At 48.0% G+C, this 135,821-nt stretch overlaps 1 protein-coding gene across 4 annotated transcripts; it reads left to right on the top strand.

The window, feature by feature from the left end:
- The first annotated feature begins 14,180 nt into the window (after positions 1 to 14,180).
- On the top strand, positions 14,181 to 70,768 carry rerg (RAS-like, estrogen-regulated, growth inhibitor). 4 transcript variants are annotated; one of them, XM_078419924.1, is made up of 5 exons: positions 14,181 to 14,441; positions 31,109 to 31,285; positions 56,328 to 56,384; positions 61,722 to 61,795; positions 65,767 to 70,768. In XM_078419924.1, exons 2-5 carry the CDS (start codon positions 31,225 to 31,227, stop codon positions 66,172 to 66,174), a joined length of 600 nt encoding a protein of 199 aa, XP_078276050.1. In that variant the 5' UTR covers positions 14,181 to 14,441; positions 31,109 to 31,224; the 3' UTR covers positions 66,175 to 70,768. The 4 variants fall into 4 exon arrangements, with proteins under 4 accessions (XP_078276050.1, XP_078276052.1, XP_078276049.1 ...); XM_078419926.1 differs by lacking the exon at positions 14,181 to 14,441 and adding an exon at positions 30,116 to 30,275; XM_078419923.1 differs by lacking the exon at positions 14,181 to 14,441 and adding an exon at positions 30,116 to 30,327.
- Positions 70,769 to 135,821: the final 65,053 nt, after the last annotated feature.

The raw sequence follows: 135,821 nt of genomic DNA, 5'->3' as shown, positions 1-135,821 counted from the left end.
GCAGACCATCGCAACTCGGCCCTAACAAGAATAAAATGCAGAAATATGTGCTGACTATTATCATGGAGACACAATGAACTGCTAATGCTGCTTTAGAAAAAAAGTACAAAGTGCTGGAGTAACTCAGCAGGTCAGAGAGCATCTCTGGAGAACATGGATGGATGATGTTTCGAGTCGGGGACCCCACTTCTTCTATCTACCTGTTACTTACCATGCTCTGCCCTGTATTTCTCTCTTCCAGCTTTCTTTCACCTCCCCTCCACAATCAGTGTGAAGAAGGGTTGCGACCTGAAACGTCACCTATCCATGTTCTCCAGAGATGCTGCCTGGCCCGTTAAGTTACTCCAGCACTTTGTGTCCTTTTGCGTAAACCAGCATCTGCAGTTCCTTGTTTCTACATTAATAAGGACTTGTTTTTTTTTAATGTGTTCCTTTGTTTATCAGGTGGTCAGAGCATTCAGATTTGGTAATGATAGTACAATTCCTTTCACTGACGGGAGTTCTGTGAGACTCTCTCTCGCTGCTCCCCCTCTATGATTCCTGCAGCTCTCCAGCTCTTCGACCATGTTCTGACCCCGTCTCCCTATTTTGCTTCCATTTTCTATCTATCTCCATCCTACTACAGTCAGTCTAAAACATCGCCTGTCCATTCCTTCCACAGATGCTGCCTGACCCACTGAGTTTCTCCAGCACTTTGTGTTTTGCTCAAGATTCCAGCATCTGCAGTTTATTTATGTCTCCATTTTACCGATCTAACCTATCAAAGGTTTTCAAAGGGGTCTCCATTATATTGTAGAAACAAGGAACTGCAGATGCTGGTTAATGCACAAAGGATACAAAGCGTTGGAGTAACTCAGCAGGTCGGGCAGCATCTGTGGAGAACATGGCTAGATGATGGTTTCAGGAGAACATGGCTAGTTGAAGTTTCGGGTCAGGACCCTTCTGGAGAACATAGATAGGTGAGGTTTTGGGTCTCTAGAGATGCTGCCTGACCAGCTGAGTTACTCTAGCACTTTGTGTCTTTTATTTTATAAACCAACATCTGCAGTTCCTTGTGTCTACATTTTACTGCTCCACTGTGAAATCTCCTCAAGATATGCCGAGGTCATAAGGTCATAAGGAATAGAATTAGGCCATTCGGCCCATTGTCTACTCCGCCATTCAATCATGGCTGATCTATCTCTCCCTCCTAACCCCACTCTTCTGCCTTCTCCCCATAACCTCTGACACTTGTACTAATCAAGAATCTATCTATCTCTGCCTTAAACATGTCCACTAACGGCCTCCACAAACTTCTGTGGCAAAGAATTCCACAGATTCACCACCCTCTGACAAAAGAAATTTCTCCTCATCTCCTTCCTAAAAGAATGTCCTTTAATTCTGAGGCAATTACCTTTAGTCCTAGACTCTCCCACTGATGGAAACATCCTCTCCACATCCACTCTGTCCAAGCCTTTCACTATTCTGTACGTTCCAATGAGATCCCCCTTTATTCTTCTAAACTCCAGTGAGTACAGGCCCAGTGCCGTCAAACGCTCATCATAGGTTAACCTACTAATTCCTGGGATCATTCTTGTAAACCTCCTCTGGATCCTCTCCAGAGCCAGCACATCCTTCCTCAGATAAGTGGCCCAAAATTGCTCACAATATTCCAAATGCAGCTTTACCTGCACCTGAAAGAGCCTCAGAATTACTTCCCTGTTTTTGTGTACAAGTCCTCTTGAAATAAATGCTAGCATTGAGTTTGCTTTCTTTACTACTGATTTGACTTGTAGATTAACCTTTTGTGAATCCTGCACCAGCATTTTCAAGTCCCATTGCGCCTCTGATTTCTGGATTCTCTCCCCATTTAGAAAATAGTCTACACCTTTATTCTGACTACCAAAATGCATGACTCCCCACTTTGCTACACTGTATTCTGCCTGCTACTTCTCTGCCCACTCTCCCAACCTGTCCAAGTCCTTCTGCAGAGTCCCTGCTTTCTCTACTCTACCTGCCCCTCCACCTATTTTCGTATCATCCGCAAACTTTGCCACAAAGACTTCAATCCTCTCGTCCAAATCATTAATATACAGCGTGGAGAGCAGCGGGCCCAGCACCGACCCTTGCGGAACTCCACTTGTCACTGGCAGCCGACCAGAAGAAGCCCCCTTTACTGCCACTCTCTGTCTTCTGCCATCCAGCCAGCCTGCTGTCCTTGCTAGTGTCTGCCCTTTGATACCGTGGGCTCCCATCTTCCTCAGCAGCCTATCGCGTGGCACCTTATCAAAGGCTTTCTGAAAATCTAAGTAAACAACATCCACTGACTCTCCTTTGAAGGAGTTCTCCCCTCTCCAACGGGAATTCTGTGAGACCCTCTCTCACTGCTCCCCCCTCTGTGAGTCTGAAGAGAGTCCCGACCTCAAACCGTCACCTATCCATGTTCTCCAGAGATGCTGCCAAGTTACTCCAGCACTTTGTGTCCTGTTCTGCATTATATTGCCTGACATACACTGAACAAAGACTGGAGATGCTTATGTTGCTGAAGGTACTAATCCCAGGTACTAAATCCACAGGCTGTAAATGGGAGTATAAAAGTTAAAAGGAAGCCTGACACAAACAGTGGTCTCACTTCATCTGGCTGATGCTTCTCTGCAAACTCGGCGGATTCACATCAAAGACCTGCTGAGTCTGCAAATGTGCGCTAATCATCACAGCTCTGCCTTCGTTACAACACCATTAGTCCTGGCTTGAAAGAGAAAAAAAAGGCTTCTGTGATGTTTTGCACTTTTAATGCAGGTTGAAGCTTGCTCGGGTGATAAATGGCAGCTTGATTTACAGACTGTGGCATGTGCTGAGCTGGGGTTGATCTAACAACAAGAAAATGACTGAAGTTAGGAACCCAACTATATCAATATCATTTAAAATGACAGTAAAGTTAATTATTTACAGCCTGGTAGCTTAACAAAAATCAATAGGTAGGACAAATCAAAATAGGACGTACAGGGTAAATGGTAGGGAATTGAGGAATGCAGTGGAACAGAGGGATCTGGGAATAACTGTGCATTGTTCCCTGAAGGTGGAATCTCATGTGGATAGGGTGGTGAAGAAGGCGTTTGGTATGCTTGCCTTTATAAATCAGAGCATCGAGTATAGAAGTTGGGATGTAATGTTGAAATTGTACAGGGCATTGGTGAGGCCGAATCTGGAGTATGGTGTGCAGTTCTGGTCGCCAAATTATAGGAAGGATGTCGACAAAATGGAGAGGGTACAGAGGAGATTTACTAGAATGTTGCCTGGGTTTCAGCACTTAGGCTACAGAGAGAGGTTGAATAGGTTGGGTCTTTATTCTTTGGAGCGTAGAAGGTTGAGGGGGGACTTGATAGAGGTTTTTAAAATTTTGAGAGGGACGGACAGAGTTGACGTGGGTAGGCTTTTCCCTTTGAGAGTGGGGAAGATTCCAACAAGGGGACATAGCTTCAGAATTGAGGGACAAAGGTTTAGGGGGTAACATGAGGGGGGACTTCTTTACTCAGAGGGTTGTGGCTGTATGGAATGGGCTTCCGGTGGAAGTGGTGGAGGCTGGCTCGATTTTATTATTTAAGAGTAAATTGGATAGGTATATGGATAGGAGGGGATTGGAGGGTTATGGTCTGAGTGCAGGTAGATGAGACTAGGTCAGGGAGAATGGTCGGCGTGGACTGGTAGGGCCGGACAGGCCTGTTTCCATGCTGTAGTTGTTATATGTTATATTGTTATAATATGTGACATTGTAAATGGCACAAATGCCTCATCAGAGTGCAAGTTTAGTGCACTTTGTCTACACTCCACAAGAGGGAGATAGATGCCTTTATTTGGTCTTCATTCCCTGCGCTGTTTTATAATTTAGTGTGATCAGTTTGGATCAGTTTAGTTTAGTTTGGAGATACAGCATGAAAACAGGCCCTTCGGCCCACCGAGTCCACGCCGACCAGCGATCTCCGCACACTAACACTATCCTACACACACACTAGGGGCAATTTACATTTATACCAAGCCAATTGACCTACAAACCTGCACGTCTTTGGGATGTGGGAGGAAACCGGAGCACCCGGTGGAAACCCATACGGGAGAACATGCAAACTCCACACAGACAGCACCCATAGTCGGGATCGAACCTGGGTCTCTAGTGCTGTGAGGCAGCTGCTTGACCGCTGCGCCACTGTGCCGCCCCAATGATTCAGTGGTACTTTATTGTCCCATCTACCTAGATGCATTTGTTTAGCATTCCATTCAGTAAAATCGTACTCCTCATCAGCACAATTGTACCCAAGTGCAAGAGTGCACTGACTGTAGTCTATGAATGGTAGACCACACCAAGCCAGTGCAGAGGAATCACCACATTCCCAGCATCAACTTGTACACTTCAGGTTTCAAAGTTTTGAAAAATATCGAGTCTTGCCTCGGCCTTAAAGGCCCGTTGCCCTGGCGACGGCACTGGCTGGGAGTTACAGGAGTGGGCCTGGCCTGACGATGGTGTCGGTGTCTCCACCGCCATTCCCTGCCGCTGCCGGCCGCGTCCGATCCACGCGCTCGGCCTGTTGGAGCGGCGCCCGTTACGATGAGCACCTCGACCCGTGGACACGCCGTCCTTCACCTCCAGCGGCCCACTCCACCGACACCTCGACCCACCGGCAACTCGACCCGTGAACACGCCGTCCTTCACCTCCAGCGGCCCACTCCACCGACTCCTCGACCCACCGGCAACTCGACCGGCGGACACGCCATCCTTCACCTCCAGCAGCCCACTCCACCGACTCGACCCGCCAGCACCTCGGCCCACGGACACGCCATCCTCTCATCTCCAGTGGCCCACTCCACCGACTCCTCGACCCACCGGCAACTCGACCGGCGGACACGCCATCCTTTACCTCCAGCGGCCCACTCCACCGACTCGACCCGCCGGCACCTCGGCCCACGGACACGCCATCCTCTCATCTCCAGTGGCCCACTCCACCGACTCCTCGACTTGCCAATACCTTGACCCACGGACACGCCATCCTTCACCTCCAGCGGCCACCGCTCGGCCTCCCTGCCCCGGAGCTGGGCCCGCAACCCCCAGAGCGCCCCCTGGTGCATGAGAGGTGAGCCCACAGCCCACCCACCTGCACCCAACCCTCTCCTCTGTCCATTGCTGAGTAAAGTACAGATCAGCCTTGATCTCACTGAGTGGTGGAAGAGCCTTTTGATGGTTTTCTATGTTTGCCAAAACCTCCATCATCATGAGCACTGTAAAAATGGCAGGGTGATCCATTTGCCTTATGCCCAACCAACTCTTCCTTGTCTATCTGGGACACATGACAATAAGATACACTTGACTCTGTTGACTCTTTGTCACCAACTCACGGAAGAACCCTATTTTGTGGAGTGTAAGAAAATAACTGCAGATGCAGGTACAAATCGAAGGTGTTTATTTCACTGAAATGCTGGAGTAACTCAGCAAGTTACTGAGATGCTGCCTGACCTGCTGAGTTACTCCATCATTTTGTGAAATAAACACCTTTTTTTTTTGGAGCCTCGCCCGTACCAATCAATATTTGTTTTAGTTCATCAGGAGAAATAATTTTGTTCATCAGGGAAAATAATTTCGGAAAATCGTTGGATTAATTATTGATGAAGTGGGATGTTGCAAGCAGACTGACTAAAACGCAGCCCCTCTTCAATCATGCTGCACTATTGATCACCTTGTCCGGATGCTCCAGTGCGTATTGGTGCCTGTGGGATATTGCAAACAAAAATACATTTCCCATTGCCTGCAGAGAGGGATAATCGACCTGTCTCGTTCTGCTCCCCCCCCCCCCCGCCCGCCCCCCTTCAGCCCGCAACCTTCCATATACAATCAATGAATCCATCCGTGCTTTAGTTTAGTTTAGATTAGAGATACAGCGCGGAAACAGGCCCCTCAGCTCACTGAGTCCACGCCGACCGGTGATCCCGCACGCTAACACTGTCCTGCACACAACAGGGGCAATTTACAATGTTAACAAGCCAATTAACCTGCAAACCTGTACGTCTTCGGAGTGTGGGAGCACCCGGAGAAATCTCACGCAGGTCACAGGGAGAACGTATAAACTCCATACAGACAGCAGCTGTAGTCAGGATTGATCCCGGGTCTCTGGTGCAGTAAGGCAGCAACTCTACCGCTGCACCACCGTGCTGCCCCTTGACACTGTGCTCTCAACTCTTGCAGCAACTGAGCACCGATGTCCGGACGGAAAACAGAGGAAGGCTGCCGACCCAAAGCGTCACCTATCCACGCACTTCAGGGATGCTGCCGCTGAGTTACCACCGGAACTGCAGTTCCGTCGTACACACCACTGAGTTACTCCACCACTTTGCGTCTTTTTCTGTAAACTGGCATCTGCAGTTCCTTGTGTCTACCGACCGGAACCTTGCAGGTGGAGGGTGTAACTGTGAGAAGCTCACAGTTCCACAGAGCCACAAGTGAGAACGTGTTGGGCAATAAGGTTTGGCAGCTGCAGATACACACAGAGAGGGAGTCAACCTCTCTCTCTCCAATGCCCAGGCGGTGTCTACTACTGGATTAGCTGCCTAGTGGGAGACAAGGACAATATAGGCATGGATCAACGAACAAAACCAAAGATCGTTTGGAAAGATTTGGAAAGATGTGTCCATAGAAATAGTGTGAACTCATGCAAGGTGTATGTATGCTCCTGCCATTGTCTTCTGCTCTTTCAGCTTTCTCTATAGAATGCTTTTTTGGAAGCTTACAGCTTTGCCCAAAATAACAAACTTGAAAAATACAAAGTGCATTCATTTTTTTAGGGTGGCACAGCTGGTAGAGCTTCTGCCTCACAGCTTCAGAGACCCATCACTCTTATCACTTTAAGGCAGTTGCCAAGTCCATTAAATGAAGGAGAGTCTGAATATAACTCACCACATATACACAGAACTATTATGCAGCACGGAAGCAGGCCCTTCAGCCCAACTGGTCCATGCTGGCAAAAATGGCACATCTAAGCTAGTCCCATTTGCCTGCATTTGGCCCATATCTTTCTAAACCTGTCGGGTCCATAATCTTATCCCGGGTTTCCTCATGAGGTTAAGTCATCAGCAAACTGTCAACACTAGACAAGATCCTCCAGTAAATAAATCATTGGCTTTTTAAATCACTGTCACAATTGGTGAGGAAGGAAATTTTCACATTTTGGTAGAAGTTCCCAAATGACCACATCAAAGATGGCGGCACCGAGCAAAGTCAGATGCCCATTTAGGAAAGTCCCATTTGTCCACATTTGCCCATCTGCCTCTCATCCTTTCCTCTCGATGGACCCGTCCAAGTGTCTTTTAAATGCTGAGCAAGGTCATTCAATATTAGCCGTGAATCATTACTTAACACGCAAACCCAATAGTATGAACCGTCAGACAGCTTCCTGCCCACTGTTATCAGACTTCTAAACGGTCCTTCCACAAGCTGGGGTACAGTTCCGATTCTCCAACCTACCTCATTGCGGGCATTGGACTTTTTCTCTGTAACCGTAATACTGCCCATGTGTGATGTAAGCACATACGACAGCTGTTAGTGGCCTTTAACCAAGAGTTAGCACTAATTCCGGTGCTGCAGATGTTTCCCAGTGTTTATCTTATGCAGCGCTCACTAACTCTACAATAGACCATTCCCAGACACGGCCATCTGTTTAACTCTGCTGCTTTTTAAGAGATAAACATTAGATAGGACTAGAAAATATCCTTGTCTTTTTTAACATTGGTCGGGGCACTGAGTATAAGAGTTAGGAAGCCATGTTGCAGCTTTAGAGGACTTTAGTTTGGCTGCATTTGGAGTATTGCGTGCTGTTCTGGTCGCTCATTAAAGGAAAGATGTGGAGGTTTTGGAGAGGGTGCAGAGGAGGTTTGCCAGAATGCTGCCTGGATTAGAGGGGATTAGCTACAAGGAGAGGTTGGATAAACTTGAATAGTTTTCTGTGGAACATCGGAGGTTGAGGGGAGACCTGATAGAGGTATGTAAAATTATGAGAGGTGTAGATAGGGTAGACAGTCAGAACTTTTTTCCCCAGCGTGAAAATGTCAAAGAGCAGAGGACATAGTATTAAGGTGAGAAGGATATGTTTTTTACAGAGTATCAAGGGTGCCTGGAACGTGCTGCCAAGGATGGTGGCGAAGGCAGAAACGATAGTGGCTTTTCAGGGGCCCAAGTCCCAGGTAGTTTATGAAGGATTCGAAAGGTCATCTATCCACGTTCTCCAGAGATGCTGCCTGACCCGTTGAGTTACTCCACCACTTTGTGTCTACTTTTTCCTGGTTGCTTTAATTCTCCAGAGATGCTGGGGCTCACGTTGTCGATCTCCTCCTGGTGAGCCCTGTCAACTGACCTCAGTCAGGCGAACGACAACAAACAGAGACAGCAGAAGCAGAAAAAACAGCCCAAATGCAGCCTCAGTCACTACAGCTTGGCGCCAACCCGGAGCATGCGCCCTTCTTAGGGCGGGCACCTACGGATGTCAAACCAGATGGCATCACCTGCTGCAGCTGAATGCGGGAGGCCTCACCAAGGCAAAGACCACCATCATTTCCTAATCTGAGGAAAGACATTCTAGCCTTAGAGGGAGTACAGTGAAGGTTCATCAGATTGACCCCTGGGATGGCAGGACTTTCATATGAAGAAAGACTGGATAGACTGGGCTTATACTCGCTGGAATTTAGAAGACTGAGGGGGGATCTTATAGAAACATATAAAATTCTTAAGGGGTTGGGGAGGCTAGATGTGGGAAGATTGTTCCCGATGTTGGGGAAGTCCAGAACCAGGGGTCACAGCTTAAGGATAAGGGGGAAGTCTTTTAGGACCGAGATGAGAAAACATTTCTTCACACAGAGTGGTGAGTCTGTGGAATTCTCTGCCACAGAAGGTAGTTGAGGCCAGTTCATTGGCTATATTTAAGAGGGAGTTAGATGTGGCCCTTGTGGCTAAAGGGATCAGGGGGTATGGAGAGAAGGCAGGTACAGGTTACTGAGCTGGATGATCAGCCATGATCATATTGAATGGCGGTGCAGGCTCGCAGGGCCGAATGGCCTACTCCTGCACCTATTTTCTATGTTTCTATGTTTCTATGAATGAACATCTGCTACAGACCCACAAAGTCCAGAGATTTTGCCTGACCCGCTGAGTTACTCCAGCACTGTGTGTCTAATTTTTTCCCAGTTGGTTTAACCTGTTTATGTGTTGTACTGTTCTGTGTTTTGTGTTGTTCTACATTTAAATACGATACCTGAAATGAATGAAGAGGCACAATCGATGGGAAACATTTGTTCTCGGTGATACAGAATTGTTGTGTCATCTTATATTTTCTGCTCATGTTCTTTGAGCTCAATGCACAGTTAGCCACTGTTTCAACCATGAAGAGGGTGTATCAGTAATGCAGGCATTATAATGAGGGCATGCTGCCCTTTGTTTCTGACTGTGGAACAACTTCTTTACACTTGGAGAGTATGTTGCCTTTGTCATTCATTTCAACGTTTAGCTTGTGGGAAATGTAACAGGCCCATTGACACACTGAGAGGACAGGTGTTATTTATGGTTTCTTTGACTGTTGAAAGGTGTATGGTTACAGTCGAGGATACAATTACTGGGCAGCTTTGTCCTTGGATCTTTGATTACATGAGGAGTAGTGAGCTTTTCTGAAACGTTTTTCATTATGTTCTGTTACTCCCTTTCCCTGCTTGATTCTGCAGAAGAGACTTTGCACAAACTGACTTACAGAAAGCACAGTTAAACATATGCTCAAGGATTAAGTGCCACATGGCTGCTCCGAATCCAGCCAAGCCCAGCTCTGACAGAACCTGTAAAAGCACAACTGATGTAGGGAGGTTTACACCGAAGGTAGGCAAAAAATTTCTGGAGTGATGCAGCGGGTCAGGCAGCATCTCTGGAGAGAAGGAACAGGTGACGTTTCGGGCTGAGACCCTTCTTCAGACCACAGACCCTTCTTCAAACCACAACATTGAGTTTTAGGTTTATTATTATTATTGTCACATGTACCGAGGCACCGTGAAAAGCTTTGTTTTGCATGCTATCCAAACAGATCAGATAATACCATACTTAAATACAATCAAGTCAAACTGAAGTGCAATAGGTAGAGCGAAGGGGAAGATACAGAGTCAGATTAGAGTTCTCAGCGCTGCGACACAGTAGTACCATAGACAAAGACTAATGTCCACAATGGGGTAGACAATAGACAATAGACAATAGACAATAGCTGCAGGAGGAGGCCATTCGGCCATTCAATGTGATCATGGCTGATCATTCTCAATCAGTACCCCGTTCCTGCCTTCTCCCCATACCCCCTGACTCCGCTATCATTAAGAGCTCTATCTAGCTCTCTCTTGAATGCCATTCAGAAAATTGGCCTCCACTGCCTTCTGAGGCAGGGAATTCCACAGATTCACAACTCTCTGACTGAAAAAGGTTTTCCTCATCTCCGTTCAAAATGGCCTACCCCTTATTCTTAAACTGTGGCCCCTGGTTCTGGACTCCCCCAACATTGGGAACAAGATGAAGTGAAATGGACTCCATGGGGAATCTATTTTGCAAGCAGATCAGTGAGTTACAGGCTGGGGGGGGGGGGGGGGGGGGGGGGGGGGGGTGAGAGGAGACACATTAAAAGAGGAATTTGCATTTTAGGTCTCCATTTTAAGATGAGCTGCAACTAATCAGCAGCGGAACCACAGGAGCAGGCTCCAACGTCTCAGCAGCAAAGCGGGCCGAGCCGGTTTACATCACATTGCGTGAATCCGTCCCGCATTCGCCCTGTTCAGATAAACAACAAACTGTTGGCTCAGAGAGGAAGTTTTCAGGTAGATTCATGCAGATTGGGCGGCATAGTGGCGCAGAGGTAGAGTTGCTGCCTTACGACATCAGAGACCCGGGTTTGATCCTGACTACAGGTGTTTGTCTGTACTGAGTTTGCACGTTCTCCCCGTGATAGCGTGGGTTTCTTCCGGGTGCTCGGGTTTCCTCCCACATCCCAAAGACGTGCGGGTTTGTAATTTAATTGGTTTTGGTAACATTGTAAATTGTCCCTAGTGTGTAGGATGGTGTTTAGTACAAGTGCGGTTGTTTTCACGCTGTATCTCCAAACTAAACTAATTCCACAAATAACGTTTTCTCGAGAGTACAATCAATGTGGGCATCTCCTGTCACAATCACGTTTTGCCTTGGTTGTGATGATTTATATTTCTTCAGTGAACTGCTTGGAACATCTCATCTAAATTTGGCATTTCTATCACACGTAGCTATTTATTTTGAGGTTAGATTTCATTGCAGGGCATTGTAGCGCATCAGTTCCAGAGACAAAGTCCAATGTCCACAGCGGGGTCGAGGTGAATCGGACAGCACCCTCGCTGATGGAAGGACCGTTCAGAAGCCTGGTAACAGAGGGGAGGAAGCTGTTCCTGAGTCTGGTGGTGCACGGTTTCAAGCTTCGGTACCTTCTGCTGGATGGGAGCAGTCTGTGATTATGTTGGCTGATTTCCAGAAGCAGATGGTGGGGAGTCTGCTCTGTGTGATGGACTGGGTTACATCCACAACTCTCTGCAATTTCTTGCGGTCTTGGTCAGAGCTGTTTCCAAACCAAGCTGTGCTGAAACCCAACAGTATTCTTTCTATGGTGCAACTGCACATGTCTGATTTTTTTCAGTCTCCCGAGGAGGTAGCTCCATCCTTACCATCTTATTAAGATGCTAAATCAATAGAACGTGACCCATAAATGGAAGTTCATAAGTAATAGGAGCAGAATGAAGCCATTCGGCCCATCAAGTCTACTCTGCCATTCAATCATGGCTGGTCTATCCTTCCCTCTCAACCCCATTCTCCAGCCTTCTCCCCATAACCCCTGACACCTGCACGAATCAAGAATCTATCTATCTATGCCTTAAAAATATCCATTGACTTGGCCTCCACAGTCTTCCGTGGCAATGAATTCCACAGATTCACCTCCCAGATTCATCACTAAAGTGTTTTTGCCCAGAGAAAGTCTCTAAGCAGCTTCTGCTTAAATAGCACTCAAACATTTCACACATCCTAAGTCTGGTTCATGGGTATAGAGGTTTATAATTGAAATGATAGGAGGCAGAGTAAATGTATATTTGAGTTGAGTTTATTGTCACGTGTACTGAGGTACAGTGAAAAACCTTACTGGGTATGGGTAAAATTATAATGCTACAAGTATATTTGAGGACGTGTAGAGGCAGGACTAGTGTAGATGGGGCATCTTGGTTGGCATGGACAAGTTGGGACGAAATAAAATACACAAAGTGCTGGAGGTCAGGCAGCATCTCTGGAGAACATGGATAGATGACATAAAGCATCTCTGGAGGGAAGGAATGGGTGACGTATTGTGTCGAAACCCTTCTTCAGGCTGATGTCAGGGGAGTGGGCGGTACAGAGATGGAATGTAGTTGGAGACAGTAAGGCTGGTGGAAGAACAGGGAAGGGGGAGGGGATGGAGAGAGAGGGAAAGCAAGGGCTACTTGAAGTTAGAGAAGTCAATGTTCTTACCGCTAGGGTGCAAGCTACCCAAGCGAAATATGAGGTACTGTTCCTCCAATTTGCACTGGGCCTCCTCCATTGTCAGAGGAATGAGACGAGGAGTTAAAGTGTTGAGCAACCAGGAGATCAGATAAATTAAGGTGGACTGAGCAGAGGTGTTCAGCGAAACGATCGCCGAGCCTGCACTTGGTTAGTGACACCTGGAACAGCTGATACAGAAGATGAGGTTGGAAGATGTTTCCCCTCTTCCATTATAGATGAGGCTCTCACTAGGGTCTCCTTGATATCCCACAGCTCCGCACTTGCTCCCCCTCCCCCCATTCGTAACAAGGACAGAGTCCCATTGTTCCTCACCTTCCACCCCATCAGCCGTCGCATACAGCATATAATCCTCCAACATTCTCGCCACCTCCAACGGGATCCCACTACTGGCCACATCTTCCCATCTCCACCCCTTTCTGCTTTCCGCAGAGACTGTTTTCTCCACAACTCCCTGGTCAACTCGTCCCTTCCCACCCAAACAACCCCCTCCCCAGGTACTTTCCTCTGCAACCGCTGGAGATGCCTTTACCTCCCACTCGACTTCGTCCAAGGACCCCGACAGTCTTTTCAGGTGAGGCAGAGGTTCACGCACCTCCTCCAACTTCATCTATTGTATCCTCTGTTCCAGGTGTCAACTCCTGTACATCGGCGAGTCCAGGCGCAGGCTCGGCGATTGTTTCGCTGAACACCTCCGCTCAGTCCGCCTTAAGCTACCTAATCTCCCGGTGGCTCAGCACTTTAACTCCCCTTCCCATTCCCAATCTAACCTTTCTGTCCTGGGCCTCCTCCATTGTCAGAGTGAGGCCCAGCGCAAATTGGAGGAACTGCACCTCATATTTCGCTTGGGTAGCTTACACCCCAGCGGAATGAACATTGACTTCTCTAACTTCAAGTAGCCCTTGCTTTTCCTCTCTCTCCATCCCCTTCCCCTTCCCAGTTCTCCCATCAGTCTTACGGTCTCCGACTACATTCTATCTCTGTACCGCCCACTCCCAACATCAGTCTGAAGAAGGGTCTCGACCCGAAACGTCAGCCATTCCTTCCCTCCAGAGATGCTGCCTGTCCCGCTGAGTTACTCCAGCATTTTGTGTCTACCTTTGATTTAAACCAGCATCTGCAGTTCTTTCTTACACATGGATAGATGACATTTTGGGTTGGGAACATTTCGTCGGGTTCATGTTTCGGGTCAGGACCCTTCTTTTGACTTTCAGCAAGGCCACTGTTTTGAGACCAGGGTCAAGGAGGAAAAAACAGCAAAACATCATGTGGTCTGTCCTTCAACAGAGTGCAGCGTTAAGCCCCTGTTAGCCTGCTCTGAGCAACAATTTTGATACAGATTAAAATTAATTTAATATCAGGAAGTGTTAACCTTTAGCAAGGAGGATTTGGTGTTTGTAAAGTGTCCAATATGGATTTACTCTGGTCTTTTGAAGCCTTTGTCCTGAAAATGGGTCAGCGTTGTAAAGCTGGATTAAAAAATATAATTAAGGGCAAAATTGTTATTATTTTTAGCTAAATCCGAAATGAATTGAAATTATAATCCTGTCTGGTATAAATATAGTTATTTTTGGGGCAAATCTACCTGTTGGAGAATGGCACAGAGAGAGCCCTTTGCGTGAGAATCCCCTGTAAATCAATGGAATACGAGGTCCTGGTAGTTTCGTTGTGTCTCTGGAACAGACATTAATATTAGGAAGAGAGGGGGGTTATAGTGCTGTTGAAAGGGTGTTATTCCTTTTTAGGAAGGGAGATATTGCCAACTCTTGCTCACTCCCCACGTTCATTTACAGCTGAGCGTGCGTTCGTGAGAGCTCGATCACTTCAGATCTTCATGGACCAAACGCAAACCTCGGAGAAGGTAAGGGGATTTTGTTTTTCTTTCATAGAGGCAAGATAAACGCAGAATTAAAATTGAATAAGGCTATGAACCAAGCATTGACAGAGAGAGAGAGAGAGAATTGGGAAAGGCATTCGTTATAGAAAATACAAGTTTAGTTTAGTTTATTTTTGTCATGTGTACTGAGGTACAGTGAAAAGCTTTTGTTTGCGTGCCAACCAGTCAAAGCAAGGACGATACATGAATCCAATCAAGCCAATCATAGTGTAGAGACAAAGGGCAACGGTACAACGGCGGCACGGTGGCGCAGCGGTAGAGTTGCTGCCTTACAGCAAATGCAGCGCCGGGGACTCAGGTTCGATCCTGACTACGGGCGCCGTCTGTACGGAGTTTGTACGTTCTCCCCGTGACCTGCGTGGGTTTTCTCCGAGATCTTCGGTTTCCTCCCACGCTCCAAAGACGTACAGGTATGTAGGTTAATTGACTGGGTAAATGTAAAAATTGTCCCTAGTGTGTGTAGGATAGTGTTAATGTGCGGGGATCGCTGGGCGGCGCGGACTCGGTGGGCCTAAATCTAAATCTAAATTAGGGACTGTATCCCTAAATCTAAATCTAAATCTAAAACATTTAGTGCAAAGATATAATATTGAAGGCCAATAAAGACCGATTAAAGAAAGTTCAAGGGACTCCGATAAGGTAGATGGGAGGTCAGGACCACACTCCAGTTGTTTAGAGGACAGTTCAGTTGCCCAATAACAGCTGGGGAGAAACTGTCCCTGATCTCATGGTAGCTCGGTGTTTTTAAACTTCTGTATCTCCTGCCTGATGGGAGAGGGGAGCAGAGGGATGTGACCGGGGAGAGACTGGTCCTTGGTTATGCTGGCGGCCTTGCCGAGGCAGCGAGAAATGTAGATGGAGTCGATGGAAAGGTGGATAGAATGCAAGATAACAGGTCAGAACAGACAGATCAAACAGACAGGGTGAAAATGATCAAGATGAGTACTTTAATGAATATTTGTTCTGCGGATGACTGTAAAAGTCATTTTATCGACCTTTCAATTAATAGCTCACTCTGTGAACAGTGATCAAGAAATCGTTATACATACCAGAGGGATTTTAGATATTGATACTATTCCCATTAAACCTTTCTGATCTTTGTGAATAAATGTTAACTTATGGTTGAGTAAATGACTAGAACACAATGTGTAAAGAAGTTAGAAGATTGAATTAAGATTAATTAAGATATATTTTTTAAAAGATTTATTGACTCCACATAATAATCATTCATCCCCTTGTATTACAATGAGGGCGTGCAGCGTAGGTTTACTAGGTTAATTCCCGGAATGGCGGGACTTTCGTATGTTGAAAGACTGGAGCGACTAGGCTTGTATACACTGGAATTTAGAAGGATGAGAGGAGATCTTATGGAAACGTATAAGATTATTAAGGGGTTGGACACGTTAGAGGCAGGAAACATGTTCCCAATGTTGGGTGAGTCCAGAACCAGGGGCCACAGTTTAAGAATAAGGGGTAGGCCATTTAGAACTGAGATGAGGAAAAACATTTTCAGTCAGAGAGTTGTGAATCTGTGGAATTCACTGCCTCAGAAGGCAGTGGAGGCCAATTCTCTGAATGCATTCAAGATAGAGCTCTTAAGGATAGCGGAGTCAGGGGGTATGGGGAGAAGGCAGGAACGGGGTACTGATTGAGAATGATCAGCCATGATCACGTTGAATGGCGGTGCTGGCTCGAAGGGCCGAATGGCCTCCTGCTGCACCTATTGTCTATTGTCTATTGAATTGCAAGGTCATTTATTGCACTGCTGAGGTTTGACAGCTTGCATATACATGATGCAGCGTTAGTAGTTAATCTTCCAGTGGGCCGTGACATGTGGTCAGCTCTGGGGGGTTGATTAAGAAGGGCTGTGCTGGACACACACTTTTGCTTAGATGCAAGCTGATCTCAGAAGTGAGAACAGAACACTTGCCTCACAGCGCCAGACTCACACATTTGATCCTGACCTCAGCTGCTGTCTGTGTGTGTGGAGTTTGCATGTTCTCCCTGTGACCGTGTGCGTTTCCTCCGGTTTCCTCCCACATCCCAAAGACATGCGGATTTGTAGGTTAATTGGCCCTCTGTAAATCGCCCTGAGTGTGTAAGGAGCGGATGAGAAAGTGGGATAACATAGAACTAGTGTGAACGGGTGATCGATGGTCCATGTGGACAGGATGGGCTGAAGGGCCTGTTTCCATGCTGTATTCTAAACTAAACCTAAACTAGGGAGCAAATCTTAATGGGATGGCAGTATGTTTCAAAGGCTGATTCAACTTTAGTAGCTAGCCATGATTCTACAACTAGGACATTTCTTTAAAATCTTCAGTCTGCAATGACATTGTGGCAAGATGGGTATTGTTGATACAGAGAGGTTTGACAGACTGGGATTGTTCTCTCTAGAGTATCGGAGATTGAGGGGAGACCTGATAGAAGTATATAAAATTATGAAAGGCACAGATAGGGTAGACAGACCTTTTCCACAGGGTGGAAGTGTCAAATATTAGAGGACGTAACTTTAAGGTAAGAATGGCAAAGTTTTGAAGGAATTGTACGGGGCAGGTTTTCCACACAGAGGATGGTGGGTGCCTGGAACGCGCTGCCTGGGGCGGTGGAGGCCGGTACGGTCGTGGTGTTTAAGTGGCTTTTAGATAGGCACGTGGATATGCGGGGAATGGAGGGATATGGATCATGGACAGAGCTCAGACAATGTGGGCCGAAGGGCCTGTTCACGCTCCCTATCGTTCTACGGAGAAACAAGGAAATGCAGATGCTGGTTTACAAATAAAAACACAAAGTGCTGGAGCAACTCAGCGACTTACCCTGGCCCGCTGAGTTATTGCAACACTTTGTGTTTTTTAATTTCTGCACTGTTGTTCTATCTTCTATGTAAGATTTACATCTGAGGGGAAAGGAATACTTAATTTATCTTCTACATACCACCACGGTTTTTTTTTCTCTGCTGCTCATTTTTATATGGGACTAAATTAACATTATAGATTAGACTGCATTCAGAAAGTATCATAAGACCACTCAGGGAGGTGAGGGTCATGTGAAGTTGTGAGAGCAATCAATTCCATTTTAATCTCTCATCCTAAGCACCAGTCATTTTCTTACTTTAGCCCACAGTTTCTTTTGTGAAATGTGATATCGCTTTCCAAGGTGCTTGGGCACAGAAGGCAGTGGTGATACGGTATTAAGGTGGACAAAGCGCTGGAGGAACTCAGCGGGTCAGGCAGCATCTGCGGAGGGAATGAGCAGGCAACGTTTCTGGTCGGGACCCTTCTTCCATTCCATTCCACCACTACGTTCCTCCAGCGCTTTGTGTTTTGCTCATGATTCCAGCATCTGCAGTTGCTCGTGTCTCAAACTTCTGACGGGAATGAGTTTAAGTGATCGTATTTACTGAGGTATTTATTCACAGAATGCTGGAGTAACTCAGCAGGTCAGGCAGCATCTCAGGAGAGAAGGAATGGGTGACGTTTCGGGTCGAGACCCTTCTTCAGTAAGAAGGGTCTCGACCCGAAACGTCACCCATTCCTTCTCTCCTGAGATGCTGCCTGACCTGCTGAGTTACTCCAGCATTCTGTGAATAAATACCTTCGATTTGTACCAGCATCTGCAGTTATTTTCTTATATGTATTTACTGAGGTGGTGAATTCAGTTCCGACTTCTTCCACACATCTAACATCATTTATCTATTTTGCCACTTCAACAGTGGCTGTTTGATAAATTTAGAGAACTATTCTCACTAGTGATTATAAAGCAGTTTTCAAAAGTTGACCTTGCTTTTGTGAGTTACAAGCAGCAGATTTGCTGCAATCATCTATCACTGTAGAATTCAATATACTGAAGATTTAAAAATATACTCGCAGTAATCTGCTCTTTGGGATTAATGCAGTCCCTTAATCCATGGTCTACTTTGAAATGCTGTACATCGTGGTTTTAGAGCACAAGGTATTGAGGGTAGGATATTGACATGGATAGAGAACTGGCTGGCAGATAGGAAGCAAAGAGTAGGGTCCTTTTCAGAATGGCAGGCAGTGACTAGTGGGGTGCTGCAAGGCTCAGTGCTTTGCATCAAAGTTAGTCCGAGGGTCACCAATGAGGTGGATAGTAGTAAAGGGCTGTTCTCTAGTTGTGGTAACCGTGTGCATTGTGTAATGTACCACATGTCAGGACGAGCTTCTCACTTATGGATGTGTTGGGCATCCTCTTGGTGGCTCAGGTGCCGGCCCTGAAGCGATGTTAAACCCTGGGATTTGCAGATTGAAGTGCGAGGTGCCACCAATTGATTTCCCAGCTTTGCAATTTCTTTGAAACTTAATAAATAACTTGGAAAATCAACGACACGAAAGTGTTGTTGTTCTGGAGAAGGGTGCCGACCGGAAATGCCGCCTCTCCACGTTCTCCAGAGATGCTGCCCGACCTGCTAGGTTACTCCAGCACTTTTGTTTGTAAACCAGCATCCACAGCATCTTGTGTTGACTTGGCGGCCATGCTTGCTCTGTAGTGGTATTTAGGTTCATGTTTTCACTCTGCAGGTGAAAGGGGTGGGTGATCAAAAACAAGATAACATAGATTTAAGCAGAGTGGGCCAAGATATGGTATGAACGTGAGGGGCAACTGTTTCACTGAGAGGGTGGTGGCTATATAGAATAAGCTGCCAGAGGAGGCTGTTGAGGCCGGTACAATAACAACAGTTAAAAGACACCTGGACAGGTATATGGATAGGAGAGGTCTAGAGGGATATGAGCCCAACGCTGGCAAATGGGACAAGCTTAGATGGGACATCTTGGTCAGCATGGAAAAGTTGGTCTGAAGGCCCTGTTTCCATGCTGTATGACCCTAGTTCAATTCAGTTTGGTTCATTGTCACGTGTACTGAGGTACAGTGAAAAGCTTTTGTTGCTTAGTGCTTATCCAGTCAGCACGAAGACTAACTCTATGACTCTACTTGGTGTTCATGCTTTCTCTGTGGAGGTATTTAAGTTCATATCTGATAGGAGCAAAATTAGGCCATTCGGCTCATCAGGTAAACTCCATTCAATCATGGCTGATCTATCTTTCCCTCTCAACCGCATTCTCTTGTCTTCTAATACTAATCAAGAATGTATCTATCTCTGCCTTAAAAATATCCCTTGACTTGGCCTTCATAGCTATCTGTGGCAATGAATTCCACAGATTTACCACCCTCTGACCAAAGAAATTACTCCTCATCTTCTTCCTAAAGGAACGTCCTTTTATTCTGAGGCTGTGCCCTCTGGTCCTAGACTCTCCCACTAGTGGAAACATCCTCTCTACACCCACTCTATCCAGGCCTTTTGTTATTCAGTAAGTTTCAATGAAGTCCACCCACATTTGGGTCAACGTTTTCATCCTGATGATGGTAGATTAAGCTGCTCTCCAGTTTTGCACAAGCTTTGTACCAGCTTAAGGTGGCACGGTGGCACAGCGGTATTGCTGCAGCGCCAGAGACCCGGGTTCGATCCCGACTACGGGTGCCATCTGTACGGAGTTTGTACGTTCTTCCCATGACCGCGTGGGTTTTCTCCGAGATCTTCAGTTTCCTCCCACATTCCAAAGGCGTACAGGTATGTAGGGTTAATTGGCTTGGTGCATGTGTAAATTCTCCCTCGTGTGTGTAGGGGGGTTAATGTGCGGGAATGGCTGGACGGCACGGACTCGGTGGGCCGAAGGGCCTGTTTCCGCGCTGCATCTCTAAAAGTGAACTAAACTGTTTTATCCGGATAGCAACAGCAATCTCGTTCAATTTGCTGTGAAATCCAGGTTGAGCAGAGAATGTGGCGAAGAGGGCTTTTTCTCTCTGCTCTGTCTCTGAATCAGCCACAGCTGAGTGGGTGAGCTAATTGCCACATGATGGTTTAATCTCCTCCAGTGGAAAATTATAGCATCTTTCCTTAAATCCACATTAATCTGATATTAACAGGGGCTAATTGGCAACTGCTGACTTCTGGATGCCTGCCACATTTTGTCTTTCCCACTCTCTCTTTTTGATCAGACAGTGCATTGGGACTAGAGGGGCAAATGGACCAAATGAACATCGGGCTGCTTCAGTTACGCCCCCATACACGTTCCTGCTTTCGGAACCCGTGCTGCCACAGCAGTTACGAAGTGACAGTGGAAAATAAAGCTGGACACAAGCAATAAATTAGGCTCCTGCTCAGCAGACAGCAAAAGATGATTATGTTGAAAAGGTACTGAACAATCAGTGTTTTTTTTTAGATTTAGAGATACAGCGCGGAAACAGGCCCTTCGGCCCACCGAGTCCGCGCCGCCCAGCGATCCCCGCACATTAACACCATCCTACACACACCAGGGACAATTTTTACATTTTACCCAGCCAATTAACCTACAAACCTGTACGTCTTTGGACTGTGGGAGGAAACCGAAGATCTCGGAGAAAACCCACGCAGGTCACGGGGAGAACGTACAAACTCCATACAGACGGCGCCCGTAGTCAGGATCGAACCTGAGTCTCCGGCGCTGCATTCGCTGTAAGGCAGCAACTCTACCGCTGCACCACCGTGCCGCCATGGATGGGCCCTGCAGACTCAACTGGCTTTAGCTTTTCCCCAGACATTCCTTGTCCCTGCATTGCTGGTATTTAGACTTTACTTTTAGACTTTAGACAGGCTCACCGAGCCTGGTGCAAGACCGAGACTCGGCTCACCGAGTCTGCACCGATCAGTAGGAAAATAACTGCAGATGCTGGTTCAAATTGAAGGTAGACACAAAAATGCTGGAGTAACTCAGTGGGTCAGGCAGCATCTCAGGAGAGAAGGAATGGGTGACGTTTCGGGCCGAGACCCTTCTTCAAATCTGGAGTAACTCAGCGGGTCAGGTGGCACCTCAGGAGAGAAGGAATGGGTGACGTTTCGAGTCGAGACCCTTCTTCAGACTGAAGACGTTGTCTCGACCCGAAACATCACCCATTCCTTCTCTCCTGAGATGCTGCCTGACTCGCTGATTTACTCCAGCATTTTGTGCCTCCCAGCACCGATCAGTGGTCACTAGCACTGCCCGACGCACTAGGAATAATTTTTACAGTTTTTATTTTACCAAAGCCAATTAACCGACAAGCCTGTACGTCTTTGGAGTGTGAGAGGAAACCGGAGCACCTGGAGAAAACCCACACAGGTCAAGGGGGGAACGTACAAACTCCGTGCAGACAGCACCCGTGGTCAGGATTGAACTCGTGTCTCTGGCGCTGTGAGGCAGCAACTCTACCGCTGCACCACCGTGCTATGCTGCATTTGTTGAACATTTTCCCTTTACAGTGTTGGCCTTTGAACGAGCTGTAAATCTCATCCTGCTTATCTGCCAAATGCACACATGCCTGTCGCAAATGAATGACGTTTAAGATTGCGTGGAGAAGAATGGGAAGATAAGACAGCTGGATCCATATCCATGATAAGTCCTTGCAATCCACTAACAGGCAGCATACTGCACGAATGCACATTCGTTGAGCATTTCGCCAAACACTAATGCTCGGTCCGCCAAGGCCTGCTGGATCTCTTCCCTTCCCATTCCCACACTGACCTCTCTGCCCTGGGCCTCTTCCATTGCCAGAGTGAGGCCGCATGCAAACTGGAGGACCAGCACCCCATATTCTGCTTGGGTAGCTTACAACCCAGCGGTATGAACATTGAATTTGCCATTACCTGTTTCAGCCCAAATGCCACCCCTCTTTCCACCTCCCCCCATCCCCTCCTTTCCTTATCCCCCCTTTCCCCATTCCGCCTCGTTCCCCCTCCCCATCCCTTCTCCCCCCTCTTTCCCCTTCCCCCCTCTTTCCCCATCCTCCCTCTTTCCCCATCCTCCCTCAATCCCCTTCCCCCATCATTCCCCCTCCCCCTCTTTCCCCTTCCCACCCTCTGTCCCCATCCCCCCTCATTCCCCCTCCCTCCCCCACCCCCTCCCCGTCCTCTTTCACCAATATCCCAACCTCTGGCGTCACATTTTTTGCATCTTCTCTCTTTATCTCACGCCATTTTGTGTTTTCATCCCTGGCCTTTGTCCACCCATCTGCGAATCAAGCCACCCCCCCTCACCTGTATCCACCTGTAGTTCTATAGGCTTTGCCCCGCCCTCTCCTCTCTACCAGCTTACTTCCCCCCACACTGCAATCAGTCCGAAGAAGTGTCCCAACCCGAAACGTTACCGAACCATGTTCTCCAGAGATGCTGCCTGACCTGTCGAGTTACTCCAGCCCGAACCATGTTCTCCAGAGATGCTGCCTGACCTGTTGAGTTACTCCAGCAATTTGTGTCTTTTTTTGTAAACCAGCATCTGTCATTCCTGGAGTCTACATAATACGTGGGGCATGGCTGCGTTCTGTAGCTGTGGCTCACCGGCAGTCTCTCTGTCTTTTTGTTTGTTTTTGTCTATTGTCATCGTTTAAATGTACGTTTTGATCTATTTTTAACTCTGTATATGTGGGATGTGGGTGGGGGGGGGGAACCTTTTTTTCCAATCTCCTCCTCAACGGAGATGCGACCTTTACCGTGTCGTATCTCCGTTCGCGCTACGGCCTAACACCGTGGAGTCGGCGGCCTCCAGCTGGGATCGACCTTGAAGACTCCGGTCGCAGGGCCTGGACTTACCATCTCGGAGGCTTCGGCCGTGGGCCCTGCAGACCGCAACATCGGGAGTTCGCAGGTCCCTGGCTGGCGACTGGCTTTCGGGAGCTCCAGCCGTAGCAGCTTCGACCGCCCCGGAGCGCGAGGTTTGATCGACCCGCTCGCAGGCCCCTCATCGCCCTGCGTGGCCTGGCCGCGGCACTTTCCATCGCCCGGTGGGGGCTCAGGACCTTCATCGGCCTGCTCGGCTCGGCCCTGGGACTTTCCATCGCCCGGTGGGGGCTTCAAAAGTCGGGAGCCTCGATCGCCTCGTGGCACCACGGGAGAAGAATGAGGAGGAGATAAGACTTTTCTTTGCCTTCCATCACAGTGAGGGTGTGCCTGGAGCAATCACTGTGATGGCTGTTTGTGTTAAAATTGTAATTGTGTGTCTTGTGTTCTTTGTTGTCTACTGCCGGACCCTGACGTGAGAGGACGCTGGCGCTATTTGTTCGCCGCTTCTCCGTCAGGATAGTTTGTCTGTTTGTTCTATGTCATGACTGTTTTGTAAAGCGTCTTTGAGCATCTGGAAAAGCGCTATATAAAATAAATGTTTATTATTATTATTATTATTACTATTATGGCGAGTCCGAAAACTTGTTGGTGGTAAAGGAAGTTTATTGCAGCCGCAATATTCGAATACAGAGTTAAACAACAAGGTAAAGGACAACCATCAAAAACTTACTGTCTTCTTCGAAGACTTCGCCGAACTGGCTATTTCGGGCCCAAACGCGCACATGACATCGCTGGCTAATCAGCGATGTCGCTCCCTGGACCAATCCCCATGATCGCGTTCACACGTGACCTCGCTGGCCAATCCGAGGGTTCGACGACCTGGACCATTCTCTATGGTCGCTACATGACCCCCCCCAGAACCCGAGGTGCGGAACCTAGCAGGGAGCCGGATTTCGCGACCATAACGAGTACGGAGAGGGACAGCCTGAACCACAGGAGCCGGGGGTTCCGGACTTGGCGGAACAGCCGGAACGGGAGGTCCTGGAGGAACTACCGGAACGGGGGGTCCTGGAGGAACTGTCGGAACGGGAGGTCCTGGAGGAACTGTCGGAACGGGGGGTCCTGGACTGAGCGGAACTAACGGAGGTTGGCCTCTCTTAGGGGTTTGACCGACCAGGACTGGTTGATCCGGATCCAAATGTGCAGGTTTGAGCCGGGACACCGAGACGAGCTCACTCTTGCCGCACATGTCTAAGGTGAAGGTAGCCGTTCCCTTACGCAAAACCCGGAACGGCCCTTGATAGACCCTCTGCAACGGGGCGCGATCGGCATCTTTACGCAGAAAAACAAACTCACAGTCCTTCAGGGAAGGCGGTTCATGTACCATGGGACACCCATGACGTGAAGTTGGAACTGGGGCCAGGGAGCCCACCCGTTCCCGGAGAGATGCTAACACTGATGGGACTGTAGGCAGCTGGTCTGAAGGGTCCGGAAACAAATCTCCGGGTACTCGAAGTGTCGAGCCATATACTAGCTCTGCGGACGACGCACCGAGATCTAGCTTAGGAGCAGTCCGGATGCCCAAAAGAACCCAAGGGAGCTGGTCTACCCAGTCCGGGCCTTCAAGCCTTGCACTGAGGGACGCCTTAAGTTGGCGGTGGAACCTTTCTACGAGTCCATTTGCCTGGGGGTGATATGCAGTAGTGGGTTGTAACTTGGACCCGTACAGTTCTGCGAGCGCGGCCCAGAGGGACGAAGTGAACTGTGGCCCTCTGTCAGTGGTAATATCTGCCGGGACCCCGAAACGAGCTACCCAATGAAGGGCCAAAGTCCTAGCACAAGACGCTGATGAAATATCAGACAATGGGAAAGCCTCTGGCCACCGGGTGAACCGATGCACCACCGTGAGGAGGTGGGTGTAGCCCCGGGAGGAAGGCAAAGGACCGACCAAATCCACGTGGATGTGGAAAAAACGAACAGCCGGGACCTCGAAATCCTGTACGGGGGGCTGGACATGGCGCTGGACTTTAGCGGTCTGACAGGGAACGCAGGCACGCACCCAACCCGCTACCTGTTTCCGTAGGCCATGCCAGACAAACCGAGCTGCTACCAAAGCAGAGGTGGAGCGGATGGACGGGTGCGCCAGCCCATGAATGGCATCGAAAACCAGGCGCTGAAGGGAGGGCGGTACTACCGGCCTGGGACGGGGAAGAGAAACATCGCACCAGACTTTTGTGCCTTCTGACCCACAAGCTACCTGGGCCAACTTCAATCCCGAAGTGGTGGACTGGTATGCCGAAGCGGTATCCGCTAGAAGCTGTGCCTCCGCAAGCTCTTGGGGATCCACTTCGCAGTCCACCGCCGAAATAGGGGGAAAAGCAGGTCTAGACAGGGCGTCAGCAACGGCATTAAGCTTACCCGCGACATGACGGACATCGGTGGTGAATTCGGAGATAGCAGTCAGGTGCCGCTGCTGGCGGGCCGACCATGGGTCAGACAATTTGACAAAAGCAAATGTTAATGGTTTATGGTCCGTAAAGGCCACAAATGGGCGGCCCTCAAGGAAGTACCTGAAATGACGAACAGCTAAATAGAGGGCCAAAAGCTCTCGGTCAAAAGCTTCAGCTCAGCCGAATTTAGTTGCCGGCTGAAAAACGCCAAAGGCTGCCAACGGCCACCGACCTGCTGCTCCAGAACCCCGCCCACCGCCACGTCAGAGGCGTCAACCGTCAGGGCCGTGGGGGCGGAGGGGCTCGGGTGGACCAACATGGTGGCGTCTGCCAAAGCTGCCTTGGCTGCTGTAAAAGCCGACTCTGCGGTCGGGGACCATATCAACTCTACCGGATTCCCTGCAAGGCATTGGAAAAGCGGGCGCATGACTCGCGCAGCTGCCGGAACGAACCTATGGTAGAAATTAACCATGCCTATGAACTCCTGTAGCCCTTTTACTGTGGTGGGCCTAGGAAATGCCCGGATAGCCTCCACCTTTTCGGGCAAAGGGGAGGCGCCGGCAGGGGTAATTCTGTGCCCTAGAAAATCAAGAGCAGGAAGGCCGAATTGACATTTGGAGGGTTGGATTATGAGCCCGTGGTCTTGGAGCCGCTGGAAAACGGTCCGCAAGTGGGCCTGGTGTTCCTGCACTGAGGTGCTGGCAACCAGGATGTCGTCTAAATAAATAAACAAAAAGGGTAAACCCCGGCCCACGCGGTCCATCAGTCGTTGGAAAGCCTGTGCCGCGTTCTTTAAACCGAAAGGCATACGCAACCATTCAAACAACCCGAACGGAGTAATCGTTGCAGTTTTCTGTATGTCCTCCGGTCGCACCGGGATCTGGTGGTATCCTCGCACCAAATCGATTTTGGAAAACACCACCGCTCCTTCCAGCCCAGATGAAAAGTCCTGTAGGTGCGGTATGGGGTAGCGATCAGCCGTGGTGACAGCATTGAGACGCCGATAATCGCCACATGGTCTCCACCCCCCAGATGCCTTGGAGACCATATGTAACGGCGAGGCCCACGGGCTGTCAGACTGACGGACAATTCCCATTTCCTCCATCTTCCTGAACTCCGCCCGTGCCACCACCAGTTTGTCTGGCGGTAGTCTCCTGGCCCGAGCGAAAACGGGAGGGCCTTCGGTGCGGATGTGATGGACCACGCCGTGCTTGGCCGAAGGCGTGTCAAAACGTTGAATGAGCAGCTCTGGAAACTCTGCCAGAATCTCAGCGTACGAGTCGGGGGACGCGACGACGGCCTGGACAGTAGGGCTGGGCGAGGAGGCGATTGTCGGAGCGACGTGCTCATCTTCGGCGGAGGGTCGGAGGTCGTTACCGCGGACATCAGGGACCAGTGAAAAAGCCCAGAGAAAATCTGCGCCCAGGATCACTTGTTTGACGTCGGCTATGATGAATGGCCATTCGTACGTGCGGAGGTCTAACACAAGGGACATCTTCCGTATACCGAAAGTGCGAATTGGGCTGCCATTAACCGCGATGAGGGTGGGACCTGTCTTACCCGATCTGGTTTCGAGGTCGGTCGGCGGCACTATGCTGACGATGGCTCCCGTGTCCACCAAAAATTCTGTGTCCGTGAATCGATCATGGACATAGAGGCGCCGGTTCTGGCCAATCGTAACTGCCCCTATGTACGATCGGCCGAGGCATTTCCCGCGAAGGTACAAGGCAAACGGCAGTTGCGGGATTCGCTACCCCATCGTAGGTGATAATAGCACCAGCCGCGCTTGTGCGGATCTTTTTGGCGGGCTTTCGGAGAATTGGCGGGAGACGTGGCGCCATCTTGCCGTCGCTGTGGCGTGGTCACTGATGTCGAGACCTTGTTGATCGAACCGCTTGCCTTGTTTTTTGCCGCTATGAGCGCGTCCGCTCTCGCTGCATATGCTTCGGGGTCCTTAAAAGAACAATCCGTGAGCAGCAGTCGGACATCCTCAGGAAGTCTCTCGCGGAATGCCTGTTCGAACATAGGGCAATCCGTATGCTCACCGGCTAGCATCATCATTTCGGACATGAGGACGGAAGGCAGTTGGTCTCCAAGATCCGGTAGGTGCAGAAGTCTTGCCGCACCACCATGCTTATTAAACCCGAAGATTCGCAGTAATACTTTCTTCATGGCCTCGTACTTGCTTTCCGCAGGTGGATTCACGATGAACCGCATCACGCGCTTGGTCGTGTCCGGCGATAGAGCGCTGACGAGGTAGTAGTACATCGTGGATTCGTCCGATATCTTCTTTATGTGAAATTGAGCTTCGGTGTGGATAAACCAAGCTTGCGGTGCGTGCGTCCAAAACAACGGAAGGTGAACGCTTTCCGCGCTTAACTCCGGTGTGGTCATCGTCAACGAGGCGTCGGGTTCCTGCTTAGTCGGTGATCGTCCAGATCACGTCAGGGTCACCAATATGGCAAGTCCGAAAACTTGTTGGTGGTAAAGGAAGTTTATTGCAGCCGCAATATTCGAATACAGAGTTAAACAACAAGGTAAAGGACAACCATCAAAAACTTACTGTCTTCTTCGAAGACTTCGCCGAACTGGCTATTTCGGGCCCAAACGCGCACATGACATCGCTGGCTAATCAGCGATGTCGCTCCCTGGACCAATCCCCATGATCGCGTTCACACGTGACCTCGCTGGCCAATCCGAGGGTTCGACGACCTGGACCATTCTCTATGGTCGCTACACTATTGAGTTAATGGAACACCTTTAGAATGCAGTTATTGCTGAACAAGATCGCAGTAATATTTGGCTAATTCAGCTGCCTCACGGGAAGCTGCAATTGTTAGTAAAGCGCGTGGGATACAGGGAATACTCTGACCTGCCCTAGCTTTGAGAGTGGCTTCCTCCCAGTTGTGGAAGATTCTTCAAAGTGCTCCTGTGGCAATCCAGCGGGAAGCCACAACTACAAAATCCAGGCATTATAACGTGGTGGGCTCCAGGAACTGCAGGTGCTGGAATCTTGTGTAAAACACAAAGTGCTGGAGGAACTCAGCGGGTCAAGCAGCATCTGTGCAGGGAGTGGACGGGCGACCTTTCGGGTCGGGACCTTACCTCAGGCCGACTGTGGTTGGGGGGGAGGGGGGGGAGAAAGCTGGAAAAGAGAGGTGACAGGTGGGCAAGGGGTTGTTGATTGGCAGATGGGCGGACAAAGGCTTGGGATGAAAAGGAGACGAAAGGGAAACGAGGAGTCAAATCCGGAGAGATATCTGCCTCCACCACCACATCCGAAAGAAGGTTCCAGGCCCCCACCACTCTCTGCGTTAAATAAAACCTCCTCCTGCACATTTCCTTTAAACTTTTCCCCTCTCGCCTAAAAGCTGTGATCTTGTTTTTGACATTTCCACCCTGGACAAAAGGCTCTGACTGTCTACCCTATCTGTGCCTCTCCTAGCTTTACTGTGTATACTTTCATCAGATCTGGTGTTCCAGATAAAACAATCCAAGTCTGTCTAACCTTTGTAGCTAATACCCTCGAATCCAGGCAGCATTCTGGTAAACCTCTTCTGCACCTTCTGACGGACAATAGATTTACTGCAGCTTTGTTGGTTTCTGTGTGTACATTCCATGAGATTCTTTTGATTAAGCAGTCTTACTTTTTAAAAATACAATCCATGTTCCATCATTAACAAAATTTGACTCATCCTAATCAGAAAGAGCCAGTCAATTTGCTTGAATTGTGGGCAGTGAACTCCCACAGGCAATGGGTGGCTCGACACCTTTCTGTCCTGATGGTTTTAGAAGTGGGTGTAGTTTAGTGTTTAGTGAGACACAGCGCGGAAACAGGCCCTTCGACCCATCGAGTGCGTACCCACCAGCGATCCCCGGGAGGTTTAAGAGGAACCCGAGAGGTAACTTTCTTTACACAAAGGGTGGTGAGTGTATGGAACGAGCTGCCAGAGGTAGAATAGGCAATGTTTAACAAACATTTAGATAGGCACATGGATAGGGCAGGTATAGAGGGATATGTAGAGGGACTAGTGTAGATGGGGCATGTTGGTTGGTGTGGGCAAGTTGGGCCGAAGGGCCAGTTTCCACTCTGTATGTGCAGGCAGAGGAGGTTGGTTTGTTGTGGCATTGTGTATAGCATGGACATTGTGGCCACAATGTCCATGCTATACACAATGCCACAACAGTGCTGTACAGTTCAGTCTGAAGAAGAACCCTGATCCAAAACGTCACCTATTCGCGTTCTCCACAGATGCTGCCTGACCCCCCTGAGTTACTCCAGCACTTTGAGTCTTTTTTTGTTTGTTTTGGAAACTAGCATTGTAGTTCTACATTTCTGTGTTGTGAAGCTAAGGTTGAACATCTAGAGACACAAGTGATCTCGTGGAAGTAAGATTAAAAACGAGGGCACATTTTATCCCTTGCTGTCGACCTCGTTGCCTCCCAACTCTGAGGCTGGAGTGATCAGAGGCAATGCCCCTCGTATCCAGTCCGCGTTTTGCCCGGACTCCGGTCCGCGTGTTGTGGGCGGCCGGGTGGGAGTGTTGTAGCGACTGTCTGCAGTGTATCGAGCGCCGCTTCTCCCGTGAGTGGCCGGATCACTGGCTGGCTGGCTGGCTGGCAGCTCGCCCCCTCCTCACGCACACGCCTACAGTCCCATTGCAAAACAACCCTCCCTTTGCAATCCGCCAGAGAGGCTGTGTGTGGTGTGTGCACGGAATCCTGCCGGGGACTGTGTTGTTGCAGCGGCACCGCCCGGTGTGTGCGTTTGTTTGTTTGTTTGTTTGTTCGGAGCGCCGTGCCTCACATGGTGAGTGGAGGGGGTGAGTGGACCCCCAGCCTCAGCTTTTGCAAACGCCTGCACAAGGATACTGCACTGCATTGAGTCTCAGCCACTGCACTGCATTGAGTCTCAGCCGCTGCACTGCAAACAATCTGCTGGGGTATTGCATGAGTTGCAAATCTGCCGGGGTATTGCATGAGTTGGAACCCCTGCAAACAATCTGCCGGGGTATTGCATGAGTTGTAATCTGCCGGGGTATTGCATGAAGTCGCGCAACCTCTGCAAAGAATCTGCCGGGGTATTTATTGCAATGAGTCGCAACGCTTGCAAACAAACAAACAAACAAACAAACAAACAGTATTGCATGTGTCGCAACCCTTGCAAACAGTTGTGCTCTGAGCCGCCGGTTGCAGAGTTGAGCGCTGGGTTGAGTATAGAATACACCACAGTCTCCCGAGCCCACTGCCACCTCGGACATTGCAAGGGGGGGGGGGGGGGGGGGGGCGAGTGTGTTTGGTTGCAACGCACCTTGTGAAGTGCAACCCCCCCTGTTACAATGTGCCAGCTCTCCTCCCCAGTCATATTTCAGCCCCCGCTGCAGCGAATGGAAACCCAGAGAGAGACATTCCCACAGACCGACATTCCCCCTTTGAAGTGCAAGGCTTGCTTCTCACTCACTCATTGCTACACTGACCGACCCCACTCTGACAGTGAGCGAGTTCTCCTCGTTGTTGGCTGCGTGTGTTGGTGCAAATGTTAAAGTAACTCTCACCTCTCTCTCCCCCCCCCCCCCCCATCCCACGCACAGGGTGGTGCTCCAGAGGGAATGAGATGGTGAGGATTGGCTTGGGCTCGGATTGCTGTCGTTTCTACTGCTGAGCGTTTTGCTGGCTGATCGATATCTCCCCTGTCATACACTGTACCATGGCTAAGAGCGCTGAGGTGAAGCTGGCTGTCTTTGGGAGAGCCGGCGTGGGCAAGTCAGGTAAGCCATATCCCCCAAGGATGTTTGTTTGTAGTTATCACCCTATGGCCAAGCTGCCTCTTGATGTTCTCCCAGTAATAAATCACTGTGGCATGCAATACAAACATGTCAACACTGATGTCTCTTTTGGTGTGTGTGTGTCTGTACATTTTTATTTTGTTTAGATGGGATTTCCTTGTCCGCCTGTTTCTGCAGTGCACAAGGAGGTGCTGGAGGAACTCCCAGACACAAGGAACTACAGATGCGGGTTTACAAAAGAAAAAAGACACAAAGTGCTGGAGTAACTCAGCGGGGTCAGGCAGCATCGGCGGAGAGGGCAGCCATACAGCATGAAAACAGGCCCTTCGGCCGAACTTGCCCACGCCGACCAACATGCCCCATCTACACTAGTTCCACCTGCCCGCGTTTGGCCCATATCCCTCTAAACCTGTCCTATGGCGCCCAAACCAGGCGACGCTTTGTGTGTGGATCTGCAATCACTCCACTCTTTTAAACCTCTACTCCAACAGCAGCATTTCTTACTTTACCTTGCACCAAATGTTATTCCCTTTGTGACGTATCTGTACACTGTGGACAGCTCAATTGTAATCATGTATTGACTTTCCGCTGACTGGTTAGCATGCAAGAACGTTACACTGCACCTCGGTACGCCTGACAATAGACTAAACTAACAAACTACCATGTAACTGTCCAAATGTCTTTAAAATGTTGTTATAGTACCTGTCTCAACTGCCCCCTCTGGCCGCTCGTTCCATACACCCGCCACCCTCGGAGTGCAAAAGCTGCCCCTCAGCTATCTAATAATAAATCTTTCCCCCCCCTCACTTTTATATTCTTGGAGTTGAGTAGAATGAGTGGTGATCTCATCGAAACGTGCAAACGTTCTTCTGGGGCTCGACTGACAAGATGCAGGGACTATGCTTTCCACGATCGGTGTATCTTAAAACCAGGGGTCTTAGAAAAACCATTGGCTTTCCATAGGAGAAGACAATTCTTCACCCAGAGCATAGGGAATCATCAAACTGCTCTACTGAAGAGGGTGAGTTATGGACTGCATAATATTTTGGATTAAGGAGATCGAGGAAAGAATATTAGTGAAGGAAAGGGGAGCTGAGGTGAAAGATCGGCAGTAATGCTATTGAACATTGAAGGGACTTTAAAGAGGCACTTAAGAAACGTTTGGATAGCTACATGTATGTGCAGGAAAGGGAGGGGCATGGATTGTGTGCAGGCAGATAAGAGTTGGTCTTGGCATAGAAATATAGAAAATAGGTGCAGGAGGAGGCCATTCGGCCCTTTGATATCATGGCTGATCGTCCACAATCAATAACCCGTGCCTGCCTTCTCCCTATATCCCTTGATTCCACTAGCCCCTAGAGCTCTATCTAACTCTCTCTTAAATCCATCCAGTGATTTGCTTCCACTGCCCTCTGTGGCAGAGAATTCCACAAATTCACAACTCTCTGGGTGAAAAAGTTCCTTCTCACCTCAGTTTTAAATGGCCTCCCCTTTATTCTAAGGCTGTGACCCCTGGTTCTGGACTCGCCCAACATTTGGAACATTTTTCCTGCATGGCTTGTCCAGTCCTTTTATAATTTTATATGTTTCTATAAGATCCCCTTTCATCCTTCTAAACTCCAGTGAATACAAACCTAGTCTTTTCAATCTTTCCTCATATGACAGTCCCGCCATCCCAGGGATCAATCTCGTGAACCTACGCTGCACTGCCTCAATTACAAGGATGTCCTTCCACAAATTAGGACTCGTGCTCGGCCAAGACATTGTGGGCTGAAGGGCCTGTTCCTGTGCTGTACTGTTCTATGTCCGATGTAGGCGGAGAGGGTGCGAGGAGCTAAATAGCCTCGAGTCAGACAGCACGGAAACAGGTCCCTCGGCCTAACATTCCAACAGGATAGGGATAGTTCAGATTGTTTTCTAATTTTCCTTCAATGTTAAACATTTTTCTACCATGTAATTTCCCGTTTTCTCTGCCTCCTTTCTTATAATGTGGAGTTCCATGGGCTACCCTCCAGTCCAGAGTCAATAGGCAATAGGTGCAGGATGAGGCCGTTCGGCCTTTCGAGCCAGCACCGCCATTAAATGTGATCATGGCTGATCATTCTCAATCAGTACCCCGTCCCTGCCTTCTCCCCATACCCCCTGACTCCGCTATCCTTAAGAGCTCTATCTAGCCCTCTCTTGAATGCATTCAGAGAATTGGCCTCCACTGCCTTCTGAGGCAGAGAATTCCACAGATTCACAACTCTGACTGAAAAAGTTTTTCCTCATCTCAGTTCTAAATGGCCTACCCCTTATTCTTAAACTGTGGCCCCTTGTTCTGGACTCTCCCAACATTGGGAACATGTTTCCTGCCTCTAACGTGTCCAACCGAGAGAACATTGTCCAGTCGAGAGAACATTGGAAAATGATCACCAAGGTATCCTCGAAGGTATCACAAAATGCTGGAGTAACTCATCGGGTCAGGCAGCATCTCAGGAGAGAATGAATGGGTGACATTTCGGGTCGCGACCCTTCTTCAGAGTTTCTCCAGCATTTTGTGATACCTTCGATTTGTACCAGCATCTGCAGTTATTCTCCTACACCAATGTATCCTCGATTTCTGGGACCACCTCCCTGTCTCTGATTGTAAGGGATCTACATTTGTCTTCACTAATCTTTTCATTTGTACATTTTCCTTTTTACATATCTAATATTTTGCCTCTGGAACTGATGCGCTACAATGCTGAGGATTATAATCTGCACTCTGCATCTTCACCTTCACTCTACCTACTGTACTTGAGTTTGGCTTGATTGTATTTATGTGTAGTATCATTTGATCTGTTTGGATCGCATGCAAAACATAGCTTTTCACTGTACCCCGGTACGTGAAAATGATGAATTTACACCTAAATATTTCCATCCCAGGAGAAAGGTTCTGACTGTCTATCCCATCTGTGCCTCTCATAATTTTATATACTTCTATCAGGACTCCCCTCAGCCAAAGGTGTTCTGTCTGGGGCATTGCCTCTCGCAAGGACTGTGAGTCTGAAGAAGGGTCTCGACCTGAAACGTCACCCATTCCTTCTCTCCAGAGATGTTGCCTGACCCGTTGAGTTACTCCATCATTTTGTGATACCTTCGATTTGTAACAGCATCTGCAGTTATTTTCCTACTTAACTTGGCATCATGTTCGGCACAAACATTGTGACCGAATGGCCAGTTCCTGCGCTCTACTCTTTTCTGTTTTCATCCACTCCTTGCAAACTTGGGACAACGTACAATTAACAGAGGGCCAACTAACCTACAAACCCGCATGTCTTTGGGATGTGGGAGGAAACCGGAGCACCCGGACGAAACCCACGGGGTCACGGGTTGCAAACTCCACACAGACAGCACCCGAGGTCGGGATCGCACCCGGGTCACTGGTAGCAACTCTACCGCTGCGCCACCGTGCCGTGCTGTTGGAGTAGTGAGAGCAAGTACCTTCATTACTGTACCCGCGGTAGCAGCCGAAGAATGAACTTACTCAGCGCTTTGTGAATTATAATGCCAGCTGTGTTACAGAAACAGCAGTCACGATGATAAAATAATTAACACTCTAAGAATTATGGTACTGCTGGTGAGAGACCAGCAGATGCAGGATTTACCGAGTGGAGTTTGCACTGCGAATCATTGCCTGGCAGCTCAGTGAGATACCGGGAGATACATTTTGCTGTGCAATGTTCAGATGTAAAACAGAGCAGAATATTTCCATCTTGAGGGTGGAAAAGAAGCTCGATGTAGAAACCTTCAGAGGCCAGAACGGCTGGCAGTAATGATTATATAGGCTGCAACTTCAGACTCGTGGAGAAGGCTTGTGCTTTGTATTTGTGTGTGTGTAAGCGTGTTTCTGTGCGTTTCTAATGAAAAGGGAGAGAACTAATTTAAAAAATATGCAGCAGGCTTGCCAATTGGAAACAGACTTGTTGGGAGCCTAATGAACCAAGTCTGCCAGAGAGAGAAGCTCAAACCCTCAAACTGTGGAGCCTGCTTCATTACCTTTTACACTCATCTTCAGCAGCAGAGAGCAGCTGAAGCCTCGTCTTGTGCAGGAAGGGGGCCACGTTTCTGCTGAATTTTGACAGGGAAAAATGTTATTCGTTTTCGAACAAGTGTATGCCTTAACCAAACGCTGGAGGGACATGGATAGAGTCGTAGAGTCAAACAGGCCCTTGGTCAAGGCTGCCAGTGCAATCAAGGACCACTCCCTCTTCTCCCCTCTCCCATCAGGCAAGAAGTGCGAAAACGCACACCTCCAGATTCAGGGACTGTTTCTTTCCAGCTGTTAAGAAGCAACTGAACCATCCTATCACCAACTAGAGAGCGGACCTGACCTCCCATCTACCTCATTGAAGATCCCAGGACTATCTTTAATCGGACTTCATTGGACTTTATCTTGCACTAAACGTCCCCTTTATCCTGTGTCTGTACACTGTGGAAGACTTGATTATAATCATGTGTCGTCTTACACATCCGCTAACTGGATAGCACGAGGCAAAAAGCTTTTCACTGTACCTCGGTACACGTGACAATACTAAACTAAAATAGACTTTGGCCCAACTTGTGCACGCCAACCAACATGCCTCATCTACACTAGTCCCACCTACTCACGTTTGGCCCGTATCCCTTTAAACCTGTCCCATTCGGGATAGACACAAAATACTGGAGTAACTCAGCAGGTCAGGCAGCATCTCTGGAGAAAAGGAAGAATAGGTGACGTTTCAGGTCGGGACCCTTCTTCAGACTGAAAGATGGAAGTGGGGTGGGGCGGGGGGGGACTGGAGGTGAGAGAAGGCCAGAACAAACCAGGGCCGGCTACGGATGACCTCAGGGTTGAGCCCACAATGGCCCATTGTTGGCTGGGCTAACGAAAGGAATACGGAGATGCGAACAGTGGAAATGGTAGAATGACTGGGGAGGGGAGGGAATGCAGGAATTCTTATCCTGGATCATGGACATCCCGGAGTTTTAGGGCTGTATCTCTAAACTAATTAAAGATACAGCACGGCTACAGGCTCTTCGACCCACGAAGTCCGCGTGGCCCAGCGATCAGCTCGTAGACAGCACGATCCTACACACTGGCGACAGTTTACAATTTACAGAAGCCAATTATCCTACAAACCTGTACGTCTTTGGAGTGTGGGAGGAGACCGGAGCACCCGGTCATATGGAGAGCGTGCAAACTCCGTACAGACAGCACTCCCGTTCAGACTCGAGCCTGGGTTCCTGAGGCTGTAAGGTGGCAGCTCTATCGCTGCGGCACCGTGCCGCCCAACCCTGACTCGGACTGAAGATTACATTTGTAAGCCCTGCCCTCATTGACTACTCACTGATTAATTTTGCCAACAACTCTGCTTTGGTGCCCTTTTCCAAGTTTCTAAATTCTTCCCTCACTAGAAATTCCTTCCCGTTTCCCTCCCAAACACTGAATCTAAAGCCTTACCCACCGGCCCACTTACTTTGAGTTGGCAGGACACTGTTCTCGGCCTGATTCAAGTGATGTGCCTCCAGAACTCCAGGGACTAAATTTTGTCTTCTCTATATTAACTTTAATTTATATGCTGTAACTGTAATTCTTTTTTTGCACAATCCACAGGCATTGCCACTTTCATTTCACTGCACATCGTGTATGTGTATGTGACAAATAAACTTGACTTGACTTGAAACAAAGAGAAAGTTCTGAACCAAAACTGAATTCTGAAAAAACATAACTTTAAATCCCTGAATTCTCCGCAGTTTATTTTTAAGTACGGGTTGAAAAACTTTCCATCTGTTATGTTTTGCTAAGGCCTGGGTTTTCTCCCTAATCTATACTTTGAGAAGATTGCACTGAATGGCGGTGGCTTAAGGGGATGGCATTTCTTTGTTGAAGCAACGAGTGTAGAGGTTTGCAAAAAGAGTAGGTGGCTGTCCTTACAACATTAAAAGATGCAGTGTCTGATATCGAGTCATCGCGCACTGGAGAGTTGGTGTACATAATGAACGGAGAAGGCAGAACTGTACAGCACAAGTTCTCAAGTTATAGGAGTGGAATTGGGCCATTCGGCCCATCGAGTCTACTCCGCCATTCAATCATGGCTGATCTCTGCCTCCTAATCCCATTTTCCTGCCTTCCCCCCACAACTCTTGACACCCGTTCTAATCAAGAATTTGTCTATCTCTGCCTTAAAAATATCCACTGACTTGGCCTCCACAGCCCTCTGTGGCAATGAGCTCCACTGGTGAACAGATTCCACAGATCCACAGCATGAGAACAACATTTTGGTCCACAAAATCTGTGCCAGACATGCTGCCATTCCAGGCACCCGCCACCCTCTGTGTAAAACTTGCCCCTTCTTTGTCCCTCTCACTGTTACATTTAGGTAGCCCTTGTGGTAATGCTTTCAAGCTCGCTTTGCGGGGCTGCAAAATTGGACATTTCTTTGAGTTTCGTTTTGAGTTACAGCGTGGAAACGGGCCATTTGGGCCCACCGAATCTTCGCCGACCATCCATCACCCATGCTCAAACTTTCACATCCTACACACTCGGGGCAATTTAGTGAAGCCAATTAACCTAAAAAAGCCGCAAGCCTTTTGGAATGAGGGACGAAACCGGAGCACCCAGAGAAAGCCGACGCGGGCACTGGGAGAACGTACAAACTCCCAAAGACGAACCTGGGTTTCTGGCACTGTAAGGCAGCAACTCCACTGCTGCGTCCTAGACAATAGGTGCAGGAGTAGGCCATTCGGCCCTTTGAGCCAGCACCAGCATTCAATGTGATCATGGCTGATCATTCTCAATCAGTACCCCGTTTCCTCCTTCTCCCCATACCCCCTGACTCCGCTATCCTTAAGAGCTCTATCTAGCTCTCTCTTGAATGCATTCAGAGAATTGGCCTCCACTGCCTTCTGAAGCAGAGAGTTCCACAGATTTACAACTCTCTGACTGAAAAAGCTTTTCCCCATCTCTGTTCTAAATGGCCTACCCCTTATTCTGAAACTGGCCCCTGGTTCTGGACTCCCCCAACATTGGGAACATGCTTCCTGCCTCTAACGTGTCCAACCCCTTAATAATCATATATGTTTCCCTCTCATCCTAAGATCCCCTCTCATCCTTCTAAATTCCAGTGTATACAAGCCTAGTCGCTCCAGTCTTTCAACATACGACAGTCCCGCCATTCCGGGAATTAACCTAGTAAACCTACGCTGCACACCCTCAATAGCAAGAATATCCTTCCTCAAATTTGGAGACCAAAACTGCACACAGTACTCCAGGTGCGGTCTCACTAGGGCCCTGTACAACTGCAGAAGGACCTCTTTGCATATATACACTATACCAAAGAAGGCAGTATTAGGGCACGTGAGGGAGCGCTTGGCCAGAGATGTACTGCTCTGGCTAAAACCTCTCTATCGAACAAGCACGAATGAAACTCTGTCTCATGGTCTAGGTAGCCGACGGTAAAGTTGCCGACGGTGGGGAAAAGGGGTGGGGCAGTGGTACCCCTCATTCTTCTAAACTCCAGCGAGTACAAGGCCCAGAGCCATCTAATGCTCCTTATGTGTTGGGAGATACACAAGAGGCTGGTGTTGAGGCATGCCAGTTTGTTGAGAAAGGAACTGCAGATGCTGATTCATACCGAAGATAGACACAAAGTGCTGGAGTAACTCGATGGTTTAGTTTGTTGTTAGGGTCAGAGAGCGCCACAAACACAAGTATTTGAATACGTGGAGTTATCACCGTTCCGTCTGACGGATGCTTTCAGATCGATTGTACAAGTCTTGATGCTCTTGAATGATTTTCCTGTTAGCATGGAATTAATTATTTGAAAATATTGGGCCTGGGAAGCCAAGAATCTGTGTAAATGGAGTGTGGTGTTGCCAAGGAACTGAATTGATCATTTTTTGTATAACCCAGAACAAAAACTCGGACCTTGTAGATAAACATCTTTGAGGAGGCAGAGTTAGGGCCCCTTTTGATTTTTAGAAGATGCCAATCTCCACAAAGGAAGGATTAGTGGTTGGTCATTCTGCAGTAGTGGGTTCATAATTCTCAGCCAAGCGCTTCTTACCGTGGGTATGTTTCATATGAATGAACTCCCTCACTCTGAGAGTGTTTGAACTATAGAGTAGCTTACACAAAATGACAGAGTGCTCAGCGGGTCAGGCAGCATCTCTGGAGAACGTGGGTAGGTGACGTTTCGGGCCGAGACCCTTCAGTCTGATTGCGGGGGTGGGTGGAAAGCTGGGAGGGAGGAGGGGCAGGACAAAGTGTGGCAGGTAATAGGTGCTTCAAGAACCAGAGGCCATGGGATTAAAGTGGGAGTGCAAGATTTAATAGGAACCCGAGGAGTAACTTTCTCCACACAGGGCGGTGTGTGTATCGATCAGGCTGCCAGAGGATGTAGTTGAGGCAGATACCATAAGCACATGTAAAAGACATTTCGACAGGCACATGAATAGGAAAGGTTTAGAGGAATACGGGCCAAACGCAGGAAGGTGGGACTAGCGTGGATGGGCCATCGTGGTGGAGGAGACGGAGTTTAAGAGGCTTTTAGATAGGCACATGGATACGCAGGGAAAGAGCGGATGTGGATTATGTGCAGGCAGTGTAGTTCATTTTAGTTTCGAGATACAGCATGGGAACGGGTCCTTCGGCCCACCAAGTCCAAGCCGACCATCAGTTGCCCGTTCTCACTAGTTCTAAGTTATCTCACTTTCCCATCCTCTCCCTACACACTAGGGGCTATTTATTGAGGCCAATTAACCTACAAACCCGCACGTCTTTGGGATGTGGGAGGAAACCGGAGCACCCGGAGAAAACCCATGCGGTCACAAGTAGAACGTGCGAACTCCACACGCAGACAGGGCCCGAGGTCAGGATCGAACCCTGGTCACTGGCGCTGTGACCCAGCGGCTCTACCCGCTGTGCCACCTGACCACTGTCATAAAGTCGTACAGCGCAGAACCAAGTCCTTCTGCCCAACTTGCCCATGCCAACCACGGTGGCGCAGCGGTAGAGTTGCTGCCTTACAGCGAATGCAGCGCCGGAGACTCAGGTTCGATCCTGACTGCGGGCGTCGTCTGTACGGAGTTTGTACGTTCTCCCCGTGACCTGCGTGGGTTTTCTCCGAGATCTTCGGTTTCCTCCCACACTCCAAAGACGTACAGGTATGTAGGTTAATTGACTGGGTAATATGTAAAAATTGTCCCTAGTGTGTGTAGAATAGTGTTAACGTGCGGGGATCGCTGGGCGGCGCGGACTCGGTGGATCGAAGGGCCTGTTTCCGCGCTGTATCTCTAAATCTAAAAAAATCTAAAGATGCCCCACCTACACTAGTCCCATGTTTGGTCCATATCCCTTCTAAACCTTTCCTATCCATGTTTAAAACACAACTTGTAGCTGGGAATCTGTGGGCCTCACCACTGTGTAGTTTGCCACCCTGTCACTTTCTATAAATAAAAAGGAAAAGCATTTTTTAAAGCTGAGTGAACTCTAAACCCATTTCTTAACCACTGACTCAGAAGTTTATTGAAGTTTCTAAACTCAGTCTGAGGAATATAGGAGAGGGAACCAATATAATCATCGCGCTGGTCTGGGAGAGAAAAAACATTTAATTAAAGCAAGCCACCAGTCCCTTAATCTCAGGTCTGCCTGGGCACCCACATTTGAAAAACCAAAATAGAAAACCAATATAACTATTCCTGTGAGAAGTTGTATATTTTTGTCAGTGGGCGTGGACCTTTCTAAGATCAGGGTAACGTGTTAAGAGAGGTTATTTATTTTAACTAGGGAGTGATGGGAACAGTCATTATTGGAACTAAATATTTGCTTTGGTTGGGAATAGACGATCCATCGCAGGTGCTGACCTCCCCACCATCGAAGGGATCTATAAAAGGCGCTGCCACAAAATGGCGGCCAGCATCATCAAGGACCCACACCACCCTGGCCACGTTCTCATCTCGCTCCTGCCATCGGGAAGAAGGTACAGGAGTCTGAAAACCGTGACCCCCAGGTCCAGGAGCAGCTTCTTAGACAATAGACAATAGGTGCAGGAGGAGGCCATTGGCCCTTCGAGCCAGCATCGCCATTCAATGTGATCATGGCTGATCATTCTCAATCAGTACCTCGTTCCTGCCTTCTCCCCATACCCCCTGACTCCGCTATCCTTAAGAGCTCTATCCAGCTCTCTCTTGAATGCATTCGCAAAAACCAATAGGCCCTTGAACAGTGCAAACACCAACTAAGCTACAAAGGGCGATAGGTGGTGTTCTTGGGTCGGCGTCCTTCAGACCATTTTTAGTGGGATAGGATGACATGAAGGCATGTGGTCATGAGTTCAGTGGGGCAGGAGCAGGCAGCAACAATACGTCTGCCAGGGCAGTCCTGTTTGTGGACTTTGGGGAGGAGGTAGAAGTGGGAAATATGGGGAAGGAAAAGGTTGGAGGCTGTGGAGGGCAGATCGTCAGAGGTGATGAGATCAGCAACAGTCTGGGAGATGATGGCCTGGTGTTCGTCTTTGAGGTCGGTCAAGGGCTGGGTACGTGGAGGTGTCCGAGAGCTGTCTCCTTGTTTCGTCCCCTGTCCATGTTCTGCAAAGATGCTGTCAGACTCACTGAGTTACTGCAGCACTTAGTGTACATTTCTGTAAACCAGCATCTGCAGTTCCTAGTTTCCACAAACTACGGACTTTCTTGGTTGTGTTTGGGACTTTGGCCTTTTGTTTTGTGCTATTATTGTTTTCCTTAATTCATTGACCTCTCTCTGGTTCATTGTGTTATCTATGTGTATTGTGTTGACTGGCCTGTTATGCTGCTGCAAGTAAGAAACTCATTGTTCTGTTTTCAGTGCATTAGTAGTTGTACAGGGCATTGGTGAGACCACACCTGGAGTATTGCGTACAGTTTTGGTCTCCTAATCTGAGGAAAGACATTCTTGCCATAGAGGGAGTACAGAGAAGCTTCACCAGATTGATCCCTGGGATGGCAGGACTTTCATATGAAGAAAGACTGGATAGACTCGGCTTATACTCGCTGGAATTTAGAAGATTGAGGGGAGATCTTATAGAAACTTACAAAATTCTTAAGGGATTGGACAGGCTAGATGCAGGAAGATTGTTCCCGATGTTGGGGAAGTCCAGAACAAGGGGTCACAATTTAAGGATAAGGGGGAAGTCTTTTAGGACCGAGATGAGAACGTTTTTTTTCACACAGAGAGTGGTGAATCTGTGGAATTCTCTGCCACAGAAGGTAGTTGAGGCCAGTTCATTGGCTATATTTAAGAGGGAGTTAGATGTGGCCCTTGTGGCTAAAGGGATCAGGGGGTATGGAGAGAAGGCAGGAACGGGATACTGAGTTGGATGATCAGCCATGATCATATTCAATGGCGGTGCAGGCTCGAAGGGCCGAATGGCCTACTCATGCACCTATTTTCTATGTTTCTATATGACAATTGAAACCCTCTTGACTCGTGATTTTCCATTCATGTGCTTGCCGCCAAATCCCCGATGCAGCAACTGGGCAAAATTGGGACGAGTTAATAATCTTCTTTTCTGTATTGACCGCAGCGAGGTTTTAAGGATTCAATTATTTTTAGAATTGAATGCAACCGTCCGATATATTTGAAGCTGATTTTACAATAATGGACAGATTTCCGTAAGCCCATTCCATCTGGCATCAAACACCTGCTTGTGAAAATATTTACACTGACCTTTGGAAGATTAAAATCCAGAGCTTCCCATCCGTTGTGGAACTTGGGGTGGGCCGTTCTGGTTAAACACCTTATTTTGCACTGTGGTCATTTGCACGGTGGAAGAATAAATGTAATGCTACACTTATTTAGTTGAGAGCCCCTGCCGCACAGGGGCATGGGTCAGAGTTAGTACTGGAACACTCTCTTTTCAATCCCGTAAGAAATTGCAGAGAGTTGTGGTTGCAGCCCAGTCCATCGCCCCTCTGTCCTCAGGCTTCTGAACGGTCCTTCCATAAGCTAGGGCACTGTCCAATTCACCTCTACCCCATTGGACTTTGTCTATGGAACTGGTGCACTACAATGCTGAGAACTACCTTCTGCGCTCTGTATCTTCACCTTTGCTGGATAGAACTCTTAAGGATAGCGGAGTCAGGGGGTTTGGGGAGAAGGCAGGAACGGGGTACTGATTGAGAATGATCAGCCATGATCACATTGAATGGCGGTGCTGGCTCGAAGGGCCGAATGGCCCCCTCCTGCACCTATTGTCTATTGCTCTACTTTTTTTTTGTTTAGTTTAGCTTAGAGGTACAGGCCTTTTCGCCCACCGAGTCTGCGCCGACCAGCGATCTCCGTACATCAGCACTAATCTACACGCACCAGGGACAATTTACAATTGAACCAAGCCAATTAACTTACAAACCTGCATGTCTTTGGAGTGTGGGATGAAACCGGAGATCCCGGAGAAAACCCACGCAGGTCATGAGGAGAACGTACAAACTCCATACAGTGTGCACCCGTAGTCAGGATCAAACCCGTCTCTGGAGCTGTAAGGCTTTATGAGGATGTTGCCAGGACTAGAGGGTGTGAGCTATAGGGAGAGGTTGAGTAGGCTGGGTCTCTATTCCCTGGAGCGCAGGAGGATGAGGAGAGATCTTGTAGAGGTATGCAAAATCATGAGAGGAATAGATCGGGTAGATGCACAAAGTCTTTTACCTAGAGTAGGGGAATCGAGGACCAGAGGACATAGGTTCAAGGTGAAGGGGAAAAGATTTAATAGGAATCTGAGGGGGTAACTTTTTCACACAGAGAGTGGTGGGTGTATGGAACAAGCTGCCAGAAGAGGTAGTTGAAGCTGGGACTATCCCATCGTTGTAAGAAACAGTTGGACAGGTATATGGATAGGACAGGTTTGGAGGGTTATGGACCAAGTGTAGGCAAGTGAGACTAGTGTAGCTGGGACATTGTTGGGCGAGTTGGGCCGAAGGGCCTGTTTCCACACTGTTATAACTCTATGACTCCATGGGTCGAATTTGCCACCTGCGGCTGGGGCTCTGGAACTCTGGCCTGGCCAGAGCTGGCAGATCCATTCCCATATCCGACTTCCGTGGCTGACCTTGCCCCCCCCCCCCCGAGGCCATGACCACCGTTCTGGCAAAACGGATAATATGGCAAGGCTCTTGAGCCAAGGGTGCCAGAACATCTGTGGTGGACCTGTATTATTCCATCGAAACATTCTAATAAGCGTAGGTATTTATGAATCGCTTTTTTGTGTAAAGCAATAACATATCTCCTGAAGTCCCATTATTGTTGCAGAAGTCATCATCTTGGCTAATGAACACACAGCGAGGTGCCACAAGCAATAATGTGGAAGCTAATTGGATCATATGCTTCTTGCAGTTTTTGAGGAATTAAATGTTTGCCGAGATGTTGGGAAGGTTCCTTTGCCAATTGAATTGATTGAAAGATGCAGCATGGAAACATGAAAGCTTGGAAATATCTGTCTACCAATGTGTCCATGGCAACAGTTTGTAAATCAGAGAGTCCTCTGTTACAGAGCTGTTCATAAGTTAATGTGATAGGAGCAGAATTAGGCCATTCGGCCCAACAAGTCTACTCTGCCATTCAATCATGGCTGATCTATCTCTTCCTCCTAACCCCATTCTCCTCCCCATGACCCCTAACACCTGTACTAATCAAGAACCTATCAATCTCTGCCTTAAAAATATCCATTGACAACCTCCACAGCCTTCTGTGGCAATGAGTTGCACAGATTCACCACACTCTGACTAAAGAAGTTCCTCCTCATCTCCTTCCTTTAATTCTTGAGGCTATGACCTCCCGCTAGTGGAAACATCACACCGACTCTGTCCACGCCTTCCACTGTTCGGGATGACCCATGACAAGACCCCTCGGATCATTCTCCAGATCCTCTTTGCAAATCACACTCTGCAAAGAAGTGGGCAACCTAACCTCTCTGTCGCAGCGGAGCAGGAAGGATCTGACTAGGTGGGCCCCACCTCACTGCCAGCCAAGCCAGGTCTCTGCCTGCGCTTGTTGGCGATGTGGCCTTTCGCTCAGTCGCTTGCCTATTGACTTGGGAAACAAATACCGTAAGACTGCGTACATGGCAACGCAAGTGAATTCTGATTCAGATCAATCGGTGACTCGGCCTCCCTTTGTGAAACGGGTTCAGAAAAATGCAGTTCTGCCCAAACAGTACAAAGATAATCTTGCAGTGCTTCAAGGTGAATAGGTACTCTGGTCTCTGTTGCTGAATGGGAATTGTTCATTGAGTGAAGGCAGTGGCTTCTCAGAGCATCATGATCGAGCTGCTGAATGAATGAGGGTGCTATATAAAGAATGAGTGACTTAATGTTTACGGATGGCGGCAGTGTTTGCCCTGGTTGTGCGTCTCCACACAAGACATTAAAGAAGTTTTCATATCTCCGAACCATGGCTCCATTTTAACAAGAGGCGCAAAAACTACATTTTTCTTATCCATTAATGTCTCTGCAGTGCCAAGCTCTTTAGTTTTAGGTTTAGTTCATTATCGTGTGTATCGAGGTGCATGCTACATGTGAAAAGCTTTTTTTTGCATGCTATCCAGTCAGTGAAAATACTATGCAAGATTACAATCAAGCCGTCTACAGGGTAAAAGGTATAATGTTTAGATTTAGTCCAGTAAAGTCCGATTAAAGATAGTCCGAGGGTCTCCAATGAGGTAGATGGTAGGTCAGGACCACTCTCTAGTTGTTGTTAGGATGGTTCAGTTACCTGATAACAGCTGGGAAGAAACTGTTCCTGAATCTGGAGGTGTACGTTTTCACGCTTCTTACACAGATTTAGCTTAGTTTAGAGATACAGCACAGAAACAGGCCCTTTGGCCCATCTTGTCCGCGCCGACCAGCGATCACCCGTTCACACTGGTTCTATGTTATCCCACTTTCTCATCTGCTCTCTACACACCAGAGGCGATTTACAGAGGGCTAATTAACCTACTTATCGAAACGTATGATTATTAAGGGGTTGGACACGTTAGAGGCAGGAAACATGTTCCCAATGTTGGGGGAGTCCAGAACCAGGGGCCACAGTTTAAGAATAAGGGGTAGGCCATTTAGAACGGAGATGACGAAAAACTTTTTCAGTCAGAGAGTTGTGAATCTGTGGAATTCTCTGCCTCAGAAGGCAGTGGAGGCCAATTCTCTGAATGCATTCAAGAGAGAGCTGGATAGAGCTCTTAAGGATAGCGGAGTCAGGGGGTATGGGGAGAAGGCAGGAACGGGGTACTGATTGAGAATGATCAACCATGATCACATTGAATGGCTGTGCTGGCTCGAAGGGCCGAATGGCCTCCTCCTGCACCTATTGTCTATTGTCTACAGATCCTTGTGAAGTGGGAGGAAACCAGAGCACCTGAAGGAAACCTACATAGTGTCAGGGAGAACATGCAAACTCCACACAGACAGCCCCTGAGGTCAGGATCGAACCTGGGTCTCTGGCACTTTAAGGCAGCTGCATCTATCAGCTGCACCCCTGCACCGCCTTGAAAAAAAGATTGCACTTGTATTTTTCAAGTACATTATATAGGCCTAACCTGTAAAACTTCCGAAAAGCTTTCTGAAAATCCTTCCAAAAGGACATGCTGGCCAATGGTTGTCCAGTGGAGACTGTGTTTGAGCTATCTGCTCAGACTATGCATTAAAAAAAAAGACACAAAGTGCTGGAGTAACTCAGCGGGTCAGCCAGCATCTCTGGAGAACATGGATCGGTGACGCTTTGTGTCGGGACCATTCGGACTGACAATCAGACTGATCGTAACCCGGCCCCCAAAATGTCACCTATCCAAGGTTGTCCAGAGAAGCTGCCTGACCCGCTGAGTTACTCCAGTACTTTATGTCTTTCTTTGTAAACCAGCGTCCGCAGTTCCTTGTGCCTACATTTCTCCGCAGATAATTGACAATGACAGTGTTGGGAATGAATCGTGTCCTTCGGCAGTTGTGCGGCTGATCCCTATCAGTTGTGACGGCCGCAATCAGACATCGCTTTCAGTCTCCGTTGACCGTCCTCCTGGATTATTGGTTTCATCATAAACTATGTGAATCCTGATTACATTCATAAACACTCCTGCCGTTAGTTGTGAACAATGTAGGTGTCGTCACAACACGGTAACCGGGATGCTGAGGCACTAAAGTATTGGATTTGATCATTCGTCTTTATCACCACACTTTAATGACTGTTTTCCTTCCCCTGCTAAGAAGCTGCTAGGTTCAAGACAATTGGATGAGGATTATTCACAAAGTGCTGGAGTAATTCAGCAGGTCGGGCAGCATCTCGGGAGAGAAGGAATGGGTGACGTTTCGGGTCGAGGACCCGAAGGACCCGAAGGGTCTCGACCCGAAACGCCACCCATTCCTTCTCTTCCCAAGATGCTGCCCGACCTGCTGAGTTACTCCAGCATTTTGTGAATAAATACCTTCGATTTGTACCAGCATCTGCAGTTATTTTCTTATACTCTGTACATTCATTCACCGTATCTATTCCCCTCATGATTTTATACAAGATCACCCCATAGCCTCCTGCACTCTAAATCCTTCTGCAATTTTACTGACACATATCATATATCATATCATATATATACAGCCGGAAACAGGCCTTTTCGGCCCTCCAAGTCCATGCCGCCCAGTGATCCCTGTACATTAACATCTGTAAAATAAATTTGGGAGTGTTAACGATAAGGAACTTAAGATTCTGGCTTACCAAGGAAAGGCACAGAAAATGCTGGAGTAACTCAGCGGGTCAGGCAGCATCTCTGGAGAACATGGATAGGTGATATTTCAGGTTCGGGACCCTTCCTCAGACTGGGAATGTCTGATTTGGGAATTTCTGATTTTAGTCACTGTTCCAGCTGTTTCTCCAGAGGTTGATTGAGTCCGTCTTGCCAAACATACTGCTTTTGTTCTTTCCAAATTAACACAATGACATGCTGGATGTCTTATTTGACCAAAGTATTTAGCAAGCAAAATATATATCGGTTACAGAGTCAGATTTTTTTTTTACATTTGGATTTAGATTTAGAGATACAGCGCAGAAACGGCCCACCGGGTCCGCGCCGCCCAGCGATCCCCGCACATTAACACTATCCTACACACCCTAGGGACAATTTTTACATTTGCCCAGCCAATTAACCTACATACCTGTACGTCTTTGGAGTGTGGGAGGAAACCGAAGATCTCGGAGAAAACCCACGCAGGTCACAGGGAGAACGTACAAACTCCATACAGACGGCGCCCGTAGTCAGGATCGAACCTGAGTCTCCGGCGCTGCATTCGCTGTAAGGCAGCAACTCTACCGCTGAGCCACCGTGCCTCCCCTTATAATCCATATTTGAGGATCGCAGGAGGCTCGTATGGAAACGTATCAAATCATGAGGGGAATAGACAAGGTGAATGCACGGTGGATTTATGAGCTGCAGAAACCTAGCCATTACTTTCATTTGAAGCAGAGATTGACAGATATCTGGTTATGAAAAGGATGTAGGGACAGTGCACGGGCATGGTGCTCGGGTGAAAGATTAGTTGTGGGAGCCGGGGGAATGTCATTAAGCTGGAAATGGTACAGAGGATTTACAAGGATGTTGCCAGAGGTCGAGGGCGTGAGCGACAGGGAAAAGTTGGGAAGGCTAGTATTCCTTGGATTCAGGAGTGATCTTATGGACGTGTACAATGAGGGGAATAGATAGGGTGAATGCACAGAGTCTTTTGTCCAGAGTTGGGGAATCGAGAACCATAGACATAGATTTAAGGTGAGAGATGCAAGATTTAATAGGAACCTGAGGGGCAACCTTTTGCACACAGAGGGTGGTGGGAATATGGAACGAGTGGCCCGAGGAGGGAGTTGAGGCAGGTACTATCACAACAGTTAAAAGGCACTTGGACAGGTACATGGACAGGAAAGGTTTAGAGAGATACTAAACCAAGTGGACCTGTTAGGCCCAAACCTCTCCTGCATTGGTGCAGCATCCTTTCCCTCCCCACCTTCCCCCCTCCATTCCCTCCCACTCCCCTCACCCCCACCTCCCTCCCCCTCCCCAATTCCCCTCCCCCCCACTCCATCCCCTTCAACTCCCCCCCTCCTCAACTCCCCCCTCCTCCCTCCCTCCCTAGGAGATAGATTTAAACATTAAAATGTGAATAACTTTCAAAATATAACACTGATTTCAATGAAACGTCTTCCATTAGCACCAAAGGGATGACGGTGAGTAAGGTGGGCCTAAAATTGTCGCGCTATCGTGTACCGTTTTGGCTGTAGTTCAGGAACAAACAAACTAACAAACGAGAGTTTTAGTATATAGATCGACCAAATGTGACGAGCTTAGATGGGGTATCTCGGTCGACATGGACAAGTTGGGTCGAAGGGCCACTGTGCTTGTTCTATGACTCTGATTCTATCCACACTTCACACACTTTATTATCGTTCTTCAATAGGAACTTGGTTGCCGATGGATAGAATGGGAAAATAAAAAGTGGGGAGTGGTATTCAGCCTGGAAAGATTGGGGAGGGGGAAGTGAGTGTGACCTGGGTGCTGGGAAGAGGAGGAATTGCCCTGAGGTACGTGACGTATTTGTGGAAGAGATAAATGATCCTGGAATATCACTCTTTAACAGGTCGAGTCAGTGACAGGATATAAATTTAACTTGGTGGAGAAACAAATTTGAAACAGATGAGTTATAAACTAGAAATTCTTTGCACAGAGAGTGATGTATGTTGGAAATGATGTACCCATTCATTTTCAAAGACAGCGGGCACATTCATAACACTGTTGGCTATCGAGATTGGGTGAGTTACGACAAACCTGAAGGAACAAATGGGTTTTCTCAAACTTAATGTACGAGTGATTGAAAATACAGAGTGAAAACAGGCCCTTCGGCCCATCAAGTCAATGCCAACCATCCATCACCCGTTCACACTGGTTCCATGTTATCCCACTTTTCCATCCACTCCCTACACACCAGTGGCAATTTACAGAGGGCCAATTAACCTACAAACCAGCACGTCTTTTGGGTGCGGGAGGAAACCGGAGCAACCGGTGGAAACCCAGGCGGTCACAGGTAGAACGTGCAAACTCCACACACAGACAGAACCCGAGGTCAGGATCGGACCCAGGTCTCTGGTGCTCAGAGGCGTTACCAGCTGCGCCACCGTGCTGCCCATGACCTATTCATACTGTAACAGATGCCAGAATGGCCACTGAAAGTCAGAGGGACGATTGACAGTACGATTAACACTGATCATGTTCCGGGCCAGTTAAACTGCTCATAACTTGCTATTGTGTTTTCTTTTGCTTTGCTCTCTTGTCCAAAATACATATCTAAATGTTCTCACCGCACAGCAATAATTCTCTAGCGTATTGGCAGAGTTGGCTTGATCTTTCTCGTGAAGTTATAATTCTACGGTGTAGGCAGGTCATTTGTAGTCTCTTTTTCAAGCCCATCCACAGGCCGCTGACAGATGAGGCCAGGCTCACCAGAGTCAGTCTGACTTTCAACTTTGACCCAGAAGACTGAACGCATAACTCTTACATAAGCTAACGGTTTTCGTAAGTAGACGCACCGAGTCTCTTGCCCTGAGTAGGGGAATCGAGAATCAGAGGACGTAGGTTTAAGGTGAGAGGGAGAAGATTTAATGGAAACTTGTTTTTAACACAGTGGATGGTGGGTGTACGGAATGAGGTGCCGAAGGAGGTAGTTGAGGCAGGGACTATTGCAACATTTAAGAAACATTTAGATAGGTACATTGATAGGAAAGGTTTAGTGGGAGATATGGGCCAAATGCAGGTAGGTGGCACCTGTGAAGGTGGGGCATGCTGGTCAGTGTGGGCAAGTTGGGCCAAAGGGTCTGTTTCTACACTATGAATCTGGCAGAAAATGATGGCAGTGTTCTGCACATCAAGCAACATCTGTAGAAAGAGGAACAGGAGATTGTCTATGGACTGTGACTTTGGTTGCACTCCAGACTTTACTTTATATTATTATAATGATTACTGGAAACAGCACAGCACAGAAATAGACCCATTGGCCCACATTGTCTATGCTGAATTTCTTGCCAGATTAAACTGATGTCCTCTGCCTGACGTGATCCCTATCCCTCCATTCCCAGCATATCCATGCACTTATTTAAAAGTCTCTTTAGTGCCACTCTGGTCTCTGCCTCCACCACCACCTCTGCCAGCGTGTTCCAGGCACCCACCGCCCTTTGTGTAGAAAGGCTTGCTCTGCGCATCTCCTTTAAACTTTGCCCCTCTCACCTTAAAGCTGTGCCCTCTAGTCTTTGCCATTTCCATCTTGCGCAGAAAAAGGTTCTGACTGTCTACCCTATCTACGCCAAGGTTATTAATTTGTTGAGCAAAACGCGCAAAGTGCTGGAGTAACTTGACGGGTCGGGTAGCACTTGTGGAAGGAATGAATAAGCGAGTTGGCATCCTTCTTCAAACCTGGCCCAAAACATTGTCTCTAATCATGTGCCATCGCAACAGGAATATGGGCCAAAGCTCAGGCAGGTGAGACTAGTGTCGATGGGACATGTTGGTGGGCGTGGGCAAGTTGGGCCGGGCTGGGCCTGTTTCCACTCTGTGTGGCCCTACGAGTGGTGGCAGGGTTGGTGAGACCACCAGGGCCAATTGTTGCAGGCGTAGGGGGCGTGAGTCAGGACCCCAAGTGTAATGCCGGGGCATCAGTCTCGACAACGAGCAGCGTCCTGTTGTGTGGCAAAAGGCAAAGTGCTGGAGGAACTCAGCGGGTCAGGCAGCATCGGTGGAGGGAATAGATAGCAAGTGAAAGGTGTCACAGGAGAATGTTGAGGTGAGGGCAAGGTTCGCCAGGGGGAGGAGAGGGGGGAGCCAGATGGTCTATTCCCAAAACGTCGCCAGTCCATTCCCTTCCCAGATGCTGCCTGGTCCGCCGAGTTCCTCCCACACTTTATGTTCTGCTCAAGATTCCAGCATCTGCAGTTCCTTGTGTCTCCATTGACATTTTGTGGTTGTGGAGAGCTGGGAGTGACATTGGCTTGGAGTGGGACTGGCATTTTGTGGTGTGTTGGTCGGATGGGTCGATGGTATCGTATCTGCCACGGCATTTTGTGTGTGTGTGTGTGTGTGTGTGGTGGGTGACTTATTTTGGTGGGATAAATAGAGAGTGAAACTGCCCCTCAATGGAGCACAGCGCGAGGACTGAGAGTCACCGATTGAAGGTGCTAATAATACAATGGATACAAAAGAGACTGGAAATTCTTAAATGAAACACAAAGTGCTGGAGGGACTCGGAGGGTCAGGCAGCTTCTGTGGAGGACGTGGATAGGCGACCTTTCAGACTGGGACCCTTCTGCTGGTAATAATTCACGAAGGAGAGAAGGAACGGCTGTTGAACACAATGGTTATGATCTGGAATGTGCTGTCTCATTGTCAAGCCTTACAAAAGGGAATGCAATCAGTGGGTAGAGCTGCTGCCTCACAGCGTCAAAGTCCCGGGTTCGATCCTGCCCTCGGGTGCTGCCTGTCTTAGATTTTAGATTTAGATTTGGAGATACAGTGCGGAAACAGGCCCTTCGGCCCACCGAGTCTGCGCTGCCCAGCGATCCCCGCACACTAACACTATCCTACACCCACTAGGGACAATTTTTACATTTACCCAGTCAATTAACCTACAAAGCTGTACGTCTTTGGAGTGTGGGAGGAAACCGAAGATCTCGGAGAAAACCCACGCAGGTCACGGGGAGAACGTACAAACTCCGTAGTCTACCGTGGTCAGGATCGAACCTGAGTCTCCGGCGCTGCATTCGCTGTAAGGCAGCAACTCTACCGCTGCGCCACCTGTGACCACGTGAAGTACCTCCGGGTGCTCTGATTTCCTCCCACGCCCTAAATACAAGCAAGTTTGAAGGTTAATCGGCCCTCTGTAAATTGCCCCTGGTGTGTAGGGAGTGGATGAGAAAATGGGATGACATGGAATTAGTGTGAACGGGTGATTGATGGTTGGTGTGGGCCGAAGGGCCTGTTTTCATGCTGTATCTTTGTCTGATATCCCAGTAAATCTTCTCTGCACTCTTTCCTGCTTTAACGACATCCTTCCTACAGCAGGGTTGAAACAAAACCCAGACGTGTGTGTGTTCATAGCCAAGACTGTCAGGGCGTCGTGAACACATGGAATTTTAGAAATATGAATGTTAATGTTAATGTAATAACAACAGCTATTGATTATAAATTGTTATTCTGGGTGGTAATATGAACCTGAATTGCACACTTTACCTTAAAACTAATTCATGAACCAGGAAGATGGGGACACAAGGACATATGTTTAAGGTGAGAGGGGAATGATTTTAATAGGAACTTGAGGGGTAAATTTTTCACACAGAGGGTGGTGGGTTTTATAGAACCAGCTCCTAGAGACAGTAGTTGAGGCAGGTACTATCGTAACATTCGGACAGGTACATGGATAGGAAAGATTTAGAGGGATATGAGCCAAATGTGGGCAGGTGGAACTAGTGTAGATGGGGCGTAGGCAATCTGGGCCGAAGGGCCTCTTTTCATACTGTACAACTCTCTACGCGATGAAGAGCAGGCTTGAAGGGCTATGTGACCCTCTGTTTCTATATCTAATGTTTTTAAAGCATATCTTTCACCAGGAGCTTCCAGCTAATGGATAAAGCTCGTAATTTGTGTCATCGAGCACTGGTTATAAATTTAAGTAAATGATCCCTTATCGTTGACTCCCCGCCATCGCTGTCTCTCCGGCTAGAATAATTTTATCAACGCAATTAACTCCTCTCCTCCTTTTGCGTTGCAGTGGACAGCTGTGGTATCTCAAATCTGCCTGTAGAATTATAGCCCACAGCCTCATGTAACAGGGTGGTACGGTGACGCAGCGGTAGAGTTCCTTTTAAGGCGGTGTAATTGTGAGACCACATGGGTTGGTAATACAGATATCTATATACTAAAACGCTCATTTGTTTGTTTGTTTGTTCCTGAACTGCAGCCAAAACGGTGCACGATAGCGCGACAATTTTAGGCCCACCTTACTCACCGTCGTCCCTTTGGTGCTAATGGAAGACGTTTCATTGAAATCGGTGTTTAATTTTTTAAGTTATTCACATTTTAAAGTTTAAATCTATCTCCTCGGGAGGGAGGATAAGGAGGGGTGGGGGGGGGGTGGGGAAGAGGGGGAGAGGGAGGGGGAGAGAAAAGGTGGGGAGGAGAGGGTGCTGCACCAATGCAGGAGAGGTTTGGGCCCAACGGGTCCACTTGGTCTATTATTTTGAAAAGCTTGAAAATCTGAACTTAAAGAATCCAACAACACGCCAGCACCAGAGACCCGGGTTCGATCCCGACTACGTGTGCTTGTCTGTAGGAAGTCTGTACGTTCTCCCAGTGACCTGCGTGGGTTTTCTCTGGGAGCTCCGGTTTCCCCCCACACTCCAAAGACGTACAGGTTTGTAGGTTAATTGCCTTGGTACTGTTGTAAATTGTCCCGAGTGTAGGATAGTTTAAGTGAGTGGGGATCGCTGGTCGGTGTGGACTCGGTGGGCGGAAGGGCCTGTCTCCGCGCTGTATCTCTAAACTAAACTCGGATGAATCTACATTCTACAGGAAGGATATTCTTGCTATTGAGGGCGTGCAGCGTACGTTCACTAGGTTAATTCCCGGAATGGCGGGACTGTCGTATGTTGAAAGGCTGGAGCAATTAGGCTTGTATACACTGGAATTTAGAAGGACGAGGGGGGATCTTATTGAAACATATAAGATAATTAGGGGATTGGACACATTAGAGGCAGGAAACATGTTCCCAATGTTGGGGGAGTCCAGAAAAAGGGGCCACAGTTTAAGAATAAGGGGTAGGCCATTTAGAACGGAGATGAGGAAGAACTTTTTCAGTCAGAGAGTGGTGAAGGTGTGGAATTCTCTGCCTCAGAAGGCAGTGGAGGCCAGTTCGCTGGATGCTTTCAAGAGAGAGCTGGATAGAGCTCTTAAGGATAGCGGAGTGAGGGGGTATGGGGAGAAGGCAGGAACGGGGTACTGATTGAGAGTGATCAGCCATGATCGCATTGAATGGCGGTGCTGGCTCGAAGGGCTGAATGGCCTACTCCTGCACCTATTGTCTATTGTCTACATTGTATAATCTCCAAGGTTTTATGGAGCTCATAGTAGTACATCTCTGTTCAAACCAATACGAAATATAAATGTATCATTGATTCTTTCCCTCCTGTCCCATGCCCTGCTAAAATAACTCTTAAGAATCTCAAAGCATGCTCCAAACCATTTTCATAAGGCTAGTTCAACAGGTGTAGCAAGAAATCAGTATGAAGAAGGGTCCTGACCCAAAACGTCACCTATCCATCCATGGTCATCCGTGATGCTGCCTGACCTACTGAGTTTCTCCAACACTTTGTGTGAGGTTTTTTTTGTAAACCAGCATCTGCTACTCCTTGTGACTACACTCTTAAGAATCCATTATTTTGATATTCATCCACAAGTATCTGAGGAAATGTGACTTCTTGATTAAAAATAAAATACAAAGTGTTTTTTTTTCAGTGGGGCACAGGATAGGAGAGTACAGAATCAATGGTAAATTGATATTGCGTATTAGTTCCACCAGAATTATACCTCTCTGATCACCTTGGAACATCCCATAAAACCAATGAGATTATCTTCCTTTAGGAACGACCGTCCTTTAGGAAAAAATGTTTTCCTTTAGGAAGAAGGGTCCCGACCAGAAACGTCACCTATGCATGTTCTCCAGAGATGCTGCCTGAGCCGCTGAGTTACTCCAGCACATTGTGCCTTTTAAAGAGTAATTGATATGTGGAATACACGCATCATCATGTGGGATAGTGGAGCCGAAATTCTTTAATCAATCAAAAGATAAGTGAATGCAGTATCGTTGATACGAGGTGACGTGGTCCTTTTCATTCATACTTATCTGGTGACTGAGCAGATGGTCACACTATTTCCTGTCTGTAACACCATCACCTTTGAAAAGGCACTAACTCATTTCCTTTCCATTACAGCTATCGTGGTCAGGTTTCTCACCAAGAGATTCATCTGGGAATATGATCCTACATTGGGTGAGAACCCTTTATACTGTTTATTAATATTAATGATCTGATCGCTAATCAGGATGTCTAATTGGTAAGATTTGCTTAAAAGACAAATGAGTAAACTAATCTGTAAGCATGATTAATAAGCTTTGCAGATGACACACTAAAGTGGGTGGTATCGATGGTTGTCAAAAATCACAGCAGGATCTTAAAGGGCCTGTCCCACTTAGGCGATTTTTTAGGCGACTGCCGGCGACTGTCAAAGTCATAGCAGATCGCCGAAATTTTCTTTTACCCGACGACAATGACCACGACAATGTCGAGTCAGGTCGAGATTATACCGACTTCGGAAACATTGCAAAATTCCCACGCTGTCAATGCTTCTCCAGCGTCCTAATTTTCGCTGAAATCACTGACAAGTCGGTAAGTAATTGAGAGTTTTGAACTATAACATCTTGCCCGGGTTACTTAAAAACCAAGCTTCACGGTAACAAGGCATAAACTGGATTGACTTCCAGTTTACTAATAGCAGTATTAAGAAATTTAATTTTAAAAGTGGTTAAATGTATTTTTCTGAAAAGTGTGTGGGCATTCTTTGAAAATGTACGGGAGATGCATATCTGGTTTCTGGGTTGCATATCTGGGTTGGGAGCCCACTTTAAATGTGATCGCTGATGACCATAAACATCGTGAAAATTCCCACGCTTACCTGACCGTCAAACTGTCGCCTCCAATCTACCTGTCAAATGGCCTGATGGTAAATAAATTGGTTAAACACAAGTATATTATGGTATCTTGAAATGACTTTACATAGAAGCACATATTATGCACGGTAGCGCAGCGGTAGAGTTGCTGCTTTACAGCGAATGCAGCGCCGGAGACTCAGGTTCGATCCTGACTACGGGTGCTGCACTGTAAGGAGTTTGTACGTTCTCCCCGTGACCTGCGTGGGTTTTCTCCGAGATCTTCGGTTTCCTCCCACACTCCAAAGACGTACAGGTATGTAGGTTAATTGGCTGGGTAAATGTAAAAATTGTCCCTAGTGGGTGTAGGATAGTGTTAATGTGCGGGGATCGCTGGGCGGCACGGACTTGGAGGGCCGAAAAGGCCTGTTTCCGGCTGTATATATATGATATGATATGATTATGTGCTTGTAAATGCATCTAAGAGAAACTAGCAAACCTGGGGACAGCAGGCGACAGCGCCCGCAATAAGCAACGATACCTGGCGACAAGCCAGCTGTCGCCCAGAAATTTCACTCCGGATGATTTCTCAACGACGCGCTGAGATCCACTACGATTCTTGGAAGACTCCTCACGATCATGCCCGCGACACCCGGCGAACTGTCGGCGACCGCCTAGTCGTCGGCAGTCGCCTTAAAATCGCCTAAGTGGCACAGGCCCTTAAATGTAACATAAAGGAACTGCAGATGCTGGTTTATGTCAAAGATTGACACAAAGTGCTGGAGTAACTTAACAGGAGAACATGGGCAGGTGACGTTTTGGGCCGGGACCCTTCTTCACAACGATTGTAGGATCTTTCTTTAGCATGAAGGGTTCCGCTTAACAAGCAGATCTTGATCGGCTGGGTAAGTTGGCCGAGGAATGGCTAATGGAGTTTAGCGCAGATAAGTGCGAGGTGTTACATTTTGGGAGGGGAAACCTGTACAGGAACTTCACAGTGAACGGTAGGGCCCTGGGGAGTGTTGTAGAGCAGAAGGATCAGGGAGTACAGGTACACAGTTCCCTGAAAGTGTCATTGCAGGTAGATAGGGTGGTGAGAAAGACCTTTGGCACGTTGGCCTTCATCAGTCAGGGAATTGAGTATAGACATTGGGACGTTATGCTTGATCACGTTTCCAGCAGCTGCAGCTTCAAGTAGACTTTTTCAAATAGGACACAGGTAGATGACGTCTCAGATTGGCACCCGAATCCTGTGATCTTTGATCCCGACCCTAAACATCAGCTCTCCATGTTCTCCAGAGAGGCTGCCTGACCCCGCTGAGTTACTCCATCATTTATTTTTGTCTTTCTTTGGTATCAACCAGCATCCTCAGTTCCTTGTTACTACATTCAAACCAGTGTGAATGGGTGATCGATGGTCAGCATGGGCTCGGTGAGCCAGAAGGCCTGTTTTTCTTTCAAAATCAAACCCTACAAAGAGTGGCTCTTTCAAAACATTTAGGCTCACGAATCTTAATCATGGCATTCTGGTTAAATATGAGGGATATAGAATCGAATAGCACAGGATAAGAACATTACAGTAGGCACAAGGAGCTGCAGATGCTGATTTACAAAGTGCTGGAGTAACTCAGCGGGTCAGGCAGCATCTCTGGAGAACATGGATAGGTGACGTCTCGGGTTGGGACCGTTCTGCAGACTGTCGGCAATTTGTTAAACATTATTTAAAGAATGGACGTTCCGCGAGAGAACAGCTTAGTTACCCCCCCCAACCAAATCATGCTCATCACAAGACTAGTTGGGTCAGGATCATGTTGGCGAACTGGATGAAACTCAACAATGACTTCACTTCAAAATCTTTTGAAGTTTCAGATGCTGAAGAGAAACAAAAAAAAATGCTTTCATGAAATCCATTCACCTTTCAGTTTTGTCTTGCTGATACATCAATTATCCTCCTGTCTGGGTGACTGGTTTTTCGAATGTTTGGCTGTGGGTTCGGTGGTGCTATAATTAAACTGGACACGGATGAAAGGAATGTGGATCACTGAATAAACGATGCAATCAAAGATAAGCCATTTGTAGGGACTATTCTGATCAGTGTTACAGATCTAAATTTATGACGTGCACGTGCACAGGTTTTGAAGCCGTTATTTCCCATTTAGTTCACTCTTAGATGAGATGAAAGTTGGAGGCCGTCAGGTCCACAGCAATTTATCGACCGTTGTTTAAAATGCAGCCATTGACTTCAAATAGGGAGCACTGCAGGGTGCATTCAGTGCAACAGCCCTGTCAGAAAGGACCACAGTCGAGAGTCCTGTCACCAATGGATACAGAGGGATTAGACTCTCTGTAATAGTCACAGTCATGGAGTCATACATCACCGAAACAGGCCCAGTTCGTCCATGCCGGCCAACATATTGAAGTCAAGTAAGGAAGTGCAGAGTCTGGAATCTTGCACGGAATGCAAAGTGCTGGAGTAACGCAGCGGGCCAGGCATCAACTTTGGAGTACATGGATAGGTGATGTTTTGGGGTCAGCCCAACCTGCCAGGCATTAAGGACTTTTGAAGAGTTCTTGAGCAGCATAAAGAGCTCAGCCCTAATCCTGCCATCGTCAACAATTCAAGTTTAGCGCCGGGAATCAGCAACTTTATACTTGGACACTGTAAAATAGACACTTTATACGTTATTATCACAGGTGACGTGTCAGAGTGAAATTCTTTGCGTTGCATGCCATGCACAAAGTATGCAAAGAGTCGCCAGGTGTAGGGCATCGACAAAGATCATGTCGTCCAAATGGTCCCTCTTCCTTCTCGGCAGCCTTGCGTACTTTGTGGATAGATCTGAGGATCTCTTGTATTGAAAACCGCCATGATGATAATTGGTGAATAGAATGAACCACTAAAGACGATCTCACGTTTGCTGAGAAGTTAGGCTCCTTCTCTGCAACACGTGGTGTGCCGAGACCGAGTTGAATGTCACTGATTTAGTATTTTGAGCTTGCATTGGTTGTGTCTTTGCAGAATAAAGTCAAGATGGCCACAGTTGATACTTAAGATTCTTTAAAAGAGTTCAATTGAGTCGTGGATTGAATATCGAAGGAATGGAGCATTGGAAAGGATATTAGGTTGAGGTTTTTTATTGTCATGCGCAAGACTTTGTTTTGCATGCCATCCAATCAGATTTAGTTTAGTTTAAAGACACAGCGTGGAAACAGGCCCTTCGGCCCATCGAGTACTCGCCGACCAGAGATCCCCGCACACTCACACACCAGGGACAATTTTACATTTATTCCATGCTAATTAACCTACAAACCTGCACGTCCTTGGAGTGTGAGAGGAAACCGAAGATCTCAGAAAAACCCTTGCAGGTCACAGGAAGAATGTATAAACTGCGTACAGACAGCATCCATAATCAGGATCGAACCTGGGTCTCTGGCAATGTAAGGCAGTAGCTCGACTGCTACGCCACTATGCTGCCCATTAGGTATACCATACATAAATACAATCGAGTCATATTTTGATTTTGATTGAAGGCATATTTGATTGAAGGCATATTTGTTCTGATCTGCAGGCTCTAAGACAGACAATTGATAAAAATGTTGCTGGCTTCAGCCAAGCCAGAAAATGTGAAGGGTTGTTGAGCTGCATAAAGAGCCCAGCCCTTGCATCAGCCGTACAATATTGTGAGCTGGAATCAGCTTCTGTATTCTTGGTGAATCCGAAGGTGATATCTCAGCTGGAGTGCAGAGACCACCATTGGCATGCCACCGGGTTCTGAAGGACGGCACGGTGGCGCAGCGGTAGAGTTGCTGCCTTACAGCGAATGCAGCGCCGGAGACTCGGGTTCGATCCTGACTACGGGCGCCGTCTGTACGGAGTTTGTACGTTCTCCCAGTGACCTGCGTGGGTTTTCTCCGAGATCTCCGGTTTCCTCCCACACTCCAAAGACGTACAGGTTTGTAGGTTAATTGGCTGGGCAAAATGTAAAAATTGTCCCTAGTGGGTGTAGGATAGTGTTAGTGGGCAGGGATCGCTGGGCGGCATGGACCCGGTGGGCCGAAGGGCCTGTTTCTGCGCTGTATCCCCCCCCCCAGTAATCCGGACAAAATATCCACCCCCTGGGAAGTTCCCCCCCCCCCCCCCCCCGAAAATGTGGCGCCTGGGCCCAGGTGAGGCGGCTGATCTCGACCTCATAGCTGACCAGCGGCCACCTGCTCTATCCTACACACGAGTGACACTTCACAGAAGCCAATTAACCCACAAACCTCCACGTCTGTGGGAGGAAGCCTGAGCAACCGGAGAAAACCCACACGGCCGCTGTCAGGATTGAACCTGGGTCTCTGGTGCTGTAAGTCAGCAACTGCCACTACGCCACCGTGCCGCCCAAACGCGAGTAAATCTCGAGTTCTGGAGTAGCTCAGCGGGTCAGGCAGCATGTCGTGGGTCGGCGACGTTCGGTCGGGACCTTTCCTCGCTGTTAAAACAGGGTTGTGTGGAGGTTTTGGTCAATTTCCAATGTATTTAAATTCTTGGACTGACCTGATTAAAGATTTATTTTTGAGCAGTTTTTAAGAAATACCAGTTGTTTGGATTTGAGGTCAATTTCTATGTACACTTTGTAACATTGAAGGACTGTGGATACCTGCTCTAATGTAGATTTTTTTTTGTATACAAATTTGCCAGAATCAACCTATCGCCATCAAGCCAGCATCGATGATGAAGTGGTATCCATGGAAATCTTAGATACTGCTGGGCAGGTGAGTTCGATTAATTGAAAGATACAGCATGGGAACAGGCCCTTCGGCCCACAGTGTCCGCCCCGACCGTCATTCACCCGTTCACACTAGCTCGATGTTATCCCACTTTCTCATCCACTCCCTACACACCAGGGGAATTTTACAGAAGGGCCATTAACCTACAAACCCGCACATCTCTGGGAAGTGGGAGGAAACCGGAGCATCCGGAGGAAACCCACGCGGTCGCAGGGAGAATGTGCAAACTCCACACAGGCAGCACCCAAGGTCGGGATCGAATCCGGGTCTCTGGGGTTGTGAGGCCGCGGCTCTACCCGCTGCGCCACCGTGCCGCCCGTTAATGCAAAGTTACTTCAAAGCCCAAGTTCTGAGGTCATTGTTAAACTTGACATTGATTATTTAAACAATTATTTACCGCCTTGATTTTTTCCTTGTACTTTATCCTCTCCACATGCATGCTTGAAAATATACCAGGAAAAGGTGTGGGAACTATGAAATTATTTCTGATGTAATATAATTGGTATAAGATTGTCATCCATTCTTAATCCTTTGCTAAACTGAGCCACACGGTTGTGTTCAGTTTTGCTTTGTTGCCTCCAGTTTTGGTCGCTCTCCTTTCGGAAGGACGCTATTACGCTGGAAAGAGTATGGAGAAGATTTATGAGGATGTTGCCGGGACTCGAGGGCCTGAGCTATAGGGAGAGGATGGACAGGCTAGGATTGTATCTTTGGAGCGCAGGATGATGAGGGGCGATCTTATAGAGTTAGATAAAATCATGAGGTAGGGTGAATGCAGTCTTTTAACCAAGGTTGGGGAATCAAGGACCAGAGGACATGGGTTTAATGTAAGTGGGAAACGATTTAATAGGAACCTGAGGGGCAACAGAGGGTGGTGGGTATATGGATTAATCTGCCGGAGGGAATGGTTGAGGCAGGTACTGTGACAAATTTTAAAGACATGGGTAGGAAAGGTTTAGAGGGATAGTAGACCAAGTGAACCCGTTGGGCCCAAACCTCTCCTGCATTGGTGCAGCACCCTCTCCTCTTCCCCTTCCCACCCTCCCTCTTCCTCCCCCCTCCCTCCTCCTCCCTCCCAAGGAGATAGACAGACTTTAAAATGTGAATAACTTTAAAAATATAACACCAATTTCATTGAAACCTCTTCCATTAGCACCAAAGGGACGACGGTGAGGAAGGTGGGCCTAAAATTGTCGCGTTATCATATACCGTTTTGGCTGTAGTTCAGGAACAAACAAACAAACAAACAAACAAACAAACGAGAGCTTTAGTACATAGATAAGCCAAACGGAGGATATGGAACTAGCTTCGATGGGGATTTTGGTTGAGATGAAGGGCCTGTTTCTGTGCTGTATGACTATTACTCAATTACTATATCTCTAACCTTTTCCTTTGCGGTCACTAGAACGAGATTGCTAGTTAAATAAAGATTGCGAGTTAACTAAATGCAGCAGATTTTGGACGAGTTCAAGACAATGCAATGTGAAGACTCGGTACACCTGTGCTGCACAGGAACAGCCCCTTTGGCCCACAGTGTCCGTGCCGAACATAATACCAGGCTAAACCCATCTCCTCTGCCTGCACATGATCCATGTCCCTCCATTCCCTACATATCCACAAACCTATCCAGAAGCCTCTTAAACGTCACTCTCAAATCTGCCTCCACCACCACTGGAGAGAGGCGGCCAGAGAAACAATGAAATAGTCTGGTGAGAAGGTTCAAAGAAGCTTGGCTGAGAGCTTAGACAGGCCGTGGCACATCCACAGGTATTTATTTATCTTTGGGAGCCGAGGTGGAAATTGTTGGTCTTTGTGATGTCTTTGGGCGTAGGTTATAAGGTTCTTTTCCCTTTGTTCCTTCTTGACAAGGCGCGGACTGCAGGAGAATCAAATATACTGACGGGCGGGCGATGACTTTCCTGTGAAGAATGGGATCTTTGTCAGGCCTTATCGAGTGCACATTACTTATTCACTGCCCTCAGTGACACAGAGCCAGGCATGCGATCAGCAAAGAATCATTTGAGTAGTCAGTAACTTTAGGACCTTTCAATTAGCACGTTGATAGCATTGGAATCGGTGTCATTTTGTGTAGCCACAAGGAACTGCAGATGCTGGTTTACAAAAAGTGACACAGAGTGCTGGAGTAACTCGGCGGGTCAGGCGTTACTTGTGGAGAACACCGAGAGGTGATGTTTTGGGTCGGGACCCTTCTTTTGACCCAAAATGCCACTTATCCACGTAGTTCAGAACTATTGCCTGATCTGCTGAGCTACTCCAGTACTTTGTATCCTTTTAAATGGAGTATATTCAACTTCTGTCTTAGTAGATTGTAAATAACATTTTATTAGCAATTGTTTTAAAAATAGCTGATCAGCGAGCGAGATTGAGCCCAGGTGAGGCTGCTGATCTGGGACAGACGGGCTTCATCGCTCACGCACTGCCTCTCCTGATTTGCATCTCATTCCATTTGGCCAAGCGCACCATGACCCACTTAACAGCTCGCCTCTACCCCATAGCGGACATGAATTCACCCTCTAGCTGAGCTTTGGGTCTACAGACGATTCTAAAAAGGCCATCTGTCGGTGTGAGAAAGGAACGTTTTTCCAAATTGCTGCAACTCTCAGAAGCTCGACAGCGCGATCCGTCGACTCCATCTACACGTCACGCTGCCTCGGGATAAGCAGCCAACATAATCAAAGACTTGTCCCACCCCGGTCATTCCTTCTTCTCCCCGCTCCCGTCTGGCAGAAGATACAGAAGCTTGAAAGCGCGCACCACCAGACTCAGGGACAGCTTCTTCCCCCCTGTTATCAGCCTTCTGAACGGTCCTTCCACAAGCTAGGGTACTGTCCAATTCCACTCTACCCCATTTCGGACATTGGACTTTGTCTCTGGAACTGCTACGCTGCAATGCTGAGAACTATATTCTGCACTCTGTATCTTCCCCTTTGCTCTACCTATTGTACTTGAGTTTGACTGGATTGTATTTATGTATAGTATTATCTGATCTGTTTGGACAGCGTGCAAAACAAAGCTCTTCACTGTACCTCGGTACATGTGACAATAATAAATCTAAACCTTTGCCTCACTTTTGTGAAGGTTCTCTCAGCGCCCCAGGTCTTTGTTATTTGGATTCCAGAGAGGGGTACTGCAGTATTTTTCAGTTCACGCATGATGAGTAATGGTGGGTTCTCATTTCATTTTATCCGCTCCTGTTGATGTTGATTCCCATTCTGTTCCATATATCCACCATACTTTGTGTGGAAAAGGTTACCCCTCAGGATCCTATTAAATCTTTCCCCCCTCACTCCCTACACACTCAGGGCAATTTACAGAGGGCCAATTAACCTACAAACCTGCGCGTGTATGGAATGTTTTGCTCAAGATTCCAGCATCCGCACTTCCTTGTGTCTCCAGAAAGTTACTCTTGTTTGCTTTGGCCAATAGCACGGATTAGCTGCCAATTCTTAACGCAATGGTTGTTTCATCTGGAATGCGAAGTGATTGCAACATGATTGTTCTATTTTGCCTTTTGAAGTTTAGTTTAATTTAGTTTAGTTTAGAGATACAGGCTCTTCAGCCCACCGAGCCCACACCGACCAGCGATCCCCGCACACTAACACTATGCTTCCCACATTGGGGACCATTTGCAATTATACCGAGCCAATTAACCGGCAATCCTGTACATCTTTGGAGTGTGGGAGGGAGAAGGTACAAACACCGTACAGGCAAGCACACATGGTCAGGATCGAACCCGGGTCTATGGCACTGTAAGGCAGCAACTCTACCGTGCAGACTGAGTTATAATGTCAGTCTGAAGAAGAATCTCGAACAGAAGCATCAGCCGTTCCTTCTCTCCAAAAATGCTGCCTGTCCCGCTCCAGCATGTTGAGTCCATCTATAATGTCAGTGTTGTGCGATGTGAATCTTATCTAAGGCGACATTATCTTTTCCAGGAAGACGTCGTCCAGAGGGAGAGCCACATGCGTTGGGCCGAGGCCTTCATCTTGGTTTACGACATCACTGATCGGATCAGTTTTACGGAGGTGATCTCCTTGAAGAACTTTCTGGACGAGATCAAGAAGCCCAAAAACGTGACGCTGATCCTGGTGGGTAACAAGGCCGACCTGGACCACTCCAGGCAGGTTGCCACCGAGGAAGGGGAGAAGGTGGCGATGGAGATGGCCTGCGCTTTCTACGAGTGCTCGGCCTGCACCGGCGAGGGCAACATCAACGAAGCCTTCTACGAACTGTGCCGCGAGGCGAGGCGCCGCAAAATGATCCAGGGCAAGACCCGGCGGAGAAGCTCCACCACCCACGTCAAGCAGGCCATCAACAAAATGCTGACCAAGATCAGCAGCTAAATCCCCCGCGCGGGGGGGGGGAAAGAAACCCTCCCTCTGAGAACGGAGGAGAAACTGCGAGCACGTGATAGGAAACACACACAGCTGAGGGTGTTAGCTTTCCAAGTCGCCTGAATGGACAACCAAGCATCATTCTGACAGAGAAAACAAAAAATGGTGTTAGAGTCACAGAGCCATTCAGGCCCTTCTGCCCAACTCCAAGATGTCCCATCGAGGTTAGTCCAACCTGCCCGTATCTCCTCCACGTCCTATCAAACCTTTCCTATACATGAACCTGTCCAAAAGTCTTTTCGTAAGTTGTACAAGGAGAATTAGGCCATTCGGCCCATCAAGTCTGCTCCGCCATTCAATCGTGGCTGATCTATCTCTCGCTCTCAGCCCCATTCTCCTGCCTTCTCCCCATAACTCCTGACACCCGTACTAATCAAAAAAGCCTTTTAAAGGCTGTTATAATTTAATACCTGCCTCAACTACCTCCTCTGGCAGCTCGTTCCATACACCCACTGCCTTTTGTGTGAAAAAGTTCCTATCATATCTTTCCCCTCTCAGCTTAAACCTATGCCCTCTGGTTCTTGATTCCCTTACCCTGGGTAAGAGGCTCTGCCCGCTCACCCTATCTATTCCCCTCATGGTCTATAACATACTACCACGTATAAGAGTGTGTGTCAAACTGATAACCCTTATCAGGTTTACTGATAAATTAATTCCAAGGTGAAGGGGGACGAAGTGAAATCGTAAAACGAATTTGGGTTTTTAAACCTTTTCACAGGTGCACTCATTTTAAGTTCTATTGCAGTGGTGGGGGCATGAAACGTGCTGCCAAGGGTGGTGATGGAGGCAGGTATCATAGTGATTAAGAGGCTTTTAGATAGGCCATGCAAGTGCAGGGAAGAGAGTGATATAGATATCTTCCAGGCAGATGTGATCAGTTTAATGGCACCATGTTCGGCACAAACATTGTGGGCCAAAGGGCCTGTTCCTGTGTTATACTATTTAGTTTAGAAATACAGTGTGGACACAGGCCCTTCGGCCCACCGAGTCCTTGCTGACCATCGATCATCCGTACACTAGCTCCATCCTACACACTAGGGAAAATGTACAGAAACCAATTAACCTACAAACCTGCACGTCTTTGGAATGTGGGAGGAAATTCGAGCACCTGGAGAAAACCCACGCGGTCACTGGGAGAAGTTGCAAACTCAACACACACACACACACACAGCACCCAAGGTCAGGATTGAACTGGCGCTGTAAGACAACAGCTCGACCACTGTGCCTCCTTTCAATGTTCTAATTAAGGTTTCCTGTTCCCTTGGAATGAAACGTTTGAGAATGTGGGGAACACGATACCGGACTACTGATAACAACCTCCCTTCACCAACAGATGACGATCAAGTTTAGCTGGTGATGGTAAGGGCAGGTCTACAGATCAGGTTGGGCCTGGAGTCAGTTCATGGTCCACTCTGGGGCAGCTGAGCTCAGAAGGCCCAGAGTAGTTGGCAACAACCCCAAGGTTTGGCTCGTGAGAAGGATCCTTTGGCACCCACTCCCAATTACTTAAGCGTCGGCCACCAGCCAGAGGTGTGAATCAATCATAATCGTACTTTATTAGCCAAGTATGTTTTACAACATATGAGGAATTTCATTTGCCGTACAGTCATACCAATGAAAAGCAACGGGACACACAAAATACATTTTAACATGAACATCCACCACAGTGACTCCTTCACATTCCTCACTGCGATGGAAGGCGAAAAAAAGTTCAATCTCTCCCTTCTTTGTCCCCCAGTGGTCGGAGGCTCTAACCTTCCGTTGACGGGACGATCTTGACTCCCGTAGCCGGCCGCGGGCCTTCCTCGTCGGGGCGATCAAGCTTCTTCATCGGGGTTGGGGGGGGGGGGGGATCTCAGCTCCCCTGAACCGGGCGATCTACCGTGACCCGGGGCTTGTCCAACGTCGTGCGTCTTTTGGAGCTCCCGACCGGTCTCAACCCGAGACTGCGAGCTCCGCGATGTTAAAGTTCGCAGGCCACGGTCGGAGCGTCGATCCCAAGCAAGGGATCGCACGCTCAGATGGTAAGTCCACACCCTGCGGGTTCTCCAAAGTCAGTCCCGAGCAAGGCCTCCAGCTCCACGCTGTTAGGCCGCAGAGCGATCGGAGATACGATCCGGAAAACAATCCCATCTCCGCCAAGGTAAGAGATTGGAAAAAAAGTTTCCCCCCGACTCCCTCCGCCACCCCCCTCATAAAACAAACCAGAGAACATTAACATAGACATTTGCTCATTTAGAGGAGGGAATGAATCTGCTTGCAAATCTGTCCCGCCCACCCCCACCCCGTCCCTCTCCATGCCAACCACCCCTCCCTTCAAACCCCCACCCAACAAGGCTCAAACCAATGACCAGAGGTCTTCCTCACTGGCGTGAACACTGGACACAAATAAGGGCAATCACCTCTGATGGAATTGGATTCTTGGCTCCCAATAGAGACAGAACATAGAACAGTACAGCTCAGGACCAGGTCCTTCGGCCCACAGTGTCTGTGCTAAACATGATGTCAAGATCAACTCTTTCCTGCCTGCACCTCATCCATTCCCTGCAGAACCATGTTCCTATCTAAAAACCTCTTAAAACACCACTATCGTATCTGCTCCCACCACCACCCCCAGACAGAGCATTCCAGGCACCCATCACCCTCCGTGTAATAAAAAAACTTGTCCTGCGCATCTTTAAACTTTGCCCTCTCGTACTTGAGTTTCCATCCTGGGAAAAGGGTTCTGACTGTCTATCCTTTCTAAGCCTCTTATCATTTTAAATGCTTCTATCAGGTCTCCCCCTCAACCTCCAGCACTGCAGAGAAAGCAGTCCCAAGTCTGACCAATCACTTCTTATAGCTAACACCCACTAATCCAGGCATCTTTCTGGTAAACCTCTCCCGCACCCACTCCAAAGCCTCCACACCCTTCCGGTTATGGGGCGCCCGGACCTGCACACAATGCTCCAAATGCAACCTGAGCTAAGCCCTATAGAGCTGGACCTTGTAAGGGCAGGGGGATAATTGGAAAAGATCTTCATTGTGCATTGATGTAACACCCATTAATAAATGGAGAAAGGAAAGATTTTTAGATTGCAAATATATGTGAGCTGCTTTCAAATCTTCAGATAGCATTGGGTCTTTTTTTATTGAAGACCATGTTGGTTTATTAGATCCCGCAAATCTGCAGCTTGTTTATCGTAAGTTTTGCTGATAAAATCTAGTTTTTTGCTTTGCTTGGAAATGCTGTCAGTCCTTTTAATAGAACCAGCTGGAGTTTACTATTAAATCCAAGCTTGCCTATCCCATGTTTGATGTTTACCCACCACTTTGTACAATCAATGCAAGGATGACGATTTTTGTTAGTTGATGTTGTGGTGAGTCAAGATTCAAATGATTACATTAAATAAATTAATCAGTTATTAAAGTAGCAAACAACTACTAAAAATATAGAAGGTTTTTATGTTACGTGTAATCTTTCCACATGTTTTTTTTTCCCATGGGAAGTAAATTTATTGGTTGTTTAAAAATAAATGTTCTCAATGATTTTAGTTAAGGAAGTCCAAATGAACTAAGTAAAATGCAGTGGTAATGTTCTTACCAAGACCCGCTGATTACAAATTTAATACATTACAAATCAGAAATAAGTGGCAAGATTTTGAAAATGAGATAAAAACAATGTGTTGGAGGAACTTGTGTAGGAAGGAACTGCAGATGCTGGTTTAAACCGTAGATAGACACAAAATGCTGAAGTAACTCAGCAGGACAGGCAGCATCTCTGGAGAGAAGGAATGGGTGGCTTTTCGGGTCGAGACCCTTCTTCGGACTGAGGGTCACGGGAAAGGGAAACGAGCGATATTGTCACCCATTCTCCAGAGATGTTGGAGGAACTTAGCAGGTCATAGAGTCATACAGTGTGGAAACAGGCCCTTCGACCCTACTGCCCACACGGAACACCATGCCCCTTCTACACTAGTCCCACCTGCATGATTTTGGCCCATATCCCTCTCAACCTGTCCTACTCATGTACCTGTCCAAATGTTTTTTAAACATGATAGTACCTGCCTCAACTGCCTCCAGCAGGTTGTTCCATACACCCACTGCCCTTTGTGCTAAACAATTGCCCTTCAGGTCCCCAGGCTCTCGGGGTCAGGCAGCATCTATGGAGAGAATAGGTAGGCAGATTACTTTTCTGGTCGGGACCCCTCTCTTCAGATCAGTCGGAGGAAGGGTCCCAAACGAAAACTCCATTTCCCTCCACGGATGCAGCCTGACCAGCTAAGCTCCTCCCACACTTTGCGTTCTTTGCTCAAAATTCCAGCATCTGCCGTCTCCTGGGTTCCCAAAATATTAAAAATGTCTTGTTAATTTACACTTTCTGCAGTAAAATAAATGTCCTTGTGTACAATGGATTGACTTCACCGGAGCATTCCAAGTTTTGAATACGGAACAAATGTACAAAAGATGTCTCCTCGTCTATATTTGCCGACTCATTATTGTTGTGACTTGCTTTGTCATGTAAAATAAATCCTGAAGTATTTGCTATTCTTCAAAAACGATTGACTGCAAATGTGCGTACACATTTCTGTGCTCTGATAAGTTCCAACTTGCCAGGTGTGATTGGATCTGCTAGCAGAGGTGAGTGCTGCAGTGCGCGGGTGCATTATGCGGGGAAACCCGTACGAGCTTTACACATCTCTATCTCTGACACATCACAGCATCTCTCAAGAGAGAGCTGGATAGAGCTCTTAAGGATAGCGGAGTCAGGGGGTATGGGGAGAAGGCAGGAACGGGGTACTGATTGAGAATGATCATCCACGATCACATTGAATCGCGGTGCTACCTCGAAGGGCCGAATGGCCTCCTCCTGCACCTATTGTCTATTAAAACCAAGTGTTTAAGCTGCAGGCAAGCATTGGAGTCATACAGCAGGCTCTTCGGCCCATCTTGCCCGTGCCGACCAACATGCCACATCTAAGCTAGTCCCAACTGCCCGCGTTTGGCCCATATTGCTCCAAACGTTTCCTATCCAATGATCAATGATATTTATACATGTAAAGTACTTATCCACGTACCTGTCCAAATGTCTTTTACATGCTATTATAGCACCCAACTACCTCTTCTGGCATCTCGTTCCATATACCCACTGCCTGCTAAGGCTTTATATTCATTCAGCTGGACATGTAAGTAGAAGTGGAATTTCCTATCTGCAACCAGGAAGTCCATGGTGCACCAGGTGATGACTTTTAATTGATCTATTATGAGTGCAGAGGTAATAAAGCTTGTTCTGCATGCCATCCAATCAACCCATCCTATACAGACCTGGGTAGAGTGAATGTGGAGAGGATGGCTCCACTAGTGGGAGAGTCCAGGGCCAGGCTATAGTCTCGGAATACAAGGACACACCTTTAGACAGATGAGGAGAAATTTCTTTAGTCAGAGGGTGGTGAATCTGTGGAATTCATTGCCACAGAAGGCCGTGGAGGCCAAGTCAATGGATATTTTTAAGACGGACAGATTCTCGATTAGGGCTGGTGTCAGGGGTTATGGGGAGAAGGCAGGGGAATGGGGTTGAGAGGGAAAGGTGATTGGATGGCAGAGGAGCCTTGATGAGCCGATCTCTTCAGACGTTGCAAGGTGGCGGCTCTGCGTGCTGTGGCAGAGGGCGATCCATTGCATTCATGTCCAGTGTGATTTGACTGGGTGGCAGGCAGAGTAAGCATTTCATTGTTGTATCACTGACAATAAATATACTAACTAGGCAGGAGGCAGCAAGCCCGAGAGACGACAAGCTGCCACAGGCCACAGTGATCAGAAAATATGCTTTAATGATGTTAGTCATGAGATAAGTATGGGACGGGAGAGGGCAGAGAACTTCGCGGGGACTGTGAATCTAGCCGAGGGTTGACTTCTCTCCATCTGATGGGGGCTGGGTGTGCCATCTCCCCCACCCCCTGGGTGTGCCATCTCCCCCACCCCCTGGGTGTACCATCTCCCCCCACCCCCTGGGTGTACCATCTCCCCCCACCCCCTGGGTGTACCATCTCCCTCCACCCCCTGGGTGTACCATCTCCCCCAACCCCCTGGGTATACCATCTCCCCCCACCCCCTGGGTGTACCATCTCCCCCCACCCCCTGGGTGTACCATCTCCCCCCACCCCCTGGGTGTACCATCTCCCTCCATCCCCTGGGTATGCCATCTCCCTCCACCCCCTGGGTGTGCCATCTCCCCCACCCCCTGGGTGTACCATCTCCCCCCACCCCCTGGGTGTACCATCTCCCTCCACCCCCTGGGTGTACCATCTCCCCCAACCCCCTGGGTATACCATCTCCCCCCACCCCCTGGGTGTACCATCTCCCCCCACCCCCTGGGTGTACCATCTCCCCCCACCCCCTGGGTGTACCATCTCCCTCCATCCCCTGGGTATGCCATCTCCCTCCACCCCCTGGGTGTACCATCTCCCCCCACCCCCTGGGTGTACCATCTCCCTCCACCCCCTGGGTGTACCATCTCCCGCCACCCCCTGGGTGTACCATCTCCCTCCACCCCCTGGGTGTACCATCTCCCCCCACCCCCTGGGTGTACCATCTCCCTCCACCCCCTGGGTGTACCATCTCCCCCCACCCCCTGGGTGTACCATCTCCCCCAACCCCCTGGGTGTGCCATCTCCCCCCACCCCTTGGGTGTACCATCTCCCTCCACCCCCTGGGTATGCCATCTCCCTCCACCCCCTGGGTGTACCATCTCCCCCCACCCCCTGGGTGTACCATCTCCCCCCACCCCCTGGGTGTACCATCTCCCTCCATCCCCTGCTGTGAGACGCCGCCATATTGTTGGTCACCAGGCGACGGGAGCACTCGTGAACGTCAGGTACCTTGAATAGTCACCGTGATTTAGCACCACCCCCCCCCTGACCCAGGGTGCTGTCTGTACGGAGTTTGCACGGACAGGTAAACGTGCGTAGGAAAGGCTTTGAGGGATATGGGTAGGTGGGACCAACGTAGGTGGGGCATCGTGGTCGGGCTGAAGCCAGGGCCTGTTTCCGTGCTGCGTGACTCTGTCTGATTCTAAGAGCATCGAGTTGATAATGTTTTTCCGGACTTACCGAGAGGCCGGGGTGCCTCCTGATTCCACTTTAACAGCACTTGGCAAAACTCTGGACTACAACATGCCCTGCTGTGGTGTTTTGCACCTCGGCGTGAAGCCACTTTCAGGAAGCTGTTGCCTGGAGATGGGGTTGATGGGAGGCCCTCACACGTTCTCAGTCAGTGCCCCGCATGGTCGAGCTTCCAGTGCTCTTACTCGTTCATGACAATTAACGTGCTGCCGCAGCACAATCTCGGGGAACCTGTCGCACTGTGGGGCTTTGAGGAAAGTGGTAGAGAAGGGCGGCACAGCGGTGGAGTTGCCGTCTTACAGCCGCAGCCAGAGGCCCAGGTTCGATCCTAACTGTGGGTGCGGTCTGTACGCAGTTTGTACGTTCTGCATGGGTTTTCCCCAGCCAGCTGCTCCAGTTTCCTCCCACACTCCAAAGACGTACAGGTTTGTAGGTTAATTGGCTTTGGTATAATTGTAAATTGTCCCACGAGCGTGTAGAATAGTGTTAATGATTGAGAATGATCAGCCATGATCACATTGAATGGCGGTGCTGGCTCGAAGAGCCGAATGGCCTACTCCTGCACCTATTGTCTATTGTCTAATGTGTGGGGATGGCTGGTCGGCGCGGACTCGGTGGGCCAAAGGAAGAGCCTGTTTCCACGCTGTATCTCTAAACCCAACTAAACTAAGAAGGGGGAATGTTGCAGAACAAAACATCACCCATTCCTTCTCTCCAGAGACGCTGCCTGTCCCGCTGAGTTACTCCAGCTTTTTGTGTCTTCCTTCTATTTAAACTATGAAAGGCTGTGGAGGCCAAGTCAATGGATGTTTTTAAGGTGGAGATTCATAGATTCATGATTAGTACGGGGGTGTCGGTGGTTACGGGGAGAAGGCAGGAGAATGGGGTTGAGAGGGAACGATAGATCAGCCAAGATTGAATGGGGAAGTGGACTTGATGGGTCGAAGGGCCTAATTCTGCTCCTACAACCTATGACCTGATGAACTAGAGGGGAGGCTGTAGGGAGATGGTCGGCAGAAGGGATGCATAGAAGGGGAAAGTAAAAGGACGTTCGTCGTGTAATAGAGTCATACACTTGAATCTCGAAAGTGCGATAGCAGAACTGTTGTGACAATGATCGATGGCTGGAGTGGACTCCATGGGTTAAAGGGTCCGTTTCCATGCTCAATCTTTCAATCAATCAAACAAGTAGTGGTGCATGATAGACACAAAATGCAGGAGTAACTCAGCAGGTCAGGCAACACCTATTCTCTGGAGAAAAGGAATAGGTGACGTTTTGGATCGGAGCCCTTCTTCAGACTGAGAGTCAGAGGGGAGGGAATTTAGAGGTGTGAAAAGGTTCGGAAGAAATCGGAGCTGCCATCAATGATCAAGGAGAGGTGGAGCCCACAATGGTCCATTGTTGGCTGTGGAAGAGGTGATATCGAAGGGATATATGGACGCAAGCAGTGGAACTGGCAGGATGACTCGGGTGGGGAAGAGGTGGAGAGATGGAAAATATAGGGGGTTTCTTGAAACTCGAGAAATCAACGTTCATACCGCTGGCTGGAAGCTGCCAAGTAGTGGATTTGTGTTGAGTTATTGGGGTGATCAATGGGCTGTGTGGACAGACAGGGTGGCCGGAAGGGCCTGTTTCCACACTGCATCTTTCAATCAATTAATTCAATCACCACTGCGCACCACTGTGAAACTCGATGTTGTTTCCCTTCCTGAGGGAAACTCTTCAATCCTGCTGCTTTCCTCCATGTTGCCATGGAAGAGCTGATAGGTATTCAGCAGGTGGTAGTGTTGCTGCCTTACAGCGCCAGAGGCCCGGGTTCGATCCTGGCCACGGGTACTATCTGTACAGAGTTTGTACGTTCTCGCCGTGACCTGCGTGGGTTTTCTCCGGGTGCTCCAGTTTAATCCCACACCCCAAAGACGAACAGGTTTTGTAGGTTAATTGACTTCAGTTAAAATTGTAAATTGACCCTAGCGTGTAGGATAGTGCTAGTGTACGGGGATCGATGGTCGGCGTGGACTCGGTGGGCTGAAGGGCCTGTTTCTGTACTGTACCTCTAAACTAAACTAAACTTTCTTTCCTGCTCGGTGCCAGCAATCCCTCTGTAAGTGTGCTCTGTTCCAATGGCTGTTGCCTGTAGAATCTCCAACACTGCGATCCCTGTTTCTGCTGCTTTCTGTGCAACTCCTTCCACCTCTGCATCTCCTAGTGTCTCTCTCAGTGTCCACACCACCCACCGACTCTCTCCTCTGGAAAACACTCGGCATTATTTCCCTCAAAGAGCTAATGAAGAGTTTTAATACAACACTTCAATGGTGGTGAACACAAGTATTTTAAACCGGGAGTCGTCTTAAAAGAGCATTGGGTCTCGACCTGAAACGTCACTAATTCCTTCTAGCCAGAGATGCTGCCTGTCCCGCTAAGTTACTCCAGCACTTTGTGTCTATCTTCGGTGTAAACCAGCATCTGCAGTTCCTTCCTATACATAGGGTCATAGAGTCTTACAGCACGGAAACAGGCCCAACTTGCCCACACTGGCCAACATGTCCCTGCTACACTTGTCCCACCTGCCTGCATTTGATTTAGATTTTTAGATTTAGAAATACAGCGCGGAAACAGGCCCTTCGGCCCACAGAGTCTGCGCCGCCCAGCGATCCCCGCACATTAACACTATCCTACACACACTAGGGACATTTACCCAGTCAATTAACCTACATACCTGTACGTCTTTGGAGTGTGGAAGGAAACCGAAGATCTCGGAGAAAACCCACGCAGGTGACGGGGAGAACGTACAAACTCCGTACAGACGGTGCCCGTAGTCAGGATCGAACCTGAGTCTCCGGCGCTGCATTCGCTGTAAGGCAGCAACTCTACCGCTGCGCCACCGTGCCGCCCTTTGGACCATATATCCCTCTAAACCTGTCTTATCCATGTAGTTCAAACTTTAGAAGACAGTTTAATCTTGCGAAGGCATGCACCAGATGACACACTGCCACATTACAGGATATGTACGCAGTGCATCTTCAGGTTATAGCTCCAGGTTCATTAGGGCACTTTAATCACCTCGTTGCCCTGCAACTCCTTCCTGCTTCTATTATTCATGAAGCTAATTTTTGAATTGCTGACAATTTAGATTGGCTCGTGGCGGCCAATTTCACTTGTTGAATGTAATTAAGGTGATACACAGCTTCTGCCTTAGTGCGGGTGACCAATCTCTGGTTCCATTGAAGTTGTTGTGTAACGGTAGGCCGGGTTTGGCTTGGGCACCAGTCCGACGCAGTTCCCACTTGTCAAGGGAAACAAACTCTAGAAGGTCCAACGTTGGAGTTTTGTTGGTGCTTTGCTTGAACTTCCTCTGGACTCAGAGGATGATCAGGTGCTGGATATGTGAACAAAAAACGTTGAAACAAGGAACTGCAGGTGCTCGTTTACAAAAAAGACACAAAGTGCTGGAATAACACTGATGAACAGTTCCGACCCGAAACGTCATATCTCTGTTCTCCAGAGATGCTGCCTGACCTGCTGAGTTTAGTTTAGTTTTGTTTGGTTTAGAGATACAGCACGGAAACAGGCCCTCCCGCCCGCTGAGCCCGCACTGACCAGCGATTCCTGCACGTTAACACTATCCTACACACATTAGGGACAATTTGCACTTATACCAAACCAATTAGCCTACATACCTGTCCGTCTTCGGAGTGTGGGAGGAAACCGAAGATCTCGGAGAAACCCCACGCGGTCACAGGGAGAACGAAAAGCTCCGTGCAGACAGCACCCGTAGTCGGGATCGAACCCGGGTCCCTGGCCCTGTAAGGCAGCAACTCTACCGCTGCGCCCCAAGTTACTCCAACACTTTGTGCCTTTTTGTGAACAGAAAATACGCCTAATGTTTCAATTTTCAATTTCCCCATCACTTCTAAAAACATTTAGTGGAGATGTCACCACAAAGAAAGTGAATATAAACATTGTGACATTGTGAAGTGGGAGGATTCCATAAATCTCTTTTCCTACGATGTTGTGATGTTTTAATCTTGTCGTAATGAGAGGGTGTATAACATGGTTAGTTACACGGTACGAGAGATGTTGAAGGAGACGTAAGGAACTGCAGATACTGGTCTGCAAAAAAAGGCACAAAGTGCTGGAGTAGCTCAGCGGGTCAGGCAGCATCTCTGGATGGGTGATGTTTCGGGTCGGGACCCTTCTGAGGACTCAGATGTAGAAGCACTGGTACTGGCTGGAGATGCACAGAGGATTCTAACTGTTTTCAGTGGAGAAGGAGGTTTCGGTTTAGTTTTATTATTGTCACGTGTACTGAGGTACAGCGACAAGCATTGTTTTGCATGCTACCCAATCAGATTAGATAATATTCTACATAAATACAATCTATTTAAACTTAAGTATATTAGGTAGAGCAAAGAGGAAGATACAGAGTGCAGAATATAGTTCTCAACATTGTAGCGCATCAGTTCCAGAGACAAAGTCCAATGTCCGCCATGGCTAGAGGTGAATCGGACAGTACCCTAGCCTTTGGAAAGACAATTCAGAAACCTGATAACAGGCGAAGAAGCTGTATTTAACTCAGAGAGTTACAGAGCAACACAGATTGCTCTCCTTGGAAACACACACCAGGGGTCACCTTATATCACGCCTTTTGTCTTTTCATTTCTGGTCTTTGTCCAACCACTGTGCCACCGTGGGCGGCACGGTGGCGCAGCGGTAGAGTTGCTGCCTTACAGCGAATACAGCGCCGGAGACTCAGGTTCGATCCTGACTACGGGCGCCGTCTGTACGGAGTTTGTACGTTCTCCCCGTGACCTGCGTGGGTTTTCTCCGAGATCTTCGGTTTCCTCCCACACTCCAAAGATGTACAGGTTTGTAGGTTAATTGACTGGGTAAAATGTAAAAATTGTCCCTAGTGTGTGTAGGATAGTGTTAATGTACGGGGATCGTTGGGCGGCGCGGACTCGGTGGGCCGAAGGGCCTGTTTCCGCGCTGTATATCTAAATCTAAATCTGCCGATCAAATCCCTCCTCACCTGTACCCACCTATCACTTGCCCTGCCTCTCCGTTCCTCAGGCTTTCAACAGCCCCACTTCTCCTACCCCCTGCCCACAATTGGTCTAAAGAAGGGTCCCAACTTCTCCATGTTCTCCAGCAATGCGGCCTGACCCCGCTGAGTTACTCCAGCACTTTGCGTCTTTTTTTTTGTAAACCGTCATCTGCAGTTCCTTGTTAGTCCCAGCAGGAGCAGGTTGGTCAGGCGATTAGGCAGCAGCTTCCCAATGAAGCACATCCATTAAAACTGGCCGCCAGTCTGATTTAAAATTCACGCCTACATTACCGCTCGGTATTAACGAGGTTGAGCAGAAGGCCACTCGAGCCCTCCAGGAACTAATTTTCCTTGTAATTATCTTTTTAGAATTTGGAACTGGCAGCAGAATAAAATACAATTTGGTCGTTTTTACATCGAGTTTTTTTTTTTCCCATCAGATTTGTTTCCCCTTGAGGTTTGCTGAATATGACAAGTTTCAAATGAGAAGGGCTTCAAACTTTAGTGAGACTGCAGTGACTGGAGACGTTATTTAGGGAGCAGTTAATCAGGTACATCGCTGTTGTTCCAACCGAAGTGTAAATCTCACGGGTGTGGGAATTAGATGACACTGCCTCTGTCTAGCGCCGTTAACAAGAACACCAAAATACTTTAGTCAGGGAGGGCGGCACAGTGACGCAAGGTGGTGTGTCACACTGGCAGAACCACTGCCCGACAGCGCCAGGGACCCGGGTTCGATCCTGACCTCGGGTGCTGTCTCTGTGTGGAGTTCTCATGTTCTCCCTGTGACCGCGTGGGTTTCAAGTCAAGTCAAGTTTATTTGTCACATACACATAAATGTACAGTGAAATGAAAGATTACCCACAGTCCAACAACAAGAGCAATAAAAATAAACAATAACACACACAATCAAACAAAAAGAAACATCCATCACAATGAGTCTCCTCCAGTCACCTCCTCACTGTGATGGAAGGCCAGAATGTATTTTCTCTTCCCCTGCCGTCTTCTCCCGCGGTCAGGATGTTGTAGTTGCCACGTTCCAGGCCGCGCCGGACGGTGAAAGGTCCGCAGCGGGCCGACCCAAGCCCCGCGTTCCGGGGCGGGCGAAGACGCCGCCGCTGCCGCTGCCATGTCCTCCGGGTGCTCCGGTTTCCTCCCACATCCCAAAGACATGCAGGTTTGTAGGTGAATCGGCCCTCAGTACATTGCCCCCTAGTGTGTAGTGAGTGGATGGGAAAGTGGAGTAACGTAGTCACTAGTGTTAATGGGTGATCGATGGTCGGCACGGATACATACGGTGGGCCGAAGGACCTGTCTCCATGCTGTGCCTTTCAATCAGCCATGTTACTCAGGCTGTTATGTACAGGTGTATTTCTGCCACATCCACACTGGCTGCCTTTCTTCTATGGGAGGTGAATGCTCCCGGCAACACTGACAATTATCATTTATATAAACTCTCTGTGTATTGGGAATCTGGAGTCACTTTATGAGGCCAGCAGATTTCATTTCCTGAGAGAGATATATCGATCGGGTGACAATCCAGCTGTTTTTGCAGTCAGCTTTACTGAGTTCCAGCATTATTTAACGACGCGGACTTGAATTTTCCATTATTGAGAAGCCATTCTCAGGGCCGTCATTCATTCTGTGAAGCACATTGGAAGTTTATAACGGACAGAAAAAATAGGGCCCAAACCTGAAATATCACCCATCCATGTTATCCAGAGAATAACTTTCCATTATTAATATGCCATGTCACATCTCAGTGTGCAGTGTTAGAGTCCAGTAAATTAACCATTGTGCTACCATAGCTCTGTGCAGGCATAAAAGGGAGTAGACACAAGGGACTGCAATAGACAATAGACAATAGGTGCAGGAGGAGGCCATTCGGCCCTTCGAGCCAGCACCGCCATTCATTATGATCATGGCTGATCATTCTCAATCAGTACCCCGTTCCTGCCTTCTCCCCATACCCCCTGACTCCGCTATCCTTAAGAGCTCTATCTAGCTCTCTCTTGAATGCATTCAGAGAATTGGCCTCCACTGCCTTCTGAGGCAGAGAATTCCACGGATTCACAACTCTCAGACTGAAAAAGTGTTTCCTCATCTCAGTTCTAAATGGCCTACCCCTTATTCTTAAACTGTGGCCCATGTTCTGGACTCCCCCAACATTGGGAACATGTTTCCTGCCTCTAACGTGTCCAACCCCTTAATAATCTTATACGTTTCGATAAGATCTCCTCTCATCCTTCTAAATTCCAGTGTATACAAGCCTAGTCGCTCCAGTCTTTCAACATATGACAGTCCCGCCATTCCGGGAATTAACCTAGTAAACAACCTGCAGATGTTGGTTGACAAAAAAATGACGCAAAGTGCTGGAGTAACTCAGCGGGTCAGGCAGCATCTCTGGATGCCATGGATAGGCAATGTTTTGGGTCAGGTCCTTCTTCAGACTAAATGTAGTAGAGGGGTAGAAATGGAAGGGAGGTAGGGGCTGGGCAGAGCCTGGCAAGTGATAGGTGGATACAGATGAGGAAGGTTATTGATTGTCAGATGGATGGACAAAGTCCAATAGATAAAAAGTGTGAATTAAGGATAATAAGGCCATGAAATGAGATGCCAGGGGGAGTCCAGAACAAGGGGCCACAGTTTAAGAATAAGGGGTAGGCCATTTAGAACTGAGATGAGGAAACACTTTTTCAGTCAGAGAGTTGTGAATCCGTGGAATTCTCTGCCTCAGAAGGCAGTGGAGGCCAATTCTCTGAATGCATTCAAGAGAGAGCTGGATAGAGCTCTTAAGGATAGCGGAGTCAGGGGGTATGGGGAGAAGGCAGGAACGGGGCACTGATTGAGAATGATCAGCCATGATCACATTGAATGGCGGTGCTGGCTCGAAGGGCCGAATGGCCTCCTCCTGCACCTATTGTCTATTGAAATGGGGATATCCGATGCTCACCGTCTAAATCAAGTGCAAGCATTTTTACGCGTGTCATTGTGTGGTGGCCGGTCTATTTAGTGCCCCCTTTCCCAAATCAGTATTCTTTCAACAGCCCCCCGAAAATGTGGCTCTGTTCAGAATTATAAGCAGGGGTGCAGTGCTACCGGATCTCACCGGAGCGCCACTCCGACACCTCTGTAAAAAAAAGCCAAAATAAACAGCGGCGAACTTTAACTGGCGGGGAATTTAACAACGGCTGTTCCGGCACAAGTGACAGCTCCGACAGCTAAAGAATTAACACTGCAACACTGGTTATAAGGCCTGTGTACAAGAGACTGCAGATGTCGGGATCTTGAGTGAATCCTCAGCGGGCCAGGCAGCATCCATGGACGGAATGGACAGACAACTTTTCGGGTTGGGATCCTTCCTTCAGTCTGATCGTTGCAAGATCTCCATCCCATTGCAGTCAATCACGCACAAAATAAGAATGAATGAATGAATGAATAGGTTTATTGGCCAAGTATGTGCACATACAAGGAATGTGCCTTGGTGCTCCGCTCACAAATGACAACACCAACATACAGTTAACAATTAAGAATGAAGCATAAACACGTCAAAACAATAAGGATACAACATTACGGTCTAAACATGTGGGTGCAAAGGAAATTGCAACCTAGTTCCTTCATAGAACAGGGTAGCACAGGAGTAGGCCCTTTGGCCCACAATGTCTGTGCTGAACATGATGCCAGATTAAACTAATATCCTCTGCCTGCATGTGATCCATATCCCTCCGATCCCTGCATATCCATGTGCCTATACGCTTGCCCTGTGCATCCCCATTAAATCTTGCCCCTCTCACCTTAAATCTAAGAGCCACTGGTCTTCGACATTTCAACCGAGGAAAAAGGTTCTGACTGTCTGCCCTATCTAAACCTCCCATAACTTTAACTCCATCAGGCCTCCAGTTGGGCAAACCATTGATGGGGCCACATTTGGAGTATTGGGTTCAGTTTGGTCATCTTGCTGTCGGAAAGATGTTGGAAAGGGCACAGGGAATGTTGCCCGGACTTGAAGGCAAGAGCTATCTGAAGTGGTTGGGCAGACCAGGAATTTAGTCCTTGGAGTGCCGGAGCCGAGGGGGTGACCTTATAGATCAAAATCATGAGGGGAATAGATAAGGTGAACGCAGTCTTTTAAGTAGGGTAGGGGAATCAAGAACCAGAGGTCATAGGTTTATGGTGAGAGGGGAAAGATTTAATGTGGGACCTTTTTCCACACAGAATGTGATGCATATATGGAATGAACTGCCAGAGGAAGTAGTTGAGGCAGGTACTATAACAATCTTTTAAAAATATTTGGACAGGTACATGGACAGAAATGGTTTGGAGGGATATGGGCCACATGCAGGCAGGTGGGACACGTGTAGATGGGGCCTCTTGATCAGCATGGATGAGTTGGGCCAAAGGGCCTGTTTCCATGCTGTATGACTCTGACTTCCCTCATCCTCTGGCATTCCAGAGAACACAATTCAAGTCTGTCGTGCCTCTCCCTGTAGCGAATGCCCCCTAATCCAGGCATCACCCCTGGTAAACCTCTTCTGCAGTTTTGGAAACTCCTGGGCATTTAGCCAAATCTCTCATTGAAAAGGTGAATCATACTTACAGTGCGTTCAGAATGCTGATGGAGCTAAAAGTACATTATAATAAACAATGGTAGACACAAAAAGCTGGAGTAACTCAGCGGGTCAGGCAGCATCTCTGGAGAGAAGGAATGGGTGACGTTTCGGGTCGAGACCCTACAGTGTCTAACCTACGATTTAAATCAGCATCTGCAGTTTTTTTTCCTACTTATAATAAACAATAGTTTAATGACTAATTATTGCAGTGGTATTTAGTAGAAGACTCATTTTTTCAAAGTTCTTTTAAAAGTTAGGTGGAATTGCTTCGTAATGATCAGTCTTTTTCACTACATCATATCTATATCGAATAAACACCAGCACATCCCCTCAGAATTAAAGGACATTCCTTTGGAAAGGAGATGAGGAGGAATTTCTTTAGTCAGAGGGTGGTGAAGCCGTGGAATTCTTTGCAACAGAAGGCTGTGGAGGCCAAAGTTAATGGATATTTTTCAGGCAGAGATTAGTATGGGTGTCAGGGGTTATGGGGAGAAGGCAGGAGAGTGGGGTTAGGATGGAGAGATAGATCAGCCATGATTGAATGGCGGAGTAGACTTGATGGGCCGAATGGCCTAATTCTGCTTGAGAAATGAACACTATCCTACACACACAAGGGACAATTTTTACATTTATACCAAGCCAATTAACCTACAAACCTCTACGTCTCTGGAGTGTGGGAGGAAACCGATGATCTCGGAGAAAACTCCCGCAGGTTATGGAAGATGTACAAACTTGATACAGACAAGAGGCCGTGGACAGGATCAAACCCAGGTCTCTGGCGCTGTAAGGCAGTAGCTCTACCACTGCGCCACCATGCTGCCTAAACAGTCTTATTTTAATTTTTAAAAGAACATTGAAAGAAGAGAGGCTTCTTCATCTGGGATATACTCCCTGGCTTTCTGGAGTCTAAACCAATCCTTGATTCTATGGCGAGTCCGAAAACTTGTTGGTTGTAAAGGAAGTTTATTGCAGCCGCAATATTCGAATACAGAGTTAAACAACAAGGTAAAGGACAACCATCAAAAACTTACTGTCTTCTTCGAAGACTTCGCCGAACTGGCTATTTCGGGCGCCAAACGCGCACATGACATCGCTGGCCAATCAGCGATGTCGCTCCCTGGACCAATCCCCATGGTCGCGTTCACACGTGACCTCGCTGGCCAATCCGAGGGTTCGACGACCTGGACCATTCTCTATGGTCGCTACATGACCCCCCCCAGAACCCGAGGTGCGGAACCTAGCAGGGAGCCGGATTTCGCGACCATAACGAGTACGGAGAGGGACAGCCTGAACCACAGGAGCCGGGGGTTCCAGACTTGGCGGAACAGCCGGAACGGGAGGTCCTGGAGGAACTACCGGAACGGGGGGTCCTGGAGGAACTGTCGGAACGGGGGGTCCTGGACTGAGCGGAACTAACGGAGGTCGGCCTCTCCTAGGGGTTTGACCGACCAGGACTGGTTGATCTGGATCCAAATGTGCAGGTTTGAGCCGGGACACCGAGACGAGCTCACTCTTGCCGCACATGTCTAAGGGGAAGATAGCCGTTCCCTTACGCAAAACCCGGAACGGCCCTTGATAGACCCTCTGCAACGGGGCGCGATGGGCATCTTTACGCAGAAAAACAAACTTACAGTCCTTCAGGGAAGGCGGTTCATGTACCATGGGACACCCATGACGTGAAGTTGGAACTGGGGCCAGGGAGCCCACCCGTTCCCGGAGAGATGCTAACACTGATGGGACTGTAGGCAGCTGGTCTGAAAGGTCCGGAAACAAATCTCCGGGTACTCGAAGTGTCGAGCCATATACTAGCTCCGCGGACGACGCACCGAGATCTAGCTTAGGAGCAGTCCGGATGCCCAAAAGAACCCAAGGGAGCTGGTCTACCCAGTCCGGGCCTTCAAGCCTTGCACTGAGGGATGCCTTAAGTTGACGGTGGAACCTTTCTACGAGTCCATTTGCCTGGGGGTGATATGCAGTAGTGAGTTGTAACTTGGAACCGTACAGTTCTGCGAGCGCGGCCCAGAGGGACGAAGTGAACTCTGGCCCTCTGTCAGTGGTAATAACTGCCGGGACCCCGAAACGAGCTACCCAATGAAGGGCCAAAGTCCTAGCACAAGACGCTGACGAAATATCAGACAATGGGAAAGCCTCTGGCCACCGGGTGAACCGATCCACCACCGTGAGGAGGTGGGTGTAGCCCCGGGAGGAAGGCAAAGGCCCGACCAAATCCACGTGGATGTGGAAAAAACGAACTGCTGGGACCTCGAAATCCTGTACGGGGGGCTGGACGTGGCGCTGAAATTTAGCGGTCTGACAGGGAACGCAGGAACGTGCCCAACTCGCTACCTGTTTCCGTAGGCCATGCCAGACAAACCGAGCTGCTACTAAGGCAGAGGTGGAGCGGATGGACGGGTGCGCCAGCCCATGAATGGCATCGAAAACCCGGCGCTGAAGGGAGGGCGGTACTACCGGCCTGGGACGGGGAAGAGAAACATCGCACCAGACTTTTGTGCCTTCCGACCCACAAGCTACCTGGGCCAACTTCAATCCCGAAGTGGTGGACCGGTATGCCGAAACGGTATCCGCTAGAAGCTGTGCCTCCGCAAGCTCCTGGGGATCCATTTCGCAGTCCACCGCCGAAATAGGGGGAAAAGCGGGTCTAGACAGGGCGTCAGCAACGGCATTAAGCTTACCTGCGACATGACGGACATCGGTGGTAAATTCGGAGATAGCAGTCAGGTGCCGCTGCTGGCGGGCCGACCATGGGTCAGACAATTTCAAAAAAGCAAATGTTAATGGTTTGTGGTCCGTAAAGGCCACAAATGGGCGGCCCTCGAGGAAGTACCTGAAATGACGAACAGCTAAATAGAGAGCCAGAAGCTCTCGGTCAAATGCGCTATACTTCAGCTCGGCCGAATTTAGTTGCCGGCTGAAAAACGCCAAAGGCTGCCAACGGCCACCGACCTGCTGCTCCAGAACCCCGCCCACCGCCACGTCAGAGGCGTCAACCGTCAGGGCCGTGGGGGCGGAGGGGCTCGGATGGACCAACATGGTGGCGTCTGCCAAGGCTGCCTTAGCTGCTGTAAAAGCCGCCTCTGCGGTCGGGGACCATATCAACTCTACCGGATTCCCTGCAAGGCATTGGAAAAGCGGGCGCATGACTCACGCAGCTGCCGGAACGAACCTATGGTAGAAATTAACCATGCCTATGAACTCCTGTAGCCCTTTTACTGTGGTGGGCCTAGGAAATGCCCGGATAGCCTCCACCTTCTCGGGCAAAGGGGAGGCGCCGGCAGGGGTAATTCTGTGCCCTAGAAAATCAAGAGCAGGAAGGCCGAATTGACATTTGGAGGGTTGGATAATGAGCCCGTGGTCTTGGAGCCGCTGGAACATGGTCCGCAAGTGGGCCTGGTGTTCCTGCACTGAGGGGCTGGCGACCAGGATGTCGTCTAAATAAATAAACAAAAAGGGTAAACCCCGGCCCACGCGGTCCATCAGTCGTTGGAAAGCCTGTGCCGCGTTCTTTAAACCGAAAGGCATACGCAACCATTCAAACAACCCGAACGGAGTAATCGTTGCAGTTTTCTGTATGTCCTCCGGTCGCACCGGGATCTGGTGGTATCCTCGCACCAAATCGATTTTGGAAAACACCACCGCTCCTTCCAGCCCAGATGAAAAGTCCTGTAGGTGCAGTATGGGGTAGCGATCAGCCGTGGTGACAGCATTGAGACGCCGATAATCGCCACATGGTCTCCACCCCCCAGATGCCTTGGAGACCATATGTAACGGCGAGGCCCACGGGCTGTCAGACTGACGGACAATTCCCATTTCCTCCATCTTCCTGAACTCCGCCCATGCCACCACCAGTTTGTCTGGCGGTAGTCTCCTGGCCCGAGTGAAAACGGGAGGGCCTTCGGTGCGGATGTGATGGACCACGCCGTGCTTGGCCGAAGGCGTGTCAAAACGTTGAATGAGCAGCTCTGGAAACTCTGCCAGAATCTCAGCGTACGAGTCGGGGGCCGCGACGACGGCCTGGACAGTAGGGCTGGGCGAGGAGGCGATTGTCGGAGCGACGTGCTCATCTTCGGCGGAGGGTCGGAGGTCGTTACCGCGGACATCAGGGACCAGTGAAAAAGCCCAGAGAAAATCTGCGCCCAGGATCGCTTGTTTGACGTCGGCTATGATGAATGGCCATTCGTACGTGCGGAGGCCTAACACAAGGGACATCTTCCGTATACCGAAAGTGCGAATTGGGCTGCCATTAACCGCGATGAGGGTGGGACCTGTCTTACCTGATCTGGTTTCGAGGTCGGTCGGCGGCACTATGCTGACGATGGCTCCCGTGTCCACCAAAAATTCTGTGTCCGTGAATCGATCATGGACATAGAGGCGCCGGTTCTGGCCAATCGTAACTGCCCCTATGTACGATCGGCCGAGGCATTTCCCACGAAGGTACAAGGCAAACGGCAGTTGCGGGATTCGCTACCCCATCGTAGGTGATAATAGCACCAGCCGCGCTTGTGCGGATCTTTTTGGCGGGCTTTCGGAGAATTGGCGGGAGACGTGGCCAGTTGCGGGATTCGCTACCCCATCGTAGGTGATAATAGCACCAGCCGCGCTTGTGCGGATCTTTTTGGCGGGCTTTCGGAGAATTGGCGGGAGACGTGGCGCCATCTTGCCGTCGCTGTGGCGTGGTCACTGATGTCGAGACCTTGTTGATCGAACCGCTTGCCTTGTTTTTTGCCGCTATGAGCGCGTCCGCTCTCGCTGCATATGCTTCGGGGTCCTTAAAAGAACAATCCATGAGCAGCAGTCGGACATCCTCAGGAAGTCTCTCGCGGAATGCCTGTTCGAACATAGGGCAATCCGTATGCTCACCGGTTAGCATCATCATTTCGGACATGAGGACGGAAGGCAGTTGGTCTCCAAGATCCGGTAGGTGCAGAAGTCTTGCCGCACCACCATGCTTATTAAACCCGAAGATTCGCAGTAATACTTTCTTCATGGCCTCGTACTTGCTTTCCGCAGGTGGATTCACGATGAACCGCATCACGCGCTTGGTCGTGTCCGGCGATAGAGCGCTGACGAGGTAGTAGTACATCGTGGATTCGTCCGATATCTTCTTTATGTGAAATTGAGCTTCGGTGTGGATAAACCAAGCTTGCGGTGCGTGCGTCCAAAACAACGGAAGGTGAACGCTTTCCGCGCTTAACTCCGGTGTGGTCATCGTCAACGAGGCGTCGGGTTCCTGCTTAGTCGGTGATCGTCCAGATCACGTCGGGGTCACCAATATGGCGAGTCCGAAAACTTGTTGGTTGTAAAGGAAGTTTATTGCAGCCGCAATATTCGAATACAGAGTTAAACAACAAGGTAAAGGACAACCATCAAAAACTTACTGTCTTCTTCGAAGACTTCGCCGAACTGGCTATTTCGGGCGCCAAACGCGCACATGACATCGCTGGCCAATCAGCGATGTCGCTCCCTGGACCAATCCCCATGGTCGCGTTCACACGTGACCTCGCTGGCCAATCCGAGGGTTCGACGACCTGGACCATTCTCTATGGTCGCTACAATTCAAACAATAAACAATACAAAATGGTTTAATTGGGATCTTGGCAAGAGGCTCTCTGATTGTAATCAAAATGATATGGGCTTTCAATACTTTCTAAACGGCCAACTGAAGTCTCCGGAGAAAAATGAAATATTTATTTCACTCTCGTGCAGATATAACCATCTGTGACAATGTTTACAGATTCAAATAAACACAATTTGTCACGGAGCTGAAGAACAAGCAACAGGAATTGATCGCCGGAGGAACAACTTTCTTCCATGTGCGGAGAATTCAGTATTGAGCTCTTCGTCACAGTCTAACTGCACTCTGCTGCTCTTAGATGGCACAGATAGGGTAGACAGTCAGAACCTTTCTCTCCCAGGGTAGAAATATCAAGGACCAGAGGGCATAACATGAAGGTGAGAGGGGCAAAGTTGAAGGAGAAGTGCGGGGGTAAGTTTTTTTACACAGAGGGTGGTGAGTTTCTGGAAAGTGCTGCTAGGGGTGGTGGTGGAGGGAGGTAGGAAAGTGGTGTTGAAGAGACATTTGGATAGTCACATGGATATGGAGCAAATGGGGGGGGGGGGGGGGGGAATGGGTCATGTACAGTTCAAGGAGATGAATTTAACTTGGCATGGACATTGTGGGCTGAAGGGCCTGTTCCTTTGATGTACTGTTCTATGTTCTGTGTAATAACAAGCAGCTGAGGGTAAAGCATTGACTAGAATACCAGGAGAACTCCCTTTCAGGCAGCACCACTGAATGTTTAATGTCCATCTGAGGGTTTAGATCGCCCCAGAGGTTAATTCTTCATCTCGAGGCTGGTAACTCAGACCGCACAACATTACTTTGGTCTAACACTGGAAAATTGGACATCGAACGTAGAACAGTGTATCACTGGAACAGGCCCTTCGGCCCACAATGTATATGCTGAACATGATGCCAAGTGGTTTACACAAAGAATGGTGAGTTCCCAGTGATGGTGATGGAGGCAGATACATTAGTGATGTTTAGGCACATAGTTATGCAAGGAATGGAGGGATATAACAGTATAACATAACAGTATAACAGAGCTTTATTTGTCATTCGGTACCGAAGTACCGAACGAAACTACATAGCAGTCATAGAAAAAAAAGAACACAAGACACATAGCCCCAACACAAACGTCCATCACAGTGACTCCAAACACCCCCTCACTGTGATGGAGGCAACAAAACTTCCACTCTCTTCCCCACGCCCACGGACAGACAGCTCGTCCCCGACCGACCCGCACAGTCCCCGCAAGGGGATGGAAGTCCCCGCGGCCGAGTCGCACCGGGCGCTGAAACGTCTCGCGGCGAGCCGGGCGATGGAAGGCCCCGCGACCAAGCCTTGCACAGCTAAGTCCCGTGGCTGAGCCGCACCGGGCGATGTTAAGTCCCGCGGCCGAGCCGCACCGGGCAATGTTAAGTCCCGCAGCCGAGCCGCACCGGGCGATGTAAAGTCCCGTGGTCGAGCCACACCAGCGATGTTAAGTCCCGCGGCCGAGCCGCACCAGCGATGCAAAGTCCCGCGGCCGAGCCGCACCAACGATGCAAAGTCCCGCGGCCGAGCCGCACCAGCGATGTTAAGTCCCGCGGCCGAGCCGCACCAGCGATGTAAAGTCACGCGGCCGAGCCGCACCAGCGATGCAAAGTCCCGCGGCCGAGCCGCACCAGCGATGTTAAGTCCCGCGGCCGAGCCGCACCAGCGATGTAAAGTCCCGCGGCCGAGCCGCACCAGCGATGCAAAGTCCCGCAGCCGAGCCGCACCGGGCGATGGTAAGTCCAGCGGCCGAGCCGCACCGGGCGATGTTAGGCCCCGCAGCCGAGCCGCACCCCGCGCCGTGAGGAAGAGAAAAGCTTCCCCCACCCCCACCCACACCACCACCCCCCCCCCACCCACACATACACAGCCCCAAAAAAATACAAAAACCATCCCAACACCGACACACAACAAAAAAAAAAGAAAAAAGACGAACAGACTGCTAGCGAGCGGCAGCCGTTAGGCGCAGCCACATGGATCACGTGTAGGTAGAGAAGATCAGTTTAACTTAGCATCATGTTCAGCACAGACATTGTAGGACGAATGGCCTGTCCGTTGCCATACTATCCAGTGATTTTATGCTCTCTAGGCCTGGTTTCCTATATGTTGTCTACACTGTGGATTAGGTGCCTGCACGCGTTGGAATATCCTGGACATCACGTCAGGAGAGGATGTGCTACACTCTGGCAATGAGCAGAAACTGCACCATGGTGCATCATTCATGTTGAAGATAGACTGTGAGGCACAGCAGGATGTTGCAGCAGTGATTCTTTGATCTGTATTCCAACTAAACCAGGTCCCGGATCATAAGATCTGAAGAAGGGTCTCGACCCCGAAACATCACCCATTCCTTCTCTCCAGAGATGCTGCCTGTCCCGCTGAGTTACTCCAGCTTTTTGTGTCTACCCCAGATCATAAAAATGGATTTACAAATTGCAATATGTGATCCAATTTCTCAATTGCCCAGTCTAAACCATAGTTATATAAATGTGATTTACACCCTCTTGCATAACGCTGACAGTTAAACATTGGCGAGGGAGAGAGAGCGAGAGAGAGAGAGAGAGCGAAAGAGAGAGAGAGAGAGAGAGAAAGAGAGAGAGAGCAATGGAGAGAGAGACAGGCAGAGAGAGACAATGAGTAAGAGAAAGAGAGAGAACAAGAGAAAGGAGAGAGAGAGAGAGAGAGAGAGAGAGAGAGAGAGAGAGAGAGAGAGAGAGAGAGAGAGAGAGAGAGAGAGAGAGAGAGAGAGAGAGAGAGAGAGAGAGAGAGAGAAAGCGGAAAAAGTTTTGGGAGAATGAGAAAGACAGAGAGAGAGAGAGAGAGAGAGAGAGAGAGAGAGAGAGAGAGAGAGAGAGAGAGAGAGCAAGAAAGAGAGTGAGAGTGAAAAAAACTTAGGGAGAGTGAGGGAGAGAGAGATAGAGAGAGTGAAGGAGTGAGAGAGAGAGAGAGAGAGAGAGAGAGAGAGAGAGAGAGAGAGAGAGAGAGAGAGAGAGAGAGAGAGAGAGAGAGAGATAAGACTGGAATAAGTAAAAGAACGCTCTTAGAATAATCCCTAAAGTGCATTGTGTTTTGATGGGAAGAACTCCACAGTTGCAAAGCTTTCTCCGAAGCCATAGATGCTTGGCAATGAATATCACGCAGCTTGCCAACAACATTTCACATTGCTCCGTCAGTTAGCCCCAATGTTTACAGGCGTGTGGATAAGCATTCGGTAGGTGTTGCAGACCAATTCTCTGACACGCCTTGGCAAGGTGCTGCAAAGGCAGCTTAGGCTGCACTTTCAGATCTTTATATTTTCAGATTTAGAGAAACAGCGCGGAAACAGGCCCTTCGGCCCACCGAATCCGCGCCGCCCAGCGATCCCCGCACATTAACACTGTCCTACACCCACTAGGGACAATTTTTACATTTACCCAGTCAATTAACCTACAAACCTGCACGTCTTTAGAATGTGGGAGGAAACCGAAGATCTCGCAGAAAACCCACGCAGGTCACGGGGAGAACGTACAAACTCCGTACCTGAGTCTCCGGCGCTGCATTCGCTGTAAGGCAGCAACTCTACCGCTGCGCCACCGTCTTCAGATCTTTAGCAGTGTTGGTGTGTTCTTTTGAAACAGTTGGCACTAAACTCAGTCATTGCACAGAGCACAACGTTAACCTCAGTGGTGTCTTCAGTAATCCACAGATGGTGCCTGATCCTCCGAGTTACTCCAGCACTTTGTGTCTTTCTTGGTAAACCAGCACCTGCAGTTCCATGTGGCCACAACATCTCCTCATTGTTCCCCAGAATGTTTTGTTAACAAGTACTTAACATCTATACTCTCTCAGTACCCATGCTGCCTTTAGTGAACATAGTTTAGCCATTAAACCCACATCATTTTGAATACTTTTAACAAAGAATTGTCAATAATGGGTGATAGCATCGTTTGTTTCGACAACAGTTTGTGATTCAGATGTTCCTCTGAGATTCAATCACGTAAAGGATAACCAAAGATTTCTTAGGCTATCCATATATATGTACATGTGGAATATCCCAATCTACAATAGTACGTCCACACTTGTATCAATCTATTACCTGCCAGGCTTTGTCAGAAGGCAGTGGAGGCCAGTTCTCTAAATGCATTCAAGAGAGAGCTAGATCGAGCTCTTAAGGATAGCGGAGTCAGGGGGTATGGGGAGAAGGCAGGAACGGGGAACTGATTGAGAATGATCAGCCATGATCACATTGAATGGTGGTGATGGGCCGAATGGCCTACTCCTGCACCTATTGTCTATTGTCTATTGTCTATTGTCCTCCCCCTCCTCTCTTCTAGCTTTCTCCCCCCTACTCCAATCAGTCTGAAAAGTGTCCCAACCTGAAACGTCGCCCATCCATGTTCTCCACGGAGGCTGCCTGACCCACTGAGTTACTCCAGCACTTTGTGTCTTTTTTTTTGTGACCCAGCATCTGCAGTTCCTTGTTTCTACTTATCAGCCTGTGTCCAACAACTCCCCAGCTAGCTCTTGATAGACACAAAAAGCTGGAGTAACTCAGCGGGACAGGCAGCATCACTGGAGAGAAGGAATGGGTGACATTTCGGGTCGAGACCCTTTTTCGGCCGGGTCTCGGCCCAGAACGTCACCCATTCCTTCTCTCCAGTGATGCTGCCTGCCCCGCTGAGTTACTCCAGCTTTTTGTGGTTAAACCAGCATCTGCAGTTCCTTCTTGCACGTTCCCTGGCTCTTGATGCGTGCAAGAGGCTGTGAATGGATTTGACCATCGTGCGATCATCAGTATGTATCTCCTCTCTGAATGTGGGAAGGAGGATGATAATGAAGCCACTGCAGGTGGTTGCGTCCAGGATACTGCCCTGTGAACTCCTACTGTGATATCCGGGGATAGGTACGATTGACCTTCGATCGCCCCCAGGTACCTTGTAGATGTGAGGCCAGCACGTACTCTTGCTTTGTTTACAACCTGATCCCCGTTGAGGAGTGGACTCCCTTTACCGGGGGGAAGGAGGACACAGCTCCAGGATTGGACGGTATAGAGTAGGAGTGTGGGAAGGAACTGCAAATGCTGGTTTATACCGAAGATGGATACAAAGTGCTGGAGTAACTTATCGGGTCAGGCAGCATCTCTGGAAAAAGGGGGTGACGTTTTGGGTCGGAACCCTTCTTCGGAAGTAGAAGGCGGGGGAGGGTGTGGGGGGAAACGGAAGGTAGGGAAAGGCCAGAACAAATCCGGGTCGCCAATAGATGACCAAGGAAGGGTGGAGCCCACAATGGCCCATTGTTGGCTGGGGAAGAGGTGATGATGAAGGGATGTAGGGGTGCAAACAGTGGAACTGGTGGGGTGACGAGGGTGGGGGAGGGAGGGAAAGAGGGAATGCAGGGTTTCATTGAAGTCGGAGATATCAAGGTTCATACCGCTGGGGTGTAAGCTGCCCAAGCGTGGAAGGACTGGATCGACTGACAGGAGGTAAACGCAAACGGACACAAAATGCTGGCATAACTCAGCGGGTCAGGGAGCATCTCTGGAGAAGAAGGATTGGTGATATTTCGGACTGACACTGCAGAGGCGTCCCAAGCCAATAGGTCACCTATCCATGTGCAAGGTGAAGGGCCAAGTCACCTTGGTACCGCTCTAAAGTTCTGCGATGAGCTCAGGAAGTGGGACACGGCAACCTTGACGCACGGACGTGGATGGGTGGCTGCTGGCCGTGACAGTCGGCACGTTTGCAGTGGTCACGGGCGGTGGTGTTGGCGGACATGGCCGCGGGAGGCCCTGCAGCCACCGTGCTAGCGAGCGGGTCGAGCGCAGCCTGCGGCAGCTGCATGGAGTGGCGGTGGATGGAGCCGACAGCATCACGCTGGGCTAGGCCCACTCCTACTTCACCCATCCCGTGCCGCCTGGACACCCGGCCTTAGAGTGAGGAAAGAAGGAATCGCACATCTCCTTGGGCCACGGTCGGACTTTTCAGAGAATTAGACGGATGAGAGGGGATCTTATTGAAACATGTAAGATTATTAAGGGATTGGACACGTTAGAGGCAGGAAACATGTTCCCGATGTTGGGGGAGTTCAGAACCAGGGGCCACAGTTTAAGAATAAGGGGTAGGCCATTTAGAACGGAGATGAGGAAAAACTTTTTTGTGAATCTGTGGAACTCTCTGCCTCAGAAGGCAGTGGAGGCCAATTCTCTGGATGCTTTCAAGAGAGAGCTGGATAGAGCTCTTAAGGATAGCGGAGTCAAGGAGATATGGGGAGAAAGCAGGAATGGGGTACTGATTGAGAATGATCAGCCACAATCACATTGAATGGCGGTGCTGGCTCGAAGGGCTGAATGGCCTCCTCCTGCACCTATTGTCTATTGTCTATTGTCTATTGTCTAAGATATGTAGGTTAATATATATGTTAACAGGTATGTAGGTTAATTGGCTGGGTAAATGTAAAAATTGTCCCTAGTGGGTGTAGGATGGTGTTAATGTACGGGGATCGCTGGGCGGCACGGACTTGGTGGGCCGTAAAGGCCTGTTTCCGGCTGTATATATATGATATGATATGATATGATGCAAGAAGGCACAGGGACGCAGCACGTCTCTGCGTGCTGTTCCAGAAGAGGATTTATTGTACTCGTGCATAGTGTGCTTTAACGGAAGAGCATGCAGAACAAGCATTTCACTGTATCATATCATATCATATCATATCATATCATATCATATCATATACAGCCGGAAACAGGCCTTTTCGGCCCACCAAGTCCGTGCCGCCCAGTGATCCCCGCACATTAACACTATCCTACACCCACTAGGGACAATTTTTACATTTACCCAGCCAATTAACCTACATACCTGTACGTCTTTGGAGTGTGGGAGGAAACCGAAGATCTCGGAGAAAACCCACGCAGGTCACGGGGAGAACGTACAAACTCCTTACAGTGCAGCACCCGTAGTCAGGATCGAACCTGAGTCGACGGCGCTGCATTCGCTGTAAAGCAGCAACTCTACCGCTGCGCTACCGTGCCGCCCTACTGTGTCTCTGTGCACTTGACAATCAATAAACTGAACTAACTAACGCCCAGCCAATTTTCCACAACCTCAGGTTGATGCCAGTGTTGTATCTGGAACTGGTACAGTTAGTTTGGGAGCACGGGACCGCAGAGCTAATAATTGCTTGAGTTGTCTATGACTAATAAAGGAAGCATTTTCATCTTTGAGATTATTGTTGGCTACTTTATTGTGAGCTAAAAGAAATTGTCTGCTTTCTGCAAAATGGGCTTAAATTATATCATTGTGAAGCTCACAATTTGGCATAGGTAATAGGGTAGGCAGTCAGATTCCTTTCCCCAGGGTGGAAATGTCTAACACTGGAGGGCCTAGGCGGAAGGCAAGAGGGGGAAAGTTTAGAGGAGATCTGAGGGGCAAGTTGTTTCTACAAAGAGGGGTGGTGGTGGAGGTGGTGTTTAAGAGGCTTTTGGATAGGCACATGGGTATGGATCATCAGCAGACAGATGAGATCAGTCTAACTTGGCATCATGTTTGGCACAGACATTGTGGGCCGAAGGGCCAGTTCCTGTGCTGTACTGTTCTATGCTCTATGCTCTATTGCAAGCAAACAAAGACACATTTGATCCTAAAAGTCTCTGACACACACAGTATTTTAGCTGCTGTCTACTGCATAAAGCCAAAAGGTTATTTAAAAATACCTAGCTCAGACCAATGTAGTTAGTTGTACGGCTTCACATTTAATAAATTAAGATGAAAATACCTATGAATAGGCTTTAATAGTAGCAGCTTCCAGAACCAACATTCAAGAAGACGTTTCACTAAAACATTGTAAACATTAAATTTAGTTTAGTTTGGGGAAACAGCATGGAAACCTGCCATTCGGCCCACTGAGTCCACAACGATCATCAATCACCTACACACTCGAGTTCTATGTTACCCCACTTTCCCATCCACTCCCTACACACTAAGGACAGCTTACAGAGGCAAACTACACTAATATATTTGATGTCTTCTTATTTGTTCATCTTTGTCAAACAACATTTTACGGTTTAGTTTATTGCCACGTGTACTAAGGTACAGTAGAAAACATTTTTGTTGTATGCTATCTGGTCAGCGGAAAGACTACGTGTGATTACAAGCCACCCACAGTGTACAGCTACAGAGCAAAGGTAATAAGGTTTAGTGCAAGATAAAGTTCAGAAAAGTCCAATCAAAGATAGTCTGAGGGTCTCCAATGAGGTAGTTAATAATAATAATAATAATAATGCATTTTATTTATATAGCGCTTTTCATATACTCAAAGACGCTTTACAGAGATTTAGAGAACATAGGGAAATGAATAAATAGATAAATAAGTAAATAAGTAAATAAGTAAACGAACAGAGAAAGGAGACAGAAGGTGAGGTGACCTTCAGTGGTTGAAGGCAGTACTGAACAGGTGAGACTTCAGCGATGTTTTGAATGTGGTGAGTGTGGAGGAGTCTCTAACGGTTTGGGGTAGTGAGTTCCATAGGGTGGGAGCAGCGATGGAGAAAGCCCTGTCCCCCCAGGATCTGAGTTTGGTCCGGATGTGGGGGGATAGGAGATTGGCAGCAGCAGAGCGGAGGGTGCAGGTGGGAGTGTGCCTGTGGAGGAGGTCGGTCAGGTAGGATGGGGCCAGGTTATGGAGGGCTTTGTAGGTTATGAGGAGGATTTTGTACTGGATTCTCTGGGGGATGGGGAGCCAGTGGAGTTTGTAAAGGACGGGGGTGATATGGTCACGGATCGGGGTGTGGGTGAGTAGACGGGCAGCGGAGTTTTGAATGTATTGAAGTTTACTGATGATTTTTGAGGGTGCGCCATAGAGGAGGCTGTTGCAGTAGTCCAGACGGGAGGTGATGAAGGCGTGGATGAGGGTTTCTGCTTCGGACCACTCTTTAGTTGGTGATAGGATGGTTGCCTGAAGAAGGATCTCGACACGAAACGTCACCTATTCCTCTTCTCCAAAGATGCTGCCTGACCCGCTGAGTTACTCCAACTTTTTGTGTCTATCTTCAGTTTAAACCAGCAGTTGCAGTTCCTCCTTACGCATGTAAAGAAACAGCGCCTGAATCTGGAGGTGTGCGTTTTTACACTTCCAATGGGATTGGGGAAAAGAGTGTGAGGGAGAGGAGGGGAGAAGAGTGGGAGAGGGAGTGACCGGGGTGGGACTGGTCCTTGATGATGCTGGCGGTCTTGCCGAGGCAGCGTGCACTGCAGATGGAGTCAATGGCAGATAATGTGAGGCACAATGACTATTAAAATTGCTTTCAACCTTGACAGACTTTATCTCAATGATGTCTCAATGGATACAGGCACAGTGCTGAGATCTGCGAAACTATAATGGCCACTGGTAGTTCTCTCTTCTTTGGAAGTGGCACAGCTGGTAGGGCCGCTGCCTCACAGCGCCAGAGACCTGGATTCTATCCTGACCTCGGGTACAGTCTGTGTGGCGTTTGTACGTTCTCCCTGCGACTGCATGGGTTTCCACCAGGTGCTCCAGTTTTCCTCCCATGTCCCAAAGATGTGCAGGTTCGTCGGTTAATTGGCCCTCTGTAACAATTGCGCCTAGTGTGTAGGGAGTGGATGAGAAAGTGGGTTAACATAGAACTAGTGTGAACGGTTGATCGATGGTCGCCACGGACTCGGTGGGCCGACGGGCCTGTTTACATGATGTATCCCTAAACTTGACTAAAAAGAGTAATGTTCAGTTTTGAAAAAAAAATTATGGGATATCAGCTTTGGTGGTAAACAGTCACCAGATACGGCTCTGATGAAAGTAAAGCATTGTGTTAACATTGTAGTGATTTGGGTCTTGGATTGTGGAAGTTGTAATCAGACTACTGTAAATGAAAAGCACTCGGGAGAAGGAGATTCCAGACAACAATTGCCTCAGTGTTGCAGGCTATTGGAAAGCCTCACATATAATAGGTTAAGTAACTGGATGTTGTGGAAAGGGTTTTTTTCTGTAAGCACTGTTAACATGTGGTTATGGTTAGAGACATTTCAATCCCCCATGCTTCCTTACTTAAGTGTCTGCAAATAAAATAAAGCAAAAAAAAACAAGCCTTTCGGTTTAATACTTTGACGATGGACCTACTGACATTTTGAATGTTTGTGCAAAGAGGACGTGGAAATGGAGGTAAGAGTTGTGATGAATGGACCACAACTGGTCATTAATCAGCCAAGTGTCAAGGAGCTCACGTTTAAGCAGTCGAGGGTCGTAAGAAAGGTCACGACCTGAAACAATAGACAATAGACAATAGACAATAGGTGCAGGAGTAGGCCATTCAGCCCTTCGAGCCAGCACCGCCATTCAATGCGATCATGGCTGATCACTCTCAATCAGTACCCCGTTCCTGCCTTCTCCCCATACCCCCTCACTCCGCTATCCTTAAGAGCTCTATCCAGCTCTCTCTTGAAAGCATCCAACGAACTGGCCTCCACTGCCTTCTGAGGCAGAGAAACGTCACCTGTCCATGCTCTCCAGAGATGCTGCCTGGCCCGCTGAGTTACTCCAGGATTTGTGTCTACCTGTGGGTATCTTTACTTCTGTTCAATGGAATGACAAGGAACTGTAGATGATGGTTTATACCAAAGATAGACACAAAATGCTGGAGTAACTCAGCAGGTCAGGAAACATCTTCGGAGAACGTGGATAGGTGATGTTTCTGGTTGGAACCCTTCTTCAGACTTTTACTTTGGTTCAATTGATAACACTTTCAGATAGCTGTCAGGCTGCAATTTGATGTTCATTCCTCGGTTTAAACACTTTGCCTGGATTAATGATCTATCATATCATATCATATATCTACAGCCGGAAACAGGCCTTTTCGGCCCTCCAAGTCCGTGCCGCCCAGTGATCCCCGCACATTAACACTATCCTACACCCACTAGGGACAATTTTTACATTTACCCAGCCAATTAACCTACATACCTGTACGTCTTTGGAGTGTGGGAGGAAACCGAAGATCTCGGAGAAAACCCACGCAGGTCACGGGGAGAACGTACAAACTCCTTACAGTGCAGCACCCGTAGTCAGGATCGAACCTGAGTCTCCGGCGCTGCATTCGCTGTAAAGCAGCAACTCTACCGCTGCGCTACCGTGCCGATCTGATGTCGCACTGTGGAAGATGCCCCCATTTAGCTTCTTTAGGCTTAACTTTACACTTTAGAAATATAGCGCGGAAACAGGACCTTCGGCCCACCCAGACCACACTGAGTAGCGATCCCTGCACACTCACACTATCCTAAACACTAGGGACACTTTACAATTTTACCGAAGCCAATTAACTTACAAACCTGCACGTCTTTGGAGTGTGGGAGGAACCTGGAGCACCCGGAGAAAACCCATGCGGTCACAGGGAGAATGTACAAACTCCGTACAGACAGCACCCACGATCAGGACCGAACCTGTCTCAGGCGCTGTAAGGCAGCAACTCTACCTCCCCACCACCTCCCTACTCAAATAGAACTGAGCTTCCTCCCGCTCCATAGATGTTGCCTGACTCACCCGGTTTGATTTGTGCTTCAGGTTCCAGCTTCTGCAGCTGGTGTGTCACTTGATTCTCATTACTCCTCTCGGAGACAGTGATGGAATGGGGTGAGCAGGAGGCCTTTCATAAACACAAGGAGCTCGCCCCCATGTGCAGGGGCCTATGGCCGAGACTGTCGGCTTGCACCTCAGCCTGGTTTGGGAACAGCTGTGCCCAAGACCGCAAGAAATTGCAGAGAGTTGTAGATGCGTCCTAGCCCATCACACAGACCAGGCTCCCCACCTTCAACTCCATCTACACCATATGCTTCTTTGGCAAAGCAGCCAATACAATTAAAGACTTGTCCCACCCCGGTCATTCCCACTTCCCCCTGCTCCTATTGGGTAGAAGGTACAGAAGCTTGAAAGCGCGCCCTGCCAGACTCAGGATCAGCTTCTTCCCCTCTGTTCTCAGGGTCTGAACGGTCCTTCCAAAAGCTAGGGTACTGTCCCAATTCGTTAACCGATCTTATTGCGGACATTGGACGTTTTGTCTGAAACCGTTATGCTGGAATGCTGAGGAATTATATTCTGAATTTAGCTCTACCTGTTGCACTTGTGTTGGCTTGATTGTATTCATGTTTTATCTGATTTAATTAGATGGCACTTAAACCAAAGCTTTTCACTGTATAGAACATAGAACAGTACAGGACAGGAATGAGCCATTCGGCCCACAATGTTTGTGCTGAACATGATGCTTAGTTAAACTGATCTTATCTGCCTGCACGTGATCTATATCCCTCTGTTCCCTGCACTTCTACGTGCCTATCTAAAAGTCTCTAAAACACCACAATTGTATCTGCTTCCACCACCTGGCAGTGCGTTCCTGGACCCCACCATTCTCTGTGTAAAAAAAGGGCTCCACATATCTTTTTCAGTCAGAGGAGCTGTGAAGCTGTGGAATTCTCTGCCTCAGAGGGCAGTGGAGGCCAATTCCCTGGATGCTTTCAAGAGAGAGTCAGATAGAGCTCTTAATGATAGCGGAGTCAAGGGATATGGTGAGAAGGCAGGAACGGGGTACTGATTGTGGATGATCAGCCATGATCACTGTGAATGGCGGTGCTGGCTCGAAGGTCCGAATGGCCTACTCCTGCACCTATTGTCTATTGTCTATTGTCTATCTCCATTAAACCTTCCCCCTCTCACCTTATAGCTATGCCCTCTAGTGTTGGTCATTTCCACCCTGAGGTAAACGTTCTGACTGTCTACCCTATCTACGCCTCTCATAATTTTATGTACTTCTATCAAATCTCCCCACAACCTCCGAGGCTCCAGAGAACACAAACCAAGCCTCTCCAACCTCCAGCTGCGGCTGAAACCCTCTAATCCAGGCAGCCTTCTGGTAAACCTCATCCGCACCGTCTCCAAAGCCCCCACGCCTTTCCTGTAATGGTGTGACCAGAACTGCATGCAATACTCCAAATATCCCAGTGCACGTGACAGTAATAAACCAGTACCCGAAGCAACACCAGAGAGGTTACCCATTGAAAAGATCATAATCAAGACAGATCCCGACTTCGAGCCAAAAGCACTGACTGCCATTCCCAGCTGCATCTGTACCATGGCCACTACCCAACCACTTCAGCTAACTTTAGTTGCCTCCTGTAAAACCGTGCCCTTCACAACCTGCACACTGCAGATCACAACAAAACTACTCGCTGAGCCGAACGGAAAATGAGGTTAGTTAAAATGATGACAGCCCAGGAACTAATTAAATGGGGCTTGCGGGGCTTAGCAAATTGGATTCATTGCAATCGGAAATGGTAGTTACTGGTTTGCGTGATTCTACTGTAAAGAATCGGAAATCTCCACCTCCGTTCCTGTAAAGTTACATGCCAACAGAGAAGTCTAACAGTGTAGCATATACGCAGTGCGGGTTTTACAACTATGTTGGCATTCATACGTATTTGAGCCTGAAGAAGGGTCCCGGCCCAAAACATCACCGATCCATGTTTTCCAGAGATGCTGCCCGACCCGCTGAGTTACTCCAGCACTTTGTGTCTTTTTTGTTGTTGTAAACCAGCACCTGCAGTTCCTTGTGCCTCCATGCAATACGGTCACTGTTTTTAAGCTCTGCCAGGCAGGCTGGGTCCTTCTTTTGGCTTGCTTATTAATCAAACTCACTGTGTTCTCAAAGAAAAAGTGCTGGAGGAACTCAGCGGGTCAGGCAGCATCTTTGGAGGGAATGGGTAGATGATGTTTCTGGTCAGGACCTTTCTTCAGACTGATTGTAGTAGGGGGGAAAAAGCTGGGAAATGGAGGTGGGAGCGGGACAAATCCGGGCAAGTGATAGGTGGATACAGGTGAGGAGGGTTTTTGGTTAGCAGATAGGTGGAGCAAGTGATAAAGGCTGGAAGTTACAAGAAGGGGGTCAGATAAGGAGAGAACAGGAGTGAAACGTAAAGCCGGAGGGGTAGATATAGATGGAAGCGGACGGGGGTGAAAGGGAAAGGGGAGCAGGATGGTGGGAGAAATGGGTGCGAACCTGGGTGGGGCATAGGGAAGGGAGGGGATAAAAAGGAGGCACAAACAACTGCAGATGCTGATTTACCAAAAAAGACTCAAACTCAATGGGCCAGGCAGCATCTCTGGAGAACATGGATAGGTGACGTTTTGAGTAGGGACCCTTTCTTCAGCTTCAATAGGGGAAAAAGGTGCAGATTGGTGTTACCTAAAACTGGAGAATTCAATGTTCATACCATTGGGCTATAAGCTACCCAAGTGGAATACGAGGTGCTGTTCCTCCAGTTTGCATGTGGCCTCATTCTGGCAATGGAGGAGACTCAGGTCAGAAAGGTCAGTGTGGGAATGGGAAGGGGGGGTTAAAATATTCTCACTTTGGTTTTGTTATTGTATGATTTATGATCCAAAATTTATTACTGTTTGAAGTAAAAGTCACACTCACCCTTAGATTCCATTCATTCCTCTGAGATTTAGTTTAGATAAATATTTGAGAATGGCGTTGCAAAAGTAAAACTCACCTGCCGTGACCTCTTATCTTATCTTATTTTAAATTATTTTAATTTATATTTTGATTCATTACTTATGTCTTCTGCTTTTATTTTAATTATTAGTTTTTTGTGTGCTTGTTAAAATTAATGAATGAAAAAAGTTCATGGACTTAGTTTTAGACAATAGACAATCGACAATAGGTGCATGAGTAGGCCATTCGGCCCTTCGAGCCAGCACTGCCATTCAATGTGATCATGGCTGATCATTTTCAATCAGTACCCTGTTCCTGCCTTCTCCCCATACCCACTGACTCCGCTATCCTTAAGAGCTCTATCTAGCTCTCTCTTGAATGTATTCAGAAAATTGGCCACTGCCTTCTGAGGCAGAGAATTCCACAGATTCACAACTCTCTGACTGAAAACGTTTTTCATCATATCATCATCATATATATACAGCCGGAAACAGGCCTTTTCGGCCCACCAAGTCCGTGCCGCACCTCCATTCTAAATGGCCTACCCCTTATTCTTAAACTGTGGCCCCTTGTTCTGTTTTGTTTAGTTTTTTAGTTTAGTTTCGTTGATTGTCATGTGTACCGAGGTAGAGTGAAAAGCATTGTTGTTGCGTGCTATCCAGTCAGAGGAAAGACTATACATGATTACAGTCAAGCTGCCCATTGTTCACAGATACCGGATAAAGGGAATAACACTTACTGCACGATAGAGCCCAGAAAAGTACACTTAAAGATAGTCTAAGTGTTTCCAATGAGGTAGATGATAGCTCAGGACCGCTCTATAGTTGGTGATTGGATGGTTTAGTTTACTGTAGATTAGTTTAATTTAATGTAGTTTAGAGATACAGCATAGAAACAAGCCCTTCGGCCCACCGAGTCCATGCTGACCAACAATAGTGTAAGAAAATAACTGCAAATCGAAGGTATTTATTCACAAAATGCTGGAGTAACTCAGCAGGTCAGGCAGCATCTCAGGAGAGAAGCAATGGGCGACATTTCGGGTCGAGACCCTTCTTCAGACAATCACCCATACACTAGTTCTATGTTATCCCAGTTTCTCATCCCACACACTAGGGGGCAATTTAGAGAAGCCAATTAAGATTTCGATTTAGATTTAGAGATACAGCGCGGAAACAGGCCCTTCGGCCCACCGAGTCCGCGCCGCCCAGCGATCCCCGCACATTAACACTATCCTACACACACTAGGGACAATTTTTACATTTACCCAGTCAATTAACCTACATACCTGTACGTCTTTGGAGTGTGGGAGGAAACCGAAGATCTTGGAGAAAACCCACGCAGGTCACGGGGAGAACGTACAAACTCCGTACAGACGGCGCCCGTAGTCAGGATCGAACCTGAGTCTCAGGCACTGCATTCACTGTAAGGCAGCAACTCTACCGCTGCGCCACCGAACCTACAAACCCACACATCTTTGGAATGTGGGAGGAAACTGGTGCACATGGCCACAGGGAAAATGTACAAACTCCACACAGACAGCACCTGCGGTCAGGATCAAACCCAGATCAATGGAGCTATGGGGCAGCAGCTCCACCCGCTGCGACACCGTGCGGCCCTTGTTCCCTAATTCCCCATCCCTCCAGAAACCTGCGGTGGATTTAAAAAAATTATTCGTGTAGAGTAACCAAACAAAAATAGAGCAGGCTTCAAATAATAAATCATTTGTAAGATAAGCATAAAGCCCTACAAGTAAATTTGGCAAACCTATCCTTCCACAGGTATGTGAGAATGTTGGGTGATCATTGCGTAATGCTCAATTAACTTCACACTTCCAAACATCTTATGAAGAGGGTAGAGTTTCTTAGTTAATACACCCTAAAATACTTGTCCCACCCCGGTCATTTCTTCTTCTCCCCGCTCCCATCTGGCAAAAGAGACAGAAGTTTGAAAGCGTGCACCACCAGACTCAGGAACAGCTTCTTACCCTCTGTTATCAGGCTTCTGAACAGTCCTTCCATAAGCTAGGGTACTGTCCGATTCACCTCTACCCCATTGTGGACATTGGACTTTATCTCTGCAACTGATGCGCTACAATGCTGAGAACTATATTCTGCACTCTGTATCTTCCCCTTTGCTCCACCTATTGTACTTGAGTTTGAGATGATGGTATTTATGTTTTCGTATTACCTGATTCGATTGAATAGCATACAAAATAAATTTCACTGTACCTCAGTACACGTAATAATAATAAACATAAAACCTAAATTTGATCCAAATTGCATAACACAATAACTCTATGATTTTCATGGCCCTGTTGTTTTGCCAGCTAACTCTATTTGAGAACAAGGCACTTCATGAAGCTGGGCTGAGAATGCCTGAATGAATGCGAGTGGTCTTGTCACTTTGATACTCTTACGATGGGCCACATTGATCAAATGTGACAAACTCATTTTGCTGAAAGATTCCTCGGGCTATGTTTGCTGTCTGCAGACATGGAGCTAAATGTCCTTTCTCTCTCTCCATTTCCAGACTGTAATGCATTTGTTATTTTTATTGAAGCGTAGGAGATTTATGGCTCAGAAGGGGGCCCTTTGGTGAATCCGTGGCAGTGACAAACGTTTAGTTTGGTTTCGTTTTTATTATTACCACGTGTACCGAGGTAGAGTTAAAAGCTTTTTTGTTGCGTGCAATCCAGTCGAGGAAAATTCCTGCTGCTCTCCCGCTCTCCAACAATGTTCTGACCCAGACTGACAACCAAAGCCACACGTGTTTCCTGTGCCTGAAACTTTGCCTGTCCATTCCCTCCACAGATGCTGCCTGACAATCTGAGTTCCTCCAGCACTTTGTGTTTTGCTTAAGATTCCAGCACCTGCAGTTCCCCGTGATCGACACTCAGTGCTAGAGTAACTCGGTGGTGCAGGGGTAGAGATGCTGCCTATAGATTAGTGTTATTATACGGTCACCACAACACTGCCTTATAGCACTTTCAGTGCCAGAGACCCGGGTTCAATCCCAACAACAGGTGCTGTCTGTACGGAGTTTGTACGTTCCTCCCGTGACCGCGTGGTTTGTCTCCGAAATCTTTGGTTTCCTCCCACCCTCCAAAGACGTACAGGTTTGTAGGTTGTAAGAAAATAACTGCAGATGCTGGTACAAATCGAAGGTATTTATTTCACAAAATGCTGGAGTAACTCAGCAGGTCAGGCAGCATCTCAGGAGAGAAGGAATGCGTGACCCGAAACGTCACCCATTCCTTCTCTCCTGAGATGCTGCCTGCCCTACTGAGTTACTCCAGCATTTTGTGAAATAAATACCTCAGGTTTGTAGGTTAATTGGCTTGGTATAAATATAAATTGTCGCTAGTGTGTGCAGGATAGTGTTAATGTGCGGGGATCGCTGGTCAGCACGGACTCAGTGGGCCGAAGGTCCTGTTTCCGCGCTGTATCTCTAAACTAGACTAAACTCAGCGGGTCAGGCAGCATCTCTGGAGGCACCGTTAGGGGCATCTTTGCTACTGACATTCTGCAGTCCCTCGTGTCTGAATTAAACTCTATAAGCTTTCCAAACATAAGCTTTATTCAGAATAATACAGAAATATATATACAAAACAAGAACCGTGCAAAACCTGTTCAGACATTTTCAGTGTTTATACATTCATCAATGTTGTATTCGGTAGTGTTCACAAACTATCCTTACACCTGGCACCCTTGCCACCCATGTGACACCCTGGGGTGACGAGGGGTGTCCTCACCAGACCCAACCCCCTGATGTACTACCATGGAAGGAGCCTGGACTGTGGTCTTCCCCCACAGGAACCTGTCGTTAAGCCCGAGACGTTTATACTGAGTTCACACGGGAGCATTCTCCTGGCAGTGATCTCCGAGGGGTTTGGATTTTAAGGAGAAAGCAATTCAAAGCAAAAGGCAATTAATTGTGTGACTCAATCCGCGCAGAGCTCCCCAGAGGTGATTTAGCGATGGCAATGACTGATAAATGCTTCATTAATCTTCTTTGTCATTGTGTTCTGCAACCATCCCTGGGGATTCATTTGTTTTGAGTTGCATTTGCCCTGTTCAACACTTGTATCCCATTTAGACTGAAGCCGTGAAGTCGGCAAGAATGATTGTTATTTAGTCGTGAAGGGGGGCATTGCTCAGTGAACTTTCCTCAGTGAACACCTTAATAACGTAATAATTTAATGCACTAACTGTTAGGCATATTTCAGATTTACAGAGTAAAGTGATACGGTGGGTCCATATCCCTCCAAACTTGTCCTATCCATGTACCTGTCTAACTGTTTCTTAAACATTGGGATTAGGGTTGCCAACTTCCTCACTCCCAAATAAGGGACAAGTTGACATCACCGCCCTGCGCTCCACGTGACCTCACCCAGCCAGCGGCCACATACTCCCGCTCCAACATTGGCGGCCGCCCGGCCCTATTCACGTGCCTATCTAAAAACCTCGCTATCGTATCTGCCTCCACTGCCACTCCTGGCAGTGCGTTCCAGGCATTCTCAACGTAAAAGACTTGCCTCGCATATTTTCATTAAACCATTGACCCTCTCACCTTAAAACTGTGCCTTCTATCCTGTGAATTCAAATGGAGGAACTCAGAGCAATCTAAAGAAGGGTCCTGTCCCAAAACATGGCCTTTCTAGTGCCTTGACCGGCTGAGTTTCTCCGACACTTTGTGTTTTGTGAGAAGGAAGAGTGTTGTTGTCATATTTAACTACTACACCTGCAAATTAATACTTTCATTAGTGTTGTCCTTGTCCTGAATAAGAACATTTAGATTTAGTTTTAGTTTCAGAGATACAGCATGGAAACAAGCCCGATAGCCCACAGAGTCCACACCGATCATCGACCACCCGTTCACACTAGTTCTACGTTGTCCCACTTTCTCATCCACTCCTTACACACCAGGGTATTTGGCAGGTATGCGGGAGAGAGCGTATGACTGGTTGCATCATGGCCTGGTTCGGCAATTTGAATGCCCAGGAATTCTGGAGATTACAAAAAGTGGTGAACACTGCCTGGTCCATCACAGGTGCTGACCGCCCCATAATCGAAGGGATCGACAGGAGTCGATGTCTCAGAAAGGCAGCCAGCATCATCAGAGACCCACACCACCCTGGCCATTATGTAGATGGGACATCTTGGTCAGCATGGGTAAGTTGGGCCAAAGGGCCTGTTTCCATGCTGTATGACTATACGACTCGCTTATCTATACACTAAAACTCTCGTTTGTTTGTTCGTTTGTTCCTGAACTACAGCCAAAACGGTACACGATAGCGTGACAATTGTATGCCCACCTTGCTCACCGTTGCCCCTTTGGTGCTAATGGAAGAAGTTTCATTGAAATCGGTGTTATATTTTTAGTTATTCACATTTTAAAGTTTAAATCTATCTCCTAGGGGGGGAGGGAGGGAGGAGGGTGGATGGAGGGGGGGAGGGAGGGGGGAGGGTGGATGGAGGGGGGGGGGAGGGAGGGAGGGGGGAGGAGGGAGGATAAGGGGGTTGAAGGGGTTGGAGTGGGGGAGGGGAAGGGGGAGGGGAAGGAGGAGGGGAAGGGGGAGGGGAGGGGAGGGGGAGGGGGTGGAGGGAGGGGCTGGAGGGAGGGGAGGGGGAGGGGAGTGGAGGAGGGAGGGAGGTGGGGAGGGGAGAGGGGGAGGGGGGGAGGAGGGAGGGAGGGGGGAGGGGAGGGGGGAGTGGGGAGAGGGGAGGGGGGGGGCAAGAGGGGGCTGCACCAATGCAGGAGAGGTTTGTGCCCAACTTGGGTCCACTTGGTCTAGTTGGTAACTAAAAAAAATCTTTCAACTGGTTGATCTGATATTTAAATTGTACTAGGAGGCAGTTATTATGTGTGTAGACCATTTGCAACTGGTATGGAAACATCAAGTAAAATTGGAATGAGTTATCTTGGGTAATATTAACATATTACTTGGGTAATATTAATAGCTATGCTACGTTACATATACATGCTATGTATAAGTATTGAAGGGTAATTTCTTCTCCTCTTGAAAGATTCAGAATGAAAACCGAATAACCTAGTAGTTAACAACGCAGATTGATTCATTTTCTGCATTCACAGGCATTGATTTCCAAAGAGATATGATGAAAATATAATTTAAAATAGCTCCCAGTGTGTAATCTTATCAATCATAATTATTATTTCTCAATTTATTCTTTTTAATCCTGTGATTAATTATCCTTGCATTTGATTATGTATTAAAGGAAAGGTTATTTTTAATGCTGGATTATTCCACCATCAAATCATCTGACATTGTTCATGATAAAATAGAGAACGAATTAATTTCTGACACTCAAGCATTATTATGAAAAAAGTTAAGGATATTGTTACAGTAAGACATTGTTATAAATGACTTGTTAGTTTATGGGCGGCATGGTGGCACAGCGGTAGAGTTGCTGCCTTACAGTGCTTGCAGCGCCAGAGACCCGGGTTTGATCCCAACGACAGGTGCTGTCTGTACGGAGTTTGTACGTTCTTCCCGTGACCGCATGGGTTTTCTCCGAGATCTGTGGTTTCCTCCCACACTTCCAAGACGCAATGGTTTGGGGGTTAATTGGCTTCAGTAAAAAAAATAGTAAATTGTCCCTCGTGTGCAGGATAGTGTTAGTGTGCGGGAATTGCTGGCCGCGGCGGACCCAGTGGGCCGAAGGGCCTGTTTCTGTGCTATATCTCTAAACTAAACAAAAACTAAATTTAGACGCGTTGACTAGTAGGTTTGCAGAAGACACTAAGTGAGGAAGGCTGTCAAAGTATAGAGCGGGATACAGATCAGCTACAGAAATGGGCGGAGAAGTAATCGTAGAGCCATAGAGACACACAACATGGAAACAGGCCCTTCGACCCAACTTGTTCCATCTACATTAATCCCACCTGCTCACATTTGGTCCATATCCCTCCAAACTAGTCCTATCCATGTACTTGTCTAACTGTTTCCTAAACGTTGGGATAGAATGGCGAATAGATTTTAACCTGAGTAAGTGTGAGGTGTAGGAAGGGTGAAGATAAAGGGAAAGTATACAGTTAGAGGAGTTTATTTGTATTGTGCCTGAATATAGGTGATGATAGGGCTGGAATTAATCAGGAAATTTGAGATTTGTGCCACAAGGCTACAACTGTGATCAAGAGTGACTTTAATCTACAAACTGACTGGTCAAACAATATTCGTGTGGAACACGAACTACTGGAGACTGAAGAAGTAAGTCAGAAGAAGGGCCCCGACCCGAAACGGCGCCTGTGCATTCCCTCTACAGATGCTGCTTGACCCGTTGAGTTCCTCCAGCAGTTTCTGCTTTGCCTAGGTTTATCAGCTCCAGGGATGGTAGGTCTGAGACGTGAGGAGACAGTGGGGCCATTTAGAAACTATATCCATTCCAGTGTAGAAGATTGAGAGGAGATCACATAGTTTAGTTTAGTTTAGAGACACAGCATGGAAACAAGCCCTTTGGCCCACCGAGTCCAAACTGGCCATCGATCGCCCATTCACACTAGTTCCATGTTATCCTACTTCCTCATCCACTCCCTACACACTTGGAAAATTTAAAGAGGGCCAATTGACCTCTAAACCTGCACGTCTTTAGGAAGGATATTCTTGCTATGGAGGGCGTGCAGCGTAGGTTCACTAGGTTGATTCCCGGAATGGCGGGACTGTCGTATGTTGAAAGGCTGGAGCGATTGGGCTTGTATACACTGGAATTTAGAAGGATGAGGGGGGATCTTATTGAAACATATAAGATAATTAGGGGATTGGACACATTAGAGGCAGGAAACATGTTCCCAATGTTGGGGGAGTCCAGAACAAGGGGCCACAGTTTAAGAATAAGGGGTAGGCCATTTAGAACGGAGATGAGGAAGAACTTTTTCAGTCAGAGAGTGGTGAAGGTGTGGAATTCTCTGCCTCAGAAGGCAGTGGAGGCCAGTTCGTTGGATGCTTTCAAGAGAGAGCTGGATAGAGCTCTTAAGGATAGCGGAGTGAGGGGGTATGGGGAGAAGGCAGGAACGGGGTACTGATTGAGAGTGATCAGCCATGATCGCATTGAATGGCGGTGCTGGCTCGAAGGGCTGAATGGCCTACTCCTGCACCTATTGTCTATTGTCTATTGTCTATTGTCTTTGGGATGTGGGAGGAAACCGGAGCACCCGGGGGAAACCCACGCAGTCACAGGGGGAACATGCAAACTCCACACGGGCAGGGTCTGGATTGCACCCGGATCTCTGGCTCTGGTGCTGTGAGGCAGGGGCTCTACCCGCTGTGCCACCTGTGTCCAGCATCTGCAGTTCGTTCCTACACGTTTCACCTGCTCCACTCTGAAATCTCCCCAGGGTATGCCTACTTTGAAGAGACTCTCTCATCATTGAGACAGGTAAGATTCTAACAGTCGACAAACCAGATAAAGGAAGATGTTCCCCTTCTCTTGTTTCCTTGCTCTCTCTCTCTCTGAATAATGGAAAACAAAGGTAAGAAGGTAAACAACGCTCGAATCTTAAGTAAAACGCAAAATGCTGGATCTCGACCCGAAATCTCACCCATTCCATGTCTCCAGAGATGCTGCCTGTCCCGTTGAGTTACTCCAGCATTTTGTGGCCATCTTTGATGGAAGAACTCAACAGGTCAAACAGTGGAGGAAATGGATAGGTGATGTTTTGGGTCGAGACCTTCTTCAAACTGATTGTAACAGTGGAGAGAAAGCGGGCAAAGGGGTGGAGGTGGGACAAAGCCTGGTGAGTGATAGGTGGATACAGGTGAGGGGGTTTAACTGACAGATGGATGGACAAAGGCTACAGATGAAAAGGTCTGAGGTTATTTAATAAATGTTTCAAGTTCTGTTTCGGATGACTAAGAATTATTTATATCCTCCAAGCCTAGATAATACCTGTGTTAATATTCTCAATGGGATTCTAATTATAGATAAGCATTCTAGCGAACAGACATCTGAGATAATCTTTAGTCGATGGTTATTAAAGTGTTTAAATTGCTTTTATCCCAAATAACCTGTTACTCATGCTCCATTTAATTGTAACCTTCCCTCACCTTATATTTTTTGGATAGGAATATTTTATCAATTTTATACAGAAATTTTGTGTGGCTGATTCTGACTTTAGCAGTCAAATTAATACTCTCTCCTGAATAAAGGCAAGGGCGGCATAGTGGTGCAATGGGTAGAGCCGCTGCCTCACAGTGCCAGAGACCCGGGTTCAATCCTGACCTCGGTGCTATCTGTGTGGAGTTTGCACGTTCTCCTTGTGACCGCGTGGGTTTTCTCCGGGTGCTCCGGTTTCCTCTCACATCCCAAAGACGTGCGGCTATGTAGGTTAATTGGCCCTCTGTAAATTGCCCCCGGTGTTTAGAGAGTGAATGCTAAAGTGAGATAGCATAGAACTAGCATGAACGGCGGGGATCGATGGTTGGTATGGACTCGGTGGGCTGAAGGGCCTGTTTCCGTGCTGTATCTCTAAATTCTGAACTAAATATACATCCTGGTGGTTTGGACTTCTGATATTTAATGAACAATCTAATTTTCTTGCAAATAATTTACAGCGAGATATTCTCTCAATGGCGCAGTCCTTTGTGACCTATCCATTGGTTGTTGAGCTCTAATTTAGAGCTACCACTTTCAATGTACTTTTGGAAGGAGCCATGCTTGAGAGAGCTGAGGCAGAACCTTTGGCCTACTGAGTCTGCGCCCACCATCAATCACCCATATACTAGTTTTATGTCCTTCACACCAGGGCAATTTACGGGAGCCTATTAACCTACAAATGTGCACGTCCTTGGACATGCAAATTCATTAGAGCGAAGAAACAAGGAACTGCAGATGCTGATTTACAACAAAAAAAACATGAAGTGCTGGAGTAACTCGGCGGGTTAAGCAGCACCTCTAGAAGACACGAGTGTAGAAGGGACAGGTTGGTCGGTATGGTCAAGTTTGGCCGATGGGCTTGTTTCCACACTATATGACTATGATTCTATGAGATTTAAGCTTTCTCTGTCGTACTTAGGGTGCTGCTGCGTTGTAACAGGTAGAGCTGCTGTGTCACAGCCCCACAGATCTTGACTTTGTGCTCTCGGTGTGGAGTTTGCACGGTCTCCCTGTGACCGCCTGGGCTTCCTGCGGGTGCTCCAGTTTGCACCCACATCCCAAAGATGTGCAGCTTTGTCAGTAAATTGGCCCTCTGTAAATTATCCCTGGTGTGACAGGAGTGGATGAGAAACTGGGATAGCATAGAACCAGCGTGAATGGATGATCGATGGTCGGTGTGGACAGTGGGCCGATGGGCCTGTTTCCATGCTGAATCTTTCAATCAATCAATTTATGCATTATGTGATCCAATTTCTCTGTGAAATCAAACAAAATTGAAAAGTGGAGACTGCATACCATAGGGGGTGTGATTTTTATTCTGCTCATAAGCTTTAGAGGCATACAGTGTAGAAAATGGCCCATGCCTAATCATGTCCAAGCTGACCTCGATATCAGGACTCCCTCGTGGTTGGTACCTGGGAATGATAAGAAGGTGCCACAATTCCCCAATGCTCACGATCTCTCGTAGGTGTCAGCATCTAGGTAGAAAACACCTTTAATTTAGCTTAACACAAAATGCTGGTGTAACTCAACGGGGCAGGCAGCATCTCAGGAGGGAAGGAATGGGTGATGCTTCGGGTCGAGGCCCTTCTTCAGCCTAGTTGAGTTTAGAGACGCATTGCAGAGACAGGCCCTGTGGCCCACCGAGTCTGCACCGACCAGCGATCCCCGCACATTAACACTATCCTACATTAACACCGGGAACAATACACAATTATACCAAGCCAATTAAACTACAAACCTGTACGTCTTTGGAGTGTGGGAGGAATCCGGAGATCCCGGAGGAAACTCACGCAGTCACGGGGAGAACGTACAAACTCCGTCATACAGACAGCCCCCGTAGTCAGGATTGATCCCGGGCTTAGGCAGCAACTCTACCGCTGCGCCGCCGTAACACTAACACTAACACTAACCACTAATCCTGGTTGACGTTAATAAATCTGTTCAAGCAAAAGAGAACACGGATTCTGTGTAGAATCAAGGGCTACATGGAAATGTTGAAGACTAGAGCACGTAGCTTTCAGGGAAGAGGCCAAAGTTTTAAAGGAGATGTGTGGGGCAAGATCTTTACACGGAGAGTAGTGGGTGCCTGGAACGTAGTGCCAGGGGTGGTGGTGGAAGCAGAACCGATAATGGTATTTAAGAGGCCTTCAACTAGACACACAGATATGCAGGGAATGGTTGTACAGGGATCGCGTGCAGGCAGAGGAGATCATCTTAACTTGGCATCATGTTGGGCATGGATACTGTGTTGCTGTGCTGTACTGTTCTATTTTCTACGCCTTATTGGAAAAATACTTTAATTTTAGTGGATCTATTGTAAGCATGTGAGGCACTTTCATAATTCCCATAATCTCATGAAACCATTTTCATTTTTGGCAATGTTTGTCTGGCTAGCTATTAATCCTAGCTACAGGGGTTTAGCGTTTTAAATAGTTTGCAATGACAAAGCTCTAAATACACTTCAATTTCATTGTTGATGGCAAAGTCAGAGGTTGCATGGCTGAATAATTCCTCACAAATTTACTAAATTGGTTGGGCCTTCTGGGGCATATTGGGAAGGCTGTCGTTGGCTGTGACATTTGCAGCATTTACATATTTGTGCCGGATGTTGAACTGATAATGAACAGAACAGAATGCTTTTGACAAAGTCATGGAGCTGTGTTAACAATCCATTGCTAACTCAGGTTTTGTCTACACCGGACACACACACACACACATGCACATGTACACGTACATACACACATGAACACGTGCACACGCTCATACACACATGAACACGTGCACACGCTCATACACATGCACACACACAGCCACACACACAGGCACACATACACAGTCACAGTTTAGTTGAGTTTAGCTTTTGTCACGTGTACTGAGGTACAGTGAAAAGCTTTTTTGTTATGTGCTCTCCAGTTAGTGGAAATACTATACATGATTACAATCGAGCCACCTACAGTGTACAGATACAGGATAAAGGGAATAACATTTAGTGCAAGATAAAGTCCAGAAAAGTCCGTTTATGATAGTCCGAGGGCCTCCAATGAGGTAGGTGGGAGGCCAGGTCCACACTCTAGTTGTTGATAGGATGGTTCAGGTGCCTGATAACAGCTGGGAATAAACTGTCCCTGAATTGGCATGGTGTAAATTGTCCCTAGTGTGTGTATGATAGTGTAAGTGTGCGGGGATCGCTGGTCGACGCGGACTCAGTGGGCCGAAAGGGCTGTTTCAGCGTTGTATCTCTAAACTAAAAAACTAAACTAAACTAAACTGAACTTGTCCGTGCCGATCAAGACACATCATCTAAGCTAGTCTCATTTGGGAGTTTGGCCCATAACCCCTTTTACTCTTTCCTATCCATGTACCTGTCCAAGTGTCTATTCAATGTTTATTGGGTGATGTTTTTGTTTCAAGTATTATATTCTTTTCCCTTCATAGGCTGAATTTCCCTTGGCTTGGAATAACTTTATTGTATGATATATTTCCACTCGTCGAAAACAGATTTAAAAATACAATTTCTCAGCCTGCCCAATGACCAAATGTTGCAATCCGAACTGTTTGTGCTCTTGCAATCACCACTTGGAAACCTGGGAAGTGCCCTTGGCCAACATTACACCATCCAGACTTAACTCAAGAGGCTCCACTGAAGGAGATTTACCAATGAGGCAAAGTTATAGGTGAATTAACACCTCTTTACAAGAAGCTATCCAAACAAGCATGAGGTGTTACACGTTGTGAGGTCTAATGTCAGGAGATAATATTCAATTAATGGCAAGAAGGGTTGCGCGGTGGCACAGCGGTAGAGTTGCTCCAGACAGCTCCAAAGACCTGGGTTTGATCCTGACTACGGGTGCTTTGTCTGTATGGAGTTTGTACGTTCTCCCATGACCTACGTGGGTTTTCTCCGAGATCTTCGGTTTCCTCCCTCACTCCAAAGACGTCCAGGTCTGTAGATTAATTGGCTTGGTATAATTGTAAATTGTCCCTGGGGTGTGTAGGCTAGTGTTAATGGGATCGCTGGCTAGTGCTGACCCGGTGGGCCGAAGGGCCTGTTTCCACACTGTGTTTCTAAACTAAACTAAACTAAAGTAAAGTAAAGTCAACTAAACTAAACCTTAACAGCATTGGGATCCAATCCATAACTCCCTGAAGGTGGCAACACAATTAGATAGTGATAAGGAAGGTATGCTTGCTTCATAGGTCAGGGCATTGAGTATAAGAGCCAGGAAGCCTTATGGCAGCTTTATAGGAGTTTGATGAGGCTGTATTTGGAGTATTATGTGCAGTTCTGGTCACCCCATTACAGGAAGGATGTGGAGTATTTGGAGAGGGTGCAATTTAGAGTTTAACAGAATGCCGCCTGGATTGGAATGTGTTAGCTGGAAGGAGAGTTTGGACAGACATGGACTGTTTTCTTTGGAGCCTCAGATGTCGAGCTGAGACCTGATAGAAGCAGATAAAATTAAGAGAGGCACAGATAAGATAGTCAGTCAGAACCTTTTTCCCAAAGTGGAAATATCAGTCTCGAGGGCATAGCTTTAGGGTGAGAGGGGCACAATTTAAAGGAGATGTGCGGGGCAAGTTTTTTTCCACAGAGGGTGGCGGGTGCCTGGAACGTGCTGCCAGGAGTTGTGGTGGAGGCAGATATGATTGTGGCATTTAAGAGGCTTAAAGATAAGCACGTGGATATGGAAGCGTATGGGTCACGTACAGGCAGAGGAGATGAGTCAGTCTTGGCTTCGTGATTGGCGCAGGCATTGTGGGGAGAAGGGCCAGTTCCTGTGCTGTACTATGAAATACGTTCCATGAAATGATACAAATCAGGCTATTGGGTGTCTTTTGCAGACCTGATCCTGAATATCAAAAGGCTCAGTGCATCCCTCTCCTTATCTTGCTCCATAAACGGGGACGTTATCTGTTTTAAGCCCTGTCACCGCTCCAAGTCTGCAGACTTAACAGTGCACAGTGCGCTGGCCAATTACTCATGAAGCAGTTTTTGGGCACAATGCTACTCAGGCACTTGCCTGCAGACTATTAACTGAGCATCAGATTTATTTCTCTAATATTTGTGGCTGTTAAATCTTTGACCTCATGCCCCTGTCACTGCTACCCAAGGCTTGAAAGCATCTCTGAGTCATTCTGGAGGCTGTAAAAAAATATCCTCTCCTTCTGTGAGCTTAATATTTGTTTCCAACCTTTCAGAAATAATCTATATCTCTAATAAAAATTCACCTCTACTCTTTATCTTATCAGCCGCTAGCAATAAAATGCTTCATTAGCAAATAATCCTTTGAAAAAACAATCATCTCCAGGCACGGTGGCGCAGCGGTCGAGTTGCTGCTGTACAGCGCCAGAGACCCTGGTTCAATCCTGACCACGGGTGCTGTCTGTGTGGGGTTTGCACGTTTAGTTTAGAGATACAGCGCGGAAACAGGCCCTTTTGGCCCACCGGGTCCGCGCCGACCAGCGATCCCCGCACATTAACACTATCCTATACCCACTAGGGGCAATTTAAAAAAAAACATTTACCAAGCCAATTAACCTACAAACCTGTACGTCTATGGAGTGTGGGAGGAAACCGAAGATCTCAGAGAAAACCCACGCAGGTCACGGGGAGAACGTACAAACTCCGTACAGACAGCACCCGTAGTCGGGATCGAACCCGGGTCTCCGGCGCTGCATTCACTGTAAGGCAGCAACTCTACCGCTGCGCCACCGTGCCTTGACCTACATGGGTCTTCCCGTGACCTACGTGGGTTTCCTCCGGGTGCTCCGGTTTCCTCCCACACTCTGAAGACGTACAGGTTTGTAGGTTAATTGGCCGGTAAAAATATTAAATTACCCCTCATGTGTGTAGGATAGTGTAAGTGTCTGGGGGTCGCTGGTCGGTGGGCCGAGGGGCCTGTTTCTGCACTGTATCTCTATAAACTAAACACTGTTCTGTGGATAATTTACCAGCATTTCCCTCTTGGCACTGTCTTGCAAACCAGTTGTGATAATTTTTCACTGTTCCATTTCTTTGAAGTCAATAGACAACAGACAATAGACAATAGGTGCAGGAGTAGGCCATTCGGCCCTTCGAGCCTGAACGCACCACCATACAAAGTAATCATGGCTGATCATTCTCAAGTCCTTTCACAATTCAAAACCAAACTAATATTAAATATCATTTAGCCACAGTTCAGTGATGGTAGCCTTTCACTTGCAGATGTGATTTATTATGAAGCTTCATTGCACATTTTCCCAGCTTTCAGTTAGCTCAGACAATGATAGAATGGACAGAGAGAAAATAAAATAAATCAGAAGCTATAGTGATTGCTTTATCTTATTCCCACAGGTCTGATATTGCCTGGCGTATCTTTATATTATTGACTGATTGAAAGATACTACAAGGAAACAGGCCATCGGCCCACTGTGTCCACGCCGACCACCAATCACCCGTTCACACTATTTCTACGTTATCCCACTTTCCCATCCACTCCCTACACACGAGGGGCAATTTACAGAGGGCCAATTCACCTACAAACCCGCACGTCTTTGGGGTGTGGAAGGGAACCGGAGCACCTGGAGGAAACCCACGCGGTCACAGGGAGAACATGCGAACTCCACACACAGACAGCACCCGAGGTCAGGATCGAACCTGGGTCTCTGGCGCTGTGAGGCAGCGGCTCTACCCGCAACTCCACCGTGCCACATTATATCTGAATACAATTTCACGTAATACACGTAATACACTGCTGTCCATATTAGGTTAGCCTACTGAGCATAATGCTGAGAACTACAGAGGTGTGCTTTGTTCTTCATTGTGTGTGTGTGTGTGTGTGTTTGCTTCCAACACGGATATGAAACAATGCCTGGGTGATTGTTTGGATTTCCGCATCATTCCATCACGCCTATTTAGGAGCAAAGAGGTCCTTCTGCAGTTGTACAGGTGCCCTAGTGAGACCGCACCTGGAGTATTGTGTGCAGTTTTGGTCTCCAAATTTGAGGAAGGATATTCTTGCTATTGAGGGCGTGCAGCGTAGCTTTACTAGGTTAATTCCCGGAATGGCGGAACTGTCATATGTTGAAAGACTGGAGCGACTAGGCTTGTATACACTGGAATTTAGAAGGATGAGAGGGGATCTTATCGAAACGTATAAGATTATTAAGGGGTTGGATACGTTAGAGGCAGGAAACATGTTCCCAATGTTGGGGGAGTCCAGAACCAGGGCCACAGTTTAAGAATAAAGGGTAGGCCATTTAGAACAGAGATGAGGAAAAACTTTTTCAGTCAGAGAGTTGTGAATCTGTGGAATTCTCTGCCTCAGAAGGCAGTGGAGGCCAATTCTCTGAATGCATTCAAGAGAGAGCTAGATAGAGCTCTTAAGGATAGCGAAGTCAGGGGGTATGGGGAGAAGGCAGGAACGGGGTACTGATTGAGAATGATCAGCCATGATCACATTGAATGGTGGTGCTGGCTCGAAGGGCCGAATGGCCTACTCCTGGACCTATTGTCCATTGTCTATTGTCTATTCAATTGCTCCAATAAAATTGGCTCCAAGGCTGTGTCTAGTGTTGCTGAAGGAGACTGGATTTTCCTGGAAATCCATTGAGTGAGAAGCACTTGGGAGTAATGAAGCAATCTAAGCTGAGCTGTTTGTTTGGATTCTTCCTGAGTTGGCTGTGATTTCCTTTAACCACCAACTGTTTTCTGAGCAGTTTACCCCCTTGTCAATAAATGGTGGATTTCTGGTGGATGCAAGACCAAGTTGGTGCTATAATTTTTAAGGAAACTAGCTTAAACAAACATAACAAACTTGCGTATGAGGGAACCAACAAGGTAAATCCACATGCAGGCATCATTCCTGAATCCCATGTACCCAGATATGGATCGTCACTCCAGAGGAGGTAGATGGAGGCACGTACTATAACAACATTTAATAGTCACTGGCTCCCTTACCCAGTGGAGGAGAAATCAAGAACCAGAAGACATAGGTTTAAGGTGAAGGGGGAAAGATCTAATGGGAACCTGTGGGGCAACTTTTTCATTCAGAGGGTGGCGGGTATATGGAACGAGCTGCCAGAGGAGGTAGTTGAGGCAGGTACTATAAAAACATTTAAAGGAGGAAAGAGAGGGGGGTGGGGTGGACGTGCCAGGGGGAAGAGAGGAGAAAGGGGGAAGACAGGGGAGAGAGGGGAGAGGATGAAGAGAGGGGAGATGACAAAGTGTGGCAGCTCCCTGCCTGCTGCCTCTGTCGCAGGTTTGAGGAAGGCTGGGACAAACCTGAGATCTCCAGTACCTTTGCGTGGTCAAGACTGAGCTGCCGGGAAGTAGCCCTAGACAGTCAGCGCCTCTACCCGAGGCTAAACCTGAGATGCCAGTGCTTCCCAGACCATGGACAACAAGGGACTGTGCCCACGCACAGTGGCAAAGGCTGAGGGAGGGGGGAGGGGGAAAGGGATGGAGGGAAGGGGAGAGGGGGAGAGGAGGAGAGGAGGGGGGCGGAGGGAGGAAGGGGGAGGGGGAGAAGGGAGGGGGAGGAGAGGAGGGAGGGGGTAGGGGAGGAGGGAGGGAAGGGGGAGGGGAGGGGAGGAGGGGGGAGGGGGGGAGGGGAGGAGGGGGGAGTGGGGGAGGAGAGGGTGCTGCACCATTGCAGGAGAGGTTTGGGCCCAACTTGGACTCATGTTACCTAAAATTGGAGAATTCAATATTCATACTTGTACGCTACCCAAGCGGAACCTTGACATCGATACATTTGCTTTACTTTAGACTTTAAAGAGACTGCGTGGAAAGAGGCCCTTCGGCCCACTGAGCCCTTCGGCCCACCGATTCCTCATCGACCAGCGGTCACCCCATACACAAGCACGATCCTACACACTAGGGACAAATTACAATGTGCAGAAGAATATTAACCTACAAACCTACAAACCTTGGAATGTGGGAGGAAACCGGAGCACCCGGAGAAAACCCACGCGGAGAACGTACAAACTCTATACAGACGGCACCCGAGATCAGGATCGAACCAGGGTCTCTGGCGCTGAAAGGCAGCATCTCTGCCAGCGCGCCTCCATCGCCCTCTTGCCATCTTTAGTTATTCTTTGACGTCTAGTCATTTTTTTGGTTATTGTGATCTGTAACCTATTTAATTTCTCTTTGCGAATTGGCAGAACACTCCAGCTATAAATTACATTTTGGGATCTGAAAGAGATTGACTAATAAAGAAAACAGCAGCTCTCCTTTCTGCATTGGACTTGGTTGTATTTGTCTGGGAAGGTCCAAATTCCTTTTGGAATTGAAGAGCTATGATTCAGTCGTGAATAACATAACTTGATGTTATAAATAGAGCTAGCCTGAGTTCACGGGCAAACTACTCTTTGTTCTTCGGTATGATCTTGTGTGCTGTAACCTGAAATAAATTTGGAACCCCAAATTTATTCCAGCAAATCCTGCCTTGAAAGGTAATTAAGTAGTTGTGGAACACAGGGCAAACTGTTTTATTTAAATCAATGTTGGAAATGCAGCCTTGTGGGAAGCTTTGTATAAAGTTTAAAAAGCTAACGATTACTTCAGATTGCTATTGTTCTGTCTCTGTGTGTTTTCCAATTAAACCTTCATGACTCTGTTGAGTCTTGTCGCATGTGATGTGGGGCTAAGGGCGGCCCAGTGCCGCAGCGATAGAGTCGCTGCCTTACAGCGGCAGAGACGCGGGTTCCATCGTGACTGCGGGCACTGTCTGTACGGAGTTTGTAGGTTCTCCCCGTGACCGCGTGGGTTTTCTCCGGGTGCTCACGTTGCCGCTCCCATCCCCAAAGACGTGCAGGTTTGTAGGTTCATTGTAAGTTGTCCCTGGTGTGTGGGATCGTGCTGGGGTGTGGGTCCGGCACGGACTCGGTGGGCCTGTTTCCGCCCTGTATCTCTAAACAAAACTAAACTAAAATTCCACTGACTCCATTGTAAACTCCAGCTGCAAATCTCGTCATTCGGATTTGTATAAGAGCACTTGTATAAGTGCATTACAGCATGTTCTGACATAATGTTTTCCATTGTGATGGTGTGTTCCCCCCCCCCCCCCCCCCTCCCTATCTTCTGCTGACTCCTTCGCTCGTACATCTCGCTGGCAGAAGTCAAACTCTCAGGAAGTGCCAACCTGGATGGAGTCCCTGGACTGATTCTGAAATTGATCAACAGGGCACAGTCTTCCCCAACATCTACGATCTCTCACTTCAAGTCCACCGTCCCCATCTACATTAAGGAAACCTCCGTCACTCCAGTCATCCACTGTGACCCGTCTCAAAGATAATACCTGGTAACCCTACATCACAACCATATCAACCAGAATCGGGATGCACCACAGCCAGGTTTGGGAACAGTCCCATGCAAAACCGCAAGAAATTGCAGAGAGTTGTGGATGCAGCCCAGACCATTGTGCAAACCAACCTCCTTTCCGTTGACTCCATCTACACTTCACGCTGCCCCGGCAAGGCCACCAGCATCATCGAGGACCGATCTCACCCAGGTCACTCCCTCTTCTCTCCTCTCCCATCAGGCAAGAGGTACAGAAGTGTGGAAACGCACACCTCCAGATTCAGGGGCAGTTCCTTCCCCAGTTGTTATCAGGCAACTGAACCACCCTATCACCAGAGAGCAGTGGCCCCATAGCAGAATCGTCCACGTCGCGGGGCTGGAAACTGGAAGTGTCCTGAGCTAATTCTGCTACCACCATCGCGTACTGTACAAGTGATGGCTCCCACTGATTGTCGCCGGAAGCTCACGCCCTTTTCACGACGGACAATGACAGCGATGTAACATTTGAAACATGGACGATGGACACGAAAGATGTAGAAGACCAGAGAGTGGTCCTGACCTCCCATCTACCTCATTGGAGACCCTCGGACTATCTTTAATCATACTTAGAGGATACAGGAGCTTGAAAGCCCAGATGTACAGACTTAAGAACAACTTCTTCCCCACTCCGGAACCAACCACCTCTTCCACACCCTCTACTCTCACATACACTTACTCTGATCTCTGGCTCATTCGGTTACTTTATAATTGTGCTTCAATATTTTTCAGATTGTTCTAAAATCCCATACCATTCTGCTGTTCTTGCCCTTGTGGTTCTATTTATTTCTGTATTTACCATTACTATGTGAATGCTGTTTGCTCTGCGTGCTTCATGTGAACAAGGAATTTCATTGCACCCTGGTGTATACGACTATATACTCACCTGAATCTGAGAGACACAAGGAATCGCAGATGCTGAAATCCTGTGCAAAGCACAAAGTGCTGGAGGAACTCAGCAGGTCAGGCAGCATCTGTGAAGGGAATGGACTGATGACATTTTGAGGTTAGCACCCAGCTTCAGTCAGAGAGTCATAGAGTGATACAGTGTGGAAACAGGCCCTTCGGCCCAACTCGCCCACATGGTGCACTTGGTCTATATCCCTCCAAACTTGTCCAATCCATGCAGTTGTCTAACTGTTTCTTAAATGTTGGGATAGTTCCAGCCTCAACTACCTCCTCTGGCAGCTTGTTCCATACACCCACCACCCTTTGTGTGAAAAGGTTACCCCTCAGATTCCTATTAAATCCTTTCCCCTTCACCTTGAACCTATGTCCTCTGGTCCTTGAGTCCTGAAACATCATCTGTCCATCACAGATGCTGCCTGGCCCGTTAGGCTACTCCAGCACGTTGTGTTTCGGTCTGAATCTGAATCAGAATAGGAGAATAATTAACCCATCCATGTAAAGCTCCTCCTTTGTTCTCTTCTTGCAGAACAAATTATCTTCTGGCATCCAATCCAGCTGTGATGTTTTGCTTAGAACTGACTCTCCCTGGAGACTTATTCTTCTCACTGGTTGAGTAATACAAAAATAAAATTGACTCCTGGCAATGTTTCATTTGGAACATGGAATTTGAAAGCATTCTGCAGAAGGGAAATCTCAACTGGAAGTGAAGTGGTTCAAGTGTTTTGCCCAAAAATATTTGAAGAAAGATTATTCCTAATTCCAGTGACTTTACCAGATGTCTTGAAGTATAACCAGATCCAAGGTGCTTTTTGTTGATATCACATCAGCCTTAAATTTATAGATTGGCCTTCACATACACCGATCAGCCAAAACATTATGATCACTGACAGGCGAAGTGAATAGCAATGGCTATCTTGTTACAATGGCACCTATCAAGGGGTGGGATATATTAGGCGGCAAGTGAACAGTCAGTTCTTGAAGTTGATGTGTTGGATGCAGGAGTAATGGGCAGGAATAAAGACCTGAGCGACTTTGACAAGGGCCAAATTGTTATGGCCAGACGACTGGGTCAGAGCATCTCTGAAACGGCAAGGCTTGTGGGGTGCTCCCGGTCAGCAGTGGTGAGTACCTACCGACAGTGGTCCGAGGAGGGACAAACCACAAATTGGCGACAGGGTGTTGGGCGCCCAAGGCTCATCGATGCGCGAGGGTAACGAAGGCTATCCCGTCTGGTCCGAACCGACCGAAGGTCTACTGTGGCACAAGTCACAGAAAATTTTAATTGTGGTCACGGGAGGAATGTGTCACAAAGCACAGTGCATCGCACCCTGCTGCGTATGGGGCTGCACACGGAGGACCAACAGCATATTAGGCAGGTGGTCATAATGTTTTGGCTGATCGGTGGATATGATTGCACTGTGGTATTCAGCAGTCAATAGAGACTTTGTTGCTCATGTTAGCAGAACATAGTATATGAAACAACATTTCTCCGGGAATTAAAGACAATTCCCACCTGACTTGGTTCCGACTGTGGCTTTTATAGATTTAACCCTTAGCCTCCGCTGGAGTTTAGTTTAGTTTAGATATACAGCGATGAAACAGGTCCTTTGGTTTACCGAGTCTGCGCAGACCAGCGATCCCCGCACACTAACACTATCCTACACACACACCAAGGTTTACAATTTTAAAGGGGCTGCTCCTTGCTTTTTGGCTGCATTTTTCACCCACCATCCTCATCTTTGGACACCCTGTACGTAGGGGAGAGGGTAGGGCCGAAGATGTCCTGGTTGGGTTGCTCCTGGGCCAGGCCAAGCTGGCCATCCGCGACTCACGGCGCCAGGCGGAAGAGGGCTCTGCCCGAGCCGGCTGCCTGCCCCTTTTCCGGTTCACAGGTCTCTTATTGTCACGTTTAACAATTAAGGTACAGTGAAACTCAAATCACCACACAGCCATACTAAAAAAAAAGCAACAAAACACACAACTACATAAAAGTTAACATGAACATCCACCACAGCAGATTCCCCACATTCCTCACTGTGATGGAAGGTAATAAAGTCAAATCTGCTTCCTCTTTGTTCTCCTGCGGTCGGGGCTGTCGAACCGTCCGCAGTTAGGCGATCGAAGCTCCCGCGTCGGACGGTCGAAGCTCCCGCGTCGGACGGTCGAAGCACCTGCGACTTGGAGCTCCCGAAGTCGGTCTCTAACTAGGGACCATGACTCCATGATGTTAAAGTCTGCAGGCTCCCATGGGAGGATAGAAGAGGTGTGAAACGTGAAGCCAGAGAAAGGAATATAGGTGGAAGGGGATGGGGGAAGGGGAAGATGTAAAGTACTGTGCTTCCTGTAATATATTTCTGACTTAGCGATGACTCGTACATTGTCAGCTAAATGCATGCACATTAAGGGAGCTATTAAATGTGATTCATTGAAATGATTGCTTTAAAGCAGGTGAACTGTGACGATTGACCCAATACTTTCACGGTTCCATTCTTTACCAATCAAGGACAAGAAGGGTGTTTTTTTCAAACCGAGTGTTTATTGGCATCACCGTGTCAGTAAATGAGTTTCCGAAAATGTTCGTACGCTGTTCAACAAACATGGTCAACGTACAAACTCCATTTAAGGCGGCATAGTGGCGCTGCGGTAGAGTTGCTGCCTTACAGTGCCGGAAACCCGGATTCGATCCTGACCACGGATGCTGTTTGTACGTTCTCCCCATGACCTGCGTTGGCTTTTTCCGGGTGCCCTGATTTAATCTCTCACTCCAAGATGTACGGGTTAATTGGCTTCGTTAAAATTGTAAATTGTCCCAAGTGCGTGTGGGATAGTGTCCATGTGCGGGGATCACTGGTCGTCGTGGACTCGGTGGGCCGAAGGGCCTGTTTACAAGCTGTATCTCTAAACTAAACTACTGACCTCCCCACCATCGAATGGATCTACAGGAGTCGCCCACAAGGTGAGGTCTTTGTGGACTAAAGCTCCCAGACAACACAGATTCCAGGCTACACTTCAGGAGGTTATTTTGACTGTCGCCAGCTGCTACTACATAGGATTTGAAGCTGAAGCCCTCTTTGGATTTTCTGGTGATTTTGCCCAGTGTTCAAAGATCCTGTGCCAACACTGGAAAAGCAATCGGAAATGGCCTCTGTCTCCTGTCCAATGATCCTGTCACCATCTGTATCCTGGACTTCAATGCTGCTTGTTGTTGTTTTCACTTACCTCAATGAATCAGTTTCGTTTAATTTAGAGAAAAGGCATGGTTACAGGCCCTTCGGCCCATCAAGTCCACGCCGACCATCGATCACCTGCTCACACTGGTTCTGTGTTATCCTACTTTCGCATCCACTCCCCACACACTGGGGGCAATTTACCGAGGGCCAATTAAGCTACAAACCCTTTTGTCCTTGCAGTCGTGCAGTCCCGTGGAGAATGTACAAACTCCACACAGGCAGCATCTGATGTCTCTGTTGCTGTGAGGCGACGTCTCTTCTCCAAGAACCACTGAGTCGCACGATGAGGAAAGGTTGGACAAAACCTGATTTGTTTTTTCTGGAGTGTTTTGACAGCATTTCCAGTGTGATTCATTGCATTAAAATCCTTACTTTAAAAGTCGTCTTTAAAAGTCATTGCCTGCTTTCTTCCGACAAGGAGCCCATTGTACACGGTGAAAAGAGCCATATTTTCCGTTTGCTGGTGAATCGACACTGTATTGGAACACCGTTAGTCTGCTTTTGTCAGAGCAGCTACACTTAATGGGAGAACTAACGGGAGAGTCTGAAGAAGGGTCCTGACCCAAAACGTCACCTGTCCGTGTTCTCCGGAGATGCTGCCTGACCTGCTGAGTTACTCCAACATTTTGTGTCTAAGTTTGGTGTAAACCAGCATATGCAGTTCCTTTTTATTTTACTGCATGGCAAATGGTTTGAGGCAGGTCGTATAGAACATAGAATAGCGCATCACACGCCCCTCAGCCCACAATATCCGTGCCGGACATAATACCTGGTTAAACTCATCTCTGCTGGTACAAGATCCATATCTCTCCATTCCCTGCATATCCATGTGCCTATCCAAAAGCCTCTTAAACACCACTATCGTATCTGCCTCCACCACTACCCCTGGCAGCACGTTCCAGGCACCCACCACCAAGTGTGTAAAATAAAAACCCCGCACATCTCCTTTAAATTTTGCTCCTCGCACCTTAAAGCTCTGACATTGCCACCCTGCTACAAAGGTTCTGACTGTCATCATTTTATATACATCTACCTATGCCTTCTCAGCCTCCAGAGAAAACAATCCAAGTCTGTCCAACCTCTCCCCGTAGTTAGTACCCTCTAATCCAGGTATCACTCTTGTCTGATACCATTTGTCTTTCATCTCTGGCCTCCAACTATCTGGCTATCTGGCTATCAAACCCCACTCCCCCTTCTCGGTATCCATCTATTACATGCCAGGTATTGTTCTGACCCTCCTCTCTTCCAGCTTCCTTCCTCCCCCCCCCCATGCCCCCCCCCCCCCCACTGTTCCCCCCAGCCCCAATCAGTCTGAAAAACGGTCACGACCGAAAACTTCATCTATCCATGTTCTCCAGAGATGCTGCCTGACCTGCTGAGTTACTCCAGCAGCTTTGCGTCTTTTTTTTAAGGGGAAATTCTTCCTCAAGTCGGATCTCAACTTTTAGTTTGGAGAAGCAGCACAGAAACAGGCCCTTCGGCCCACCGTCTCCGTGCCGTACAATGACCATCCTTACACTTAATGGGAGAACTAACGGGAGAGTCTGAAGAATGGTCTCGATCCGAAACGTCACCCATTCCTTCTCTCCCGAGATGCTGCCTGACCTGCTGAGTTACTCCAGCATTTTGTGAATAAATACCTTCGATTTGTACCAGCATCTGCAGTTATTTTCTTACACTATCCTTACACTAATTCTATCCGACACACGGACAATTTACAGAAGCCAATTAACCTACAAAACCCGCTCGTCTTTGGGATGTTGGAGGAAACCCACGTGGTCACAGCAAAATCTTTGCAAACTCCACACAGACAGCATCCAAGGTCAGGATTGAACCTGGGTCTCTGGCCTTGTGAGTCTCTACCACCCACTACCACTACACTGTGCTGCCACCCAGTGTGATCGGCTGGCATTGGCCACACTTTCCCAAACACTCTTTAGATTTAGGAGAGGATATATCTAAGAGGTTTTGTGCTTGGGATTGAGAAACTGTGGCACCAAATAAGACCAAGAGTAGGTAAAATTGATGAATATAAAAACCAGGGGGCTTCCAATTAGATGTACCCATAGCACCTAGAACAGTACAGCACAAGAACAGGCCCTTTGGCCCACAATGTCTCTGCCGATAATGATGCCAAGTTAAATTAACATCATCTACCTGCACATAATCCCTCCTCCATTAAGTTGAACCTGAGCCCAGCACATTGATGCCTCTACTTCCATAGAAGGTTGAGGAGATTCAGTATTTCAACTAATACCCTCTTGAAATTCATATGTACATTAGAGAGCATATTGACTGGTTGCATCATGGCCTGGTTCAGCAACTCGAACACCCAAGAATGAAGGAGACTGCAGAGAGTGGTGGACACTGCCCCGGTCCATCATTGGTACCGACCCCCCCCCCCCCCCCCCCCCCACCATTGAAGAGATCTACAAGAGCCGCTGCCTCAAAAAGGCACCCAGAATCATCAAGGACCCACTCCACCCTGGCCACGCTCTCATTTCACTCCTGCCGTCGGGAAGAAGGTACAGGAGCCTGAAAACCATGACCACCAGGTTCAGGAACAGCTTCTTCCCAACATCTACAGGCTCTTGAACACAACACAACACTAACTGATGACACTAACTGATTGTCTTTAGATGCAGTAAGGACTTAGGGGGGTTTTTTGCACTTGTATTGGAGTTATTAAGGTATTGATTTTTTTTGTCTAAGATATTATCTATGAGTATTATGTTCACAGGCCTCCTGTGCTGCTGCAGGTAAGAATTTTATGGTACCATCGCCGGTAGATTTGACAATTATACCCTCTTGCCCCTTGAGTATCAGCCTCATTCCATTCCACATACATCAGAAGGTGGAATCCTTGGAGATTCTGGTCTTGCTGTTATAGTGGTAAAAATGTTTTGCTTTGCATATTATTCTTGCATTTCCGCTGTTAAACAACATGGCCGTGCACAAATGTATTTCTGCCACAATTTCCGCTCTGCATGTTTACTTGTTGGATCCCAGCTGTATTTAGTTACCCAGCGGCCAGTGGTTCACAGGTCGAGCTTGGTACTCCCAGCTGCTGGTTAGCGAGGGAGCACGACTCCCACTGAGCTTGTCCGGTGAAAGAATTCACAGGCGTCCGGTCGATGCAAACCACCCATTGTCGCGCTACCGATAAATCTCCCCCTGTTCACTTTAGCTGGCGGGGTCATTCACTCTGTGGCTGCAGCAACTTCAGGGGTAGTTGATGAATGGAAATGGGAAGGCAGCCAAACTCAACATTATCAACCTCTTGGCGTGAGTGGGGAGAGGATTTACTATACGTCTGCACAAAATGTTTGCAACCACTGTGCCTGAGCCTGTGTGTGGGTTTGTAGAACAAACACAACACTCCACATGACCCTATGCAAGAATCTAGTCATTCAACGTAAAGGTGAAAGTTAATGTGCGCAAATACTGAACGCAAATAACTCCAGGAGCTGGAAATTGAAACAACCACCTTCTAGTCTTTAGTTTAGTGTATTGTCACGTATACCGAGGTACAGTGAAAAGCTTTTGTTGAGTGCTATCCAGTCAGCGGAAGGACATCGTTCATTTGACATTGATTACTACACTTTGTAGCAGTGGGACTTTATTCCTTAGAGTGTAGGAGGCTGAGGGTTGACCTTCTCGAAGTGAAAAAAAAATCATAAGGTGAATAGATATGGTGAATGCCTTTTACCCAAAGTAGGGGAAACAAAAAACAGAGGACATAAGTTAAATATGTAGAAAGGACCTGCAGTTGGCGAAGGGTCTCGAAGCGAAACGTCACCTATTCCTTTTTTGTCCAGAAGTGCTGCCTCGCCCGCTGAGTGACTCCAGCACTTTGTGTCTATCTTTGGACATATGTTTCAGGTGAGGGGGGGAAAGATTAAATAGGAACCTGAAGGGCAACCTTTTCACACAGAGGGTGGTGGGTGTATGGAATGAGCTGCCAGAGGAGGTAGTTGAGGCAGGTACAATAGCAACATTTAAAGGACATTTGGACAGGTACATGAAACGTTTAAAGGACGTAGGCCAAATACAGGCAACGGGACAAATTTAGATGGTCGGCTTGGGCGAGTGGGCCTAAAGAGTCTGTTTCTGTGCTATATGACGATGGCTCCGTTATTGATTGATTGATTGATTGATTAATTGAAAGGTGTAGCATAGAAATAGCCCTTTGGCCCACCCACGCTGACCATCGATCATACTACTTCCATATTATTCCACTTTCTCATCCACTCCCTGCACACTAGTGGCAATGTATAGAGGGCCAATTAATCTACCAACCCGTATGACTTTGGGATGTGGGAGGAAACCAGAGCACCCGGAGGAAACCCAGCCGGTCACAGGGAGAGTGTGCAAACTCCACACACAGGCACCACCTGAAGTCAGGATCGAACCCGAGTCTCTGGCGCTGTGAGGAAGCTGCTCCACCCGCTGCTTTGCTGTTACTCTAATTAGTCTAGTTAATTATTCTGGTGCCGATGGTATTAATGGTGTGGGCAATGGCAATGGCAATGCTTGACCCTGGATGTCAAGGGCAGGTGGTTAGTCTTGATTGGTCAGAAATGGTGATTACATGCCACTTGGTATTTATTTTCATCCTAACCGTGACTTTTTCTTGTTTTTCACAGGTCCACTCTGGTCATTAGCTGAGGAAATGTGAATGGAACTGAGCATCTGTGCAAGCATTGGCTTAAGGTGAATGGGGAAAAGTTAATTGTAAGCTGAGGGGGCAACAGTCTGAGGGGAGTCCAGAACCAGGGGCCACAGTCTGAGAATAAAGGGGAGGCCATTTAAAACTGAGGTGAGAAGGACCTTTTTCACCCAGAGAGTTGTGAATTTGTGGAATTCTCTGCCACAGAGGGCAGTGGAGGCCAAATCACTGGAGAGAGAGAGTTAGATAGAGCTCTGGGAGCTAGTGGAATCAAGGGATATGGGGAGAGGTTGGGCACAGGTTACTGATTGTGGATGATCAGCCATGATCACAATGAATGGCGGTGCTGGCTCGAAGGGCCAAATGGCCTCCTCCTGCACCTGTTTTCTATGTTTCTATGTTTTTTATGTAATTGCAATGTGGCCTTATTATTACAGTCCATTCAGATGCTTATGGAACATTGCATGTGGACTAACTAATGTGGAATACAAATGCCCAATTGATTCTTTGTTATTGTATCATTTTTGCAATAGTTTAGTTTAGTTTAGTTTAGTTTAGTTTAGCTTAATTTAGCTTAGTTTAGTTTAGAAGCAGGCCCTTTAGCTCACCTAGTCTGCGTCGACCACTGATCCCTGAACACTAACACTATCCCACACATGAGGGACAAATTCCAATCTATACTGAAGCCAATTAACCGACAAACCTGTACATCTTTGGAGTGTGGGAAGAAACCTGAGTACCCAGAGAAAACTCACGCGGTCACAGGGAGAATGTACAACTCCATACAGATAGCACCCATGGTCAGGATGGAACCCGGGTCTCTGGCGCTGTAAGGCAGCAGCTCTACCGCTGCGCCACCGTGCCGCCCCTTCAATTTCTGTGGCCTTTCAATCATCCCCTCTGTTGGAGATTCAAGATTAAAGATATCTTTATTTGTCATCCAAAAAAACAAGTTTTTTGGACGAAATTTAGTCACCCACAGTCCAATAATAAAAGCAATAAAACAAGCAAATTACACAACCCCAACCATCACACAAAAAAAAGAAACATCCATCACAGTGAGTCTCCTCCAGTCCCCTCCTCACTGTGATGGAAGGCCAGAATGTCTTTTCCCTTCCCCTGCCGTCTTCTCCCGCGGTCAGGTTGTTGTCGTTGCCACGTTCCAGGCCGCGCCGGACGGTGAAAGGTCCGCAGCGGGCCGACCCAAGCCCCTCGATCTGGGGCGGGCGAACACACTGTCGCTGCCGCTATTGCTGCACGTCGGGGCGGTCGTGGCTCCCGACATTGAAGCCCCCGCCGAGCAGTGAATAATCCCGCGGCCTATTTCAGGCCGCGCCGGATGGTGAAATGTCCGCAGCGGGCCGACCCAAGCCCCGCATCCCGGGGCAGGTGAACACACTGCCGCTGCCGGAGCTCCAGATGTCGGCATCCACGCGGCCCGAGCCTAAGGCGAGTCGCAGCCGCTCCCACAGCCTCTGAGGACGGCCGGCTCTGCTGATGGTGAGTCCGGTCAGCTCCGCTGATGGTGAGTCCGGTCAGTGGACTCTGCGAACCAGAGCCCTGGAGGCCGCCAGCTCCAGGAGTTGGGCCGATGGTAGGCCGCAGCAGGAACAGAGACCCGACCCAGAAAACAAAGGTCGGGTCTCCGTTCGGAAGGGACACATCTACAATTTTATAGTTCCCCCCCCTCCCCCCCACATACACACATAGTACACAACCACAAAAACACGACATCACAACTACAATTAAGACAAAAAAAAACCAACAAAACACAAAGACAAACGGACCGCAGGTAAGCCGCAGCTGCTAGGGCAGCGCCGCCATATAAACCATAATGCCAAAGTCCATACCTTCATCTGGCCTCACTACACTTGCTGACAAGCCCTTGCTAAAACAATGAGGTGCTACCTGTTAAAAAAGCTGCTGTAGCCGAATATATAGAACCACCGCCACGGTTTCTGAGTCATTGTCCGCACTATTACATTGGCGTGAGCCTTTGGTTCAGTGGTTGCTCCTTCAGTCTGAAGAAGGGTCTCGACCCGAAACGTCACCCATTCCTTCTCCCCTGAGATGCTGCCTGACCTGCTGAGTTACTCCAGCATTTTGTGAATAAATCCCTCTATTATACGCTCTGTTCCTCAGAAGTATTTCTCCACTGGTACAGGCGTTCCCAACACTCTCCAATCAAAGCCCCATTTGTTTGCTCTCAATAATCTCCCTCTCCCCCCCCCCCCCCCCCCCCCCCCCCCCCCCCCCACACACAAATGTCCAATGACACGTCTTTTTAAAAGAGATCAGGTTGCCCTGGCGATTCTCAAAGACAGCTAGCTGCCCGCAAGCCAAATATATTTTAACTTATGTTTTCCTCTTCTGTGAATTTTCCAACCACATTAGCTCAATATTATTAAAGCCTTACAAACTCTCGGTAATCTTTGGCACCTCCCCATTCCCCAAGAGGGATTCCGTGAGAGTGAACTAACACAGCAGCAGACTCAGTCATTAGTTTTTTTACATTTTTGGTACAATATTCAGGTACTTTTCAGTTATTGACATTGGTTGACAAAATCATATGTTTTTATGGTATCCATTATTAAAAAAACCTTGACTCAAATACATCAGCTTTGGTTCCCTAAATTAATTAAAATTTCTAAATAAACTGCCCATGCAAAGTTGGCACACACTTAAAATTCAAATAAGGTTCAGTATTTGTTGTCTGAAGCAAGGCTGCTGGTTTCTTAGAAACCCATAGAAATCTCAATTCTCCAGTATTCATAGTCTAGTTCCTTGAATTAACTTCAACAAGATAGACACAAAAAAAGCTGGAGTAACTCAGTGGGTCAGGCAGTATCTCTGGAGATAAGGAGTAGGTGACGTTTTGGGTCAAGACCCTTCTTCAGCCAAGATTATAATTTTCTTTCACATAATCACAAACTCCCTTTTTTCACCAAGTTTGTATGAATCTTCTTTGCCGTGTTGCCCTGTAACATCTCTGCTTCCTTACTATATTATGTATCTGCAAACTAGCATCATTTGTCAGCAGATTATACAGCATCTGCACGCTGGCACAAAGGTAGTGTTACAGCCTCACAGCGCCAGAGACCCGAGTTCGATCCGGACCATGGGTGCTGTCTGTACAGAGTTTGTATGTTCTCCCCGTGGCCTGCGTGGGTCTTCTCCGGGTGCTCCGGTTTCCTCCCACACTCCAAAGATGTGAAGGTTTGTAAGTTAATTTTGCTTTGGTGAAATTGTAAATTGTACCTAGTTGGTGTAGGATAGTGTTAGTGTAGGAGTGGATCGCTGGTCGGTGCGGACTCGGTGGGCTGAAGGGCCTGTTTCCGTGCTGTACCTCTAAACTAAACTAAAATAAACATGGCTATATTATGGATGCTGTAAAACACAGGGTGCTGGAGTAACTCAATTGGTCAGGCAGCATCTGTGGAGGACATGGATAGGTGACGTTTTGGGTCGTGACCCTCCTTTTTTTTAGGCAAGATGGAAATTGGCATTTAGACAAACTCCATACAGACAGCACCTATAGCCGGGTTGGAAGTCGGGTCTCTGGCGCTGCAAGGATGTAACTGTACTGCTGCGCCACCGTGCTGCCGTATCCACTGGTAACGCTTAAATGTAGAAACAAGCAGCTGCAAATGCTGGTTAATACACAAAAGGACAAAAAATGCTGGAGTAACTCCTTGCTGAGTTACTCCAGCACTTTACTTCCGAATTACTTCTTCGTAAGATGCAGCATCTGCAGTTCCCTGTGTCTGCCTCTTTCACACCTCTTTCCTGGAAGTACTCCCACATACTCTTACTTTAAACTCCATCTCACTCGGTTATTTCACTATTATAGTTTTTTTGTTTGCACTACTTTGGGTTGCACAGCAATCTCACTCCAGCCTGCTGTTGCACACTGTATTATTCATCATTATTACCGTATTATTCATCTGTATTACTCACATATAAAGCCCTAAATGGACATTCCCCCCCCCTACATCAAAAATGTTCTAACCCACCTCTCTAATTCCAGGTCCCTCAGGTCGGCCGACTTGGGGCTACTCACTATCCCGCGGTCTAGGCTTAAGCTCAGGGGTGACCGCGCTTTTGCGGTTGCAGCTCCTAGACTGTGGAACAGCATCCCTCTCCCCATCAGAACTGCCCCCTCCATCGACTCCTTTAAGTCCAGGCTCAAAACCTATTTCTACTCCCTAGCGTTTGAGGCTCATTGAGGAGGCGCTGTGAATTGTTTTGTATGTGCTGTTATGTTTGCGTGCTACTGTATGTTTCATTTTTTTTCCTTAGTACCTAATCAGATGTACAGCACTTTGGTCAACGTGGGTTGTTTTTAAATGTGCTATACAAATAAAATTGACTTGACTTGACTTGATTACTGTGTGAATGCTGCTTACACTGTGAGCTTCATGTGAACAAGGAATTTCATTGCTCCCTGGTGTACAGTATATGACAACAAACCAATCTGACTCTGGTTCCATCCTGACTATGGCTGCTGTCCGTACTGAG

The sequence above is a fragment of the Rhinoraja longicauda genome, chromosome 23 (genome assembly GCF_053455715.1).
Source record: "Rhinoraja longicauda isolate Sanriku21f chromosome 23, sRhiLon1.1, whole genome shotgun sequence".
NCBI classification, from domain to species: domain Eukaryota; kingdom Metazoa; phylum Chordata; class Chondrichthyes; order Rajiformes; family Arhynchobatidae; genus Rhinoraja; species Rhinoraja longicauda.
The sequence above is the reverse complement of the archived record's forward strand: the minus strand, read 5'-3'. Positions and strand labels throughout refer to the sequence as shown.

Coding starts and splice junctions, on each gene's coding strand:
- rerg (XM_078419924.1), top strand. CDS start 31,225: ATGGCTAAGAGCGCTGAGGTGAAGCTGGCTGTCTTTGGGAGAGCCGGC. Junction 56,385..61,721: donor GGAATATGATCCTACATTGG/GTGAGAACCCTT, acceptor CAAATTTGCCAG/AATCAACCTATCGCCATCAA. Junction 61,796..65,766: donor TCTTAGATACTGCTGGGCAG/GTGAGTTCGATT, acceptor TATCTTTTCCAG/GAAGACGTCGTCCAGAGGGA.